Source organism: Rhineura floridana, chromosome 1, assembly GCF_030035675.1.
Source record: "Rhineura floridana isolate rRhiFlo1 chromosome 1, rRhiFlo1.hap2, whole genome shotgun sequence".
NCBI classification, from domain to species: Eukaryota; Metazoa; Chordata; class Lepidosauria; order Squamata; family Rhineuridae; genus Rhineura; species Rhineura floridana.
Window position 1 is genome coordinate 90,022,606 of NC_084480.1, and position 144,179 is coordinate 90,166,784.

General features: G+C 41.7%; 1 protein-coding gene across 7 annotated transcripts; it reads right to left on the reverse strand.

Annotated features, from left to right (window-relative positions):
• Positions 1 to 23,891: 23,891 nt before the first annotated feature.
• SPIN1 (spindlin 1) lies at positions 23,892 to 88,465 on the reverse strand. Of its 7 annotated transcripts, XM_061626160.1 has the most exons (8): positions 88,127 to 88,465; positions 51,321 to 51,529; positions 47,110 to 47,209; positions 46,751 to 46,800; positions 44,244 to 44,292; positions 42,807 to 43,060; positions 29,374 to 29,607; positions 23,892 to 27,424 (listed from the first exon to the last, which is right to left on the reverse strand). In XM_061626160.1, exons 5-8 carry the CDS (start codon positions 44,267 to 44,269, stop codon positions 27,225 to 27,227), a joined length of 714 nt encoding a protein of 237 aa, XP_061482144.1. In that variant the 5' UTR covers positions 44,270 to 44,292; positions 46,751 to 46,800; positions 47,110 to 47,209; positions 51,321 to 51,529; positions 88,127 to 88,465; the 3' UTR covers positions 23,892 to 27,224. The 7 variants fall into 7 exon arrangements, with proteins under 7 accessions (XP_061482144.1, XP_061482149.1, XP_061482138.1 ...); XM_061626165.1 differs by lacking the exon at positions 47,110 to 47,209; XM_061626154.1 differs by lacking the exon at positions 46,751 to 46,800.
• Between the last annotated feature and the right edge of the window lie 55,714 nt (positions 88,466 to 144,179).

Here is a 144,179-nt window from a genome sequence, read left to right on the forward strand (position 1 = left end):
ACTTGACACCAAGGTAAAACTGCCTATTGGAAAGCTAATAAACACAGCTTGGCTACTACCATCAGGCAGCTGTTTCAGGCAACAAAAAGATATTTTGAACTCTAATGCAGTCCACCTATAGCATGATTTCAGAATAAAAATGTGTTTTCACTTTATATTTTTAATAGTGATAACTTACTTTACCATCCTGGAGAAGTATTTTACTTACCCACAAGTGATAATGGAAGGCTACAGTTCATGGTAGGCACATTATACCAAGTCAATCACTAGTCTACCTTACTCAGTATTGTCTGCACCAGGAAGGGAGAACCCATGACCCTCCAGATGTTGTTGGACTCCAACTCCCATCAGCCCCTGCCAGCATGGCCAATAGCCAGGGATGATGGTTGCTACACTCCAGCAATAGGTGGAGGGCTACAGACTTCCCAAACCTGGTCTACAGCAGTGTTCTTCAACCTTGGGTCCTGAGCAGAGCTTGGGAAAGTTACTTTTTTGAACTACAACTCCCATCAGCCCAATTCAGTGGCCATGCTGGCTGGGGCTGATGGGAGTTGTAGTTCAAAAAAGTAACTTTTCTGAGCTCTGGTCCTGAGATATTGCTAGACTACAACTCCCACCATCCCTAGCCCTTGGCTAAGTTGTCTGGCAGTAAGTGGAGTTTTACTCCAATAACATTTGGGGACAAGGTTGAAGAACACTAGTCTACACCATGGATGGGGAACCTGTGGCCCTCTAGCTGTTGTTGGACTACAGCATGGCTAATGGTCAGGGATGATGGGAGTTGTAAGGCTACAGGTTCCCCATCCCTGGTCTACAATGACTACAAGTAGCTCTTCGGGATTTCAGATGGGATTCTTTCCCAGCCCTACCTAGAGATGCCAGGGATTTAATTACTTCTCTTTTTTTTGCATGCATTCTGCTACTGAGCTACTGTATGGCTTGTCCTTAAAGTTAAAGCCAGCCTTTTCTCCTGTGCCAAGGAGAACCCCACTATAAGCTAAAAGCAGTACCTGGCTCAAGATCTGAATTTGTTTGGTTCAAGATAATCAGTGTCTACTCAGTTGAGGATGTTTTGCAGGCGTAAGAAGAATCTGCGTTTAACCACCTACTGATGTTACGAATGGACCTTGAACTTCATGAGCAGAGCTCACTAGAAATGCAAGTTCCCCTACTGAGAGCAGAAGGATCTTTGGCTGGAGTTACCCCCAGAGCATGTATACATTTACCCTTAACCCAATGACACACATACTGAAAGTAAAATAGTGGTTTTATTAAGAGAAGAAACAAGGAAAAATATTGCAGTTTACAATTACAGTTAACAATGAGCAGCTTTCTAACTATTATTCATTCATTCAGCAACACTCGGTAGACTAAAGCAAAGAGACTAACCCTATGAACACTTTCACATTAAGCTTACCCACACAGAAAGAAAAAGGAAGGGGGGAAAAGGCCCAGAAGTTGCATATACCTTTCCTGGAGAGTTGCTGCAAGACTAAGGCTGAGAGAGAGACTTTCGTATCTAGCCCAATGAGCCAAAAGCTCTGCCCTTGTTTAACCAGTGCTAGATTTGAAAGATCTCACTCAAAATCCTTAGCTCTGCAATTGTCCCAAAGATGCTAGCGTGCGTTGGTAAGAAAAGCAGCTGTTGGAGCCCTCCAGAAGAGGAACTGCCAACCCCTTCCAACCCCTTATGTTTTATACCTTTTCCTAAGTAAACTGACCCCAGTATAAACATCTCCAGGAAGATGTGGACATGACAGAGAACAATGAAAAAATTTAGGATCCTCAGTCAAGGAATGTGGTTTTTTTCCAGAAACCATTCTTTGATGAATTCCCAGATAATGACTGCAATCTCCTACCTGCGAACTCCTAATGTTTTGTCTCTTCCTAAAGATTATCATAATGGTTATGCAGACCATTTACTAGTTTGAAAGGAGCTATCCTGTTTCCTCCTAAAGGCTTAAATTATCATAAACATTTCCTTTGTTTGAAAGGAGCGCCTGTTCTTACTGGGTGACATTCCCCAAATTTCCATAGGAGTCAGGAAGTCTATACCTTCAGGCTTTCAAGACATGTACTCCGGGGTCACAGAGGGGCTGTCTCCCAGGAATCTTTGCTGTTGCAGGCTTTCCAAACACTGGTTCACTGAGGTGAATCAAAGATTAAAAATCCCCAATATTTGATTCCTCATTACAGCTCCCCCCGTTGTTAATGAGCGTGTTCAATCACACTTAATTAACACTCTCTGAACTTGTACCGGAACTTGATATGTTCCTCCAACTTCCTCAGATTTCGAGCCTGTGATATCATCCATTTGTTCAAAAACAGCATTCCAATTATTGCCACACATTGTCCAATTAATATGACCACAATTGGATGCATCATAATAGTCAAAGCCCCAGAAGAATCTTGGCTCCATCCAAACAATGCATCCCACTATTTGTGTGCTCCTATATCTTTAATTTTGGCTGCTATTCCAGTAATGGCTTGATTTTCATGCCTTACCTATAATGTAGCTTGCTCCCTCATCTTTTTAACTGTTTCCAATTGTGTCTGAAATGTAGGATGTGACAGCAACCCCTGTAAATCTTTAAGGCCATATCCTAGAGATACTGGAATGATTCTATTGTAAAACTCTGGACGTAATTGAATCTTTTGAAGTGTCCAAAGAGGGACTTGAAAAGAAAAGTCACATCCAACCACTCTATTAATCCTACAAAAACACCTATTAATATATCTTAATAAAGGCTGTATAATTTGTCCATCTATTACAACATAATCACAAATAGTTCTAATACATACACATCCATCAACTATATAAACCACTACAGAACTGGACTCATTTCTAACTATAAAAGAACAATAAGAAACATTACTCATTTTATATGACAGGCAATCCTGATGTGATTCAAAACTATAATCTTCACATGCAAACCCCAAATTTTTATAGTATGTACATCCTTCCACATTTATAGTTTCCCATCCCCTTTTCCTTTTCAAATGTGCCCAGTGTTGGACCTCTTGTGCACGCATAACCAAGTTTTGATCTATAGCAATACCTAAAGGCACTACTGGAAAGATTGCTTTTAACTCCGCTGCTTCCATCATTGCAATGTACATTTTCAGTGAACTCTGTTCAATATCATATGTAGCATTTACCAGAACCCACCAGTCCTTTAAGATGTATTCCCATATTGTAACCTTATCCCTTAATAAATTCCTAACTTCCCTTGGTATTATCCCATTGTCAGTCATTTGTATTAAATTAAATGTAATCATTTGTGCTATATTTTGAGCCTGAGAACATGCCATAACCAGGGATATGTTTTGTTGTAATGACTGTGCTACACTCACTGTAGCCTGATTGTCTTTTTCTATCAGGCTTTCCCATGATGGCAATATAGCTGAAATCATTTTACAGGTTTAGCCAAAGCCTTGGTAATAGGCTCTGCCTTCCTACCCAACTCCTCAGTTACATAGTGCAATTTATTGGCCAAAATCTCTATATTGGTGGCATCTAAAAATGAAATCCCTGTTCCTAACCATCCTGACACATCCTTTCTTCTTCTCACAGTATTCTTTTTCACATTCCATAAACCCATCCATTGGTACCATCCCTGCTGACTAGTTTTTAAATAAGGTTCACATTGAGGAAATTCCTGGGATATATTCGATTTTCCCAGAGAGACTAAGACTTCTTTTAATGAGGTTTTCAGTTGGATTATTAATTGTTGTGGTTGGTTATATTTCATTCTGTATCCTTAATATTGGACAATTAAATAAAAGATCCAATTCTACTCGAATTTTAGACAGCATACCCATTTCCAGTATATAAGGTCCTTCAGCACTAAATTTTTCCATAATTGACACTGATCCAAATGATTGGTATTGAATATTCCCAGATTTACAAAATGCTTCCCTTATCGGAAATATCCAGTCAGGTGGTCCCTTTTCCCCACTTTGTCCTTTTTTTTTACTAATCCATCAAATTTCTTCCATTCCTTAATAATTCTTGGATATTCTTGTCCTTCTGAGGAAATCAAAGTAAAAGAAAACCCATCTGTGGAGCTTTTTTCAGTCTCACTAAACAAAAACAGTTGAAAATTAGCGTAGTGACGGGTAATGGGAGGTATGGTGTTGTGAGGAGAACGTGCCAGGTAAGGGGAACTTGTCCCAGACAAATAGTGGCTGTGACTTGTTCCGGTTCTCCTCACATCTCCAGGACTGCTGGTTGTTTTGTCAGTCAGCCTTCGGATCTCCATATGCTGTTATTAAACGCCAGGTCGGTACATCATAAGATCTCCCTTGTTCATGATTTAATTGTGGAGGAGGCTGCCGACCTGGCGTGTATAACCGAGACCTGGGTGGGTGATCAGGGAGGAGTTGCTCTTTCCCAGATTTGCCCACCCGGGTATTCAGTTCAGCATTATGGTAGAACCGAAGGACGGGGCGGTGGGGTTGCTGTGGTCTATAGGAGTTCTTTCTCACTCACCAAGCACCCTGTCCAAGTGACGACTGGGTTGGAGTGTCTCCACCTTGTGTTGGGCCAGAGAGACAGACTGGGAATTTTGTTGGTGTACCGCCCGCCCTGCTGCTCAACAAATTCCCTAACTGAGCTCACTTCCGGGAAGGGTGACTTAGCCTGTGCCTGCTTTTGAGACGGGCTCCTGCCTCAAAAGAAGCTTATTCAGATATATCAGTCAGTTTTTTCTTTTTTTTTTGACTGATTAAACTTCTCCCGGGTAGGGAGAAACGAAGAGATTAACCTCAAAGCCTATTTTTGTTGGGACGACCAGATCTCATTAATTTATGGGACGAGGTCCAGCCGACGAAGGTGGGACGGATTTTTAACAGCAAGCTCTATCTGATAAAGCGAACGTTCACCTTATCTTCTAAGAGAGAACGCACTAACAGGCAAGCACCCTTCTTTCTATATTTTTCTTTTACTTGACTTAAATTGTTGCTGTTTAAAAGAGATTTGCCAGATTGATCAGTTTTTGACATCTCACTGGGGAGCCATAACTTCTCTCTGCTACGCACTAATTAATAGCTTATCTCTGTTTTTGTTGCAAAAAGCTGTCCTGGATTTGCATTCTAAAGATATACACAGAAGAGGGATTTCTATTCCAGATTTTTATTTTGAAAAATATTATACTGTTTTGAGACTACTCTCTTTTTGGTCTATTTTATTTTGACGAATCTGTTTCTTGACGATTGCCATTAATTGTTTCGATCCTGGGAACTGCATTTTGTTTACTTAACTATTGGAGAGATAAGGCTGTCTGCTCTGTTTATACTGTGATGTCACCAAGTTTGGAGTATTAACCCAATTGTTGCTGAAATAAGAAGTGGTTTTCCTATATTTTTCTTTTAAAATGGCAATTAAGAAAGTGGCTGAAAATCTGGAAATAACTATGTTTCAGAAAATAATGGATGAGATTGAGATAATGAAAATTGAATTGAGTAAAATGAAGCAGGAGATTAAAGATATAAGGGTCCCTGTGAGAGAGGTGACCCTGGAAGGGGTCCCTGTGAGAGAGGAGACCCCGGAGATTGGAACAGGGGTCCCTGTGAGAGAGGTGACCCTGGAGACTGGAATAGGGGTCCCTGTGAGAGAGGAGATCCCGGAGATTGGAACCAACGTGGAACAGGAACAAGATTTGGAGTCTATGGACTTTAGAAATAAAATCTATTGTTTGGAACTCAATGTTATCTCTGAAGAAATGAATGAAGATTCTAGAGATAAAGTTATCAATGGCATGGATAATCTTCTGGACTGGAATGATGTGATGGAGCCCAATATAGAGAAAATCTATGGAATTAACTGCAGCCATGTGACAATGGAAAAACTTTTAAGAGATGACCCAGTGTATTTTGAAAAAAAGAACAGAGATATGATTTTACAGCAGTATTTCAGCAACCTATTCAGAATGGATGGCAAGAAAATATTTGGGATAGAGGTAATCCCCATCAGACTCTTACTATATGACTATGGCTTTGACAGCAAGATTATTATGGAATACTGATAATGGAAGATTGGATATTGAAATTACTGGACTTAACAAGACTACTGAAGATGGAAGATGGAAAATGGAACTAATAGAGATAATAGAACAATGGCTACTGAAATTATTGAACCTAACAGATTCTGATGTGATGGATTAATTGAAATGTTTATTTTGACTATGGTTATGACAATAAGATTATCATAATTAGTAATGAGATGGATTAATCGATATGCTTATCTGGAAAAAAAAATTGATAGATATATTTCTTAAAGAATTGAAACCTCTCTTTGACTTTTTGTGGAAAGAATAAAGTAATGTTTATGAGATTTGATGATTAAGTAAGATAACTACTGGAGGAAAGTGATTTTATAATATGACTTAAGAGACAGGATTGTTATATATTATAGACTTATAACTGATTTGATCTTTGACAAATGGGAAGTCAATATTTTACTCTTTATTTTTTTTTTTGTTTTTTTTTTCTTTTTTTCTTTTTGTTTAACTATTTTTGATTTTGTTTTTTGTCTTTGAATGTTTTATGATTTTGTCTTGTATGTTTTATGAAAATCTGAATAAAAATTATTGAAAAAAAAAAAAACAAATTCCCTAACTGAGCTGACAGAGGTAGTCTCGGAGGTATTGTTGTGGTCCCCTAGACTATTGGTACTGGGGGACTTCAACGTCCATGCCGAGACTGCTTTATCTGGGGCGGCTCAGGACTTCATGGTTTCCATGACAACCATGGGGCTGTCTCAATTTGTTACTGGCCCAACGCATGTGTCGGGACACACCCTTGATTTGATCTTCGTCACTGGACATCGAGATGGTGATCTGGAGATTGGAGATTTTTCATCTACACCCTTGTCATACACAGATCACCGCTTGCTGAGGTTTAGGCTCACAGCGACCCTTTCCCTCTGCAAGGGCGGGGGACCTATTAAATGGGTCCGCCCCCGGAGACTAATGGATCCTGAAGGTTTCCAAAGGGCTCTGGGGGTTTTTCCGACTGTGAAGACTAGCGCTCCTGTCAAAGCCCTGGTTGAATTGTGGAATATGGAGATGACCCGGGCGGTTGACACGATCGCTCCCATGCGCCCCCTTCTATGTAGAGCTCATACAGCTCCATGGTATACCTCGGAGCTGAGAGCGATGAAGCAAGAGAGGAGGAGGCTTGAGTGCAGATGGAGGCGAACGCCCGATGAATGCAATTATGCCTTGGTGAGTGCCTGTTCTAAGCAGTATATAGTGGCGGTGAGGGCAACAAAAAAGAGATATTTTGCTGATATTATTAAGTCATCACTCTCCCGCCCAGCGGAGCTCTTTAAAATTGTACGAGGGCTTTTACATTCTGGCCCTCGGGATAGTATAGATTCATCTGTAGCCCGCTGTGATGAGTTTGCTGGGCACTTCCAAGATAAGATCGCATGCATTCGCCGGGACTTAGACTCCAATATTATAGCAGTTGGACCTAACGAAGCATCCAGATCACGGTCTTGTCCTTACTTATTGGATGAGTTTCAGTTTGTGCAGCTCGAGGATGTTGACAAGATCCTTGGACTGGTGCGGGCGACCACGTCTGTACTGGAGCCTTGCCCCTCTTGGCTGGTGAAAGCTAGCAGGATCGGAACCGCCGGCTGGGCCAAGGAGGTAATAAATGCCTCTCTAAGAGAGGGAGTGGTTCCTGACTGCCTAAAAGAGGCGGTGGTGAGACCACTCCTGAAGAAACCCTCCTTGGACCCAGATAATTTGAACAACTATAGACCTGTGGCGAATGTTCCGTTCCTGGGCAAGGTCCTGGAACGGGTGGTTGCTGGCCAGCTCCAGGGGCTCTTGGATGACACTGATTATCTTGATCCATTTCAATCTGGTTTTAGGCCCGGTTTTGGCACTGAAACAGCCTTGGTCGCCCTGTATGATGACCTTTGTCGGGAGAGGGACAGAGGGAGTGTGACTCTGTTGATTCTCCTTGATCTCTCAGCGGCTTTTGATACCATCGACCATGGTATCCTTCTGGGAAGACTCACGGAGTTGGGAGTTGGGGGTACTGCTTGGCAGTGGCTCCACTCCTACTTGGTGGGTCGTCGCCAGAAGGTAGTGCTTGGGGAACATTGCTCGACACCCTGGACTCTCCATTGTGGAGTCCCGCAGGGATCGGTACTGTCCCCCATGCTTTTTAACATCTACATGAAGCCGCTGGGTGCGGTCATCAGGAGTTTTGGGGTGCGTTGTCATCAGTACGCTGATGACACGCAACTCTACTTCTCCTTTTCATCCTCTTCAGGTGAGGCTGTTAACGTGCTAAACCGTTGCCTGGCCGCGATAATGGACTGGATGGGAGCGAACAAACTGAAGCTCAATCCAGACAAGACCGAGACGCTGTTGGTGAGTGCTTTCACTGCCCAGATGGTGGATGTTCATCCTGTTCTTGATGGGGTTACACTCCCCTTGAAGGAACAGGTTCGTAGCTTGGGAGTTCTTTTCGATCCTTCCTTGTCTCTCGAGGCCCAGGTGGCCTCGGTGGCACGGAATGCTTTTTACCATCTTCGATTGGTAGCCCAGCTACGTCCCTATCTGGACAGTGACGACCTTGCCTCAGTTGTTCATGCTCTGGTAACTTCTAGATTGGACTACTGCAATGCGCTCTACGTTGGGCTGCCCTTGAAGACAGTTCGGAAACTACAGTTAGTCCAGAATGCAGCGGCCAGATTGATGCGGACCAAAAGGTCCGCCCATATAACACCTGTTCTGGCCCATCAGCACTGGCTTCCTATTTGTTTTCGGGCTAAATTCAAAGTGCTGGTTTTGACCTATAAAGCCCTACACGGCATGGGACCGCAATATCTGGTGGAACGCCTCTCCCAATACGAACCTACCCGTACACTGCGCTCAACATCTAAGGCCCTCCTCCAAGTACCATCCCATCGAGAAGCTCGGAGGGTAATGACTAGAACTAGGGCCTTTTCAGTGGTGGCCCCCGAACTGTGGAATAGTCTCCCCGATGAGGTGCGCCTGGCACCGATGCTGCTATCTTTTCGGCGCTGAAAACTTTTTTATACTCCCAGGCATTTTAAACTGTATCTTATGTGTATTTTATAGTGTATTTTAACAGTATTGCATTATTGTTGTATTTTGGTGTAGTTTGGTTCCTTGCTTGTTTGTTTGTTTTTTTGATTCTGTTATATCTATTGTATTTATATATTGTGCTTGCTTTATTTCTGATGTACACCGCCCAGAGAGCCTTGTTGGCTTAGGACGGTATATAAATAAAATAAAATAAATAAATAAATAAATAAATAAAATGCTGTGGAGAGCCAGGTGTCCATGTGACTGCTGAGATCATCAATATATTGGTTCCTCATTGCTCATCTGCTGTGCCCACTGCCCTGTGTGTGTGTTGTTGTTTAATGCCAGATCGGTACATAATAAGACCACTCTCATCCATGACTTGATTGTGGATGGTGCCGATTTGGTGTGTATTACCGAGACCTGGGTGGGTGAACTTGGAGGAATTGATCTGACCCAGCTTTGTCCACCTGGATACTCGTTGCAGCACCAGCACAGGCTGCAGAGACTGGGAGGAGGAGTTGCTGTGGTCTACAGAACTTCCATCTCTATCGCCAGAAAACCACTCTGTCTTGGAGCTGGCTGTGAGGGCCTGCACCTGGTATCGGGCCAAGGAGACAGTAAACTAGGGTTGCTGCTGGTGTACCATCCACCCTGCTGCCCAGCAGCTTCTCTGACCAAGCTGGTGGAGGTCATCTTGGCTGTGGCATTGGAGGAGACCAGAAGAATAGTGCTGGATGATTTCAATGTCTATGCTGAGGCTGCCTCTAGTGTTCCGGTTCGGGACTTCATGGTCTCCATGACGACCATGGGGCTGCCTCAAGTTGTTACTGGCCCAACACATAGGGCAGGGCACATCCTCGACTTGGTTTTTGCTCCAGATGGAGGAAGGGGTGGTCTGGAGATAGCGGGGGTTGATGTCACCCCATTGTCATGGTCAGATCACTTCCTGGTGAAGTTTAGACTTATGGCTCCGATCCTTTCTTGCAGGGGTGGTGGACAGATTAAGATGGTCCACCCCCGGAGCCTAATGGAATGCACTGGATTCCTGAATGCCCTGGGGGAGTTCCCAGTAGATAGAGCAGGTGACCCTGTTGAAGTCCTTGTCACGCTGTGGAACAGCGAGGCGCGTCGGGCTCTTGACACGGTTGCCCCCGAGTGCCCTCTCTGGCACTGTGGAGCCCGGCTTGCACCTTGGTACATCAGTGAACTAAGGGCAATGAAACAGGCTGGACGATGGCTAGAGCGCAAGTGTCGAAAGACGTGCTGTGAGGCTGATCGGGCATGAGTAAAACATCATAACTGTGCCTACTGTGTGGTGGTTAGGGCGGCGAAGAAGGCCCACTTCTCTGCCTCCATTGCATCTTCAAGTAGTCATCCGGTGGAGCTTTTCCGTATTGTCAGGGGTCTGTTGACATCAGCTCCAGAAAATTGAGTTTTAGACCCTTCGGAGGCCCACTGTGAATTGTTTGCAAGGCACTTTGAGGGTAAAGTTGCTCGCCTCCGTAGCAGTCTTGATGCCCCATCCACATCTACTGTAGTCCCCAATGAGGTGTCCAGTGCAATGTCTGCTGCAACTTCTTGGGAACTGTTTCAGTTGATGCAGGCTGATGATGTGGACAAGGTGCTTGCAAAGATGCGGCCAGCAATGTGTCCTCTCGACCCTTGCCCTTCTTGGCTTATTAAAGCTTGTCGAGGGGGTTTGACCGAGTGGATCCAGGGTGTGGTCAACGCATCATTGTGAGAGGGAGTGGTCCCAGCCACCTTGAAAGAGGCAGTGATTCGACCACTCCTGAAAAAGTCCACCCTGGACCCATTGGTTTGTGACAACTACCAACCTGTTGCAAATACCCCCTTCTTAGGGAAGGTGATTCAGAGGGTTGTGGCATAGCAACTGCAAGTACTCTTGGATGAAACAGATTATCTTGACCCATTCCAGTCTGGGTTCAGGCCTGGTTATGGGACTTATCGGCCTTGGTCACCCTGATGGATGACCTTTATCGGGAGAAGGACAGGGGGAGTGCGACCCTGTTGTTCTTACTTGATCTCTCAGCGGCTTTTGATACCATTAACCATGGTATCCTTCTGGGCCGACTTGGTGAGATGGGTATTGGAGGCACTGTTTTACAGTGGTTCCGATCCTATCTCCAGGGTCATTCTCAGAGAATAGCATTGGGTGTCTGTCTTTTGGCCCTCTGGCAGCTGTGCTGTGGGATGCCGCAGGGTACCATCTTGTCTCCCCTGCTGTTTAACATCTATATGAAGCCCTTGGGAGCAGTCATCAGGAGCTTTGGGGCAAGGTATCAGCAGTATGCTGATGATACTCAGCTCTATTTCTCTGTAACATCTGAATCGGGAGAGGCTGTGCAAGCCTTGGACCGCTGCCTGGACTTGGTGGTGGGCTGGATGAGGGCCAATAAACTGAATCTGAATCTTAGCAAGATGGAGACGCTGTGGGTTGGTGGTTCCCGAGTTCGGATAATTGGTCAGTTGCCTGCTTTGGATGGGATTGTACTGCCTTTGAAAGAGCAGGTCCATAGCCTGGGGGTGCTCCTGGATCCATATTTGTCGCTAGAGGCCCAGGTGACCTCAGTGGATAGGAGTGCCTTTTACCAGCTTTGGCTGGTGAGACAGCTGCGGCTGTTTCTGGACCGGGATAGCCTGACCACTGTTGTCCACGCACTGGTAACCTCTAGGCTGGATTACTGTAATGCGCTCTATGTGGGGCTGCCCTTGAGGTTGGCCCGGAAGCTGCAGCTGGTGCAAAATGTGGCGGCAAGACTGCTCATTGAAGCAGGGTATCACCAACATGTCACCATGCTGCTGAAAGAATTGCACTGGCTGCCCATTTGCTACCGGGCCAAGTTCAAGTTTCTAGTTTTGGTGTACAAAGCCCTATACAGCTCGGGACCAGGATACCTGAAAGACCGTCTTACCTCTTATATGCCCAGTCGATCACTGCACTCTGCAGGTGAGGGCCTCCTGCAGATACCTTCTTATCAGGAGGTTCGTTCTGCACAACATAGGAAACGGACCTTTAGTGTGGCAGCACCTACCTTGTGGAAATCCCTCCCTTTGAATATTAGGCAGGCACCATCTCTGCTATCTTTTTGGCGCCTTCGGAAGACTTTCCTCTTTCAACAAGCCTTTTAAGTTGAGACCTATCCCAGTCTGCATCTGTGTCAGAACTGTTTAATATGTTTTTAATGTTTTAACCCTTTTTATGGTTGTTTTTTAAAATGTGTTTTTATGATGTTTTAAAGTGTTTTAGTGCTTTGTTTGCCACCCTGGGCTCCTGCTGGGTGGAAGGGCGGGATACAAATTAATTAATTAAATAAAAAATAATAATCTATTGCATGATGTTTCTTGTAACACGTCTTTATCAAGCAAAAATCCCAATCTTGGAGTGCAGAAAATTAGTAGTCCCAGGGCATCATAAGTTGGAGCATGACAAAAGGTACGAGCATCTGTGCTGTTGTCAACTGTACAGGGAATCACTTGGCTTGAATCACAGGATGTGGTGTTCTTAATTGGGAACAAATAGGGAGGGTTCCTCCCTATTAACCTTGGAGTACTACCCATTATCAATGAGATGTGACACATCAGCGTTGGATCTGTGTCTCGACCCTCCTGGCACATCCATGGATTCCCCATCACAGCGAGCCCTGAATGTGAACCGTCTGGTATGCTGGTGACCCATTCAGCTTTTCCTCATACTATTCCTCCTATCAATACTAGCCATATGATGAACATCGTCTGTGCATAATAAACTGACCAGGATAGATTAAAAACACCCTACCCCTGCCCTAAAACTGTATTTTTCAGCTTCCATCATTTGCATAGCTACTTCCTTAGCACTGCAAATGAGTGCCACCATTTCCAGGACTTCAAAACCCGCACACTTATGCAACATCTGTAAATGGTGTATTCTCTTTAAGCTAGTGCTTCATGCCTTTGTGACCTCTGTCACATGTCAATCAACTGCATGCCCGGCCTAGAGTAAAAATGCATTTCTTTGTACTTGCAAATACACATGCAGCAAAGCCTTCTGGGTTCATTCTTTACCCCAGTTTTTATCTGCTCTCGTGCACCCTCACCTTCCAAAATTTTAGGATTTTACACTAATGTTTCCAATTAAACTAACTTAAAATTTAGACTGCCTTAAAAGGCAAAGGGTAACCCATTCATAAACCTGACCCCATTTTACTCCAATTGGGTATCCTCCAAGGCTTCTACTTTGGAATCCAGAAAGCACTTGCTGCTATTACCAGAACCCTCTAGAGGTAACTCAGATTGCCGTTTGTATTTCTCTCTTCCAGAGGTCCTTCAGGATCCTCCCTTTTTTGGTAAACAATAGATAAACAAACAAAATATATACATACATTTAACATACATTCTAATAGCTTGAGACCTCCATGGCTCCTGACCATACACAGAGTTCTTACATGAAAAGTAGCTTAGGCAGGTTCTCAAGGGAGGGCAAATCTATATACAAATTTATTCCTCCTCATTTACATAACCAATTAAAACATCAACGTCTACTGGATTACGAATAACCCAGCTAGCATTTTAAAGGGTTTTCTGCAACAATACTGGGAAGATTGCACCCCCTTCATAGTGGAGACTTAACCATCCTGTGCGGAACTCCCAAACAGAGCCATCCTGGAAAGTAACTCGCCTTGCTGAAGTTCTGTTCCAATTGAACTTTACATCGACTCTTGGGATCCTTTACACCCACCCCTAAGTAGCTTTCCCAGTCAATATAGGGTGTCTTATTCTTTTCCCTGGATATCTACTGTCTTCATATGGGTGATAATAAAACACCCTAGGGTTTAATTCTTGAAGGAAAAGGGAAACTATAATTCTTACTTCACTGTGATTCAACACCTTCTCCTTTAATGAACCTAGGGGAATAACTCCTCCCATTGGGGGTCTGGATCCCTCCATTCTGTAATGCAAACATAGGGTACTACTTAATTTATCTCTGCTTTGACTGGCACATAGTTGGAGGAATTCCCTTCCATTCCTTCAACTGAGTACAATGAAAGTATTTCCTCCAAGGTTTTCCCTGCTTACCTCCTGCTATTTCTACCTGGTAAACAGCTGGGCTAACTCTGTCTATGATTAGTACAGGTCCTTCCCACTTATGAGCCAATGCATGCTCCTTCAGAGAAAATTTCCTGTACATCACTGGCTGTCCTATTTCCCACACATGAGGATTGCGTACCCAGCCAAGCCTTTTGTCCATAGCCTGTTGTACTTGTTTCAAATTAATTGCTGCTTGCTTGTGGAGTTGTGCCAATTCCTCCAGCAAAGACTGAACCCATGCATCTGAGACCACCTTCGTTTCCCAGGAGCTAGGTAATTCTGTACCCAACCACCAGGATTCTGGCATTATCACCCTGTACAAAAGGGACGGGCTCCACTTGAACCAGAATGGAACCAGACTGCTGGCACTTAAAATTAAAAAGGTGGCAGAGCAGCTTTTAAACTGACTGAGGGGGGAAACCCGACAGGAGCTGAGAAAGGTCCGGTTCGGAATAAACCTCCCCCCTGGGATAAAAACCAAAGAAATGATGAAATTTTAAAAGGGGTAGGCCTAGAAGTAGGCATTGTGAGAGCAGGGGCACAGGATATAAATTCAGAAGAGCAAAATTACCACAGGCCTAACCACAAGTGCCAAAGACACTTGAAGAGAGACACTGCTTACAAGTGCCTGTACGCTAATGCTAGGAGCCTGCGAACCAAGATGGGAGAACTGGAGTGCTTGGTCTTAGAGGAGAGCATTGATATAGTGAGCATAATGGAGACCTGGTGGAATGGAGAAAACCAGTGGGATACGGTTATCCCTGGATATAAACTATATCGGAAGGACAGGGAAGGACGTATTGGTGGCGGAGTCGCTCTATACGTGAAAGAAGGCATTGAATCCAGCAAGCTCGAAACCCCAAAAGAGGCAGACTCCTCCACAGAATCGTTGTGGGTGGTGATACCATGCCCCAGGAGGGACTTAATACTGGGAACGATCTATCGTCCCCCTGATCAAACTGCTCAGGGAGACCTTGAGATGAGATATGAAATTGAGGAAGCATCCAAACTAGGAAATGTGGTAGTAATGGGTGACTTCAACTACCCGGACATAGACTGGCCGCATATGTGTTCCAGTCATGACAAAGAAGCAAAGTTTCTAGATATTCTAAATGACTATTCCCTAGACCAGTGGGTCATGGAACCGACCAGAGGGACGGCAACCCTGGACTTAATCCTCAGTGGGGACCGGGACCTGGTGCAAGATGTAAGTGTTGTTGAACCGATTGGGAGCAGTGACCACAGTGCTATTAAATTAAACATACATGTAAATGGCCAATTGCCAAGAAAATCCAACACGGTCACATTTGACTTCAAAAGAGAAAACATCACAAAAATGAGGGGATTGGTAAAAAGAAAGCTGAAAAACAAAGTCCAGAGGGTCACATCACTCGAAAATGCTTGGAAGTTGTTTAAAAACACTATATTAGAAGCTCAACTGGAGTGCATACCGCAGATCAGAAAAGGTACCGCCAGGGCCACGAAGATGCCAGCATGGTTAATGAGCAAAGTCAAGGAAGCTCTTAGAGGCAAAAAGTCTTCCTTCAGAAAATGAAAGTCTTGTCCAAATGAAGAAAATAAAAAAGAACACAAACTCTGGCAAAAGAAATGCAAGAAGACAATAAGGGATGCTAAAAAAGAATTTGAGGAGCACATTGCTAAGAACATAAAAACCAACAACAAAAAATTCTATAAATACATTCAAAGCAGGAGACCATCTAGGGAGACAATTGGACCCTTGGATGATAAGGGAGTCAAAGGTGTACTAAAGAATGATAAGGAGATTGCAGAGAAGCTAAATGAATTCTTTGCATCTGTCTTCACAGTGGAAGATATAGGGCAGATCCCTGAACCTGAACTAACATTTGCAGGAAGGGATTCTGAGGAACTGAGACAAATAGTGGTAACGAGAGAGGAAGTTCTAAGCTTAATGGACAATATAAAAACTGACAAATCACCGGGCCCGGATGGCATCCACCCGAGAGTTCTCAAAGAACTCAAATGTGAAATTGCTGATCTGCTACTAAAATATGTAACTTGTCCCTTGGGTCATCCTCCGTGCCTGAGGACTGGAAAGTGGCAAATGTAACGCCAATCTTCAAAAAGGGATCCAGAGGGGATCCCGGAAATTACAGGCCAGTTAGCTTAACTTCTGTCCCTGGAAAACTGGTAGAAAGTATTATTAAAGCTAGATTAACTAAGCACATAGAAGAACAAGCCTTGCTGAAGCAGAGCCAGCATGGCTTCTGCAAGGGAAAGTCCTGTCTCAGTAACCTATTAGAATTCTTTGAGAGTGTCAACAAGCATATAGATAGAGGTGATCCAGTGGACATAGTGTACTTAGACTTTCAAAAAGCGTTTGACAAGGTACCTCACCAAAGGCTTCTGAGGAAGCTTAGCAGTCATGGAATAAGAGGAGAGGTCCTCTTGTGGATAAGAAATTGGTTAAGAAGCAGAAAGCAGAGAGTAGGAATAAACGGACAGTTCTCCCAATGGAGGGCTGTAGAAAGTGGAGTCCCTCAAGGATCGGTATTGGGACCTGTACTTTTCAACTTGTTCATTAATGACCCAGAATTAGGAGTGAGCAGTGAAGTGGCCAAGTTTGCTGATGACACTAAATTGTTCAGGGTTGTTAAAACAAAAAGGGATTGCGAAGAGCTCCAAAAAGACCTCTCCAAACTGAGTGAATGGGCAGAAAAATGGCAAATGCAATTCAATATAAACAAGTGTAAAATTATGCATATTGGAGCAAAAAATCTTAATTTCACATATACGCTCATGGGGTCTGAACTGGCGGTGACCGACCAGGAGAGAGACCTCGGGGTTGTAGTGGACAGCACGATGAAAATGTCGACCCAGTGTGCGGCAGCTGTGAAAAAGGCAAATTCCATGCTAGCGATAATTAGGAAAGGTATTGAAAATAAAACAGCCGATATCATAATGCCATTGTATAAATCTATGGTGCGGCCGCATTTGGAATACTGTGTACAGTTCTGGTCGCCTCATCTCAAAAAGGATATTCTAGAGTTAGAAAAGGTTCAGAAGAGGGCAACCAGAATGATCAAGGGGATGGAGCGACTCCCTTACGAGGAAAGGTTGCAGCATTTGGGGCTTTTTAGTTTAGAGAAAAGGCGGGTCAGAGGAGACATGATAGAAGTGTATAAAATTATGCATGGCATTGAGAAAGTGGATAGAGAAAAGTTCTTCTCCCTCTCTCATAATACTAGAACTCGTGGACATTCAAAGAAGCTGAATGTTGGAAGATTCAGGACAGACAAAAGGAAGTACTTCTTTACTCAGCGCATAGTTAAACTATGGAATTTGCTCCCACAAGATGCAGTAATGGCCACCAGCTTGGATGGCTTTAAAAGAAGATTAGACAAATTCATGGAGGACAGGGCTATCAATGGCTACTAGCCATGACGGCTGTGCTCTGCCACCCTAGTCAGAGGCAGCATGCTTCTGAAAACCAGTTGCTGGAAGCCTCAGGAGGGGAGAGTGTTCTTGCACTCGGGTCCTGCTTGCGGGCTTCCCCCAGGCACCTGGTTGGCCACTGTGAGAACAGGATGCTGGACTAGATGGGCCACTGGCCTGATCCAGCAGGCTCTTCTTATGTTCTTATGTTCTTATGTCTACCAGTCATAATTTGAAAAGGAGAGTAACCATGTACAGCTTTTGAGCTTCGCATCACCATCAGAATAAGGGGGAGTTTCTCATCCCAGTCTTTTTCAGTTTTATTAATTTGTTTATGCATTGCTTCCTTTAAAACACTAATACTTCTTTCTATCAAACCTGAAGACATAGGATGTCGGGCAATATGAAACTGCTGCTTAATACCAAGTGCTCTACAAACTTTCTGCATTACTTCTCCCACAAAATGTGAACCCATATCCAAGTCTATGATCTTTGGCAAACCCATCTGCTAAAAACATTGTTAAAAAGCAGTTTAGCAGTAGTAGCAGCTGTGTTATTTCTACAAGGAATTGCTTCTACATACTTGCTAAAGGAATCTACTATCACGAGGCAATACTTATTCCCACGCGATGTAGTCGGAAGGGGTCCTATAAAATCTATTTGGAAGCACCCCCAGGGTCCTTCCAGCCGCTGGTGCTGTATGCCTTAACTCCTGTTTGATCTGCATTATCCATAGCACAGGGTAAGCAATTGTCAATCCACTGATCAACATCTGCTTGCATGCCTGGCCACCATCCAGTTTCTTTAACCCTAGTTAAAGTATCCATTTTCCCTTTATGTCCCTGTTCATGTATAAACTGAATGAGGTCCCCCCAAACAGAGTTTGGGACTATCCAGTGCCTGACATGCTCCAAGGCAACTTTTCTAAGTGGTGCTAAGCTACTAAGGTGTCCAGTCACCCATTCTTGTGCTTTGGGGCTATTTAGATTTTTAAAAGGGCTTTTACAGAAATACCCCGCTATACGGACCTTCACTTTACAGACACTTGTGAGTACGGACATATTTACAGTAGCACCATTCCCGTTTACGTACACTTGCTTCGCAAGAACGGACATTTAACAGCATGACGCCACTGCCTGATCAGTTTCCAACTACAAACTTGCGTACAGTACGTACTGTTAAAATAAGGCCTACTGTGTTTATTTTAGTTATAAATGCGTTATTTACATCAGTTATGCCCGTATATGACGATTGCAGTGCAGTACATGCATCAATAAGTGAAAAAAGGTAGTGCTTCACTTTAAGTACATTTTCGGTTTACGTACTCGCTCTGGTCCCATTGCATACCCTCTGGTACCCATTAATGCAGGGTATTCCTGTACTCCTGTACTAGATATGACTATGTATTCCTGGCTGGGAAGCTGTTTGAAGTGTACACACAGGACAAAGCCCCTTAGATCATGAGCTTCTGGTGGAGAAGATGGAGAATCCAGCTATTGCTGGACTACAGTTCCCATCATCCCTGACCATTGGCCATGCTGACTGAGGCCCATGCAAGCTGGAGACCAACTTTATCTAGAGGGACACTGGTTCCAAACCACTGACCTACATGATCATAGGAATAATTTCTACACTTACTATGCAATTCGCTCTTTCTTTTTCCTCCCAATCCTTCTGCAGTACACTTTTTCAAGAGATAATCTAGGGGTGGGGAACCTTTGGCCTTCCAGCTGTTGTTGGACTGCAACTGCCATCACCCTGAATTATTTGTCATGCTAGTGGGGTTGATGGGGGATGTAGTTCAGCAACATCCGGAAGGCCAGCGGTTCTCCACTATTGAGCTAATCCAACAAAAGGTAGCTTGCTATATTGTTTGTTGCTGATAAGATAAGGAAAAATCTGCTTTGTATATGTGGAATATATGCTCCTGTTTTGAATGCACTATGCCTTTATGTCCTCTCAGTGCCATTACCCAAAATGATGGAGCTGCAATGTATTAGTTAAGAGGATGAGAAATATTAGCAATAGAATAACCCAGAAACTATGGATCTGAGTTTTTGTTTTTCTTAAATCAGCTTCCACTTAAGCAAAATCAAAATCACAAATTACTAGCAGCATTAAGAGGGCAGGGGATGAAATACATTTTCTAGTGATAGCATCATAAGACAAAAATCCCCTGCTCTTTTCTAAATCTATGCACTGAAATATGTAGACGTGTTCAATGCAGCACAGCTGATATTCACAGGCCGGGTCTTCACATATCATTTCTGGAAACTGCCCTTTTCCCTAGCTGATATGTGTGTGTGTGGGGGGGGGGAAGGAAGACCAGTACAGGATATGCAGCCTGTGGGGTCTACTTTACTACTACTGGGTGAGTGTCTTGTATGAAAAGTAGCTGCCTTGCTTTGCCAACTTTGAGGTGCACAGTATGCTAGCATGCCTAGTATGAATTGGTTTATGAACAGTTTGTAGCTTTCGCACAACTATGCACTTTTGGTACATGCTTTTGTGAACCAATGTAACCCTAACGCATTTCCAAATTAGAAATGGGTTTGGTCGCTGTTATAAATGGCAAGAATTGTAGATTCAGTGCTGATGGCAACTTATTTCCTTTCGGGAGTTCTTTAGAAGAAATGTGCCCATTGCAGACAAAGTAAGAGGTGCAGATTTCCAAATACTCAGCTAACAGAAGAAACAATTTATGAGCCATTTTAAAGGGAGAAAAAGTATGAATGAAGAATATGGGTTTTTTAAAAAACCAAACTATATCAAGTGCAGTTTTGTCCACATCCTTTATCTGATCCTTACATATGGGAATTAGAATTTTCCTCAAACAAAATGGTACAGAAACTTGTTAGTGTCACAATACATTAAATGAAAAAAAGAAATAAATAGCAGCAGGAACTGAAATGGCTAACAAAATCCATTGAAAGACCAACAGCACATTCCTAGGCCTGTCTATTTAGAAATAAGTCCCACAGAGTTCAATAGTGTTTACTCCCAGGTATGTGTATAGAGGACTGCAGCTAAATATATTTTTCCCAGAATCCAGAGTTCCAACTCCAGAAGTGCTCTGTCTTAAGAAATTAACATCCATGGAGTGTTGTATCACAAATGCTAAATAGTAACATGATATGGGAATGATATGTTTTGGGGCAATTACTAGGAGAAACTTTATAAATGCTTTTACGTGTTGTGAAAGTTTGATTTCCAGAAAGCAATCAAGTGTCCTTGTGTTGATAATCGGATGTCAAGTCTGAGTGAATTTACCCAGAGACTAACTATAAAGTTTGTAACAGGAATACTCTTATTAGATAACAGTGCAAAATTCAGGAAGACTATTACAATTTTTTTAGGATTGAGTTGATCTGTTTTATTTAGCAATTACTATTTTTACTTAACAATTTGCATTCTATTGAAAAATAATTTTATTTAGGGTATTTGCATTTAGTGTTTAATTTCTGTAAACCATGTTGAACAAATGTTTTGGGTAGCTAGAAGATAAGAATTTGTGCATTTAAAAGACGGAAAACATTTCTGGCCATGTTGTATAGGGTCTCAAATAATCACTGTTTATATTATCTAAAAGAAAGGGAGAGTTGTGTCTAATGACAATTTTAGTAATGACCATTTTCATTGTTTTGAGCCACTTTGATTGAAAGACTGCAAAGGTCTGGAGCAATACAAAAGGGGAGGGGCAGGGAGAGCAAAGCAGAGGGGGCAGTTTCAAGATTGCTGGGTAGAAGAACAGGCATCTGTCCTTTTAGGTGTCGACTCAAAACTGCACAAAGGAAATGCAACCATTAATTCCTCTCTTGCTATTTCTTTAAATGTCCAGAAGTCCACAGCCTGCGTTTGACTCTGCCACAACTTAGCCTAACAACAACATACCTGTTGCTTATGAATGCCACCGTATATCCTGTTGATTATCAGATTCCAGAGCTTGGTATCTCAATCCTGTAATCCTAGGTAGCTGTTTTGACAGCCAGTTGGGTTGTTGCCGTCCCCCCGCACCTCTAAGTGTACCTGCTGTAGTTTGTTCAAAAACTTCCAATGGTTTCTTCTGCTTTTAAAAGACAAACACTACTGACAGGCAGTTTAGAATTTTAGTGTTCCGTTATTGCTGTGATGCCTCTGACCCCTTTATAGTTAAAGAGAAAAGCTGACAGGCGTATATTATTGACATACCCTAACGTTACAGAAACATGTCTGTGCCGTACACTGTTGTATTTGAACACTGATTTAGTTTACACGTTCTTTATAATCTATGTGTAGCATGGAGATGATCTTGTAAATGGTGGATCATCATTAGTCCATTTTTGAAGGCCTCAAGCACTTACAGTTTGTACAGGGTCAGGAGGTGACCACATTGAGTAGACCCTTTCCTTTTTCCTTTGGATACACCGTGAGCAGAATGGAAATTCTTAACATATAGTGCCTCAGTAAAAAAAAGAAAAAGCAGCAGCCCTGATGGAACTCTTACTGCCTTTATAAACTTTTACAGCAGGGATGGAAAACTTTTACCAGCCTAAGGGCCACGTATTCTAATAGGCATCCTCCCAAGGCCTACATGCCAGTAGGTCCTTGAACGAGTGGTTGCGGGCCAGCTCCACTCTTGGATGAGACCGATTATCTGGATCCATTTCAGTCGGGTTTCAGGCCTGGTTTTGGCACAGAAACAGCCTTGGTCGCCCTGTATGATGACCTTTGTCGGGAGAGAGATGGGGAGGGGAGTGTGACTCTGTTGATTCTTCTTGATCTGTCAGCAGCTTTCAATACCATCAACCATGGTATCTTTCTGGGAAGACTGGTTGAGTTGGGAGTGGGAGGGACTGCATGGCGGTGGTTCCGCTCCTAGTTGGCAGGTCGGCTCCAGAAGGTGGTGCTTGGGGAACATTGCTCAGCACCGTGAATTCTCCAGTATGGGGTTCCACAGGGGTCAGTTCTGTCCCCCATGCTGTTCAACATCTACATGAAACCGTTGGGTGCCATCATCCAGAGCTTTGGAGTGCATTGCCAGCAGTATGCTGATGACACGCAGCTCTATTTCTCCTTTTCATCTTCTTCAGGTGAGGCTGTCAATGTGCTGAACCGGTGCCTGGCTGCGACAGTGGACTAGATGAGGGCTAATAAACTGAGGCTCAATCCAGACAAGACTGACATGCTGCTAGTGGGTGGATCTTCTGACCAGATGGTGGATGTCCAACCTGTCCTGGATGGGGTCGCACTCCCCCTGAAGGAGCAGGTTCGTAGCTTGGGGTTCTCCTAGAATCATCTCTGTCACTTGAGGCTCAGGTAGCCTCGGTTGCACGGAGTGCCTTCTACCAACTTTGGTTGGTGGCCCAGCTGTGCCCCTACCTGGACAGGGATAACCTCGCTTCAGTTGTCTATGCTCTGGTAACCTCCAAGTTAGATTACTGCAATGCACTCTACGTGGGTCTGCCTTTGAAGAGTTTGGAAACTGCAGCTTGTGCAAAATGCACTGGCCAGATTGGTAACAGGGACCAGATGGTCCGAACATATAAAACTGATTCTGGCCCGCTTGCATTGGCTGCCTGTATGTTTCCGAGCTCGATTCAAGGTGCTGGTTTTAACCTATAAAGCCTTACATGGCTTGGGACTACAATACCTGATGGAACGCCTCTCCCAATACGAACCCACCCGTACACTACGCTCAACATCCAAGGCCCTCCTCCAGGTGCCTACTCAGAGGGAAGCTGGGAGTCTGGCAACAAGGGAGAGGGCCTTCTCAGGGGTGGCCCGCAAATTATGGAATGATCTCGACAAGGTGCACCTGGCGCCAACACTGTTATCTTTTTGGCACCAGGTCAAGACTTTCCTCTTCTCCCAGGCATTTTAGCATGTGTTTTTAAATTGTTTTAAATTTTTAAATTTGTATATTTGTTTTAATGTTTTTAGTTACTGTAAACTGCCCAGAAAGCTTTGGCTATGGGGCGGTATATAAATACAATAAATAAATATATTCGACAGTTGTCATGTCAGCATTCTTATCAGAATTCAAAGCAGCTACTGTAATGTGCCAGTCACTGAATATTGCTTTTCAAGGCCACTATTTCTGAACTCCTGTTTAAGTGTATATGCAAGGGACAATACACCAAAAAAATTTCAGGCTGCTTCACCTACTTACCTTATTTCCTTGGATGTTATTTGTTTGGGTTTTGAAGTTAAATTACAATTAATGGTGTTTCATTGCAAATAATTCTATTCAATTTAAATGGGTGGTTTTAAAGTTACCATTCTTGGCAAAATTGTCTAATAAGCATATCTGCTTAGGCAAGTATATATCAGTATAAATGCTCATTGTTAAAATAATTTTAATTATAAATATGGGAAAAACTCATCTTCAGCTTTAAACACATCACTACATTTGCCTTATGAGAACAAGATTTACAGTCAGAAGTTGCACATAAAGGGTTTATTTTAAATGTTTTAAGGATAGAGTTACATCATAATTATAAAAATTACTTACAGAATTAAGTAACAGATTTAAAGTGTTTATACTTCTAAATGCAGAGAACAGGGAACTGTCTACATTGTTAAAAAATAAAAACTGAAACCAAGCTCTAGAGATGAAGTCATTTACCTAATTTTAAAATGTGAACACGAAGACCTCTGAACTATACACATACCAAGAACCATCCAAATTGCACTAATGATGTAAAATACAAAAAAGCACAGCATTTCCAAGGAACCACAAATTGTTGAAGCTTTTTTTTTTTTTTTGGTTCTCTGAAATGGTTGCAATTAATGTATCTGTGGAGAAGCCTTTATTTTTAAAATGTACCAATTTAAGAAGGCTAAACCCTTATCCAGTGAAAAAGGCTTTTTCCATTATTGTTTAGAGAGGGGTATCTTAATATGATTCTACTTCAACTTAATTTAGGATTTGGCACAAAAAAGCATAGTGAATTAAACTGATTTAATTTCATTTTGAGCAGAGTAAATGGTCCCTTCAAACGCTGCATGACACATACAACTGGAAAGTTACCTCCTGTTGGCACTATGTTTGCCTCACCAGTGCATTTAATCCTACTAACCACCATTAAAAACATCACAATAAGCAAATCCACAAAACACAAAATTAAAAAAAAACTAAAAACCTAAACATTTTTAAACATGCAACTTTAAAGTTTGTTACACTGAACATTCTACGGCCTAAGCATGCAAAAAAGGGATGGTCTGCATTTAAGTTTGTCTTTTAAAATTTTACAGGGCAGCCTGACATCACGCAAAACACACAATATACAATACTTCAGCAGGTAAATGGAGAGAAAGGCCAGTAACCTTTATACACAGATCCATAGCTTGTGCCACCACAAGCCCCATGATAACTTGGAAAGTCATGTTGAACCTCTAGAATAAGGAACCAACATTTAGTTACCAGGGTAACAAGCACTGCATGCAGATCTGAAACATGAGCCTAAAATAAAGCCCAAAGCAGATGGGCAGGGAGTAGAATTAGTCTCAAGCCTCAAAAAAAGGTGGTTTAAGCTATTAAAAAAGCAGACAATGTGGACACTTAAAAAACCATATAATTTATACAGAATATAGATTACTCTAATCTGGCAGAATGTGGTGTATTAAGAGACTTGCAGAAAACCTCCAATTGCAACCTCTTAGAATGCGACATTTTCGGTCTTCTTAATCCTCAGCAAATATCTTGAGAAATACCTTGGATTCATTGTTAATGTAGCCCACAATTCAAAGTACCATGTTTTATGTATCTTGTGTATGTTGAATACACTCACTCATTCTTGTGCCACAAACATCAACTTGGGCTCATGGAGCCAGGCTCAGCTTTGAGATTTACATGCAGGACTCTTAAAAGAGTCAATTGAAAACATACAGATCTGCAGGATGAACAAAACACACAAAAAAACTGGGTTGCAAATCTGCTCACTTGTTCAAGAACACAGGAACATGTATGACTCAGGTACTTAGGGCTTAAGGACTGCATTTGAGAAGCTCTTCATAGAAAAGACAACAGACTGCCTTTGGTTGCCCATGATGAAATACTGGACACAATGCAACAGTAGCAATGGACAGGAAATTTTAAGATACTGTATATGTTATTTTTATTACCATTAAAGAGCATTAAGGAGGCACAAGCCTTAAGGCTACAATATGAAATTAGGCAAAAATAAAAAAGGGTTTAAACCACATGGAATTGAATATGTATACCCACAACAGAGGTAATTTGGACCTCAGAAAGCTGATCAGCAACACTTTTTACCTTAGTTGTATCATTTACATGGGCAAAGCAGTTCTTTAGTGACTGCAATGCCCTGCTTCAGCTTTGTTGCTATTCAGTATTTTCCCACCAATTACTTTAAAAAGGTGCCACACCAACTTACCACCTTACCAAAGGAAAAGAAAAGAGAGACAAAAAAAAGCAAATTTCGTGACTGTGGGCTGCTTATTTACATCCTCAATCTGCTGCAGATGGTTGAACTATGGAGACTGCCTAGCTTGTGTTAGATAGTACACCATTAGCATGCAGAACCCTAGTGTCCTTTAAATGAAGTTCACGTTAAAACAGGATACCTCAAGCAAATATAACGTACAGCACAAAAGGCGACAATAGGTTTGAATTGTATAATGTCTTGTATGGATGCACCCCAAGAAGAAAGACCAGAAAGAAGAAAAAAAGGTACATGCCTTCTTGAACAAAACACAATGAGAAGGAATGCAGCAGATCAAAGTAGAAGGCAACAAATGATTTTCCTTCTCCGCAACACAAGCCTTTAATGTACGAGGACTCTTCTTTTGTGAGGTTTGTCTTTACATGTAACAGATTTAAGTCCACACAAGAATCTAGGCTGCTATTTTTGATAATGAGACACCCAGTAGTTGCTGCGTTTTTTTTATCATTAACATGACATACTAGACTGCTATGGCACCAAGAACCAGGGTTCTGCTAAAAGTGAACAAAAATCCTTACGACATTGATAACTGAAGGAATCCTTGTTTAAAATGTTTTGACCATGTCCTACAGTTTCAAATAAGGGCTCTTACTCTGCATTTTCTCAACTGCATTACATGTATGTCATGTTCTATTTTCCTGCAACTAAAATGTACAAACTCCTCATCTAATAGTAGCTCAACAGCTAACCTGAACACAGTACACTGATGTTAATTGGGTTAGGCACTCCTTAACACTGCTTTAAACATTTTATAGTCATTTCTGCCCAAACCCTGAAAACAAGGACTGCCAGACAAGAAAACATAATGTTACATACATGAAAGTAATATAATATCAAGCCAGACTTGCGTGTGGCAGTTGAACAGTTATGTGAGACAGTGAGGGAAAGTTATAATTGGGGAAAAATCAGATTAATGATTACATTGCTAGATCCACTTTACACAGCTTGGATTTGCAGCTGCTGTTTTACTTCATACACATACCCCCCCCCAAGACTTCCTTCAAGAAAAGGAGTTCCCTTACACAAAACGTATCATGTTCACATAAAAGTCTATTTGTATAGTTCACAATGGAATAGTTTTCCTGGCAGAGATTGTGGGCTCGCAGGGACATATAAGCTTTCAAATAAACTGGAAAGCATTAAGTCTTATGTCTACAAATTTTACATTGAAGTTCCACAAGTTTGGCAAAAGTTTGCATGGTGGTGTCTAGGATGTCTTCACCAAATCATAGACATAAATATGGAAATCATCATCAAACTTGATGAAATAGACTGAGGGTTTGGCTTCAACTTGATGAATGACCATGCCAGTCCTTTTTGAGCCATCTTCTTTGGCATATTCCACTTGCTTCCCCACTAGGCTGTCCACAACTTCGCCAGGTTCCCGTTCTGCTGGAGGTGAATCATCTGAGAACACAAAGTTTGAGTTAAGATACAACAGAATTTCATAGAACAGATTCTCACAGATGCTTCAAGAAGTTGAAAGCAATAGTGTTCCTCTTTTCCAATTTGTCTTTGGTTCATAGAACCATCTCAAATATCGATTATGGTAAGAACAGACTGAATCAACACAACCTCATTCCTGAAGGTTTATCAGCTGTTGGCTATATTACTGATTTGACTACATATGCTACTCAGACGAACAAATTAAACAATTGCTGCACATTCAACCCAAGTTAAAAATCAGTCAAGGTTGGAATTGGAAACACATGCATAAGTTTCTTTGCATTTTAATTTGTATTGGCTATACAAAATGTTCTAAATATCAGACTCCACTGAGGTTTTTTTTTTTAAATAACAACATTGTATCCTATAGTTTGTGCTGTCCTGTATTAACAATACCACATATGGTCCTGCCTCAAAATCTTGATTAAACATATTCTTAGACTCCAAGTAGTCATTTGCTGCACTAACAAACTTGATTAGGAAAAAAAGTTAGCATGCAAGCCTCCTAACCTCAAGTTAGCATGACAGTACTTCTTTGGGCCTTATGCTTTACAAAAAAAGAAAGTCCCTTTTAAAAGCCATTAAAGGGGAAGGACGCCTTTTTCATCATCTCACTCAACTTGGAGAATCACACTGGATATGAAGCACCACAAAATGCTCCCAAGAAGCATGCTGAGACATTAATAGATCCCTTACTTGAAAGCACTGAGGGTCAAACCCAGCACCTCATGATCAAATCCTGAACATATAAGAAATCACACCAGGTGAGTGAAGTCACATTGATCTGTTTTGCATGTGATGCTAAGTCAGACCATGGCTTATCACAAACATTCATGTTCCTGGACTGCAGATCCTGGCTGCAGCACTCCTCCTCCAGCTATGCTGTGCTACCTGGGGCTAAGGCAGGTTTAGTGTTACATCAAGACCTGAGCTTATCGTTTGTCTCACTGTAAACAAACCACAAGCGGTAAACCAAGAAAACACTTTGGTTACCACTTGTTATTGTCTGGAGTGAGACAAACCATGAGTCTAGGTTTGGATGCAACACTACGCCAAACCATGGGAACTATGGAAGGAAGCCTGCATCTGTGATCTTCAGTCCAGGAACCTGCACACTTGCTCATAATAATAATAATAATAAAATTTTACATACATGCTAAGTCATGGTAGGAATAGCGCTATGCATGACCTGGGCCAGTGATTAATAATGAAAACAGTTTCCTATTCTATTATTAATTCTATGATATGCATCTTGACCACACACATACAAAAACCCTCTGTATTAGGAGTTTAAGTGAACTCAATACTGGGAGATCAAAACCACCAGCAATTACAATTGCAAATTGTTTTTTTTTCTGTCACTGGATGAGGTTATAGAACATAAGAGAAGATAAAAATATGACCAACATAGACAGTTCTGTATGAATGTAGACCGTTCCAACAGTGCTCTGTTCTTTCTTATCATCCCACAAAGATACACCTCTACAAATGACAAGTTGCCCCTGAAACTCAGGTGTTTTGTTTTGTTTGCAGAACATTCAAAATACTGTTAAAATTAGCAGCAGGGAGAATTCTTTGTTATTCTGTGCTTTCTGTATGTCTAAAGCATATGAAGCATTAAAATGGATTAATCATTTCTGATGTTTTGCTTTAAGTATATATATGCTGCCCTATAACTAAATTCTGAGTGGCTCACAATAAGAATTGCTGCTTGGGATAGTGCTCAGATTCTTCTACAAACTCTCATTGCTGAATCAAACTTCAAATATTTTTATTATTTATTTAGTTTCTATCCCACCCGTCCACCTTTTAAGTATATGCTCTTCCTTTGCACAGAAAAACAAACATTAGTCAATGTAGAGGTTGCTCACAATAAAGCAAAAAATATAAATTTTGTTAAATAAACTTACTGGAATCGGGCATAATACGGAGATCACCTTCTTTATAGTCATCTAAGAGCTGGTACATGTACAAGACAGGATCCTTCTCATAGGTAATATAAAACCATGTGTTCATTATTGGTGCCCGAGCCAAGACCATTCCTCTCCATTCATCTTTTGAACCATCTTCTGTTTCAAACATATGTTCCACTGCTTTGCCAATCATTGTGTCTGCCAGGTGGGCATCACTGATTCGAGAGGAAGCTGGAAGATGTAGACCAAAATTTGATTAATATTTTTTTCTAGAAGAATGGCTACTACATCTTAAAGAGGCCAAGAAAATAGCAAACTTAATGTAAGAGACTAAAGTTATTTCCCTGAAATCAAAGCAAAGTAATTCTTCTGGTTTATCCAGGCAGGTACAGGATTCTACTATTCATCATTACACATGAAATTATTTCTAACTATGACATTTACATGAAGTTACTACTTTCCCCCTACTTCAATAATTATTATCCTTTTGAGGCTAAAGGGGACAATTCTAGTTAAGTAAACTGATGCATTATGCACTGAATGAGCCTCTATTTTTCATGCATTTCATAAAATGGATCCTAGTTCACAAAAGCTTATGCCATAATAAATTTGTTAATATTTAAGGTGCTATAACATTCTTTGATTTTTTTTAAAAAAAGAGATTATAATGAGGTAGCAGCCAAAAACAAGATTACTGATTTTTTAACATTATGGGAAATATGGATTCCATTGCCTTAGAACTTACTATTAGATATTCACTGCTGACTAAAAGAAGCAAACATGCACTGACAGGGAACAGCTTGGTGAAATCGCAGGTCTCAATCCAGTAAGAAGAAAAGTTTCCCAAGGAATTAAAATAAATTAGTAATGCTGTACTAAGTTCGTAATGAAACAACTGCATATAAGTCAGTTCATATTTATCTCAAGGATTATACAGCATTGCGTTCAAAGCACAATTCTAATATTAGAAATGTTACCACAATTCTAATGAGAGGGGTTGCCATCGTCATGTCCTCCAGATATTATTGGACTCCCAACAGCCCCAGTATGGCCAATGCTCAGGGATTATGGGAGTTGTAATACAACATCGGGAGGCCACCACTGTATGGAGCCCGCCCGCTGTATGATATATACTTTTAACACAAAATTCATGTATGTTAAGACGAGTCCTCATAGATCATACTAAACCCATCATATTTTGTATCCTGCCTCCTACAGCAGCCAACCAGATGCCTCTGGGAAGCCCACAATCAAGGTATAAAGACAATAGCCCTCTCCTATTGTTGTTTTCCGGCAGCAGGCTGCCTTTGAACTGGGAGACTATGATTAATAGTTAGCAACAGACATGAATTGTCTCATCCTCTTTTCAAGCCATCTGAGCTAGTGGCCATCACCAAATCGTATGATCAGCAGCTAAGGCCTTTTCAGTGGTGGTTCCCCATTTGTGGAATGTGCTCCCCAGTGAGGTACATATGTCTCCATCACTATTGACTTTCAGGATGAATTTCAAAACATTCCTGCTTACCCAGGAATTTGAAGGCTAAAGCGGACTGTTCCTGGCAACCCAAAGATCACCGATGAAAGAATATTTTTTAACTGCATTTTAAAATGTTTGTAATTGTATTTTGGAATGATTTCAACTGTTTTTAGTATGTTTTCCTTTTTTCTTGTTAAACTGTTTTGTTTATGTTTGCCACCCTAGGGTCCTTTGGGAGGAAGGGCAGGATATAAATTGAATAAATAACAACAACAATTGAGGAAGATTTCTCTCCATACACTTTTTCTATACCATGCATATTTTTTAAATAAACCTCTATTACAAGGATGGAGAATCTTTTTCAGTCCGAGGGCCACACTCCCTCACGGGCCACATGCCAATATGAGGGGGGTAAGAGGTAAAATTTCTATGCACACTTTTCTCCTCCCCCCCAACATCTCTCCATCCAGGCAAGCAAGAGGTTTTATCACAGTTCAGGAACATGTGCCAGCTAGGCAAAATCACTCGAAATGGGGCAGGACCAGTGAGAAGAGTAGTCTAGGCATGGCCTGGACAGAGTCCCAAAGGCCAAGAAGAGGCCTGGGCATCTGATTTGGTACCTGGGCCAGAAGTTCCCCACCTCTGCTCTATTGTGTCCTTGAAAAGGGAAAGGTTCACAGTTTGGGGTGCTCCTTCATCCATGTGAAAGAGGTGGTGATCTGACCACTCCTGAAAAAGCTCACCCTGGACCCATCGGTTTGTAACTACTACTGCCCAGTGGCAAATGCCCCCTTTTTAGGGAAGGTGATCGAGAGGTTGTGGTGCAGCAATTGCAAGTACTCTTGGATGAAACAGATTATCTTGACCCATTCCAATCTGGGTTCAGGCCTGGTTATGGGACTGAATCAGCTTTGGCCGCCCTGATGGATTACCTTTATTGGGAGAAGGACAGGGGGAGTGCAACCCTAGTATTCTTCCTTGATCTCTCAGCAGCTTTTGACACCAATGACCATGGTATCCTTCTGGGCCGACAGAGTGAGCTGGGTATCAGAGACACTGTTTTACACTGGTTCCAATCTTATGTCCAGGTTTGTTTTCAGAGAATAGCACTGGGCGATTGTCTTTGGGCCCCCTGGCAGTTGTGCTCTGCGGTGCCATAGGGTACCATCTTGTCCCCAATGCTGTTTAACATCAATATGAAGCCCTTGGGAGTGGTCATCAGGAGATCTGGGGTGAGGTGACAGCAGTACGCTGATGATACCCAGCTCTATTTTTCTGTAACATCTGAATCAGAAGAGGCCGTGTAAGCCCTGGACTAGTGCCTGGACTTGGTGGTGGGCTGGATGAGGGCCAGTAAACTGAGTCTGAGTCCTGGCAAGACAGAGGCACTATAGGTTAATGGTTCCCAAGTTTGGATAATTGATCAACTGCCTGCTTTGGATGGGGTCGTACTCCCTCTGAAAGAGCAAGTTCGTAGTCTGGGGGGTGCTCCTGGATCCATCCTTGTCGCTAGAGGCCCAGGTGACCTCAGTGGCTAGGAGTGCCTTTTATCAGCTTTGGCTGGTAAGACAGCTGTGGCAGTTTCTGGACCAGGATAACCTGACCACTACTGTCCATTCACTGGTAACCTCCAGGCTGGATTACTGTAATGTGCTCTATGTGGGGCTGCCCTTGAGGTTGGTCCGGAAGCTGCAGCTAGAGTAAAATGCGGCGGCACGACAGCTCACTGGGGCAGGGTATCGCCAACATGTCATCCCGCTGCTGAAAGAATTGCACTGGCTGCCCATTAGCTATCGGACCAAGTTCAAGGTTCTGGTGTACAAAGCCCTATACAGTTTGGGACCAGGATACGTGAAAGACCATCTTACCCCTTATATACCCAGTCAATCACTACGCTCCGAAGGTGAGGGTCTCCTGCAGATACCAGCTTATCAGGAGATCCATTCCACACAACATAGGAAGCAGACCTTTAGTGTAGTGGAACCTACCCTTTGGAATTCCCTCCCCTTATACATTAGACAGGCACCATCTCTGTTATCTTTTTGGCACCTCCTGAAGACCTTCCTCTTTCAACAAGCCTTTTCAGTAGAGGCCTTATCCAAGTCTGCATTTGTATTGGAATTGCTGTTTAAGATGTTTTTAAAGATGTTTTGTTTTAATATGTTTTAAAGGATGTTTAAGTGTGTTTTGTTTGCTGCTCTGGGTTGCTTCTGGGAGGAAGGCTGGGATATAAAATAAATAAATAAAAATTTATTTGCCGCTGGAGACACAGATGGCTTCTATGGCACAGAGTGTCTTATATCAGCTTAGGTTGCTATGCCAGCTGAAACCCTAAGTGGATAGGTGGTCCATGCTCTGGATACATCTGTTAGACCACTACCATGCCCTCTATGTGAGGCTACCTTCTGAAGACAGTAGAGGGCCTTCTCAGTTGTGCCGGTCCAAATTATGGACTGCTCTCCCCAGAAATGTCCATCTGGTGCTTACTTTGTTGTGCTTTTGGCACCCAAGGTATTACCTTCTCCACAAGTGTTTTAGACAATTAGCAGGATTGAAATTATCTGTTTTTAAGATCTTGCTCCTTTTTAGATGTGTTTTTCTGAGTAGCTGGATCTGCATTATGTGTATTTTAATAGTTTTTGTATTTTCTTGTTATGCACACAACCTATGAATTTTTACTGAAAGGTATATTAAAAGTACAAGACAATCTTAAATATCAATCAATCAAATAAAGAAAAAATAATTTTTCTTAATTCTTAAATAAAAATAATAATTTTAATAAAATTAATATATTTCTAAACTAAAAAACCTCAAATGCTTTAGCTTTTCTCTGGAGGGATGGCACTCCACTTTGGTTGACCTGTTTGGCACCTTTTACTTAATTTAAAGTATTTCTAAACTGTCCTTCATGCAATGGATTTCAACTCCACAATATCCTTTTTGAGATGGGACAATTAGAACCATACACAGTAATCCTAGTATGGTGATACCTTTCTATGGCAGTACAATATAGTTGTTTTCTTTTCAGTCACTTTTCTAATATTCCTAGAGTAGTCTTTCCCTAGTTGCGGTACATAGGGACTATTACTTCCATTTAGTTATCCACCAGGATACCAAGATCTATCTCCTGGTTAAGAACATAAGAAGAGCCTGCTGGATCAGGCCAGTTGCCCATCTAGTCCAGCATCCTGTTCTCACAGTGGCCAACCAGGTGCCTGGGAAGCCCGCAAGCAGGACCCGAGTGCAAGAACACTCTCCCCTCCTGAGGCTTCTGGCAACTGGTTTTCAGAAGCATGCTGCCTCTGACTAGGGTGGCAGAGCACAGCCATCACGGCTAGTAGCCATTGATAGTCTTGTCCTCCATGAATTTGTCTAATCTTCTTTTAAAGCCATCCAAGCTGGTGGCCATTACTGCATCTTGTGAAAGCAAATTCCATAGTTTAACTATGCGCTGAGTAAAGAAATACTTCCTTTTGCCTGTCCTGAATCTTCCAACATTCAGCTTCTTTGAATGTCCACGAGTTCTAGGACTTCCGGGAAGGGTTGCTGTGCCTGTGCTGCCTCTGAGTCGAGCTCTCGTCTCAGAAGAAGCTTTTTCAGCATTAAAATAAGTCAGAACGTTCTTTTTGACTGGTAAAGATTTTCTCCCGGGCAGGGAGAAACGTAGAGATTAGCCTGTTTTTGTGGGGAGGACTTGATTTCATCTATTTATGAGAGAAGGTTCAACCTGCAATGCTGGACGGACCTCCATCAAGCTCTAGCTGATTACAGCGACACGTTTATCTTTTCTTCAAAGAAAAACGGACTCTAACAGGCAAGCATCCTTCTTTCTATTTTCTTTTTTCACTTGGTTTAAATTGTTGCAGCAAAAAAGAGATTTGTCAATGAATCAGCTATAAAGAACTTCTGGGTGAGTTATAAATCTTCTCTTTTACTCACGAAATTAAGGAGGAAAGAAATCGAAAAAGTTTATCTTTGTTTTTATTGCAAAAAGCTGGTCTGGAGGTGCATTCTAAAGATACCAATGGAAGAGGGATTTCTATTTCGAGGAGGGAAAAAAATAAATAAATTTGATTTATGAACTTTGGAGTATTATATGTCCGGGACTATTTTTTTTTGGTCTATTTCATTTTGACGAATCTGCTTGTTCACGACGCCACTAACTATTTTGATGTTGGGAACTAAGTTTGTTTTGTATTCCTGGACACATAAGAGATAAGGCAGGTTGTACTGTCTACACTGATGTCAGCAAGCCTGGAATATTAACCCAATTGTGGCTGAAATAATTTTTGTTTTTGTGGTCTTAAGAATGGCAACCAGGAAAGTGACTGAGACCATGGAAGAAATTATGTTTCAGAAAATAATGGGTGAGATTGAGATAACGAAACAAACCCTGAGACAGGGTAGACAGGAGATGAAAATTGAATTTAACAAAATGACGCAGGAGCTTAAAGAAATAGGGGATTCTGTGAGAGAGGAATTTGATGGGATTAGAGATGAGAAAAGAAAAATTAAAGGGAAGCTACAAGCCCTGGAGATTGGAACAAATGTGAAACTGGAAAAAGATTTGGAGTTTATGGATGTTAGAAATAAAGTTTACTGTTTGGAATTCAACGTTGTCTCTGAAGAAATTAATGAAGATATTGGTGGTAAAGTTATCAATGTCTTGGATAATTTTCTGGACTGGAATGATGTGATGGAGCTTGACATAGAAAAAATCTATGGAATTAACTACAGATGTGTGACAATGGAAAAATTCTCAAGAGATGAGCCAGTGCATTTTGTAAAAAAAGAACAACAGAGATATGACTTTACAACAATATTTCAGCAACATATTCAGAATTGATGGCAAAGGAAATATTTCTGATAAAGGAAATCCCCATTAGACTCTTATTATATGACTATGGCTATGACAGCAAGATTATCATGGGATACTGATAATGGAAGAATGGATACTGAAACTACTGGACTTAATAGGACTATTGAAGATGGAAGATGGAATTAATATTGATAATGGAAGAATGGTTATTGAAATTATTGGACCTAACAGATTTGATGAGATGGAGTAATCGATATGTTTATTTGGACTATGGCTATGACAACAAGATTATTATGGGATACTGATAATGGAAGAATGGCTACTGAAATTATTGGACTTAACAGGATTATTGAAGATGGAAGATGGAATTAATATTGAAAATGGAAGAATGGCTATTGAAATTATTGGAACTAACAGATTTGAATGAGATGGATTAATCGACATGTTTATTTGGAGAAAAATTGAAAGATATATCTCTCAAGGAATTGAAACCTCTCTTTGACTTTTTGTGGAAAGAGTAAAGTAATGTTTATGAGATTTGATGATTAATTAAGATAACTACTGGAGGAAAGTGATTTTATAATATAATTTTAGAGACAGGATTGTTATATATTGTAGACTTATGACTGATCTATGACAAATTGGAAGTCACATTTTATTTTATTGTTTAATTATTTTTGTTTTGTTTTGTTTTTTGTCTTTGAAAATTTGAATAAAAATTAATGATAAAAAAAAGAATGTCCACGAGTTTTAGTATTATGAGGGAGAAGAACTTTTCTCTATCCACTTTCTCAATGCCATGCATAATTTTATACACTTCTATCATGTCTCCTCTGACCCGCCTTTTCTCTAAACTAAAAAGCCCCAAATGCTGCAACCTTTCCTTGTAAGGGAGTCGCTCCATCCCCTTGATCATTCTGGTTGCCCTCTTCTGAACCTTTTCCAACTCTAGAATATCCTTTTTGAGATGAGGCGACCAGAACTGTACACAGTATTCCAAATGCGGCCGCACCATAGATTTATACAATGGCATTATGATATCGGCTGTTTTATTTTCAATACCTTTCCTAATTATCGCTAGCATGGAATTTGCCTTTTTCACAGCTGCCGCACACTGGGTCGACATTTTCATCGTGCTGTCCACTACAACCCCGAGGTCTCTCTCCTGGTCGGTCACCGCCAGTTCAGACCCCATGAGCGTATATGTGAAATTAAGATTTTTTGCTCCAATATGCATAATTTTACACTTGTTTATATTGAATTGCATTTGCCATTTTTCTGCCCATTCACTCAGTTTGGAGAGGTCTTTTTGGAGCTCTTCCCAATCCCTGTTTGTTTTAACAACCCTGAACAATTTAGTGTCATCAGCAAACGTGGCCACTTCACTGCTCACTCCTAATTCTAGGTCATTAATGAACAAGTTGAAAAGTACAGGTCCCAATACCGATCCTTGAGGGACTCCACTTTCTACAGCCCTCCATTGGGAGAACTGTCCGTTTATTCCTACTCTCTGCTTTCTGCTTCTTAACCAATTTCTTATCTACAAGAGGACCTCTCCTCTTATTCCATGACTGCTAAGCTTCCTCAGAAGCCTTTGGTGAGGTACCTTGTCAAACGCTTTTTGAAAGTCTAAGTACACTATGTCCACTGGATCACCTCTATCTATATGCTTGTTGACACTCTCAAAGAATTCTAATAGGTTACTGAGACAGGACTTTCCCTTGCAGAAGCCATGCTGGCTCTGCTTCAGCAAGGCTTGTTCTTCTATGTGCTTAGTTAATCTAGCTTTAATAATACTTTCTACCAGTTTTCCAGGGACAGAAGTTAAGCTAACTGGCCTGTAATTTCCGGGATCCCCTCTGGATCCCTTTTTGAATATTGGCGTTACATTTGCCACTTTCCAGTCCTCAGGCATGGAGGAGGACCCGAGGGACAAGTTACATATTTTAGTTAGCAGATCAGCAATTTCACATTTGAGTTCTTTGAGAGCTCTCGGGTGGATGCCATCCTGGCCTGGTGATTTGTCAGTTTTTATATTGTCCATTAAGCCTAGAACTTCCTCTCTCGTTACCACTATTTGTCTCAGTTCCTCAGAATCCCTTCCTGCAAATGTTAGTTCAGGTTCAGGAATCTGCCCTATATCTTCCACTGTGAAGACAGATGCAAAGAATTCATTTAGCTTCTCTGCAATCTCCTTATCGTTCTTTAGTACACCTTTGACTCCCTTATCATCCAAGGGTCCAATCGCCTCCCTAGATGGTCTCCTGCTTTGAATGTATTTATAGAATTTTTTGTTGTTGGTTTTTATGTTCTTAGCAATGTGCTCCTCAAATTCTTTTTTAGCATCCCTTATTGTCTTCTTGCATTTCTTTTGCCAGAGTTCGTGTTCTTTTTTATTTTCTTCATTCGGACAAGACTTCCATTTTCTGAAGGAAGACTTTTTGCCTCTAAGAGCTTCCTTGACTTTGCTCGTTAACCATGCTGGCATCTTCTTGGCCCTGGCGGTACCTTTTCTGATCTGCGGTATGCACTCCTGTTGAGCTTTTAATATAGTGTTTCTAAACAACTTCCAAGCATTTTCGAGTGATGTGACCCTCTGGACTTTGTTTTTCAGCTTTCTTTTTACCAATCCCCTCATTTTTGTGAAGTTTCCTCTTTTGAAGTCAAATGTGACCGTGTTGGATTTTCTTGGCAATTGGCCATTTACATGTATGTTTAATTTAATAGCACTGTGGTCACTGCTCCCAATCGGTTCAACAACACTTACATCTTGCACCAGGTCCCGGTCCCCACTGAGGATTAAGTCCAGGGTTGCCGTCCCTCTGGTTGGTTCCATGACCAACTGGTCTAGGGAATAGTCATTTAGAATATCTAGAAACTTTGCTTCTCTGTCATGACTGGAACACATATGCGGCCAGTCTATGTCCGGGTAGTTGAAGTCACCCATTACTACCACATTTCCTAGTTTGGATGCTTCCTCAATTTCATATCTCATCTCAAGGTCTCCCTGAGCATTTTGATCAGGGGGACGATAGATCGTTCCCAGTATTAAGTCCCTCCTGGGGCATGGTATCACCACCCACAACGATTCTGTGGAGGAGTCTGCCTCTTCTGGGGTTTCGAGCTTGCTGGATTCAATGCCTTCTTTCACGTATAGAGCAACTCCGCCACCAATACCTCCTTCCCTGTCCTTCCGATATAGTTTATATCCAGGGATAACTGTATCCCACTGGTTTTCTCCATTCCACCAGGTCTCCGTTATGCTCACTATATCAATGCTCTCCTCTAAGACCAAGCACTCCAGTTCTCCCATCTTGGTTCGGAGGCTCCTAGCATTAGCGTACAGGCACTTGTAAGCAGTGTCTCTCTTCAAGTGTCTTTGGCACTTGTGGTTTGGCCTGTGGTAATTTTACTCTTCTGAATTTATATCCTGTGCCCCTGCTCTCACAATGACTACTTCTAGGCCTACCCCTTTAAAAATTTCATCATTTCTTTGGTTTTTATCCCAGGGGGGAGGTTTATTCCGAACCGGACCTTTCTCAGCTCCTGTCGGGTTTCCCCCCTCAGTCAGTTTAAAAGCTGCTCTGCCACCTTTTTAATTTTAAGTGCCAGCAGTCTGGTTCCATTCTGATTCAAGTGGAGCCCGTCCCTTTTGTACAGGCCCGGCTTGTCCCAAAATGTTCCCCAGTGCCTAACAAATCCAAGGCCTTCCACCCAACACCATCGTCTCATCCACGCATTGAGACTGCAAAGCTGTGCCTGTCTGGCTGGTCCTGCGCGTGGAACCGGTAGCATTTCAGAGAAAGCCACCTTGGAGGTCCTGGCTTTCAGCATCCTAGCTAGCAACCTAAATTTTGCTTCCAGGACCTCACAGCTGCATTTCCCCATGTCGTTGGTGCCAACGTGCACCACGACCACTGACTCCTCCCCAGCACTGTCTACCAAACTATCTAAACGACGGGCGATATCCGCAACCTTCGCACCAGGCAGGCAAAACATCTTGCGGTCTACACGCCCATCACACACCCCACTGTCTATGTTCCTAATGGTTAGTCAGTGTCAGATCATACATAACTGATAGAAACTGAGGTTAGGATTTTTTGTCCCCATGAGCATCACTTAGTTACATTGAACCTCATTTGCCATTTTGATGTCCATCCATCTAATCTGGAAAAACTTCACTCTTCAATTTTCGCAGTCCTGAATAATATGGTTTCTTTTGAAAATCTGTCTACCTCATTGTTCACTCCTAACTCAAGATAATTTATTAACAAAGTTAAAGCGCCAGTCCCAATACAGATTCTTGAGGGACCTCACTTCTTACATCCCTTTACTGGGAAAACTGTCCATTTGCTCCTACTCTTTGCTTCCTATTTAGCCAGTTACTGATCCCTAAGAGACTCCCCTCTAATATCATGAATGCTAGGCTTGCTCAGGAGCAATTGGTGAGGGGTTCTGCCAAAAGCTTTTTGAAAGTCCAGATATACAATGAATCCATACATACAATGTCTGCCAAATCACCACTATCTATATACTTGACAATACTCTTGTGTATTGAATGGAATCTTCCATTCCTTTATCTAATAGGTCAGCCTCCTCCCTGGCTGGTTTCCTGCTTCAGATGAAAATAAATGTGTGCTGGTCTTAAATATATCCCTCAAGTTATTTTTCTGCTTGCCTTGTCAGTTTTACATTTCCTTTGCCAGAGTCTGTGTTCCTTTGTGTTCTAATCCAGGAAGAGTTCCATTTTCTGAAGGAACTTTTTGCCTTTTTACAGCTTGCTTGACCGTCTGTTAATGATACTGTCATCAACTTGGACTAGTAGGTACTTCTTCTAATCTGTGGTTTACAGAAGCTTCTATTACCATGGTATTAAATAATCTCCAAGAATCTTGGAAAGATTTGTTGAATTTCATATTCTTTTTAACTACCTTTCCCATTGCAATTTGTTGAGCCATTCTGAATTTTGATAAGATCTTTGCCAATTCATGCTTTTCTTAAGATGTCTACATAGCAAGCATTGCTGTTAGAGAATCAGCCAAAAAGGGAGGGGAGAAGCCAGATTCCCATCTTGGATTTGTGTGAGGTACTCTTCAGATATGACAGAACATCATAGACATCATCAAACATTAGGAAAGTGTAGATTGTTATTGTATTGTTATTGAAAGATGTTGCTGGAGTGGTGGAAGGGGTGGAGCACATTATGTTACCTTGTCACTTTTATTCTGATCTTCGCACTCTGTTCATCTATCCCTGCCTTCTTAAAAGGATCGGAACTTTTGAAGAAAATGAAGTCCATGTTTTACTTGAAGATCGAGATCCATTCATCACGGATATGGTTGCGAAATTCTGTGTTGCGGCCATGGCTCGCAGAAAGAGCTTGGTCCAATCATCTTAAATTTTATTTCAATTATTTTATCACCTGGTATCAGGCTTGGGTAAAATGTATTTTATATGTCTGTATTTATATTTGTGTTTAAATTGCTGGTCTTGGACCGAATTAAATAAAATTCACCAAATTCGCTGTTGCTTTTTTAACAACATTGATATTTTGCTATTTACATTTTTGTACACTGTATTGTTCTTTTCTGATGTGTGTTTTGTATTTGTGTTTATTTTTTGGGAGCCACCTTGAGGGCCTTTTTGGCCAAAAGGCAACATAGGAATAAACAGTAACATAAATAACGTAGCATAACTAGCCCCCCAGTTTTTAGAAGATTTCTCCTTTGAAATTAAATGCAACTGTGCTGAACTTTCCTGGCAACTTTACATTGTGATCACTGTTTCAAGTTCAGCTACACTTAAACTAGGACCCAAGCACCATTTATGATTTAAGTCCAGAGTCAACTCTCCTCTGCTACTTTTTAAGCTTGGTGTTACTATCCACAGCAATTCTGTTAAACAATTAGTTCCTCTATGTTTTCTAGTATATTGTAGCCTTTATGGACATAGTACCTCTAGTCATATCCCCATTTAGATGACCAAGCAACTTTACGGCCTGAATTGTCTGGAACTGGATTCTTCCAATTCCTGGCTGTTTTGGGGGCCTTTAAGTAGAACACTAGGCCTTTGATATAGGCAAAAATCCTAGTGCACTCTATATGCATGGATACCTTTGAAGACCATTTGAAAACTCCAATCAATTCAAACTGTGGCAACCATGGCGATGAGAATGTCATTGGGAGCAACTACCACCTGTACTAAGCTATCTCCATTACACTCTCCCCAATTTTTCAATTCTAATTCAAATTGATTACTTTAAGCAAAAGCAAATTAAGCTTTTCAAGCACTTACTGTAGAGTTTTTCTACCCCTGCCCAGACACTAACATCACACAACAGAGCCTTGGTCCAAGTACCATCTTTGCTAGAGGCTAGCTTGTTGACAAGAGGAAAGATCTTTTCTATAGTGGTGCCTTCACTGTGCAATTCTCTTCCTGCACACAATGCCAGCTTTGCAAAAGCTTGTGTTTCAGTGGGCAGGCCTTGGTGTTTAATGAACTAGTGAGTTTGCATATTCTCTGTAATCTGCCAGACAGGTTTTTCTATTTGGATCTGCTGCATTGTAATTTATGAAAATTTTTTATTATTGTACTTTAATTTGTAGTTTTATATTGCTTCTAATATGGCGTTAGCTGCCCTGAGGACTCCATGAAGCCACGTCTTGTTTTCTTATTGCAGAGAATGGTTCCCCATTAATTTCAACCTTTGTCAGTGCTACCAGCCTTGATGCTTAAAAACTAGGCCACCTATTAAAGTAAGTTTTAGAGGTCCTCTGGTGTGTTCCAACATCCCCTGAAACATAAACAGGGGAGTGCCTTTTCTGTTGCACTTACTGGAACTCCCTGCTGAGGGAGGCACATCTTGCTCCATCTTTAACGATGTTCCAGAAACTTGTCAAAACCTTCCTTTGGGGTTGTAGATTTATTTTATTGCATTAGTTTTAAATTGCTACACTGCTACTGTTGGTGTAATTTTGTTCTCTTTGGTTGTTTTTTGGTGTTTTAATCTTTTTGTAAATGATATTTTACAGTTTTATTATTTTTTGATTTTGTTAGGTATCTTCAGCTTTCTATTACAAAGGGCTTAAATAAAACACATGTACACACACTCTCAGGGCCCTTCAAGACACTTACCAACTCTATCTGGAAGGACTTCGAGCGCTGAAACTCTTTCGTCTTTGTGTAGTTCTAGTCCATAGACACAATCAAATCCATCATATTTGATAAGGTAGAGGCTGGGATTTACAGGAACCTGATCTAGGACTGTGCCTTTCCACTGTGTCACAGGTCCACTTCCTTCTTTCCATCCGTGCTGTATTCTGCAGCCTACAATATTTCTCCTGGGTTGAGAAATAGGTTTGCTTGGTCCCACGTTATTTCGATGCTTTCTGTATTTATACATATACACACAAATGCACACATATATAAAGGCATAAGCTTTAAAGACAGTTGAAATATTCCAATATATTTTACAGAATGAAGCACCTCAAACTAGAGTACACTTTTATGCTTAACCAAGAAATATACAAACTTATTTTAAGGAACATGCCCAGGCATGCTTGACCTCCCTTTAAGAGCAGTAGCATATTAAGGGAATAGCATTGCAGCCCCCACCCCCAGCAGGCCAGATGTCTCCTGATATAGGATGCATACAGGTTCTTCATGTATTTCCAGAACTGGTCCAGAACCCACAGGATTAGTATGTATTTTAATTGTATTTTAATTTATGTTAATGTTTTTGTGATTTTATTGTTTACAATTTTATAGTGTACATGTTTGATTTTATTTTTGTCAGCCACCCTGAGTGCCAAGGGCAGGATAGAAATATTTTAAATAAAATAAATAAATAAAATAATAGTAGTGGGTCTGGGTTCACTCCAAGAACATTTCCATTGTAATCAGGAACTGTAGTTAAGTCACAGAAACCATGGCAGTGGCCCCACAAACGGGGAATTGGATTGTGATTCCTAAATACTTTTAAATGGCCCTTTAAGATTAATCTTTTTCACTGTGGCCTTTAGAAGTTAATTATGACTTGAGTTGCAGAAATGGAACTGCAATTATTAAGAGTTATGTTGAACAGTGTATGGTTTATACTGGCCTTAAATACTGTTTTGAAGAAAATGTGTGTTTAAGAGTTTTAAATGGTTTTAGTACTATATTCTGATATGTACAGTATGTGTTGATAGTTTGGAAACTGCTTTGGATACATTTTTTTGCCAGAAAAGCAGTCTAAGCCCACACACACACACATTGTTAAACTGAAGCTGATATGGTCAGAAAAGCTGGTATTAAGACATTTTTTGGTTCTAGAGTCCAAACAATGTTCTACTGGTGTTCTTGGATTTCATTTGTTAGTTTCAGTGCCTTTGGTTTTGTACCAAAATGATTATCAGGTGCTACACAGTGCAAAGTGTTAAAATGCTTATTTACATATGAGGGCTGCAACCCAATTGATCTTCACCAGAACATTCACACAACTCCTGAAATGTCTCTGTAAAGCTGACAAAACTACAGTCTGCTCCCAGAAGTTCCAAAGCATGGGATTTTAAGGATTACAAAGCCACTTACTTGTGGGAAGCTCTCTTCTTCATCATGTTGGCAGACACACCTGCATGCCCTGAAAGAAAGAGGTCAACAGTGACTAAACCACCAGGCATAGGTGCATGAAGATTTAACCTCACAGACATATTTCTTATCTCATGCAGTATTTATTTACTGTGCTTACATTCACTTTAACACAGCACATAAATTTATTAAAATGCTAACAAAAATGAATTTCATCAGGCCTATTCAACCCAGCTTTATACCACAGGTGAGGAGCCTCCAGGCCAAATTAGGTCTGTCAGGCCTCCTGATCTAGCCCACAAGCCCATATTTCCCTGGATATGCCCACCTATCCCTTGCCTGATATCATGACATCTGGCATGGGACAAGTAAAGGAACAGTTGCAGAAGAACGATTGGGAGCCTTAGAGTGTGTTCCTGATTGATCTTTTGCAAGCATAGTGTGCATTTGGCATCGAATGCAAACAGCATTTGGATCCACTCAATAATTCCCCAGTGGATATGACCCATACGATTGAATACAAGCTATGCTTGTAAAGGAATAATCAGAAGCGCACTTCTTAAGCACGACTTGTGTGTGGCACTCAATACAAGTTGTGCTTTTGCTGGGGTCATATCCAATGAGACCACTGGAGTGGATCCAAGGTTGGCTTGCATTCAGTGCCAAATTTAAACAGCACTGCTCCAGCCGAGGCTGGATTCACCTGATGTCTATGATGTCAGGTGAATGACAAAGTGGGGGCCATCTAGCTAAAAATGGTTTCTCATCCACTTTACACCATCACAAGCTTTTCTGCCATCAAAGACCAAGCACCTCAGGCATGCAGTTCCTGAGCTAGGCTTGCCTAGGGTATAGCACCAAAAGATAGATGCTTAGAGGTAGAGATCATTATGTCAAATTTTGCTTCTTTCATACACTGCACAATCACCAGATAAAATGCCAAACCTTTTTTTTTATTGTGGATTGCCGGTCATCATTGCAGACTGCCATTCATCTGGCCACTGAGTATCTATAATGGGGGGAGGGGGTTGGTTCTTACATCATCCGACTATTAGCACCTAGAGAAAGTACATATCTGGTCTTGCTTCTGTCCAATTTCTTGGGACAATCAACTAAGTCCTACTCAGAGTAGATCCACTGAAATTAATCAACCTAAGTTAGTCATGTATATTAATATCAATGGGTCTACTCTGAGTAGGACTAGCACTGAATACCACTCAATATGTTTTGGATTTTCAAGCATACTCAAAACTAGGACCAGGATACTGTTGGTAAGGGGCCTATCTTGCATAGTTGTTTCTCCAGGACTTCCCAGTTAGAAGTTTTGGTGGGCATTCTGCCAAAGACCTAGCTATCAAAGGCAAAAGCAGCTACAGGCACAGACGTCTATGGATAAGGGATATCTTGGGTCATAGTTGCAGGAAAAGCCTCTGATCTTTAACAGATACTTATCAAGCCAACAATTAAAAAAAATAGTCTTAAGATTGCCATATGGGCATTGTGATTAGTCATATTCAAAGAAACCACATGTGCCCTAGAGAGATGGATTACACCCATCATCTCATCATATCCAGTATACGTCCAATCTAACCAATGTCCAACAATCTCTAAACAGAAATATCTCTGCTCCAATAGCTAGTTATTCTCTTCTACCTAATTTGCCTTAAAAATTAGCACTCTGAAAGAAGCTGTTTCAAAATTAAATCTTTCTATTGGCTGGATCCACATGTGCGAGCAACATGAAACCCAAAATATTCGAAAGCAAAATTGGTTTCCCAAAGCATCATTACTCAACAAGGGACCCCCCCCCCGGGAAACAGATCACCTATCCTAGACAGCTGATTTCCATCCCAGTGTGGTGTAGTGATTAGGGTGTTTGATGAGGGTTTGGGAGACAAAATTCTCTGGGTGACCTTCAGCCACTCACCAATTCTCAGCCAAACAAACCTCACAGGGTTGTTGAGGATAATATAGAAAGGGGAAGAACTATGTATGCTACCTTGAGCTCTTTGTAGGAAATGTGGAATATAAATCAATAAATAAGTGGGTGCTGACTTTTAGCCTAGTACCTTAAAGTAGTTTTCTGACCTGACACGAAGATACCAGCACAGAGCCAAATAGTTCTATTTTTGAGTTCTTTTCTATAATTGCCTGTACTTATTGATGCTTTTGTCTTTTGTTTGAACTAATGAAGCTTTTTTTTTGAGGGGGTGATGACTGCTGTAGTTCTGATGGGAGCTCATTATATGCATATGTTTAGATATGCAAGTAGTATTATATCAACTTCCCACACTTCTGCAGGTAGCACCCAAAGACTCCAATAATAATAATAATAATAAAAAACAATAGTTCAATAAACTAAAAACTGCAGATACAACCAATCAAGGACACCTTAAAAGATACTAAGATGAAACTATAAATAAGTGAGCTTGAAGTCTTTGCAAGGCGGGAGGGATAGATCTGCTCCCAAGTACACTCTTTCAAGCTCTTTTTCCAAAAAATATCCTTACCTTCAAGTAGAAATAATATCCTACAGGGATATAGTGGCAGCAATATACCTCTGTAGTGAAACCCAGAGGAAGAAGATTTTAGTCATAACTATTTAACAGGTCTGTTAGTTCTTCAGTTCTCCAAATGGAGTAATCAATGACTCACTCATACAATTCTTAAAAATATTTGAAAATGTTTACTGAACATGCAACACCATAAATGCTAGTGTTATAAAAAGACCCAGCACTTCCAGAATGCTGATGATGTTCGTGATCTGTGCAAACAGATACCTTGACATTAAATTCTCACAGTATTATTTTCAAGACAAGACACTTATCTATGCTTTACTGATGGAAAAGTTTCAAACTAGAGAGCTCACCCAAGATCGTGGTGTAGGAGTGGATATCAATTCAGATTTCCAACTTTGAGAATCGGCAAGTCGTTTTTCCTGTTGACTTATTAGAACTGAAGACTAGCAGCTGAATTAATGCACAAGATAGCAATATGTTAAATTACATAGAGTTGAGGAAATCTATTCATGTAGGAGGGATTTCCACTGTTGCAATAAAATTTGTTTGGCAACAAAAGGAGCACCCAAGAGCTATTCTTCACTATGTTTTGCAAAGGTCCAAATAATTGGGATATACCCAAATATAAACAGAGGGAACCAAGTAAATGCAAGATTCAACCTCACATCAAAGTATGCCTATACAGGTGGGAATAATGTTCAAGTATGCATACCAAGTTCCTGGGTAGGTCAAACCTTCAACATGTAATTATTAGATTCAACATTAGAAAAATTACACTGGATACCAGGGCATCCTGAAAATTATTTTTGCTGCATCAACTGTACTATAGCAGCAGAGAAGACTTATGGACTCTAAAGCTATTTTCCACTGTTTGAGTTGAACACTGGTTTCCAGCTCCGTGCTTCTTTAAGTTCAAGCCTAGGCAGATTGTCATCTCCAAATGATTTGCAGTAGATTAGCAAGGATTTCTGACTTTCAACTGTTTAACAACAGCAACAAGCTTATCCCTTTCTCATCAAATTAGACTGCTGAAACTAAGAAAGTTTAGGATAACCAGGAACAGATGTGTGTGGAAGAACTACAGCTCTGGTACTCAAAAACAAATTCCTGTGCTCAGCAGTTTTTCAGAGGTGCCATGTTCTTTAATTCTAAGTGTATGTCTTTTGTACCAAGCTCCAGTTGGTGGATCTCAGGGTTCTAATAAAACAAAGTTGATCAAGCAAGTCTGAAGCTTTCCCTTCTCTGTCAATCTAGAACTATTTTATCCCTTTGTACTTTGACACTCAGATTCTTTAGCAGAAGTATTTTCATATTAAGTCATTTCTGAAAAATTAGAGAACCCTAACTTACATTCACTGTCAGGTATGCTTTAAGTTGGATTCCTGCATTGAACAGGGGTTTGGAATTGTTGGCCTTATAGACCTCTTCCAACTCTACTGTTCTTTGATTCACTCCGTCCAGATCACAACCTCTCACTCTCTCACACACATTTTAAATGCCAGTACCTCATTGAAAGCTTCTTTTGATATCTTTGATTAACGTATGTGCAACCTCCTCAACTTAAACTTGGTACATAAAAGGAATGCAATTAACACAATAAACATAGTGAACTTTGGAATGGAAATGGCTTTAATCCTGTCTAAAGCAGTATTATTGGGTGAATACTATGAATGCTTTAATAAAAGCTATGATCGAGACTAAAAGCAGATGAACTGCAAAATCAACCTATTTGTCCTAAGTTAATGCTGGACCAGTTTTTTGATAGATGAAGGAGCCAATTCTATATGTTCCATTTCTAATCAAAATATGCAACATTTAAGTTTAGAATACTGGGCATAATCCAATGTTGTGAAAACAGCAACGGACTTCACCTTCCTATCCTCCCCCTGAAGCCCTGCCCATACCCCCAAAATCTGTCCCAGAGAGTCCTCCAACCCTCTTAAGGAAATCTGAGGGCATGCAAGGGGGAGCAGAGGAAGGGGAAGTCCAGCAGCAGGAGCAGAAGTATGTTCTGCTCTTGCATGGACAGAACTGGATACAAACAAGTATCTTTCTATTTATTTTTACAGAGACTTCTGTGGGCAAACCCTGTCTTGCTCTCATCTACGAAAAGCACTTTTGACGCATTGTATAAATAATAAATATCAGACTGGCCATACCAGACTAATGGTATTAGCTTAATGAGTAGCAGACACATTGAAAACAGATGTGTGTTAGTCATATGGAAACATTCCTACCTATGCATGGTGGTGAGTGGAACTGCAATTGCACCAACTGACCCCTGCCCCCATCATCATGCCCAACACCTTTCAAGTTCTTCCTATTTTCCTCCATCCAAAACAGATTAATAAGTGGCAAAATATAATAAATAAATTTGTGTTTCAAAAAACCCCCACCTCGGTTAGCATATAAATTATATTATACACGCACAGTAGATGAAGGATGGGGACTTCCTAATCTACAGATCTATTACGCAGCCTTCCAACTGCGTCAATTAAGCTTTATAATTATGAGAACTAATAAAACATGGATCCAATTGGAGGATGATATGTTGCAGTCTAGACCATTGTGGTCATTACTATTTACAAAGTTACAACATTCCTTTATATGCTCTATTAATAATCCGTTTACAAAAGCTACCATTTTAATTTGGAAAAATTGGCAATAAAAAAATTCACCAATATATTCACTATTAACTCCATTACAATCCTACCATGGTATTAAAGATGTGACATTTAAGAAACTTACTGCAAAATGGGAACCGTATGGTTACTTTAGATTCAAAGATTTTTTTATACAGAATTGCCCAATTACATTGGACCAACTTAGAGCAAACATTTCGAATTTAAAAATGGGATGGTTTCATACATATCAATTGACTCATATTCTTAAAGATCCTGAAATTAAAAGGTACGCTACTTGCCCACTTACTGGATTTGAACACTCATTGTTAACACTGGGGATTAGAGGGAAAGGTACCGTGTCAGCGTTTTATAAAATATTATTAGGCTTACAAATGGGACAATTTACGGAGCTTAAATCTCAATGGGAACAGCATTTAGGTTTTGAATTAAATAATACGGAATGGAAAGATATTTGTTCATCTAAATATACTAAATCTATATCCGCTACCCATAAAGAAATTAATCTTAAAATATTACATAGATGGCACTTAACTCCAACTCGATTATCATATATATTCTCTAGTATGAGTCTATTATGTTGGCGTGGTTGTGCTAATAAAAGCACATATTTTCATTCCTGGTGGACATGTCTTAAAATTATTCCATTTTGGAATATGGTGCATAAAGAACTTATAAATATTACAAAAGAAAATATTATATTCATGCGGAATTATTTCTTTTATTAATGTTTAGAGGAGAAAATGCTAAATTGAAATCTAAATTATTGATCTCTAAACTTGTAATGGCAGCTCGCCAAATGTTAGTACAAAACTGGAAAATATTAGAAAATTTAGATAAAATGGCATGGTACAGAAATATATGGAATTTGACCTTATTAGATAAAATTACCTATAATTTACATTTTTTACAAGGGAATACTAAATCTGACTTATATATGGTTACATGGTGGTTATTTATTGAATATGCAAATAAATATGGTTTACACGACGGTCTCTCATCTATGGCAAGATCCATATGGTTCACTTAAACTCTGGTAATCTTATTATTACTTTTTATATGCTATATCCGTAAGTTTATCACATCTCTCTTTCAATGCATTGAAAAACAATGTATGTTATCTTTTTATGTTATATATATGTTTATCCTCTGTGACCGGGGTTGGGGAAATTGTTGTTTATGCTGATATGTATTGTTTTGCTATTATTATAATAAAATAAAATAAAAAATCATGCCCAACATCAACACAACGATGGCACATGCATGTAGTGGCCTGTGTATGTAGACCAAATGTGTGTATGCTGTAATTCCTTGATCTGTACATTTCAAAAATAGGTTGCACAGGCTTCTAAGCATGTGGACTTCCAACAGAAGGACATCTGGTGCACCAAGGGAGTAGAATAAAACAATCTTAATTGCAACCTGCCACTCCTAACATGAGAATGTACAAGGCTTTTCTACAAAACAAGCCAAGAATATAGCAAAATGAAGGACACACATTTAACTTGTAGGAAACATCAAAGTGCAACAGTAACTTGTAATCAGTTTAAATCCATATTACTGGAAATTGTGTACCAAAAATTAGGGTTACTATATGCAGCTCTTGAACTCCTTAATAGCTTTCAAATTTTCTGAGGAGCTGGTTGAAATCCTCCTTTTAGCAGCTAACAATTCCGAGTGAGCACCATGAGCATCACCTACTCTTTAGTCTATGGGATCTTACATCCTTCTCACCACACTGCATAATCCAGTACACATGTTCCAGTTTACATTTGCAGTGGAATTTGAGGGCAACAAGGTAAGAAACTAGAAGAACAGTCAGGTACAGGGACTTGGCCTCCAACACCAAGAAGTACCACAATGTAACATATGGAACTGTAGCCATTAATATTTGCCATTCACCTGGATGGATTACTTACCTGCATCAGCTCTTGACCGCTGACCTGGTGCCTTTCCAAATGGGGTCTTCATTCATCTGTATTTAAGTGAGCAGCAAAGCTGCTGAACTAGGGTGAAAATCCAGTTCTAAGGGTTGTTGTGAAACTCTCCTCAGTCTTGGAATAACAACTGCAAACTCAGATTATGTTTTGCCCCTAAGTGCAATAGATGCTTCTTCAATTATAATACTCTGCAAGAGAAAAAGATAAGACAGATTTAACTGACTGCTAATGAGCAATGCAAACAATGATCTCCAGAAACTATGTGCACCCAGTTTAGCCAGGGAAGAGCTTATTTCTAGCCTGCCTTTTCCCTCCTTGCTAGGACAACATCTTATCTGTCTCTCCCCCCCCCATCCCTATTCTGGCACCATGAGGATCATTGTTGGTGATGGCGAATTTTTTATTTTCTCCTGTGGGATCTTTGCTGGGGGTCCTTTTAAGTAATCAATGACACAGGCTTAAAGCAAAAAGGTAGGCCTTTATTCTTACAAGCATATGCAGGGTCAGTCCCCCAGAAAGTCTGGAGAGGACTGCACTGAGGCACTGATCTTTTATACCATACAATTACAGCATGTGACAGTAATTAACCAATCCCCTAAGTTCTTCCCCACGTAATGTAACAGTTCTTCCCTCTTGTAATATTTCCAACCAACCAGATAACTTTATTAAAATGAATTCATGTATATTCATAATTTTACAGATACCTCCCATCCTATTGACTTGTCTTCCCAAATTGATGTCAATCTGTCCCCTTGACTGATATTACCATTATTCTACTGTCATACATCACTGATGATTTGTACTATACATTCCATTCCATCATGGCTTCTGATCAGCCACGCTGCCCAGGGACATCTCTAGGACATTACAACCTGTACTTTTAAGTGATTCCATGATGCAAGGCCAAGTTTGGTTCTCCTTAGAGTGACTGAAAGTTCTATATGAAATTCCACTTATAATTACACTGCTATAGAGAAAGGTTAATTTTAAATCAACACATTATAGCTGAAAGCCACACAATATAAGGAGTGATTAGGGAACGCAGTAAAGAAAAGGGGTAATTCTGAGTCAGCCACTCCTCATCAAATACAGAGGGATGAAGAAGGCAGCCCACCTCAGAATACCTCTCACCTTGAAAACACACTTAATTACATTTATGAAGTAAAATTATACACATCATGCTATTGTAAAAAATCAGTATCAAGCTCAAATTTTATCTCCTTTCTATCTTGATTCTGTTATGAAGACTTCCCTTAGCTGAGGCCATTGCTCTGCAGCATATGAGACCAGAAACCTCTTTTCCAAGATCAAATAGTAAAAAGTATATTAATCAAGAGGTTGTACGCATTTTGCTTAAAACAATACCAAATTAATGATCTGCCGGTCATGCATTAGCCAATCTTGGCACAGAACGAGCTCAGGAATTTACAGCAAGGTGAACTTGACCATTTTCCTGCTTTCCCTACACACAAGCCTGCTTTTAATGCCTGTTGTGTGTGAATATAGGGAAAGAAATCCATTCTTCCCTCATCACTTTTAAGGGCCCAAATTGCTTGGGGCCAGGATGCTTGAGGGATCCTCCATCATTGGCACTGCCATGTTGTTGGCCCTCTTTCTAATTTTTATTTGGGTTGAACAGTTATGACACTGCTCTGACATTGCTACCTAGAGAAAGGTAGTACCTCTCATCTTTCTTGGTGTTCAGGTCAGCAACAGAGTATTTTCATTTCCCTCACCTGGTTGGGTGCCTCCTGTGCACACAATCCCCTCAGTTAAAGCTGCTTGAAAACTGAGAAATTCTTAAATTCATAAATGGAGGAAATAACTCCTCCAATTTAAATGTAAATATACCAATTTAAATATAAATGTACTGTGACTGACATTTTAAAGCATCACACAGACTTCAGACAGTGGTAGTTAGAGAGGAAGGGGAAGGAAGAGGTCAGGTGTAAAATAAAGATAGCAGTAAGTGGAAGGTTATCAAAGAATATTATGGAAGAGGGGTGTCAACCCAATACCCCTCAATGCTTTCACTTTGTAATCATTCAACAAGTTCAGTTGCCAGCACTGCTGCAGGAAATGAGAGGTGGATATTGTTATATTCCTTATTAATTTGCAATATATCTATTAAGGACAACTGGGTGACACATGAGTTAGGAGGAGGGACAGCTGTTGTAAATGATTCCATTTTCCTGTCCAGATATCCCACTCAGCATTCTCAATTTTGAATATGTACCTAGTATTGAGCTCAGAAGATTGAATTGGCATTCTATTAGTGTACCATTCATCTGACTGCCTAACAGTCTCCCTGGATGATGCAGTTGAGATGGTTCTGGGGTACTGCTGAGAATTTCAGGGTTGACCATGTTCACGACTTTAACATTCATGCTGAAGCTACCTTGTCTGGGACTGCTCCAGATTTCATGACCTCTATAGCAACCATGGGTTTGTCACAGATAGTATTTAGTACAAAACATGGCAAGACATGCACTGGGCTGTTTTTTTGTTCTGATGGGGGGGGGGGAGAAGGTACTCGTAGATGGGTTTGTGAGCATTGTAATTCCACTGTCACAGATTATTATCTGATCAGCTTTGGGCTGTACTATTATTTCTGAGAAACTTTCCACAGAGAAACTAGGGTCTTGGAAGGGTTGAGGTCTATCACCTACCCTCTGGACACTTCTTTGTTGGTGAAAGCAGGCACACTTGCAAATCAATCTGAAGAGAGAAGATCAATAACTCCTTGAAGTGTCTGGATTCTGCCATCCTAAAAGCAGTGGTTTGACTCTTTAAAAAAAACTTGCATCTAGTACATGTGAATAATTACCATCTGTGGTTGAACTTTCCATTCTTAGGCAAGGTGGCAATATTTCAATTCCAGGCACTTTGGATGGCACTGATTACTCATATCCATTGCCGTCCAACTTGCGGTGTGGTTATAGCACTGACATCAGTTTTAATCACCAGGTAGGTAACCTTCACCATGAGATGGACAGGGAGGGTGTAACCCTGCTTGTTCTCCAAGATCTCTAAGCAGTTGATATCATCAATCATGGTATTCTTCTTGACGGATTGGGGATTGGAGGTAGTGTTATAGTGGCTCTGGTCCTTTTAAGAGCGGCAGGTCCAGAAGTTTGTTCTACCTCATGGCTGTTTGGCTTCTGGGGTATCTCAGGATTCTAGCCTATATACAAGAAACCACTGAAATACAACAGCTCAAAGTTTGGAATGAGGTGTCACCTGTATGCAGACAACACACAGCTCTACTTCTCGTTTTGGTCTACTAATTCTAGCAAGGTTGGGAAAACCTTAAATAGGTGTCTGGAAGCAGTTCTGGTATGGAGGAGGGCAAACAAACAAATGCAAATCAGGTAAGATGGAAATACTATTGGTTAAAATGACTGCCAATCTGGATGGAGGTTTGCAACAAGTTTTGAATAAGTTATACTCCACTTGAAGAATTTATGCAGTCTGGAAGCACTCCTGGATCGTGTTTTATCTATGCTTGAGAAGATGGCCTCAGTGGTTAGGAATGTCTTTTACCAGCTACCTCAAGAAAGCAGGCTTAGCCTCAGATACACATGTGCTGGTTACAACCTGAATAGATTTCTGCAGTGCACATTAAATAGGGCTGTCTTGAAAGGCAGCATAGAAACCTCAGCTGGTCCAAAATTCAGCCACTGGAATGCTTGCGTGGACTAGTTGGTCTGAACATGTCACACCCATCTTGCATCAGTTGCTTTGGCTACCCATCTATTTCTGGGCTTGATTTAGAATGCTGGCAATTAGGGGTAACATTTAAAGCTCTACTGCTTTGGGACCAGGTTGTTTAAAAGGACCACTTATATCTATATGCATTTTTTCAGGCCTTAAGAGGCCTTCCCATAAAGATCTATTCAGATGACAGGCACCAAGGATAGGGCCATTTCAGTGATGCCTTCACACTTGTTGAATTCCCTTCCAACAACTCCTTTGACCCCACCCCCTCTTGTGGATGTTAAACAGTCCCTACAGACTTTGCTCACAAGCTGTCTCGATTTTATTGCTGGGTTCATTTATGTTTAATCTGATGTTTTATTGTATTTAATTGTTTTGTTTCTAACAGTTTACTGTATTACTTTGTAAGGGCTTTCCTTAAGAGGTAGCGTAAAAAAAAATTAAGTGAATTGACTCAGAGCACTGACTAATGCCTGAAGGCGACTTTTAGTATATGTTACTTAACTTTCATTAGGATTAAAATTCTATGAATAATGGAGTCACCTAACAGATAGCACACAATTATGGTAGTTTAATGATGGTACCGATCTAAAGTTTCCTCAGAAGGTAAATGAATCTAAGTCACATGCTTCACACACCAGAAACATGCTTCACGCACCTTCAAAAAACAAGCATTTTAGCACCCTCTTGTGGCAGACCCTACAGCTATCCTAGCTAAACCATTTTAGTCAGTTCCCCTTCCAGCTGCTTCTTTCCACCTGATGAGCCTTCCTTAGCTCATTCCTTAGCCCCAAGTACCTACTGAATCACAATTTAACGGTATCTCTCATAGAACAGCAGTAAATTCAAGGACCAATGCTACTGATCTGCGTGTCATGGCCCCGTCAGAGGACTCATCAGACGAGGATGACTCAGGAGTAACAGCAGCAGACCCAGAAGGAGAAATGGAGAAAACTCCTGAGAACCCAGCTCCTTCTCCCCCTCAGCTGCAGAGCACCCCAGACACAGCTGAAGCCCTTCAGCCAGACGCAGCCAGTGAACAGGATACTCCCCCCTCACCTGCAGAACGTAGACAGCAGAAGGTCAGGCAGAAGAGGGGCAGGCCTGTCCACTTAAGGCCAAAACGCTGATGGCTCACACCTGCTGACAAACCTGCTCCTTAAAAGTCAAACCTTGGCTTTAGCTTGTTGCTGACTACAACGTCAGGCGTGACCACTGTGTGTCTTCCTATCCCCTGAACCTTGACTTGGACTGATCTCTCGGCAAACTAGACCCGGACCTTCACTGGTGTCTCTTCTGGATTTCTGGCTTGGCACGTAAGCTTTGAACGGCCTCTGCCCTTATCTTGCTTCCTCCTTGCTAGCCTGGCAGATTTATAGCCAAGCTGCCAGCTGAGGACTTACGGCCTGGCAATTACCAAGGAATCTTCAGCCCTGCCTGCACCCCCACCGACACTGCTGTCTCAGTGAAGAGCTGACACTGCACACGCAAGTTTGCATTCATTGTGGCCCTTTCTAGTGATCTGCGATGCCCCTGTATTTATAATATTGTAAATATGGTAAGTGTGTGTTTATTAGAGTATATATGGTAAGTAGACTGAGTGAGGGGGGGAGTACATGGGCTGGAATGCTGGAGAATGTTGTATTATGATTGGCTGAGCGTTTGAGTGTCTAAAAGTATAAATGAGAGGATGACAGTTGAGAGAGAGTTCTGTTGGTTGAGGTGGTTGGTTGATGAGGGAGGTTGGAGTTGGTTTTGTGGATTGGACTAGGCGGGTAGTGAGGCAGGTTATTGACGGCTAGAAACTTAAAGAGTAACGCATTTGATGAAACCATACACTTGTTAAACTATACCTTTAAGTAATCTTGTTATTCCTGTGTATATGAACAAATATTTCTTGGTTTACCTAAAGTCTGATCCATGGCTGGGTTACACAGACCAGAAAGGCGGGCAGGGCATATACCATGGTGGAGAAACAGTATCAATGGTGGCAGCGGTGAAGAGATGGTTGCCTAGAGCAACCCAGAGCTGTGTTCTTTATAGGCACAAAGATACAGGGGGGTTGTGGCCTGCAAGTGCACCCAGACACAAAGTAGCAATCAGCCAGGAGGAGACTAAGGCAAAGTCTCAAGGCAATATTGTTAAACAGGGAGTGGTTGGTGGTGCTGCCTAGCAGTGTGATCTTGAGAGATCTTTGCTAGAGCCAGTGAGAGAACCATTTTGAGAGCAGGACCCTGAGGTGGGACCGTGACCAGGCGGTAGCCACAGGTGGGATCCTAGCAGGTGGTGGCCTGAGGTGGGATCCTGACGGGAAGGGGTCTGACAAAGTGGTGAAAGCAGGGGCGAGACTGACAGGTGGTGGGCTGTAGCAGTGGGATACGAACAAGAGAGACTCCCTAAAAGGTGGTGTGACTGTGAAGGGAATAACTAATAAAGATTACTTGTGAGTGTGTGGTAAAGTGTGTGAGCTCTGAGAAACAAGGCTGAGTTCTTAAAAATGAAGAGAGAGGAGCTGGTGGATAAATGTATAGCTTTTCATTTACCTCATGAGGGTAAAGGGGTAGATGAATTGCAGGTAGCACTAATCACTCATACATCCGTCCAAACCCAAGAGCCTGTAAGAGAAGAGACCCCAGAAGGGTGCTCAAGTAATCCTGCCTATTTGGAGTATTTAAGGGACAAGTTAAGATGGGAACATGAAGAAAAAGATAAGGATAGAGAGATTGAGATGGTGAAGGTGAGAATGGAGGCTGAAAGATTTAAAATAGAGACTGAAAGATTTAAAATGGAGTCTGAGGAAAAAGACAAGCAATGAGTCTTTGAGGCTGAGGATAAGGAAAAGCAACGAGTCTTGGAGGCTGAAAGACTGAGAATAGATACTGAAAGAGTGAGAATGGAGGCTGAGATACAAGTGGAAAGGTTAAAATTGGAAAGAGAGAAGTTTCATTCTGAGGAGACAAGAAAAGAGAGAGATGAAGCAAAAATAAAAGTTACTCCAAAAGACTTTGCTGTGTATGGGCCTGGTCAGGATCCACAAATTTACCTCACAACATTTGAAAAGGCAGCTCAGATGTGGGGGCTACCTGAAGATAAATATATGCAATATTTATCAAACTTAATTAAAGGGGAATTACCTGAGGTGTATCAATATTTCCTTAAGTCTGTGTGGGATCCTAGCAGGTGGTGGCCTGAGGTGGGATCCTGACAGGAAGGGGCCTGACAAAGTGGTGAAAGCAGGGGTGAGCCTGACATGGTCCCCATGCAGTACTGTAATTTTTTTTCTCATGTCAAAAACTTGTGAATTAGTCATTTCAAATCTATCTCTCTCTTCTACCCCTGGTTCCTGGCAAAAAATAAACAAACCATACTTTCTTTTTGTAAACAAGCATTCTCCTTAAGCTACATAACTGATTGTACACAAGCAGCAGTTTTGCTTCATGGTGTCTTATGTACATTTGCCATTTGACCAAAGTGACACAGCTGCATCTTGTGACATAATAAAAGTAATAATAATAATAATAATAATAATTTAATTTGTGGGTCGCCTATCTGGCCAATGGCCACTCTAGGCGACGTACAATTTAACAATACATTACATCATAATAAAATACATCATAAAATACAATATAACAATAAAACAGTTCCAGTACAGAGTAGTAGGCTATTCGTCGTAAAAATTTAACCCTCCCCGTAAGTCCCAAAGGCCTGTCTGAAGAGCCAGGTCTTCAAAGCTTGGCGGAATACATTCAGGGAAGGGGCATGTCGAAGGTCATACGGGAGGGAGTTCCAGAGAGTGGGGGCCGCCACTGAAAATGCCCTCTCTCTTGTCCCCGCCAACCTAGCTGTTTTAGTTGGCGGGATTGAGAGAAGGTCCTGTGTGGCTGATCTTGTTGGGCGGCATGGTTGGTGGCGCTGGAGGCGCTCCATCAGATAAACTGGGCCGAGACCGTATAGGGATTTAAAGGTTAATACCAACACCTTGAATTGGGCCCGGAAAATAACTGGGAGCCAGTGTAGGTCGAACAACACTGGGGTGATCTAGAGTACCCTAAACCCATTTCACTAAGAGCAAATCTGTACAGCTGTTATAGCAGACTGCAGCCATATCTGAAATTCCAGCTTACAAGTTTCCCCTTGAAACGTTTTTGCTGAAGTATGGCAAAGTCGTCTGTTCAATATCCAGGAAAACTGAAATGCTCCCCCACTGATTTCTAAACATTACTATTTTTAATATCTCATTTGTTACCATTTATTCTCTTGAGCAGCGACAGTCCTGTTTAGCGAATAAGCATGTGACTTCAAGCAAGTCACTCCAAAACATCGATAAACAATTCTATGGTACTTCAATTAGGCTGCTGCAGAGTACATGAATTCCAAAGAACATCAGTAACTCCACGCAGCAAGCATCCCCTCTGTTAGGGCGTTATAGAATCTGATGTAAGAAGAAGTAGGTGGGGCTGGCCGTGTGAGCCAGAAGTTTCCCGTGACTGGTGTCCGGGCCAGTTCTTTCTCTGTGTAGCAAAGAGACACAGGCTGAGTGGAATGATACACTTCCGGCTCTAAAGTGAGTGTGAGTGACAACCAATGCAAAGAAATAAAATGGGGACCATATCAGATAGCAAAGAGCGGGGCCGGGGGCAACTGCCCTGCTTCCCCGCGACTAGGGGCGGTACTGTGTTGGTGTTCTTAATTTGCTTCTTTTCTGTGTTACTTCTGTTTCTACAGAGAAATTAACCTAGAAAATTATATTTCATCATAGAAATCTGTGTCAAATTTATTTTTATTAATTTCAATGACTTTTTATTGGTCGATGTCATATGATGGTGAAGATAGCCTTTTTTGTTGCAAACTGGAAGTTATGTTCTATTTCTATTTTGGGTGCATTAACAGTTGAATCTGAAACTGCAGTTTGATGTAAAATCAGACTGATTACAATATGTTGCTACTTAAGCAATTACTCTAGCTGTTGGAAAAAACAAACTTGGCCTGCCCAAGATGCATGTTTTCAGCCTATTAAGTGAATTTCTCTGCTTTTTAATCCGGGAGGTAAGAAATGGGATCCTGTGCAAGTTTGCTGAAAATGGATTGATCATTTGCATGCTTACTGAGTTCAATGGGATTCACTCCCAAGCAATCATGTGTAAAACAGACCACAGGGGAGGAGGAGAAGGAGGGGAGAGGAGACAGAAGGAGGGGAGAGGAGGGAGAAGTAGAGAAGGGTAGCTTTGATCATTTGCATGCTTATTGAGTTCAGTGAGATTTACCCTGTGCAATCATGCTTAGGATAGGTAAAACTGACCATGGGGAGGAGGACAAGGGAAGGACGTATTGGTGGCGGAGTCGCTCTATACGTGAAAGAAGGCATTGAATCCAGCAAGCTCGAAACCCCAAAAGAGGCAGACTCCTCCACAGAATCGTTGTGGGTGGTGATACCATGCCCCAGGAGGGACTTAATACTGGGAACGATCTATCGTCCCCCTGATCAAAATGCTCAGGGAGACCTGGAGATGAGATATGAAATTGAGGAAGCATCCAAACTAGGAAATGTGGTAGTAATGGGTGACTTCAACTATCCGGACATAGACTGGCTGCATATGTGTTCCAGTCATGACAAAGAAGCAAAGTTTCTAGATATTCTAAATGACTATTCCCTAGACCAGTGGGTCATGGAACCAACCAGAGGGACGGCAACCCTGGACTTAATCCTCAGTGGGGACCGGGACCTTGTGCGAGATGTAAGTGTTGTTGAACCGATTGGGAGCAGTGACCACAGTGCTATTAAATTAAACATACATGTAAATGGCCAATTACCAAGAAAATCCAACACGGTCACATTTGACTTCAAAAGAGGAAACTTCACAAAAATGAGGGGATTGGTAAAAAGAAAGCTGAAAAACAAAGTCCAGAGGGTCACATCACTCGAAAATGCTTGGAAGTTGTTTAAAAACACTATATTAGAAGCTCAACAGGAGTGCATACCACAGATCAGAAAAGGTACCGCCAGGGCCAAGAAGATGCCAGCATGGTTAACGAGCAAAGTCAAGGAAGCTCTTAGAGGCAAAAAGTCTTCCTTCAGAAAATGGAAGTCTTGTCCGAATGAAGAAAATAAAAAAGAACACAAACTCTGGCAAAAGAAATGCAAGAAGACAATAAGGGATGCTAAAAAAGAATTTGAGGAGCACATTGCTAAGAACATAAAAACCAACAACAAAAAATTCTATAAATACATTCAAAGCAGGAGACCATCTAGGGAGGCGATTGGACCCTCGGATGATAATGGAGTCAAAGGTGTACTAAAGAACAATCAGGAGATTGCAGAGAAGCTAAATGAATTCTTTGCATCTGTCTTCACAGTGGAAGATATAGGGCAGATCCCTGAACCTGGACTAACATTTGCAGGAAGGGATTCTGAGGAACTGAGACAAATAGTGGTAACGAGAGAGGAAGTTCTAGGCTTAATGGACAATATAAAAACTGACAAATCACCGGGCCCGGATGGCATCCACCCGAGAGCTCTCAAAGAACTCAAATGTGAAATTGCTGGTCTGCTAATTAAAATATGTAACTTGTCCCTCGGGTCCTCCTCCATGCCTGAGGACTGGAAAGTGGCAAATGTAACGCCAATATTCATAAAGGGATCCAGAGGGGATCCCGGAAATTACAGGCCAGTTAGCTTAACTTCTGTCCCTGGAAAACTGGTAGAAAGTATTATTAAAGCTAGATTAACTAAGCACACAGAAGAACAAGCCTTGCTGAAGCAGAGCCAGCATGGCTTCTGCAAGGGAAAGTCCTGTCTCAGTAACCTAATAGAATTCTTTGAGAGTGTCAACAAGCATATAGATAGAGGTGATCCAGTGGACATAGTGTACTTAGACTTTCAAAAAGCGTTTGACAAGGTACCTCACCAAAGACTTCTGAGGAAGCTTAGCAGTCATGGAATAAGAGGAGAGGTCCTCTTGTGGATAAGGAATTGGTTAAGAAGCAGAAAGCAGAGAGTAGGAATAAACGGACAGTTCTCCCAATGGAGGGCTGTAGAAAGTGGAGTCCCTCAAGGACCGGTTTTGGGACCTGTACTTTTCAACTTGTTCATTAATGACCTAGAATTAGGAGTGAGCAGTGAAGTGGCCAAGTTTGCTGACGACACTAAATTGTTCAGGGTTGTTAAAACAAAAAGGGATTGCGAAAAGCTCCAAAAAGACCTCTCCAAACTGAGTGAATGGGCGGGAAAATGGCAAATGCAATTCAATATAAACAAGTGTAAAATTATGCATATTGGAGCAAAAAATCTTAATTTCACATATACGCTCATGGGGTCTGAACTGGTGGTGACCGACCAGGAGAGAGACCTCGGGGTTATAGTGGACAGCACGATGAAAATGTCGACCCAGTGTGCGGCAGCTGTGAAAAAGGCAAATTCCATGCTAGCGATAATTAGGAAAGGTATTGAAAATAAAACAGCTGATATCATAATGCCATTGTATAAATCTATGGTGCGGCTGCATTTGGAATACTGTGTACAGTTCTGGTCGCCTCATCTCAAAAAGGATATTCTAGAGTTGGAAAAGGTTCAGAAGAGGGCAACCAGAATGATCAAGGGGATGGAGCGACTCCCTTACGAGGAAAGGTTGCAGCATTTGGGGCTTTTTAGTTTGGAGAAAAGGCGGGTCAGAGGAGACATGATAGAAGTGTATAAAATTATGCATGGCATTGAGAAAGTGGATAGAGAAAAGTTCTTCTCCCTCTCTCATAATACTAGAACTCGTGGACATTCAAAGAAGCTGAATGTTGGAAGATTCAGGACAGACAAAAGGAAGTACTTCTTTACTCAGCGCATAGTTAAACTATGGAATTTGCTCCCACAAGATGCAGTAATGGCCATCAGCTTGGACAGCTTGAAAAGAAGATTAGACAAATTCATGGAGGGCAGGGCTATCAATGGCTACTAGCCATGATGGCTGTGCTCTGCCACCCTAAGAGGCAGCATGCTTCTGAAAACCAGTTGCCGGAAGCCTCAGGAGGGGAGAGTGTTCTTGCACTCGGGTCCTGCTTGCGGGCTTCCCACAGGCACCTGGTTGGCCACTGTGAGAACAGGATGCTGGACTAGATGGGCCACTGGCCTGATCCAGCAGGCTCTTCTTATGTTCTTAAGGGAGACAGGGAAGGGGATTGGAAGGGGAGGGGTGGGAGGGGAGAGGAGGGCATGTTTGATCATTTGCATGCTTTTTGAGTTCAGTGGGATTTACTCCTGTACAATCATGCTTAGGATAGGTGAAACTCACCTGGGGGAAGGGCAGGGAAGGGAGAGGAGGGAGAAGGGGAAGGGCAGGGAAGGGAGAGAGTGGGCACTGGGCAGAGGGAAAGCCCTTTTGCTTTCCAAAAGGTAAACATTGTGAACAGTATCAATGTTCTTCAGTGTTTCCCCCACCTTTTATTCTACAGTAGGCACATGTAGCCTCCCAGCCAAATTTAAATCAAAGCTGTCCCTGGCCGCACTGATGCCAGACATTTATTCCATTTGAAACCTTCATGGTTTCCCCCAAAGAATCCAGAGAAGTGTAGTTTGTGAAGGGTGCTGAGAGCTGCTAGCAGAGGCCCTATTTCCCTCACAGACCTACAATCCCCAGAAGAGGGGCTGACTGTTAAACCACTCTGGCCACTGGAACTCAGTCAGGTGAACAGGAGTCTCCTAACAACTCTCAACACCCTTCACAAACTACACTTCCTAGGATTCTTTGGGGAAAGCCATGACTGTCTAAAGTGAAATAAATATCTGGTGTGGGTGTGGCCGCCTGATCAGCCAAGCCAAACAGCTGTGAGGCTGGCTTTTAGAACACTGACAGTAGGTTCTTACTTTAATAGACTTCAATGTTCAATATCTTAAATTAATTAAAAATCAGCCATGCATTTATTTTAAACTGCAGAAGATGAAGGCGAGAGTATGGGGCAAACTCAGTAATAGGATTATAGGGACTCTGTGAACATGGCTGATTTTTAATTTCAACAAATTATGAGAACACTGACAGAAGAAAGTCCAACAGGGGTCTGGATTTTTTTTCTTTTTTTACACTTTGAACTCTAGATTCTCTCTGTTTTGTATATCGCCATGAAAACTTAGAGGGTTGTTAAGCATGCATTTCTGAGTTCAAGTTTTGTAAGATTTTGTTTTGAAATGAGCTCATGGGAAGCAACAGTATGGCATGGGGGTATTTTCAATTTAACATTGTGGCATGCAAAAAATCCATGCTGGCTATGGTATACAGCCACTCTCATGACTGTATAACACCCCCACACCCCCACCCCACCCCACCCCCACACACACGTATGAATGAGAGAACTTCCACCTAGGTAGACTGTTCTACATCCCCCTTCCAAAAAACCTCTTGGGCCTTCAAAGTTGGGTCTTAGTGTCATTGAAGGAAAAACAATTAGGAAAAGTATGGTATTCGGAAATTCACATATTTCACCTTCATCTTTATCCAAATTTTAGAAGGAAGCAAAAATAGTAACTCTTCTGGAAGTGAAAAATTTCATAGATTGATCTTATCCATGGCAGTTGTCAAAAATGAAATTCTGGATAGTCACCTTGTAGTGGTGAGTGGGCTTGCGTGTTCCAATGAACCCTGTGAGCGATGCCGTCGGAGTCATGTACTCCCAGCAGAGTCACCCATGGCGGTAAGGTCAAGGGAGAGGAACCAGACAAAGAACCATCAAAGAAAGTCCTCAACGGCAGAACAGGCGGAGGATAACAATGTGTATGTTACAATGGCTGTGAAGGCGGATGAAGGCTGCAGCAGATAAGACTGCCAATCGTCATGGTATCAAAGCCTTTTTCTGTCAAGACTGTGTTGATCGTCGTGCACCGATCTCCCCACATAAAACAAATTTGCGCACAGGTGTCTTCCAACCAAACCAAATCAAACCAAAAGTCCCATGGTGATCAGCGAATGGCAACGGGGGCAGGACTGTGAAATCTGGAAGCCGCTAGTCATGGACCGGCACATGGGCGGTGGATACAGACTCAGTCGTCCTGGCTCAAGGACCAAGGCAGTTGAGTTGTTCGGCAGCTGTATCCACGACTGAGCAGTCCTATTCAGGATCCACTCTGCTCACCCCGTATGGGGAAGGGGCTAGAAAAGGTGCCCTAAACATAGTCTGCCTCATCTCTCTCCCTGACTGGATCACTGCATCCAGTGGGGTCACCACTTAGCAGTCGCAAAAGACAAATGAACTTTGGAACATGGAATATACGGACATTGCTGGACAATACAGACAGTGAACGTCCTGAACGCAGGACTGCCATCATTCCAAGGCAGTTGAGACGTTTTGATATTGACATACCAGCATTCTAAGAAACTCAAAGAGCAGGAGAGGGACAATTGAAGGAAGAAAAAGGAGGTTACACCTTCTTCTGGAAAGGACTGCCTGAACAAGAACAACAAATACATGGAGTAGGCTTGGCTATTAAAAATGATCTTGTGAAGCTCTTGTCAGAAGTTCCTACTGGCATTAATGCACGATTCTCAACTCTCCGATTAAAACTCGCCAAAAACCAGTAGGCAACTATTCGAAGTGCGTATGCACCAACATTAGATGCTGATGAAGATATCAAGGAAAATTTTTATACCCTGCTGTACACCATCTTATCAGAGATACCTAAGGAGGATAAAATTATCCTCCTGGGTGATTTCAATGCAAGAGTTGGGCGTGATTTTGATTTATAGCCAGAAACCATTGGGAAAGAAGGAGTTGGCAATAGCAACCTGAATGGAATTCTACTTCTGACTAAATGTGCAGACCATAATCTTGTTATCACAAACACACTCTTTAGCCAGAAAGATAAATTTAAAACATCATGGAAGGACCCTCAGTCGAACCACTGGCATCTCCTGGATTATGTAATTGTCCGTGCCAGAGATCATCATGATGTACTCCTCACGAGGGGCCATGACGAGTGCCAATGACTATTAATATTGTTCCTCAACATAAGCTCCAAGGAAGAAACCAAGGTGTAAAATGAACATTCACGCCCTTCAAGATCCTATTAAGCGAGCTTGCTTTCAAACAACCCTCAAGAAACATCGACCTACGGAACTCCCTGAAAACACTGAGGAACACTGGATTAAACTGAAGACTTCCATTATTGCAGCATGTGAACAAACTATTGGATATGAAACTAAGAAACATCAGGAATGGTTTGATGAGAATGACAGTGAGATTGAACATATCATTGACAAGAAAAGGAAAGCCTTCCAGATATGGCAAAAAGACATTAACTGTGCTGCTGAGAAAAAAAACTATGCCAGTTCAAAGGCTGAGGTCCAAAGAAGGACTAGAGAACTTAAGAACGCCTGGTGGATAAAGAAAGCTCAAGAAATCCAGCATTTTGCAGATGCTCATGATGCACAGGGCTTTTTTAATGCCACAAAGGCCATCTACGGACCAACAAATTGTGGTACAAATCCCTTACAATCAATAGATGGTACCAAACTTCTAAAGGACAAAGAGTCTATTGCACTGCGTTGGAAAGAGCATTACAACGACCTTAATCGTAACTCTATTGTGGCTGATGAGGTCTTCTCGCAAATCCAGCAACAACAAATTAGAGATGAGCTTGCAGTATCCCCTAACTTGGATGAAGTCAGTAAAGCCAACAATCAAATGAAGAATAACAAAGCTAGTGGACCTGATGGGATTCCTGCTGAAGTCTTTAAAGAAGGTGGGCCTGAATTTACACAACTTCATAAGCTCATTAAAAAAATCTGGATGAGGGAGGAGATCCCGGAAGACTTTAGGGATGCCATAATTATCACTCTTTTCAAGAAGGGTGATAGAACAGATTGTGGGAACTACCGAGGCATCTCTCTTCTAGCTACCTCAGGTAAAATCCTTGCAAGGATCCTCGCAAATCGCCTCCTACCTATCTCAGAAGACATCCTCCCTGAATCCCAAAACGGTTTCCGCCCTTCCAGGGGGACAGTGGACATGATCTTCACTGCACCACAGCTTCAAGAAAAATGGAGGGAGCAAAACCGACCTCTGCATATGGCGTTTATTGATCTGACTAAGGCCTTTGATACTGTAAATTGAACTCTGGACCATCCTTCTGAAAACTGGATGCCCTGATAAATTTGTGAATGTTTTGCGACTCCTCCATGAGAACGACAATTTTGGATAACAATGGCTCTCAAAGTGATCCATTCAAAGTGGGATCAGGCATGAAACAGGGATGTGTCATTGCTCCGACCTTATTTGCTATTTTTATCACCATGATTCTACACCTTGTTGAGGGGAAACTTCCCACTGGTGTGGAAATCACATATCGAACAGATGGAAAGCTTTTTAATCTCAGGAGGCTGAAAGCAAAAAAGTAAGGTAATTACAACCTCTGTCATAGAACTTCAATATGCCGATGATAATGTAGTCTCCACACATTCAGAGGAAGATCTTCAAACTATCCTAAATGTCTTTGCACAAGCATATGAAAAGCTTGGCCTCTCGCTTAACATCAAAAAAACCCAAAGTGCTTCATCAGCAAGTGCGAACCAATCCCTCTGTAGCACCATCAATCCACCTTAATGGTGCAACGCTGGAGAATGTCAATCACTTTTCTTATCTTGGCAGCCATCTCTCTGTAAAAGCTGACAGACGCTGAAATTCAGCATTGTCTGAGCTCTGCAAGTGCCGCATTCTCCTGAATGACGTGTAGAGTGTTCGAGGATCAGGATATTCGCAGGGAGACCAAAATGCTTATTTACAAAGCCATTGTACTATCGACCTTACTCTACGCCTGTGAAACATGGACCATCTATAAACACCACTCCCAACCTCTTGAAATATTCCAATGCTGCCTCCGGAAAATTCTGCAAATTACTTGGGAAGATAGGCGGACTAATGTTAGCGTATTGGAAGAAGCAAAGAGCACCAGTGTTGAAACCATGATCCTCCAACATCAACTTCGCTGGACTGGTCATGTTGTTCGAATGCCTGATCACCGTCTTCCAAAGCAGCTACTTTACTCCCAACTTAAGGACGGAAAATGGAATATCGGTGGACAGCAAAAGAGGTTTAAAGATGTTCTCAAAGCTAATCTTAAAAAATGTAACATAAGCATCGAGAACTGGGAAGCCTTGGCCCATGAGTGTCCCAATCGGAGGTCGGCCATTATCAAAGGTGCTATGGACTCTGAAGAAGCACGAGTACAGGGCGAAAGGGACAAACGAGCTAAGCAGAAGGCACGTCAAGCAAATCCTCATCGTGACCATCTGGAAAGCTATGTCCTCACTGTGGGAGGCTGTGTGGATCCAGAATTGGTCTCCACAGTCACTTACAGGCCGACTGTTAAAGACCTTATCTTGGAAGACAATCTTACTCTGCCACGAGTGATCGCCAAAGAATGTATGAGTTGTCAAAGGCCCATCTAGTCCCACATTCCATTCCCTACAGTGACCAAGCAGATGCCCAGGGCTGTGCAGTCGGCATGTCAAACCTTCAACTCCGACTCCGACTCCTCTATTTTTCTACTGTCTGACTCCTTCATAAATGGCAAATGTATATTAATGTATTATTAATAAATTAATATTAATATTAAAACATGGATTTTATTTTGAATTCGGAGTCAGTACATTTCTACCGACTCCGACTCCACCCAAAATTGCTTCCGACTCAGACTCCAACTCCACAGCCCTGCAGATGCCTATGGGAAACCTACAAGGAGGACCTGAAGGTAATGCCCCTCTCCTGCTGTTCTCAGCAACTGGTATTCAACGGTATGTGCATCTGATCCTAGAAGTATTATATGGCTCGACTGCTTTACCCTCCATGAATTTGTCAATTTCCTTTTTAAAGTCTTAAGTGAATTCCCTACTAAGTACTTCCTTTTTTGTCTGTCCTAAATCTGCCACCTTGCTGCTTCATTTGATGACCTTAGGTTCTAATATTATACAAAAAAGGGGGGAAAACTTTTATATCAATTTTTCCACACCATGCATACATTTGATATACTGCTAACGTTTCCCTTCACAATTTTTCTAAGCGAAATAGCCTTTTCTTTTAACGGAGTTACCCCAGCCCCTTGATAATTTTGGTTGCTCTAACAGGGTATTGTTGGAGGAGCACACAGACGTTTGTGATTTAGAGGATTTCCCCCCCTTACATAAACACTGTAAGACATCCTGAGGCAGCTTGAAAGCAAGCACACACAGACCAAATGGTTGCATATGCTAATTTAAATCTAGGAAACAGATTCTCTAAACCACAAAACCACAGAAGTACTAAGTTGAGGACTTACTCCTGAGAGGATTCACAGATAATACATAGCTCTGGTACACTCAAATATAAAGCTAAGCAAGCAACAAAAAATCTTGATTGCAACAGTTTACTGTTATCAGAAGTTTCAAATTAGCCAATAACAGTAAACAACCAAACGCGGCACTATAATTCTATGAAAAATTAGACAGGGATTATTCAGTTACCTCAATCCTCATATTGGTTTGCCAGATCTGCTGTGACAAAAGGAATGTAAAGCTTGCCAATTTGCTATAGTTCAGCAGAGCATCCGATTTAAGTTGTTAATGTGAAACTGAAACATTCTGAAAAGCTTAGGAAGACAGAAGAAATGGGAGAGCCTTTGCTACTGAACAAAATGAGAAACTGTCCAATACTGAAATACATATAACTACTATAGAAGGATTGCTGGGTGGAATTGGCTTAGATGGCCACTATGCAATACACTTTATGTATTCAAGGAAGGCTTTTGACTACTGAATCACCAGAGAAAAGGCTCCGTGACATATAAAACTGTTTTGAATTTGTTATTGTTTTGTTTTTTAAATTCGGAAGTGCACATGAAAGTCCGTGGGTAAATACATAAGTTCATGGGCTTTTTATGAGATGTGACATACATCTCACGTAAATGGCAGGAAAGAGAAATATGGACAACAAAAGAACACATTCACTTTGCTATCCTTTCGTATTTGAAATTTGGTTTATTCATAAGATTTCAGCTTATTAATTTTACATTTCTATTAGCATATTTCCAGTTCTTGCTGCTAGAATAAAATTAGCAATTCACTCAAACTTAGAACACTGCTTCAAAAACAATTCTACAAGGCTAAATTCAGCCTGAACCAACACCTATAGAGCTGAAAAAGTCACTTAGGACAGGCAGGAAGAGTGAAGGCTCGGGTTTGTTTTTTTTAATGACAGGGATTCTGAAAGAGAATTAGACAAAATCATGGAAGATAAAGCTATCAATGGCTACCAGCCATGATGGTTATCCTCTGATCCCACCGTTGGAGGCAGCATGCTTCTGAATACCAGTTGCTGGAAACCGCAGGAAGAGAGAGTGCTCTTGCACTCAGGTCCTGCTTGTGGGCTTCTCATAGGCATCTCGTTGGCCACTGTGAGAACAAGATGCTATATAACATACACCATTGGTTTGATCCAGCAGGCTATTCTTAAGTTAAATAAGAATCTGCAAGGGAATGTCATTCAGTAGACAAACTAAGGGGAACCTGTTGCCCTCCAGATGTTGCTGGACTACAATTCACATCATCCCTCACCGTTAGCAACATTGGCTGGGGTTGTTTGGAGCTTTAGCCCAACACCGATAGGGGAAGGAGGAGAATTTTGGGGTTTATTCTTGGACAGAGTACGTGATATACAGAATTAAACTCCTGTCAAGAGAGTATTTTAGCTTCTCCTTATAGCAAGAAAGATTAAACGAAGGCCATTGAAATAATCAAGAAAGTAGACTCAATTATTTAAATCAAGTTTCTCATTTTCATCATATATTTCCTGAAGCATACATGCATAGTCGTGTTGTAACTATTTACATATACATTAGTTTGCAGCTAAAAACTGAACCTTTATACAACCTGGGACCACAATCTAAAATTTTTGGATACATGTAATGGCGAGCAATGTTCTATACATACATTTAGAATTACTTCACCCTTCCATTTAACAACTCACCAGGTAGACACAGACTACCAAGAATGCCTTGCAGGCTAAGTGAGTGGGCTTGCAGATGATATATGGAGTGTTTCATCCCTTTTCTGCCAGCCCACTTAGTTTCTGTGCTAGCTGCAAAGGAAGAAAAAGCTGCTCTCACAACCACCAGCATGGAAATGCAGTGGGATGACAGAAGTGGGAGAGATTACTTCATCTCTCCTCCACCAGTCTACTTGGTTGAATGCTTTATTTTTCAAAAACTAGCCTGCACCTCCATATTGGCCATAAAAGACATATACACCTCATTTTATCAGCTTTAAACAGAAGGTACCCATTTGCTCTTTTTCCTCTGAGCTCAATTAAGGACATATTCTCTAAATCTGCTCAGATTACCTTACCTCCTGAGGTCTAGCACACCTACATGAGAGGAAGAATTATGATGTTGAAGAATTACAACAACTGGTACCATTTATTACCTGCCCTTTACCCAGAGGTCCTAGGGAAGGTTACAACAATGTTAAAATATGGCATTAAAAACAACCTAAAATCATAAAATCATCCATGTCCGAATTCCTATGATTCAACAAGAAGAAGCCAACCTCACCTCTGAGCATGTTATTTAACTCCTCCTACACCATACTGAGAAATTAAGAACTATTTCTCTTAAAATGGGAATGATGGATGGAATAGGAAATCAGATCAGAATACAACTCATCAGGCCTAATAAATGTGTATTTGTGCCCTTTGATTAATCTTAAAGCCTCAGATATTAAGAGACAGCAACAGCATAGCTTATAAGTAGAAGTAGCTTGGAAATGCATAAAGCAAAGAAAAGGGGAAGCTGTGGTCAAAGAGGAAAATTTCACAGAGCGTCCATTCAAAAATCAAGCTGTAAACAACTCAGATTGAGAGTTGGAAACAACCAAACCGACAGAAAGGCGGGTACCAACCTGGCACATGGATGGGCAGGGCAGCAAGTGTAAAGAGACCACCCCAAATGTGTAAGATATTGTTATATATGGTTATAGAGTATGCTTTTTGTTAAGAAATATGCATGACGTGTAATCACTTTATAAAGCTCTGCTTGGCATATCTTGGGCAGAGAAGGTCCTTGGTGGCCCCTCTCCCAATGGTCCATTGGTCTTTGTATTTCTAATAAACTGTCCTTTGGAGCACAATCAAATGATTGAATAGTTTTCCTTCCACATCAGCCTCTTTGATAGGGTAGTGCTTGCTGTAAAAAGTTCGCATTGCCAGATTCAGCTTTCATCCTGGTTTCTTGAGAAATGGCTGTTGCCAAGAATGGTTTTGCACAGTTTAGTTGGTGTGTCAGCTCTATCCACTCCCAGAGAGATCATATCTGGCTGAGATAACATACCTTAGTTAGCACCTAGAGCAGGGGTGCGGAATTTTTGGCCCTCCAGATATTGCTGAACTGCAACTCCCGTCAGCCCCAGCAAAGATGGCCAACGGCCAGGGATGGTGTGAGCTGTAGGTTAGCAACATCTGGAGGACCAAAGGTTCCTTACCCCTGACCTAGAAGGAGTTCCTGCAGTAATTTCTGCATAGAACTGCCTCTGAAAAAGTCCAAAAACTTCAGCTTGTCTAGAATGCTGCAACCAGAGTGTTGACTAGAACCTGTCTTGGGTTTTTTTCTTAGGATTGCAACAGCTACACTAGCCTCTGGTACATTTATGGGCACAATTCAAATAACTGAGGTTTACCCTTAAAGCCTTAAATAGTTCAGGGTCAGAATATTAGCCTTCCTGTTCATTAAAATCTATTGGAGAAGCTTTTCTCTGCATCCCACTGGTAATGGAAGTGTCTAATGGTAAAGTCCATTTTTGGAGCCTAGGCTGTGGAACTCCTTACGATGAGATGGTCTTATGCCGTTTTGCAAAGACCTTTGCTTGTAAGCGGTTAGCCTGCCAAGCTGAAATTACTTTGCCAATTCCTTGAAGAATGATTTCTAAAATTTTAAATGATTTTAAATTATTTTTTATCTGCTATATTCCTGTTTTGTCATCTTTTACTGTTGACATTTTTCAAAAATGTTGTGTTTATAAACATGGCAAGATGCATTTGAACACGACTTACAATCATCAACTAGCTTAAATACCCATTTTGACTGTTTATATTAATATATACATTTAAATTCAGACTGATGGAATAGTTTTATTGCCAATGTCAGCTGGTGATTTCCCCCCTTTTGTTATGTCTGCAAATAAAAATTCAAAATATACACATACACACATATATACACACGCACATATACATATATATAAAGATGGGTTATAAAACATGATGATAATATTAATTTGTCTGACTAGTTCATATACTCAGAACAGAAGCCATAGGATCAGGTAGCCTTCTCAACTTGCAACTCTGATCATATGCTGAGAAATCAATCATGAATTAATATTATTTAATGTTTATAAAGCAAATACAAATTTCTAAGCATTGCACATATATTAAATGATAAAAGTCTCTGCCTGCATAAGGCACACACACTTGTAATTAAGAATTAGATTTGAGACTTGCTCTCATTTCTGTGCATGCTCTCTCACTTCCAAAGCAGACTTTTCTGTCACATACTGTAACCTGTAAGAGCCCCAAGCAAAAATGGGCAGGGATGATGTTTGAACGAAGAATACCAGCACAAAGACTTTAGGAGACCAAATCTGCCCCAAAGCACTTCTAACGCACAAAATTCTTGACAGTTTTCAGGGTAATTCTCTGGATGAGCCTGGCATAGGCTTACATGGTCAGAATGAAAATGAAAGAAACTGACTGTAAGAATGAAATAGAAGGCAGTTAGCTACTAGCCAACATGTTTTGTGGGAAGAGAGGTATATGTTTACTTTACATAGTCTCTTTCTTCCCTTCCATATCAAAAACACCTTGTTCTCTGTTTCCTAGGCTTCCAACATCCAAGCCAGAATAGTGTTTTATTGAAAATGCAGTATGAGTTTCTCTTTTATGCTGATCTCCTTGACTCATGTGCTGCCTTTGTCTTTATGCTTTGTGTTGCTCCTCATATAGAGATTTATATTTAATATTAAGCAAAAGTGTCCAAGAACCTTTTCTTACTTTAAAATTAGAAATAAAATTAAGTCAGAAAGCCAAATTGTGGGTTCCATACTGGCAAATACAAGACATTAGTAGTTTCCATGAGAAATGTTTAGGCACCTGGAAAGTCAGGAACCTTTTCTCACACTTTATAGTTGAATAAAAAGCTTTTTTTCTATTAAATTTCTGTAACCATTTTGAGTTAAGCTGAAAATATAGGGATAGATCCAATGTTGCACGATGGAACTTTTCCTTTCTCCCCCCTCCATGCAACCCAAGAGGGTTGGGGATCCTCCAGAGCAGATTTTGGGGTTGCATGGGAGGCTGGAGAGGGAAAAGAAATGTGAAACTGGAAGCCTCATTGCACAATATTTCTTTGGCAGAACAGGCTGACTTCATTTGATGCCACCCATTGTAAATGAAATTTTGAATTTTTAATGCTAAAAACGTAAGAGCTTGCTGGATCAGGCCACTGGCCCATCTGATCCAGTATCCTGTTCTCACAATCGCTAGCCACATGTCCAGGGGAAGCTAGTAGAAATTCGGTAATACGCAAAACCCCTTGAGGTTTAAGAACCTACCTATAGCCCACAGATATTTCTGTCAAACTTTAAAAAGTAGGGAAATTGGGCAGCTATAGTGAATGCACCAGGGGAGCAGGAGACCTGACCTCCTCTCTGAGACAATTGTACTGCCCTACAAATTTGTCAAAATGCAAACACAATTTAGGTTGGTCTTTCACAGTCCAATCCACTTCCTGTGTAGCTTAGAAGAATTTGGTAACATGTGCCTCTGAGCATATGGTGAATGGTGGCAACACCTGCAATCAGCCCAAATATCAGAAACAAGACATATGCTGTGCTGATCTTGTTTTAGCAGGGAGAAAGCAACAATATTAATACTATTGATATAGCTCAGAAAGTCACTTTAAATGTTTGATTTACTTTGTAATTTTAATGAAGTTTCCTATAGTAAATTATTTTCTTTTGCTTCTGTTTCTATGAATATGTGAAGTACAGCAACACTTTACCACAGAAAATAATGGGAAGCAACCCATGGAAAGACAAAAAAGAATCATCAATCTCAAGATGCTGCAAAGTGGATTTTGAAACTGAGAACCATGGCTGCACAAGGCCTGAACAAAGAATTTGATCTCCCCTCCTTCTACAATATTTTTGCTTATATGAGGTGGAAGATAATAAATTTAGATTTCACAAGAAACAGTAGTTTTATTTTTATTGCTATATGCTTGCTCTTTTGAGATATACCCTGAACAATCTAAAATAATGGGCATTTAATGATCATCCCTGACTTTTACCAAAAGCCGGTACACCTGAAATTTATGTCTAAGTTTTTTTTTTCCTGTGGGTTCCCTTAACACTTTCCCTTCCAGGGATTTCAAAACAGATGTTTTTCAGCTATCTACAATGTTTTTAAATGGCAAAAGAAATTGTTTAATGGGTTTATTTATGAATGATGATAATGAGGGTTACACAAATGTGTAACTTTTAAAGTTGTGTTTTAAGTATAATTTATTAATTGTTCCTTTTATTTAGGGAAACCCAGAGGAAAGCCTATTTTGACAAAAACACATTGGACATTAATAAAAAGTGCCTTACAAAATGTTATGAAGCAATGGTAGAAAAAATACATTTTCTACAGAGATTTAGAAGTAGAAAATGTTCTGTGATTTCTCCCCACAGATGATTATACTCCCAGCCCACTTTAAACACAAATTGTTGTATCTACAAGCTTTTGAATTTAGTTTTTACAAGTTGGATTTACAACAAAAGATTGTAGTATAAGGTGTTTTATTTATGGTTTCAGCCAGCCATGCTCTCCTCCAAAAGACACTAATCCTTTCTCTCTTTTCCCTTATAGCACTGGTCAGTATGCATTTCGTAACCACTGAGCATGTTAGTCCTCATTGACCTGTTCTGGAGTCCCCAGCAGGACTTTTTTCTAAAGTTTTTTCAAACACTGGGTTTCTTTCAAGCTTTCTGAAACCTCCCATCTGGTGTTTAGATGGTGGTGTTTCAGCTACTGCACTCATTTCTAAACATTAGAAATAGAAGGAATAATGATTTCTATTTGACAGGTTACTATATTAGGTGAAATTGACACTACAAACCTTGAGCAAATTCTAGGATAAATCTGGAATTCGCTTAAGCAAATCACCATTTATGATATTAGGTTTGTACTTCTAATGGAACCTTTCAACTATGTGAATAACCTGTAGCTTGATCTAAAGCTAACTACCAAGTATCCAAACAACTCAAGAACCATCACCCTGAAGGATCAGGTTTGCAGTCCAGGGTTAATTCTGGATCCAGCTTTGTCACAGGAGGCCCAGGAGGCCAGAAGTACCTTTTATCAGCTTTTGCTAGTGCAACAGCTGCAACCATTCATGAATTGGGATAGCTTAACTACAATAATTCAGGGATTGTTAAATTCAAGACTGGACTACAGCAACACACCATGTGGTTTTTCGCTTGTGTTTGGTCCAGAACCTACAGTTAGTGCAGAATGCTACAGCATGATTGCCTACAAAAATGAGACCATGTCAACATACAACACCCCTGCTCAGAGATCTGCACTGGCTGCCAATTTATTACTGGGCCAAATTCAGTTTGTTGCTATTAGTATATAGGACCCTCAACAGCTTGAGGACAGTTTACTTAAAGGATCACCTCATCCCATATATGCCCACTCAAACACTTAGATCTGTGGAACTGGCACTTTTAACAAGTGCCACATAACGTTCATTCCACATTTGCAAGGAATCGATCCTTTAATGTGCCAACACCCTTTCTTTAGAACTCTCTGCCCATTAACATTAGGCAGGCAGTTTTGCTGTATTGTTTTCAGCACCTGCTAAAACCTTTTTTGTTTCAGCAATCCTATCCAGATAAACCGCTGAGTCCTGCTTCACATTAATACACATCAACATGCAAGTTGATTTCCTGTAGTGCAATCCCATGCCATTAGAGTAGGGTGACACAATTTGTGTGGGTTCAAGTTAATGTCCTAATGATAGGTGTGAATCAAGGACTCCTTCCTTGTAAGTAACTTCCACTGAAATCAATAGAACAGTTACAAATTAAGTGTTCAGCACTGGGGTACTGTAGTTCATTCATTTCAGAGTACTGGTGTAGATGATCAAATATAGTACAGTAGGGTCCCACTTGTCTGCGTCCTGTTTTTCAGCGTTTCACTAATTCAGCAGCACCAGCGGGGTGATCAGCTGTAGCGTGGGGAGCTCCAGCCACCATACTCCAGCTGACAGCTATCAGCTGGAGCGTGTGAGCTCCCTGTGCTACAGCTGAGTAGGGCCCCACCTTCTGGCAGTTTTTGCTTTTCGGCGGGGACCTGGAATGGAACCTGCCGTATGAGTAGTTATGCCGAAACCAAGAGGAGTTGGGCAACTATAAAATATCACTGCACTTCTTATTGGTTGCATTCACATATCAGAATTCAGAGGGCAGAGATAATGCTATTTTTTATACTCCCAGAACCTGGGAACACTGACAACTTCAGGAAGAAGGGCATGATATCACTTCTGTGTGCGCTGATCTCATCCAAAATGATTGTCCTCTCTAACTTATTGATCTATCAATACAAGCAGAAAGATCTTTTTTCTTCAGTAACTGGATGACTAAATAGCTTTAGCAAAGTGCTTAATTTGTAAAACAAATTTGTATCCATAATCTAGCATTTAGTGAAACAGCAGAAGAAGCCAACGTGGCTTCACAAATGACCTGAAAACAAAAAAAGACACATACAGAAAGTGGAAAGGCCAGGCCACATAGGAAGAGTACAGGCAGGTATCACAGAATTGCAGGGATGGTGTCAGGAAGGCTAAAGTTGAGAATGAGCTGAGGTTAGCAACTGATGCTAAAAGCAACAAAAAAGCTTTCTTCAGGTACATCCATAGTAAAAGACAGAGAAAAGAAATGGTGGCACAGCTACTCAATGAGGATGGCAAAATGATAACAGATGACAAAGAAAAGGCAGAAGTCCTCAATTCCTACTTGGGCTCAGTCTTCTCTTAAAAAAGGGTGTATGACCCTCCCGGGAAACATGAAGTAGAAGGGGCAGGATTGGAGCTTGACAGACGAATGGTCAGGAAATACCTAATCACTTTGAATGAGTTCAAATTGGCAGGGCCCGATAAACTACATCCTAGAGTACTGAAGGAACTGGCTGAAGAACTCTAAGAACCACTGTCTATTATTTTTACGAAATCGTGGAGGACTGGTGAAGTGCCGGATGACTGGAGGAGAGCTAATGTTGTGCCTATCTTCCAAAAGGGCAAAAAGGAGGAACCGGGGAACTAAAGACCAGTCAGCCTAACATCAATCCCTGGAAAAACTCTGGAGCAGATTATAAAGCAGTCAATCTGTAAGCACCTTGAAAACAATGCAGTGATAACTAGGAGCCAACATGGATTTATGAAGAACAAATCCTCCCAAACTAATCTTATCTCATTTTTTGATCTGGTAACCTCCCTTGTAGACTGTGGGAATGCTGTGGACATAATATATCTTGACTTCAGCAAAGCTTTTGACAAAGTGCCCCATGATATTCTGATTAGCAAGCTAGCTAAATATGGGCTGGATGGAACAACTATGAGGTGGATCCACAGCTGGCTCCTACATATCAATGGTTCCTTCTCAAACTGGGTGGAAGTAATGAGTGGGGTACCAGAGGGCTCGGTCCTGGGCCCAGTGCTCTTCAACATTTTTGATAACAGCTTGGATGAGGAGGTACAGAGCATGAAATTTGCAGATGATACAAAATTGGGGGGCATAGTTAATACCGTGGAAGACAAACAAAATTCAAAGGGACTTTGATAGGCTGGAGCATTGGGCTGAAAACAACAGAATGAAATTCAACAGGGATAAATGCAAAGTTCTACACTTAGGAAAAAGAAACCAAATGCACAGTTGTAAGATGGGGGATACTTGGGCTCAGCCATACGACATGTGAGAAGGATCTTGGAATTGTCATTGATCACAAGCTGAATATGAGTCAACAGTGTGATGTGGCTGCAAAAAATGGAAATCCTGTATTAGGCTGCATTAACAGAAGTATAGTTTCCAAATCACGTGAAGTATTAGTTCCCTTCTATTCAGCACTGGTTAGGCCTCATCTTGAGTACTGCGTCCAGTTCTGGTCTCCGCACTTCAAAGGATGCAGACAAACTGGAATGGGTTCAGAAGAGGGCAACAAGGATGATCAGGGGACTAGAAACCAAGCCCTATGAGGAGAGACTGAAAGAACTGCGCATGTTGAGCCTGGAGAAGAGAAGACTGAGGGGAGATATGATAGCACTCTTCAAGTACATGAAACGTTGCCACACAGAGGAGGGCTGGGATCTCTTCTCAATCATCCCAGAGTGCAAGACACAGAATAATGGGCTCAAGTTGCAGGAAGCCAGATTTCAACTGGACATCAGGAAAAACTTCCTGTTAGAGCCATTATGACAATGGAACCAATTACCTAGACAGGTAGTGGGCTCTCCGAAATTGGAGGCATTCAAGAGGCAGCTGGACAGCCATCTGTCGGGAATGCTTTGATTTGGATTCCTGCATTGAGCAGGGGGTTGGACTTGATGGCCTTATAGGCCCCTTCCAACTCTACTATTCTTATGATTCTATGTTTCTGAAGTTGGGTTACCAGTAGTAGTTTACATGACAACTCTGCTGTGAGTTCTCCATTTTAGATTTTGAACATAAATGTATCTCTCACTTTTGTTTCCCCTTCTGCAGTTGCAAACTGCTCATAGACTTTATTTTTTACAATCAAGCAGCACATAACGTTTGTTAAATAAATAAAATTTGCATGTAGATTTTTTTAAAAAGAAACTCCTGTTATTTATAAAAGTTTTACTATTGAACATGTGGTATTATTCCTGCAATTATACTGTTACTTTGTGATGCTTCATATGTGCAATATTTGGGAAGCCTGGAACACCAGAATATGCTCTTTCGTGAGACCTCTAAATAAAATATTGGATGAAATACCAGCTTGAGGAAAGGTCATGGAAGGGCACTGAATCAGGATGATGAAATAGTTAGGATGGCTGAAACATAGTATAATGGACAGCTGATAGGAAACTTATAACCATAGTTAGAAAACTAAGGATAGGGTAGAATGTTGGATAGTAATAGTGACTAGTGGTAAACATGTTTATGAAGAAGTGTTGAATAACATGCAAAAATAGCCAAAACACATTAGGTCATTAGGATACATAGCATATTAGGAAGAACAGGAGGTAATCATGACCTCTCACATGCCAGGAGGCAAGGATAAGTTGGGGAGTGCCAAGGAAACGCCTGGGGTGAAGCAGGTGGAGTGACATATATTTACTAGGAAGAGGAGGAAGAAGAGCATCACACTATCACCCATGACAGAGTGGCTACATCGCACATGATTACAACAGCCCATGGCTTGGTAAAATTCTTATCTGCCTAGCTGGACTGATCACCCAGTTAGGAGGTTTAATGCTCTGCATGGAATGGTAAGCTGTTCAGGTATCAGGTTAACAGATTTATGTGTGAATTTATGTGTCAGTGTGGGGTATTGCTTATTAGAACTGTATTCATTATAAGGTGTGAATAAAGCATTGAAAACCATCTCATGTGTACACTGTCTATTGGGGACCAAAATAGAGTGCTAGGTGGAACGGGCTGCTGTAAAAGATCCTATTGTAGGTCAGTCAGGCACTAGTATGACCAAACTAATAACATGATTGGCTGAAAGGTAACAATGTCTCATGTACCCTTTACTTGAGGCAACTCTCGTTATTCACGAATCTGAATTCACAGAGTGAAGGTAGTTTGTACATTTCAACAATCACACACATAGCCTGAACAGTGAAAGAAGTTTCCATTTTGTTCCAAGGCACCATGATGTTTGTTCTTGGTGTTTTCTATCACAAAAATATCATTTCCACCTCTGCTGCTCATTAAGCAAATTTTGCCTCCAAACAGGACACTAGGATCAAGTGAGCATCCTAAACATCCAATTCACTTATTTTCTCAGTACGATGACCTAGTCAGAACACCAAAAATCAGACCTCAAGATTCGGGTTACAGTTTTAACAAACTTTCCTGACATTGTGAAGAACACCATCCAAAATCACAATTATGATGAGCAGTAGATAATTTCTTACAATAAATAATTTAAAGACAAGTTGCAAATGAAGACACATTATAACACTTAACAACCAAGGCAAGATGAATGTAAATAATGAGTTGATAAGAATCCCCACACAGCCATGAAGCTCTTTGGGCCAGTCACTGCCTCTCAGCCTTAGAGGAAGGCAATGGTAAACCCCCTCTGAATACTGCTTACCATGAAAACCCTATTCATAGGGTCACCATAAATCGGGATTGACTTGAAGGCAGTCCATTTCAAGAATGCAGAAGACAGAAGATATACTTGGCAGAACAAGGAAAAGGTTGTCAAACCAGAATGGCAAATATTAGACTACATCTTATACCACTTGGCAAGAACGAGATGGACTTATTGACTCACCAATCAGATAAAAGTCAGATCCAGCAGAATTACAACAGAGTCTCTTGAATTTGGGTCCATCCCCCGAAACCACTATCAACTGAAAGCAGAAAAAAATCACAGATCTGGTACCTGTCATATGTTACCCAACACGTAGATCCTCCTTTTACAAAAGACAAAAATGTAAATGGATTGCCTGTAAGTCGATCCCGACTTATGCGGCCCTATAAATAGGGTTTTCATGGTAAGCGGTATTAAGAGGGGGTTTACCATTGCCTCCTTCTGATGCTAGTCCTCCCTAGCTGGCTAGGGCCTACTCAGCTTGCCACAGCTGCACAAGCCAGCCCCTTCCTTGTCTACAACTGCCACCTGGGGGGCAACTGGGCTCCTTGGGACTATGCAGCTTGCCCACGGCTGCACAGGTGGCAGGGCACGTAACCCCTGAGCCACTCACTGTGGGGGTGATCTTTAGCTGGCCCTTGACACCCAGGAGACACGAGCAGGGATTTGAACTCACAGACTCTGGACTCCCAGCCAGGCTCTCCTCCCCACTGTGCTATACCAGCTGTACAAAGGACAAAACCACCAACAAATCATATAACATATCAATGTATACAGTGGTGACCTATGATTTGATGGTCATTTTGTAAAAATTATAATACATAAGGATCCACGCCTTGGAGCCATGCTTTTCCAACATGGTGGCACTAGATAATACTGAACACGTGATATTTACAGTTCAGTCAATAGAGACTGATGTGATCTGTAATTTGATGGTGGCAGTGGGAATCTGTGAAAAAATATGCAATTTCAAGAGGTTTTGCTTTACTGGACCTAGTGTATATGTGTGTGCGCACACATGCATGCCTTATCTGTCCCTTTCTGGTACTTCATTCTCTCCTAACTCCTGTAGCACCCCACTTTCTCCCCCTGATCACTTAATTTTCTTTCCTCCATTCTCTCAGATCTTTCCCTTCTCCCTCCTACCCTCTTGGTCACTTCACACTCTGGAAGAAAAAGGAAACCACCCTCACTACCTCGTGACAAAAAGGACAGTAAGAGTGTGTGTGTTGTGCATGTACGCTTCAAAGCTTTGAGAATGCCAGGTGAAGTTCTCTGCACTTACATGCCACATTTGCAATCCCAGGCCTTGGGATCTCATAGGGTCTAGGCAGTCACTGTTCTGTTCCTCCTATTTATCAACAATAACCAGAAACATTCTGGGAGATTCCCTGGCTAGGATATTTGAAATCAACTTACAAAATGGAAAGGATTAACGTGAGTATGGCCTTGGACCTCTGTTTGATTTTGTAATGATCGTAAATTGACTGAAATACGCCAATAGATACTACTTTGTACCTCTCATTTAGAATACATCAGCTGGAGGTGCAAGCTCAGCCTATTTAAATCAAAAACTTTCTGTGAGTTGAAGTCCTAGCAGCTATGGGAACTGCTAAGTTAACATGACTCAAACATCTCTGCCTTCCTTATTCAGGTCTAAATAGCAGAGTCATTACAACTATCAGGCACCAAAATATTCTCTAAATCAGCCTTCTCCAACCTGGCACACTTCAGATTTTGTTGGACTACAAGACTTTTTTCTTCCGGCTTTAAGGGTAGTGACTGAAGAGGATGCTGTATGTTGTTGTTTTACTTGTATGTTCCTAAACTGGGTTGCAGTATTTTAAGTGTGTATTTAATTGGTTTTAACCTCTTAATAGTTTAATCCTGTTTTACTGCTGATTTTATATGTTTATATGTTTATATGTTTTATATTTTTATATGTTCTTAATGATATGTACTTATTTTTATCTAGAAGCCGCCTTGAGTTCCAGTCTGGAAAAAGGGCGGGGTATAAATAAAGATAATAATAATAATAGCATCCCTGACCATTGGTCATGCTGGGTGGAACTGATGGGAGTTGAAGTCCAAAATATCTGGAAGGGTACCAAGCAGGGCTGTGGAGTCGGTATGCCAGACCTTTGACTCTGACTCCTCTATTTTTCTACTGTCCAACTCCTTCATAAACGGCAAATGTGTATTAACTAGTAATAACGAATTTACTGTAGTAAAATGGTGGCACAAGGCATTTCATCACCACCATGTGAATCCAGAGCTTGGAAAGGTTACTTTTTTGAACTACAACTCCCACAAGCCCAATCCCTGGGGCTGATGGGAGTTGTAGTTTTAAAAAGTAACTTTTCCAAGCTCTGGATTCACGTGGTGGTGATGAAATGCTTTGTGCTACCATTTTACTACAGTAAATTTGTTATTACTAGTTAATATACATTTGCCATTTATGAAGGAGTCGGTACATTTCTACCGACTTCGACTCCACCCAAAATTGCTCCCGACTCCGACTCCACAGCTCCGATTCCACAGCCCTGGGTACCAAGTTGAGGAACAATGCCCTAAATGAATGCCTTGCTTGCCTGAAGCATAACTGCCCAGGCTGCAGCAAGGACTGAGAAGCCTGCACATCTATCTCTGCCTCACTGCTTTGGCACAGGGCATATCAAGTTGGAATGGGCAAATAGCTAGATCATTTCAGGCTATAGGCAGGCGATAATAGTAAAACATGACTAACAGTTCCAAAACTTAAGCATGATACTGTATACAACTGGAAGTTGCTTGTATTATTCCAAAGTACTCAAACAGCATTTCAGATGGAAGCAATAGTACCAGGTAATTATATGGCTAGCTTGTTCAACTGAAAGTTTTGATATACTGGCAATGGGAATTTTCAGTTTGCAAGAAGGCTAATATATCTGCCTCGTCACCTACAACAGGGTGAGTCCAAGACACCAACTTTGTATACCTGGCCTGAGCCCCCTAGATACTCCCATCCTTGACAAGCAACAGAGCCAGTAAGCAGAAAGTTCAGCTTCCCATTCTGGCCCTTCCTTATTCCTGCCCAGAGAACCAGCAACTTCCTGCCTAAATTTGCTGTTTATTTTAGTATTTCAAATCCATCCTTTTGCCCCATTCCCCAAAAGCCAGCTTACAATTAATCCCTATAAACTTCCAACTTATAATCAAGTTAGAAGTCATAGCTTCCTTGATCTACCACATTGTAAAAAGTACTCCCTATAAGAAATGATCCTACCAGAGGAAATCGTGATCTACTCCCAACCCACTCTGGAATCTGTTGAATTTCCATTATCCTTTGCCTCTAGGAGTTGATATTGTTCCTAAATCAGGACTTTTATTTTAAAGTCCTTTTTAACTCTGGGTTTTAAGCTTTGAGGTCAGAATCTTTTCTCTAATGCTTAAATGGTTCTGCTTACATTACTCTCAGAAACTTCCCCACATGAACACCCACAACATTTGACCCTGGTTTCTTATCATGTGCAAACACCCAGATCCATAGGAAGTTTCCCCCAAACAGTTATTCTAGTGATATAAAGGTCTTCAGCTCCGCACCTAGGCCTAGCTTTTGGTTCAACATCCTTAAACAAAGTTTACAAAAACAAGCCAATTCTAACATGGCTAAAATATTTATACACTTCCACTTTTTAGTTTAAAAGAGAATATAAGCAGGTCACTCTCAAGAGGAATGCTTTAACTATGGTGTGCCACCATGGAAACTACCCTGTTTCGTGAGCAGATAGATTTAACCACTGAAAGGAGACAGTGGTGCACAGCATCATCTGCTGATCAACAAGTTGTCTGTAAAAAGAATGATGAGTGAAATATGTGTGTGTGTGTGTACTGCATTCAAGTCGATTTCGACTTATGGCGACCCTATGAATAGGGTTTTCATGAGGCTGAGAGACAGTGACTGGCCCAAGGTCACCCAGTGCGCTTCATGGCTGTGTGGGGATTCTAACCCTGGTCTCCCAGGTCATAGTCCAACACCTTAACCACTACACCACAACCCTCTAGATTGAAGGTTGCCAATCCGGCATCTGTGAAGGTTGTTATTGATGTCTCAGACTCTGAACTTTTTAAAAAAATAAAGTTTATTTCCTAGAAAGTAAGTTTTGGAGCAAAATATGCACATACCCTTCTAAGCTAATTCTGCTGCAGCTTGTCAATGTTGTTAACCAATCAGTGATTACAGTGGGTACAGAATGGCAGTCTAGGCTGGGCTGCAGTTAATTTCACCATGGCCTATAAATCCTTCATTTCCGTATGAGTGCAATTCTTTATTTAGGAACTTTGAAAACATTTAATAATATATGCTAATGTGTAATGTTTTAGTTTTGTGCTTTTATGATTGTATCCTTTCTTGTAAGCTACTTAGAAATACTTTTTATTTGTACAATTTATATACTAAACAAAAAAACCAAAGGCTTTTGATTACATTTATATGATTTTGTTATGTGACAGCTAATACAAGAATTTCAATTCCAAATCCCTGACTAAATATCCCATTATTTCACAAATCTGACCTGCAATTTCATAAACAATTTTACCAATCACAAAGAGTTTAATTTCCACCTGGTTATATCATACACTTCTGAAACATACTACCAACTTTGTTGAAGATAAATTGCACAAAGACCACAAAACTGTTTTGCTGATTAAAGGAGAGTAGCACAAAAACTGGATTCTAAAGATCAACAATATTCTCTAAATATAATTTATAAGAAAAATGGACAACTGAAAGAAAGTCTCTCTATAGTAGTCACAACTACCCATAGGCAGCCCAGAATCAGAGAAAACTCTTATATATGATTGTGCTTTAAAGAAAAACATGCAATTATACTCAAGGTCATTTTACAACAGAAAAAAAGTGCAAGGGTGGGGAAAACTTGTCAGTTAAAGATATGCATATATGTAGTTCAAAACTGTTTCATGAAGTTGTGTGGAAGCCAGAAGGGGGTGCTGGGAGTTGGCCAAGAGTGGTGGTGAAAAGTCTTGATTACTTTTGATGACCAACATGGGATTATTATGAAGAATCTTAGATCTGTATACTCGCTGAAATCCATGGGGCACAATCCTTGTATACAAGTATTTTGCATTGTTTGGGTCATTAAGAGGGAAAATAATTTCATGAAACTGAAATATCATCACAACAGAAAAGTTTTGCTTCTCAGAACTCAAGAGTTATTTAAGATTCTGACATAGCACTAGCAAGTGTGAATCAAGCTGAAAAAATGTAGTATTGCCTCCTTGTTCAGAGCTAACATACTGTCTGATGTAATGAGACATATCCCAAAATAAAAGGAATGACCCTGAGCATTCTAATGCAACACCTACTTAATAACCGCCAACGTTTTGGCGCATCAGCCTCCCTTCCCCCATGCCTAGACAGATACGCACATTCCAGTCAAGCTTCTCAGCAGAGGTCGCACCACTCACCCCCCTCCCCTCCTCTTCAAGGCCTTACTAAGCTTCCAGAATCTTTTGGACTTTTAGTTCATCATACTGTACACAGCAAATCAAAAAGAAGAAAGCTACAAAGCAAATATCTTTACCCTTTATGTCCACTAAACACACACACCCCAACACACACACTAGGGAGGGTGAACTGCTTTTTCTTCGGGGGGGGGAAGGAGGAAAGACACAAATGGATGAAAGACCAAGAAGCAGAGACAAAATGAGGAAAAAGCGTCAGCCATGTTTTGCTTCTCTATGTGTGTGTATGTGGATCCAGTATTTACAAACCTGCAGCTGCAGCAGCTCTTGGAGTCTGAAGGAAGAGGGAGGGAGGGAGAGTGAAAGGCAAGAGGAAGGAGGGGGAAGAGAGAACAAGAAGGAGAAAAGAAGAAAGAAGGGAGGAGAGACAGGCAGCAACAGCAGACAAAGGAACCCAGCAAAGCCCGACAGACACACACACAGAGCTGCTGTGTCAGGCACTATGGCGTGTGTTTCTCATTTCTATACAATTGTTACCTAGTAGGAAGGGGGGGGGAGAGAAGAATAAGAGGAGAGGCACATTCTCATGGACACCACTACTAGCAGCAGACCCTTCCCCCATCCTCCCCCCCCACACACACACATTCCCTAGTGGCGCTGCATGAGACTGAATTTCTGGGCCTACCAGAAGATAATGGGGGTCGTGGGGAGATGAAGAGGGGAGAAAGAGGAGCACCCCTTCAGGGGCCCCAGCTTGACACACACAATAGCGGGGAGGAACCAGGACAGTCAGGCAGCAGCGCCGGTGTGGGGGCGGGGGAGAGGGAGGACGGAGGGAGGTGTGTTGAAAAGACGAAGAAAATGAACAGGGCCTGGCGCCTCCCTCCATCCCCCCCAAAGGTGGAGCAATTAAGAGTCGTGTGGAGGGAAAGGAGAGAAAAGGGGGCCCCACCAGGTTACTGAGGGTTCCCCTCTGGCCTCGCTCCCTATTTCTTCCTAGCAACAGCTTCCGGGGGGGAAGAGAAAAAGATGGGGGGGGAGAGAGGAGGAGCAGCGCGAGCCCTCCGCGAATGAATAATAAATAACGCCAGCCCCAAGGGAAGGGAGCGGCAGCGGCTCCCCCACAGCGACTCCTACCGGTTGTGGCCGGTACTGGCTGGCCGGGCCAAGGGCGGCGCAGCAGCTCCAGTTTCCTCCCTCCCTCCCCGCTCGCGCTGTCTCACCTGCTGCCCGAGCCTACTTCTTCGCCGCCTCCGCCGCCTCCGCCTCCACCCGGGCGGGCGTGAGGTGCCCGGCGGAGGGGTGGCGTCGGCGGGGGTGCCAGTGCTGCAGAGGCTTCGCCACCCCCGCTTGCCCGGCCAGGCCGCTCAGCTCCTCGGCGGCGGCGGTTGCTGCGGCTCCCCTTGTCTCTCTTGGCCCCCTCCTTCTTCGCCGCTCCTTAGCCCTCCTCTCTCTTGCCACATTGGGATCCTCCCCTCGGCCTGCGTGGGCGCCACTGCCAGGAGAGAGGCCTCCGCACCTTCCTGCCAAATAGTGAGCCTCTCCAAATAGGCGGCCCCGCCTTCCCCCATTCTGCGGCGCGCAAGCGCACTTCGCCTATTGAACTGCGACAGGAGAGCGGAGCCTCGGTCTGTCTCGCTCACCTCCCTCCCGCCCTTCGGCTAAAGAGCCATAGTACGCTTGCGCGGGCTCATCTTACTACCTCAGTTGCTGGACGGTGAGGGATGGAGGTTTGCTTTCGCCGTCCCTTCAGTGGGGAAGCGACTGTGGTAGGGAAACACCTCTGGCTGCGAATATAACCTTGTTCCGGTGGTGATACTACGTGTAAGGGACAGTACGCTTATACCCTGGAATGAAAGATGATTAATTTCAGGGTAGCTTCTCTTAGTATTTAACAGCAGCGATACAATCTTAGTTTATTGGGTGAAGAAAACCAAGTTAACAAAAACTAAGCAAGCTGTTCCCTATGGGTTGCTCTGTGTGCTCTGCATTTTCTGTAGGAAGACTGGATTCTGTCTTCAAAGCCTACCTTACTTGCACAAATAATCTGAAGGATCCTTCATATTACACATTTTCAACATGCAAAGCATAGGGAATACATGAAAGTTAATGTGTGATGCAGGCACTTATGTTGCTCCATGCACTTGCGCGCACACACCAATATTCATGCATAGATTTCTTCTGAATATTTAGACCTGGCCTTTCAACTGAATGATTTTACAGTGACTACTAAAAATGATAAAACCATACTCGCACAACCCATGCATGGACCCAAATAGGCTTTTCTTCCATTTTGTAGTCCCTGTGCAATTGGTAGTTGGAACAGCATCCCTGCTGCACTAACTCCTTTTTTAGCCAAGGAGGCCAGGCTGATCTTCCCCTGGTTGTGATGTTCTTTCCAGGAGGCAGGGTATAGCATCCCAGAGGTTCTTTGGTCTCCTGGCTAAAGGATAGGATCATTGTGCGCTTCCTTTCAGAACAACAGAACGCTATTTTATATACCATCTTCTCAGAAAATACGTTCCTTACAATATAGGAATCGGGCCATTAGTGTCAAGGCACCTACCTTTGGGATTCCCTCCCATTGTCTCTGTTGTCTTTTCGGCACCTTCTGAAGACCTTCATCTTCCAACAAGCCTTTTTAGAGATCTTTCCCAGTCGGCATCTGCCTTGAAATTGTTTTTAGATGTTTAATTGTTTTGTTTATGTGTTTGCTGCCCTGCCTCCTTTGGGAGAAAGGGCGGGTTGTTGTTAGATTGATTTTATAATAGTATTAAATCTTACATACATGTGTAATGACTTTACCCTACCCCCATCAGCAACCTCCTGCATGATAACTTTACTGCTCTGTCTGTTTCATCTCTTGATGCCTGGTGTGATGTGACACTTCAGCTTGCACAGTGAGTTTAAATGTGACCTCAGAAACATTTGCACTGAGAAGGAAACTTGCCATGACTGGAAGGATCCACATGGAAAATTGTGCAAGAGGCAAGGGGAGGGGGGCAGGGGAAGCAGTTTGCAACAGTGATAACAGTGATAATGCGTAAGCCAAATCAGTTGCTGCTAGCACATTTGATGTCAAGTTCTTTTAACAACATTAGGGCAAGTGAAAGCCATAACATGCAGTTGACCATCAACCCATGAAAGGCTAATCAGTACTAAGATTAGCTTCCTTTCTTGAATAATTGTCTAAGGTGATCAGAGAGATGTCCATGACTCATCCTGTGATGTTAGTTTTATATGTTCTTATTGTCAAGCCTTGACAGCAATTATCACATGAATACAGCACTTCCCTGGGAGTAAGTTCCATTGAATCCAATGAAGCTTACTTCTCAGTTGACATGCCTTAACCTATGAACTCTCCTGAATTACTCTTTAGTATGCCCCTCTTGTTGACACAACCAGGGTAGTTAAATAATAATAAAGACTTTTTAAAATTCTTTCAGTGTATAGTTATTCTTATACTCTTGTGTTAATCCCTGCCTTTGATTTACTATTATTGTCCTTTAAAAACTCATTGGAAAAAAATGTTATCAAGTTCCCTTTGCAAGCATGCATGTAAATGGATACGGTTTCTTTAAGTGGGTCTTTCCCCCTCTATTTTCTGGTTTATGCCATACCCAAAAGGAAAACAATAAGCACAAGTAAGATGAGCAGTATACTGAAAATTGTAAATGAAAATATCCTGACTTTAAAACCTGAATTCCAGAAATGCACTGTAACACCAACCACTATGAGTTTAAATTATTTTTGAGTATTTAAGTTAATATGAGAGACAGTGTGGTGTAGGGGTTAAGGTGTTGGACTGCGAACTGGGAGATGAGGGTTCAAATCCCCACCCAGCCATGAAGCTCACTGGGTGACTTTGGGCCAGTCACTGCCTCTTAGCCTCAGAGGGAGGCAATGGTAAATCACCTCTGAATACCACTCACTATGAAAAACCTATTCATAGGGTCGCCATAAGTCGGGATCGACTTGAATGCAGCCTATTTCCATTTCAAGTTAATATTGTATGATTTATATATTCACTGATAGGCAAAAAAACCTTGAGGTTTAAGAACATATCTAAAGCCAACAGATATTTCTATCAAACTTTAAAAAGCAGCGAAATTGGGCAGTTACAGTGAATGCACCAGGGGAGCAGGAGACCTGACCTCTCTGAGGTATTGGACTGCCCTACAAATTTGTAAAAATGCAAACAATTTGGGTTGGTCTCTTACAGTCCAATCCACTTCCTGTGTAGCTTGGAAGAATTTGGTAACGTGCCTCTGAGCATTCACTATAGCTGCCCAATTTCCCTGCTTTTTAAAGTTTGTGATAGAAATATCTGTTCACTATAGGTATGTTTTTAAACCACAAGGATTTTTTCCTATTAGTGAATTTCTCTGCTTTTTAATCTGGGAGGTAAGAAAAGGGATCCTGTGCAAGTTTGCTGAGAATGAATTGATCATTTGCATGCTTACTGAGTTCAGAGGGATTTACTCCCATGCAATCATGCTTAAGATAGGTAAAACTGACTTCAGGGAAGGGTGGAGGAGGTCAGGGAGGGGAAGGGAGGGAATTGGGTGGGTGGGCACTGGGCAGAGGGAAAGCCCTTTCCAAAAGGAAAACATTGTGAACAGTATCATTCTTTTTCAGCGTTTCCCCTACCTTTCTGTTCTACGACAGGCAGATGTAGTCTCCCACCCAAATTGAAACCAGAACTGTCAGTGGCTACATCCACCCTAGACCTCTATTCCACTTTAGACGGTTATGGCTTCCCCCAAAGAATCCTGGAAAGTGTAGTCAGTGAAGGGTGCTGAGAGTTGCTAGGAGATGCCCAGTTCCCCTCACAGAGCTACAATCAGAGGGGCTGACTGTTAAACTACTCTGGCCACTGGAGCGCTATCAGGGGAATAGGAGTCTCCTCTCAGCACCCTTCACAAACTACACTTCCCAGGATTCTTTGGGGGAATCCAGGACTGTCTAAAGTGAAATAAAGGTCTGGTATGGGTGTGGCCCCCTGATTAGGCAAGCCAAGCAGCTGTGAGTCTGGCTTTTAGAACACTGACAATTGGTTCTTACTGAGCATGCCTGGGCTTATCATTGACTCCAATGCTAAATTTCTTAAATTAAAAATTGGCAAGGCATTTTTTTAGCTTTTAAACTGCAGACAATGAAGGTCAGAGTATGGAGCAAGATCAGTAATACGATTATAGGTACAGTGGTGCAAGTCAAACTGTAATTTAAAGGCTTGTTTTTCCTTTGCCAGGCTTGGGCCAGATTAGCTGGTAATAGCCTCATTCCTGAATGGGGTTTGGATCTGGTGTACTTTATGGCACTTTAACTTTAGCTGGCGTAAATTCCATTGACGTCCTATAGTTAGGATTGCTCCCCAAATAAGCCACTTCCCTCTAAAATTCCCCTTAGAACCTATTGTACAGAAACATTTTGCTGAAAAACAAACTTTGAATTCTGTTACATGACATACCAACAACTGAAATACTCCCGCCCCAGTTTCTATATAGCTGGTTGGCTCCTGTGATAAGGCCATTTGAGTAGACAGGGACAGAGTTAACATTACTCTTCCTTGCAGGGCCTGTTTCTTGCATTTATACAAGGATGAGTAAAGCTGCTGAAATGGCTCGCTCAAAATTCTGTATCCAGTTTTGTATCTCAATTTTGTATTTAAGCAGGAAGACATTTATTAGAAGAAATGTATACATTTCAGTAATACATTAAAAAAGAAACAAAACAATGTTTATGTAATATCATATAGATTTTATACCACTTGGAGATGGGATTTTATTCTTACAGGAGATGTTCCCTTGTAAGGTAAAACTACCCAATTCAGCTTTTATTAATGTTTTGCCTAGCACATTACCTGAAATTGGTTTCCACTTTACTAATTTGACTGCCTAGCTTTTCTTGATTCCTGCTTTCCACCCATCAAGAAAGGGGTGTGTTTCATCTAAGGATGAAGCCAGTTCTTCTGTTTTTAGAGATGGGGAATCAACTATTATTATGCTATTTATTCCAACAGACCTTGATGTTGCCTGATACTGCATAGCACCTAAAGAGCCTAATTTGGATCTACTACAAACCCTAGAATGCAGCTGGTAGAGTAGACAATACTGGGCTAGATAGATCAATAGTCCGATTCAATCATTTCCCAATGTTCACAATACTCAGTTTTTATTAAGTTGATGTGTGTAGTATCACATTATCCCCATCATTCACACCTGAACTTTTTTTCAGTTGAGAGGAAGATATTTAGGTCTTAAACTTGAGATGGAGGGATATAATGCTCTAAAGCAAATATATACATTTTTTAAAAATTACCTAGCCACTGGTTTCTGATGCAATATCCCCAAATTTTCAGAATGAATCCAAAAATTAAATTGTTTATTTGTCATTAAAAAAAATGCAACATGTCACTGAAATTGACATCCTTACTGGAAGACTGAAAAGTAACCAATATAATACTGATTAGTATTATTATATTTAAAAAACAGGAGGAATCAGGAAGTTACTGCCTAGTTAGCCTAACATCTGCTCTGAGTAAGTTGGTAGAAAACATTATTAAATATAGAATTATTATACATACAGATCAGCAAGCATTGCCAAGGAAGACTCAAATTGAAGTCCTGCTTCACCATATTTTTTGGATTCCAGTATTCATCTTTAAGAGAAGTAACCAGTTAAAGAACAAGAAGTTGAAAGTAAATAGCTCTTGCAATGGGGGAAAGCAAGTTGTAAGGTCTCCTAATAATCTGTATTAGGAATTATGCTCTTTTACTTGTGCACAAATGATCAGGAATCAAAGAGAAGTAGTGAAATGGCTGATGATACCAAATTAGTCAGAATGATGAAACCGCAAGAAGATCGAAGAATGCCAAAATGATATCTCCAAACAAGGTAAATAGCCCCCTCCCCCAGCAAATGAAGTTCTTAAATATGTATAAAACACCACACACTGAGGGAGGAACCTTTCACAGATGTACTAATGAAACCTAAGGTGGGTGACTAACTGGGAAAGAGATCTTGGACCATACTGATAAACTCAATGAAAACATCAACTCACTGTAAGGTAAAATACTTGATTGTTTACAGCCATAGGCCATCACAATCCGGGAATAAAAAAACATGACCATGGGTAATTCGCAAGTAAGGCACATATAACAAAATCGCAAAAATTATACATAGAATTCACACTACCCGTTACTCCAGTGCATGGGGTGAACCTAGCCCTATGACAAATCCCTGCCAACTGTTTAGTAATGAGGCGTCCGGATGTGCCGCATAGTCTTGTCCTTTAAAACTAACTAACATTTTTAAAACTGTTGGACACTTCAAGGAAGTATTATTGACCACCGTTACGAAAGGGTCATAATGGAGAGTATGAGGAGTGAACTGGGAGGTTGCATTTTTGTCTGGGGGACTACAGGTAGGGACAGATTAAACAGAGTTATGCTGGTTTGTGCAGTTTAGCACATTTGGCCCATATCTTGTCCGCGGCCGATGCAAAGTTGGCGACCCTGGATGTTGTATAAATATCCGTGCCAGCCAAGAGGATGGCAATCTGTTCCGGAATGGCCCTGTCCACCATGGGGGAAATTATAGGTGATATAGTTTTCGATCTCAAGTCCGCATAAAGGGGACATCTCAAGAGGTAATGGGCCAGGTCTTCGACCTCCCCCATCTGACATACACAAACTCATGCGTGATGGGTATTGGCGTAGCATCCTTCGAGGAAGGAAGTGGCCATTGTTTGTAATCGAAGGGCTGTGAATGATCTTCTCAAGGAGGGTATTGTTAAGAATGAGAGATATGGTTCCATGATAAAGGTGGTTTTATACCAGGGATACCATATTGAAAAGGTTGATTGAGAGGCTGAGTACAAGGACCGTCTTTGCGCGTAGAAATAGATCCTACCTTTAAATAGTTTAATGGCTTTTGCAGAGACAGACTTGGGTAGAATGGAGAGAGAGATCTCATATGCAGCCAGTTTATGTTTGGTTTGGTGGAGCCAAGGGAACTGATGTGGTGATTGCATCTGTTCCAAGAGACACTTCTTGGGAAGAGAGGAATCATCCATTCCGGACAACTGCAGCCAATAAGAGCCCATGGCAGCATATACCAGTGATTCTAGTGGCTGAGAGCCCGTCTTGAGTCTTAACAGAGCGGCTGGAGTACCATGCGGGGTGGCTAGAATAAACCTGAGAAAGGCAGTCTGAACTTTCTCAAGGGCTAAGGTGTTACAGTAGCCCCAAATTTCTGCTCCGTAGAGGAGTTGAGGTACTAGTTTCCTTTGGAAAATTTCCAGAGCAGGGGGAACAAGGTGTCCACCTTTGCAAGTGAAGAAACGGTTAAGCTGATAAACCGAATGTAGGGTTTTTAATTTAACAGATTCCAAGTGGGATTTCCATGATAAATTTGAGGCAAAGTTAAGGCCCAGGTATCGGTAATTTTGTTGCTGGAGAATGGTTCTGCCATTCAGTCTCCAAATATGTTTGGTGCGTTTCTTCTCAAACACTACCACTTTGGTCTTGTTGAAATTGATACGAAGGCCTTCCTTTGCACAGTATGAACCTAGGCTGTGTATTATTATTATTATTATTATTATTTTATTACATTTTTAGACCGCCCTATAGCAATAAGCTCCCAGGGCGGTGTACAGCATAATAAAACAGGTTAAAATACAAGTGGGTGTAAATACAGTACACAATAAAACATAATTAAAAATTTTCAAATTTAAATTCAGATTTTAAATGTTTTTAAAATGCCTGGGCAAAGAGGTAGGTCTTTACCTGGCGCCGAAAGGATAACAGAGAAGGCGCCAGGCGTATCTCGTCAGGGAGGGCGTTCCATAGTTCGGGGGCCACCACTGAGAAGGCCCTAGCTCTAGTTATCGTTCTCCGTGCCTCCCTATGCGTTGGGACACGGAGAAGGGCCTTTGACATCGAGCGCAGTGACCGGGTAGCCACATAGCGGGAGAGGCGTTCCGCCAGGTATTGCAGTCTGATGCCATTAAGGGCTTTATAGGTAAGAACCAACACTTTGAATCTGGCCCGGAAACATATTGGTAGCCAGTGCAGCTGGGCCAGGACAGGTGTTATATGATCAGATTTTTTAGTCCCAGTAAGAACTCTGGCCGCAGCATTCTGCACCAGCTGAAGTTTCCGAACCGTCTTCAGAGGTAACCCTACGTAGAGTGCATTACAGTAGTCCAATCTAGAGGTTACCAGAGCATGGATAACTGTGGCGAGGTTTTCCCTATCCCGATAGGGTCATAGTTGGGCTACCAGCCGAAGCTGGTAGAACGCATTCCGTGCCACCGAGGCTACTTGAGCCTCCAGTGACAGGAGCGGATCTAATAAGACCCCCAAACTACGGACTTGCTCCTTTAGGGGGAGTGTAACCCCATCTAGGGCAGGTCGGACATCATCCATCTGGGCAGAGAGCCCCCCCACCAACAGCATCTCAGTCTTGTCAGGATTGAGTCTCAGTTTATTAGCTCTCATCTAGTCCATTATCGTGGCCAGGCAGCGGTTTAGTACATCAACAGCCTCACCTGAAGAAGATGAAAAGGAGAAGTAGAGCTGCGTATCATCAGCATACTGCTGGAAACGCACTCCAAATCTCCTAATGACCTCACCCAGTGGCTTCATATAGATATTAAAGAGCATGGGGGACAGAACTGAACCCTGTGGGACCCCATATTGGAGTATCCAGGGACTCGAGTAATGCTCCCCAAGCACCAGCTTCTGGAGACGATTCTCGAGGTAGGAGCACAGCCACTGCCAAGCAGTGCCTCCAACTCCTAAGTCCGCAAGACGTCCCAGAAGGATACCATGGTCAATGGTATCAAAAGCCGCTGAGAGATCAAGGAGAACCAACAGAGTTACACTCCCTCTGTCTTTCTCCCGACAGAGGTCATAATACAGGGCGACCAAGGCTGTTTCTGTACCAAACCCCGGCCGAAAGCCCGATTGACATGGATCCAGATAATCAGTTTCATCCAAGAGAGCCTGGAGCTGGCGAGCGACCACACGCTCTAAGACCTTGCCCAGGAACGGAACATTTGCTACCGGTCTATAGTTGTCAAGATTTTCAGGGTCCAAGGAGGGTTTCTGTAGGAGTCTCCTCATTCCTACCTGTGTTGTAGAAATAATGGCCAGGTCATCTGCATAGAGTAGAACTGTGAGTTTATCTGATTGAATTGATGGAGGAAAGTATTTAAGGCCCGAAAGTTCCCTTACTATATTGTTTATGTAATAATTGAAGAGGAAGGGCACGAGAATGCAACCCTGGCGGACCCCATTGTGGGTGGTGATCAGCTCGGAGAGAAGGCCATTGGCCCCTAATCTCACCCTGAATGATGTGTTGGAGTGTAAAATTTGGGGGAGAAGGAGTAAACGCTTATCGATATTGGTATCTCCAAGTTTCTGCCAAAGTCGATCTCTATCTACCGTGTCAAAAGCCGATGTGAAGTCTACAAATGTGATAAAAAGTTCTTTCCCTTTGTAGAATGCATATTTCTGGATTAAATGCAGCAGTACGAAGCATTGATCTATTGTGGATTTGCCTTTAACGAATCCAGCCTGCTCCTTAACAATTATGCCATTCTCACTGGCCCATCTATCCAATTTCGCTAGCAGATATTTCGAGTATAGTTTGGATACAATGTCCAGCAATGAAATGGGTCTGAAGTTTTTTGGATCAGACTTGGCTCCACTCTTGTAAAGCGGAATAACTATGCTTGTTCCCCAACCCTTCGGAACTTGGCCAGAAGCATTTATATGAGAAAACACTTTGGCTAAGACAGGAGCCCACCATTCAGAGTTGGACTTGAAAAGCTCTGAGAGGAGCATATCTTCGCCTGGTGCCTTATTATGCAGAAGCGAGTGAATCAGAGAGGCTACCTCCTCTTTTGAGACCGGGCTCCACACAGGGCAGAGTTGTAGGGTTCCAATAAGGTCTAGACGGATGGCCTGTGTGAGGGGCGAGGGATTTTTTATAGAGCAATGAAAAATATTCGGCCCATTGGTCTGATGTAATTTGGTTGTCAGTATGAGAGCACTCTCCCCTTAGGCCGCCGGCTCCCAGCTCCCAGAATTTGGACGTATTTTTTTCCCCAACAGCAAGACCCAACTCTCTCCATAGGAGTTGAGTATGATCGAGGTTTTTTTTAGATAACAGTTTTTTGTAGGCCCGTCTTTGGTCTAGGAATCTAGAAAAAAAATTGTGCGTATCAGCCTTTCTAAGGGCCCTAATGGACTGTCCGAGTTTGCATTTCGAGTTTACACAGTCAGAGTCAAACCAGCCCCTACTTTTCGGTTTGCCTAGTTGGGAGCTAGTTAGCAGGGGGTTTAACAGCCTCACAATGGATTCATAAGAACCAATGGGGTCAAGGTCAGCAAGGAGGTGGGCTCTCAGTGACAGAAGCAGTGGCAGATTTAAAAGAGATACAACTTCATCATGCAGCTTCCCATTCCACCGTAGCCATCTTCCCCCCGGACCACTAGTGTCTCGGGAGGAATGATGTTAGTATAGGGGGGATGTAGTGGGAGGGAGAAGCTGGCGTGTAAAGGCACGTGGTCACTCTCGGGTCATGGTATTACCTTGAAGGATTTTATGATTGGAATAAGAGGCTGTGATAGGGCCATGTAATTGATGACACTTCTGCCCTTAGGTCCCATATAGGTATATGTATCAGCGGCACGCCTTAGGTTCGATCCGTTGCATATAAACAATTGATATTTAAACAGCAGCTTAAAGAAAGCTCGGCCGGACTGATTTACTCTAGGGTCCCTTGAGTTTCTGTCTGGAAGGGCCACCAGGTCATCGGAATCTAATCCTAGCAGGGGAGCAACCGCCAGATTATTGGGGCCCAGTCTGGCATTAAAGTCTCCCATCATCAAAATTCTGGGGTCCTTGTAGTGTTGATTTAAAGTGAGCAGGACCTGATCTAAATCCGCCCAGACCGAGGTACCCCCCCCATTTAGAACACAGTGGTGGTACATAGACATTGATCGGAGCGGGGGAGCTTCCGGTTCCAGTCCCGAGCGTATGTTAAAGGAGCAGGAGAAATAGGACATTAAAGTGAAATACTTATCTCCCTGCTACAAGACCCTTGAACAACCGAAACAAACCGGGAGATAATCTTCAGAGTCCTTTGCAACATAACGCATAAGAGTATTTATATATCTACTGCCAAACTTAGATACCAAAAGAATTGAATAGTGACACTGGCATCCATTTTAAGGCTCATCCTGGCGATTACATAATGGTCCTTACGAGGAAAAAATGTCAGGAGCTAGGCATCTCCTTGGGGGAAGGGAAAACCCCCACTGAACTATTTCAACCACCTCAATCAAAGATAACTCAATTCTTCCCTCCAATTCTACTATTCACTGTCCCCAGTCTTTATCAACAAATAATGCAAATGATGTCCTCCAGCCAACATTCCAACATGATTGGTCATTAGACCATCAACTAACAATCAAGCCACCTAAGCAGGATAATCATAGTAAAGGCTGGCTGAAGAATTACAGGACGCAGGCTTTAATTGCAATCTAACTCTGGGGGATGAGGAGATTCCCTCTGAAATATTAACAATAGACGATATAAATGAATCCCAAGAACCTAGGTGTGTCCACCCAGAGAATCAGTCCATAAATAAATCCTCAACACAGCAGAGTATGACAGGACTGAACCTGCCGACATTAGGCTGGGGAATAGCTGTTACTGAAGAATTGAGCTTGATAAAAGCCTATCTAGCCAAAACGAATAGTCTTCTCACTACTCTGATCCAGTCCTTGGGGCCGCTTCTAACAAAGGAACTAAATACCCCTGACACCACCTCTGCTACCCAAGCTACTCAAGTGTTATGAGGTGTCAAATATTGGGAATTTTTAATCTTTGATTCATCTCAGTGAACCAGAGTTTGAAAAGGCCTGCAACAGCAAAGATTCCTGGGAAACAGCCCCTCTGTGACCTCTGAGTACATATCTTGCAATGCCTGAAGGTATAGACTTCCTGACTCATGGAAATTTGGGATTTGTCACCCAGTAAGAATAGGTGCTCCTTTCAAACAAAGGAAATGTTTATGATAATCTAGGCCATCACGAGGAAACAGAATAGCTCCTTTCAAACTAGGAGGTGTTGTGCATTTCTAAGCCTTTGGAGAAGACAGGATAAACTCCTGTCAAACAAAGAAACAAAGATCACACCTATCATCCGGGAACTTATCAGGAAATGAGTGGGTTCCCACCTTCCTGATCACATTTACTTTGGGGTCAGTTTAGTTAGGAAAAGGTATAAAACATGAGGAGTGAGAAGGGGAGTTCAGTTCCTCTTCTGGGGGGCTGCGACAACTGCTTTTCTTATCAATGCACGCTAGCATCTTTGGGACAATTTCAGAGCTATGGATTTGGGTGAGAACTTTCAGATCTGGCGCTGGTTACAAAGGGTGGAGCTTTTGCTCATTGGGCTAGATACGAAAGTCTCTCTCTCTCAGCTTTAGGCTTGCAGCAACTCTCCAGGAAAGGTATATGCAACTATCTGGACCTTTTACTTTCCTTTTTTCTTTCTTTCTGTGTGGATGAGCTTAATGTGAACGTGTTTATAGGGCTAGTCTCTTTGCTTTAGTCTATCCAGTGTTGCTGAATGAATGAATGAATAATAGTTAGAAAACTACTCATTGTTAACTACAATTGTAAACTGCAATATTTTTTCCTTGTTCCTTCTCTTAATAAAACCACTCTTTATCTTACTTTCAGTGTATACGTTATTGGGTTAAGGGTAAAATTATACATGTTCTGGGGGTGACGTGCGGGTAACTCCAGCAAAAGATCCTGCTGCTCTCTTTTGGGGAATTTGGATTTCTAATGAGCTCTGCTCATGAGGAAGTTCAAGGTCCCTTCGTAACAGCTGGTGGAGAATGGCGGGCAGCGAGGGTGAGCTGGGACTTTAAAATAACGTGTGAAAAGTCCAGCTACCTGGGGTACCGTGTAGTCAGTCCTGAGTGCATGTAAATGTTCTTGTGTGCGTGTGTCTGTATGTTTTCACTCTTTCCTCAAAGGTTAAGGTGGGAGGTAAAGGTGTGGTAATGGAAAGGTTTGAGTATTAAAAAGGTAAAAAGTTTTCCCTGAACAAACACTGTTTTCCTTTTGTTCCCTGTTCCCTTCCTTGACCCACAGAAGTGATCGATGTGTGAATGATTGAGGGCAAACATTCACACTGAAATCGAGCACTTGGGTAAGGATAAATTAATCCATGAGACGCTGGTTCGTTCAGGATTAAATTTCTTTGGAAACTGGAGTTGTAGTTTCCAAAAACAGCGTTTTGTTCTTCCCTCCACTTCCGCAAGATTGGGGGTCTTTACAATTGGGATCAGAGCTCCTTAGAAATAGAACCTGATTATGGCCAGTTTGTGAAGACTAGACTTGCCTGGGGAAGATTAAAAATCCTGAGGAAATTTGGCTAAAAGTCCTTTAGCTTGCTAGCTTTTTGGCAGAGCTGGTGGCCAACAGCGCTGCTGAGAATCAATCAAGCTGGGGAAACTAGGAAAAAACTTTGCATTACCTAGGAGTGGGTTTTTATCTGCTGTGTTTTCTAAAGGAAAAAAGGGATTGCCTAAAGAGTCAGAAAACATGGCAGACGGTGTAGGATCACCTATGAGTGGGATTAAAAGGTTTTTTAAAAAGCAAGGTGATCTTTCTGCCATTGAGCGATGGATATCAAAGCGAGGAAACTGTATTTGGGGGGATGATTGCTTTCAGTCTGAGGATCCTTTTCAGGAATTCTCAGGGGCATTTGACCTGTACTGTCGGGAGTGCAAGCCTTCTAAGTTACAGAAAGAAGCTGCTGCTGTGTGGGGTTTATTTAATTCAATGCAAGCATCTTCTGCCAAATTAAAGAAGGCACAGGGGGAAATAAACTGGTTGCAAGGACAGATTGAGGACTGGGAGAGGGATTATGAACTTTTAAGGCAGCAATTGAAGAACAAAGAGGAGGAATCTGAGCTGGAAAAATTAGATTTTAAATCTGAAAAGGTTAGATGGGCTGCTTCTCTGAGCTCCATGGAAAGGGAGCGAGACCAAGCAGTCAGCTTTTCAAAAAAGGCTGGGGGGCAAATAGATGAATTAACCAGAGATATGAACCGTGCCACCTTGGCAGCAGAACATCTTGTTAAAAGGGTACAAACACAAAGCAAAATAGTTAGTCATGTAGAGTGTGAGAAAAGAATAAGGGTACTAGAAGCAGAATCAGAAGCACAAAAAGGGGTTCTGTCTATTTACAGGGGGGTATTGGGAGAGCCTGATTTGCAGCTAGACCCAATATTGGCTTCTACTCCTCTTAGGGGTGCCTCTGAATCACCTTGTCAAGTAGAATCCCCCTTGCCCATTGTTCCTACAGCCCCTCCTGCCCCTCCTTCTTCTTGTTCCTTCCCTGAGCCTCATCCCCTCCCCACAGGAGGAAATAAGCCAGATTCTGTAATCAGGGAGCTGCAGAGGCTTGCTCTGGAAAACCCTGAATGGAAAATGGAACCTCTTGCTCCTATATCACTGAGGGAAGTAAGGGAAACTAACACGAGGGGGCAGATCACAACAAAAGAGGTACAGGATATTGTGAGCTGGACTTCTTCACAGGCAAAAGCAGTGGCAGAGTGCACGGGTCCTCTAAATAAAGATACTGCTTTAAACTGGATTACTCAAATGGAATCCATGCACCCCACTGGTGATCCTTATGATTTATCCCAAGTTGCCAGATATTGTACAGCTGATAATGATATAGCAAGCATTGAGGGGGCTATGGGTTTAATTAATGGACCCACAGCAGATGAGTGGAGGAGAACAGTGTTAAAAATATTTTCTCCTGGGTTAAATATACAGAAAATATATTTGTTGGAAAGTCAGGGAGCTGGGGAAAGCCCAGAAGTGTATCTAAACCGAAAGAAATTGCTGGCACGTTTAGCAGATGGGGTACAGCGTAATGCTCAGGGTCAATGGAATTATGGGACTAGGGAGTTTATAGACTCTGCATATTCAGGATTAAATGCACAAATTAGGCTTGCATTAGGTAGAGTAAACCCAGAGGCAGTTACATGGTGGGAATTAAGGGAAGGAATAACACAAGTTAGCAGCTTATTTAGGGAGACGGGAGCCTTGTGTAAAAATGCCCCCACTTCTGAGAAAGCTCAACTGGAACCTATTCAGACTGTAACATACACCAATCAAGGAGCACATTCTTCCATGGTACCTACTACTAATTGGGGAGTGCCCAGCAGAAGAAATTACCAGCCATTGGGGAATAGTGGTCCCAACTGGGGTAATTTCACACCAATGGGAAATGCCAGAGGAGCACCTGGCAACTTTGGGAATAGAACTGGAAGAACTGGTGCCCCACGGGCTGCTTTTAATCAAAGTACAGCTAATCCTAGGGAGGACAGAATAGATTTTAGGGAGCCAGTAAGGATTCAGATTTGGCAAGCACTTAGAGATATGGGAGAAGATATGAATGTACTGCACCTCCAACCTACATTAGCCCTTTTGGCTATACTAATAAGAAAGGTGAAGGTTCAATAGCAGATGTTCACAGAGGGGGATATTTGTCTAGAATAAGTTTTGCTTTTCATTTCTTGTCAGTTATTATTTCTTGTCAGTTATTTCTTATCTTGTAAATGTTAAATTTCTTTTTGACGTGGTTCTGGTTTTTGTTACTGCATATTGAGACAGAATTGCAGAAAGGTAAAGAGATTGGTCCCCCCCCCCCCGTTCTCTAGATCTAGCACAAATGTATTAAGCATACATCTTGAAACCAGGAAAAGATACTAGAGTTCCTTTTGTTTAGATTAGACCTGAACCTTTGGCTGTTGCTTGTAGATAAAAGCCTGGCACAGTTAGGTTTTCTGTCAGTGGCCAAAGGGACAAAATAAAGAAACAATAAAATTACTTTTGGAACTACTCTACCCATTTACCTGTATATAAAGGGAGGCAATTGTAAGTGCCAACTAAATTTGTATGTAGTGCCTTGTGGGTAGAAATGTTTTCCTCCCCCCATACACTTTGATAGGGAAAAGATACCCATGAATTAGAAAGGTTGTAAGTAAAATGAAGGACTGAAAAGTTGTAGGAAAGCAAAGATAGGAATGCAGTATGAAGGATTCTAGGAAATAAGTTATTTTGATGGTAGAGGAAGGATAGTTTGAGAAATATTGATTGATGGTAATAAGAAAGGGGAAAAATGACAGGAAATAACAAAATGTTGTATGTGGTTCCTTTTTTCATCATTGTTGCCAGATTGTGGATTAGAACCTATACCTGTTTAAACTTTTGAACTTGGGTAAGAGAGGGAAAAATATTTGGAAGTCAACAACAAAACTTCTTGAAGGTTCTTTCTTTCATAAGGAAAATAAAACTTCTTCTTAAGGTGCTTGATCCCAGGTAATTGTTTTAAATTTGTCTGTGAAATGTATGATTTGCCCATTTTCTAGATAGGCAAAACTGAGGCCACCTTGTTGTTTAAACCTAATGTGATGCCCTCTTGTGACTAGGTAAAGTCATTATCAAAAAGGGGACCAAAATGCAGAGCTTCCAGCCACAGTAATTGTCTACCTCATATTAGAATTCACATTGAGAATTAATATTACTTTGCTTCCAAAACAGAAACTCATCCTCAGATACTCTTTGAATGAAAATGGACCAGGACTTTCAACAGGGAAATGCTTTCCTCATTGTCATACCTTGTGCATATAAATCACACTAGTACTAATGAACTTTTTCCTTTTAAAATGATGTTCATAATTCTAACACATGTTAGTGCATTTATTCCTTGACAGGCACTTAGAGCAACTGCTCTACATACAGGATGAGCACCATTGGAACTCCCTGCTGATTTGGAACAGAACTTAATCTATTTGTGCCACTAACATTTCTTTGTTTTGCATTCATAGCAAGAGGTATAAATCCTTTTTCTCCAAGCACAGCACTAACAAAAGTCTTTGTTCAGACAGGAGAGCCCAATGGTTATAGGCATTGGACCAGTGGTAAAGACTCAGGAAACATGCATTCATAAAGTGCACATAGAAAAGGAAAAGGCTAAGACAACCCTCCCCTTTTGAAGTTTGTTGTCTCAGGAAGATTCAGGAACAACAAATCAGCACTCTTAGGATAGCATAGTGAACTTTAGCCCTGGAAAACAAAGGGGAAAGCTTCAAAGGTCTCTGTGGTTTGATTTAAGAGCACATATGCCCCCCCACCTGAAAGCAATCCAACCAAATTGCAAGTATGTTGCAATTGGGCGAGTTTCTTTTTGTGGTAGGTTCATGGGCCATCTTATTATGAAGGGGGGGTGTCCATAATGTAAGACACCCTGCTTTGCTTCCTCAAGATGGGTTGGAAGTCTGATCAGGTTCTGGGGGAAACAATGCCCAAACAGATTGATCCAAGGTTTAAGTTCAATGGTGGTGTAAAAGTGCAAAAGCAGTGCAGGGTTACTTTTCTTTTTAAATGAAAACGAAGCAAATGAGGATGCTGGAATTCTGGTGTCTCAGCATTAAACTGCTCAACTGTTGGGAAGTCAGAGTGGATTCAGATGCCTGGTGGCAGTTCTAAATTGGGGGCTTTTTGGAGGCATTTGTAAGATGCAGAACTCTACATATGGCCAGCAACGAAGTAGAAAGTTTTCCAATTCCTAAATTGCCATCCAAACCAAAGAATAGATCACAGCAAAACCAAACTACTGTGTTCTTGGATCAACAGAACAACCTGCATTTTTGTTATGTTCCTGTCTACTTGGTACCATGATATCCTGTGCTCCTGATTCAACTTTCTGCTTGATGTGTTTAACAGCTTTAAATATGAGGCAAGATGAAGCTTGCAGTGCTTCAATGTCACACGGGGGTTGATTTTTTGTTGTTGCTGCATTTCCAACATTCTCAACTATTAAACAATCTACAGACTTAAGTCAGTGTTCACCTAACAGAAGCATTCAACTTTCTGAGGATGAACTTTGTGTTAAAAGGCAACTTCATTCCAAGCTTGAAAGGACTACTCTTGTCATAATCAATGTATAATGTAAACATTGAAGAAAGCAGATTTGTATAAGTTTGTGTTGGGTCTTATAATGTTTAATGTTCTGACTATTCAACCTTTCCTATTAATTGTGAATGCTATGATGAAGGGTAATTTACTGTTTATCTCTACTGCTTTCTCTAAAATACCAAGGAATGGTTTGCTCTGGTCTGTGTGGAGAAAGAATGTGTGTGTGTGAGACAACCGGTTGTCCAGTTAATGTGTGTCAAGCCAATGGATGTATGAGAATGTGTGTAATAATGAGCAATAGTATTTGTGCATCTTCATCAATTCTTCTTTAATGGATGTATTTGCAATGTTTTAATTAGGAAGTGACTTTTCTTTTCAAGTCCCTCTTTGGACACTTCAAAAGATCCAATTCTGTCCAGAGTTTCATAATAGAATCATTCCAGTATCTCTAGGATATGGCCTTAAAGATTTACAGGGGTTGTTTTCACACACTACATTTCAGACACAATTGGGAACAGCTAAAAAGATGGGGGAACAAGCTACTTTACAGGTAAAGCATGAAAATCAAGCTATTACTGGAATTGCAGCCAAAATTAAAGATATAGGAGTACACATGGTAGGATGCATTGTTTGGATGGAGCCAAGATTCTTCTGGGGCTTTTGACTATTATGATGCATCCAATTGGGGTCATATTAATTGGACAGTGTATGGCAATAATTGGAAAGCGAGTTTTGATCAAATGGATGATATCCCAGGCTTGAAATCTGAGGAAGTTGGAGGAACGCATCAAGTTCCGGAACAACTTAAGGAAGCGTTAATTACGCGTGATTGAACACGCTAATTAACGAGGGGGGGGACTGTTATGAGGTGTCAAATATTGGGAATTTTTAATCTTTGATTCATCTCAGTGAACCAGAGTTTGAAAAGGCCTGCAACAGCAAAGATTCCTGGGAAACAGCCCCTCTGTGACCTCTGAGTACATATCTTGCAATGCCTGAAGGTATAGACTTCCTGACTCATGGAAATTTGGGATTTGTCACCCAGTAAGAATAGGTGCTCCTTTCAAACAAAGGAAATGTTTATGATAATCTAGGCCATCACGAGGAAACAGAATAGCTCCTTTCAAACTAGGAGGTGTGCATTTCTAAGCCTTTGGAGAAGACAGGATAAACTCCTGTCAAACAAAGAAACAAAGATCACACCTATCATCCGGGAACTTATCAGGAAATGAGTGGGTTCCCACCTTCCTGATCACATTTACTTTGGGTTTACTTTGGGGTCAGTTTAGTTAGGAAAAGGTATAAAACATGAGGAGTGAGAAGGGGAGTTCAGTTCCTCTTCTGGGGGGCTGCAACAACTGCTTTTCTTATCAACGCACGCTAGCATCTTTGGGACAATTTCAGAGCTATGGATTTGGGTGAGAACTTTCAGATCTGGCGCTGGTTACAAAGGGTGGAGCTTTTGCTCATTGGGCTAGATACGAAAGTCTCTCTCTCTCAGCTTTAGGCTTGCAGCAACTCTCCAGGAAAGGTATATGCAACTATCTGGACCTTTTACTTTCCTTTTTTCTTTCTTTCTGTGTGGATGAGCTTAATGTGAACGTGTTTATAGGGCTAGTCTCTTTGCTTTAGTCTATCCAGTGTTGCTGAATGAATGAATGAATAATAGTTAGAAAACTACTCATTGTTAACTACAATTGTAAACTGCAATGTTTTTTCCTTGTTCCTTCTCTTAATAAAACCACTCTTTATCTTACTTTCAGTGTATACGTTATTGGGTTAAGGGTAAAATTATACATGTTCTGGGGGTGACGTGCGGGTAACTCCAGCAAAAGATCCTGCTGCTCTCTTTTGGGGAATTTGGATTTCTAGTGAGCTCTGCTCATGAGGAAGTTCAAGGTCCCTTCGTAACACAAGAATGCCTGACACGGAAGCCAGAATCGAAAGCAAAAAACGCTAAGTCCTTGCAATGGGCTTACCAGAGGGCCAACAAAACGAAGAAACCAAAGAATACAAAGAATAAGCCGGTTTTAACAAAGAAAATGAATTTTAAACCTTTAATTAAGCTACTGAACGCTCCAACTAAAACTCAGCTAACTCCCATCCATGCCTGCAAAACAAAAATACCCTCAATAACCAGCTCTCAACATTCAAACAAGCTAAGTCCCTTATTGGAGAAAACTAAACCCCTAACAGAGCTCAGCACAGAAATGTCAGAGAATGGATCCAGGATTTCAGATACCAACAAATGTACAGATGCCCACCTATTTCCGGACAGATACTGCAACACCTCAAATTGGAACTTACAATTGGCGAGAGACAAACTGGCAGTAACTTTCTTATCTATGCCGTTGGAGCAGAGTTTGACTACATGGATAAAACAACATTTTGAATCCTGTCTCAGACTTTATTCTCCGAACATTTCATTCAAGAACTGCGTTAAGCATGTGTCTCATTTTTATTCACACTTTCCCGAAAGACGCGTCATTTTCACCTTCCAATCGATATCCATCGCTGAAAGGATTTACAAAATTAGGGAAGCCTTCTATCCCCATGGCATTCGAATTCACCGCTATTTTGTAAATAAGGCTCCACTCAACTCATTGATTAGCCGTTCCCTTCTGCAATCATGGGAAGAAAGAGCTCGGCCTCAGACACCCTCTACTTGTCAGAACAGCTTTGAGCTCCCCATTCGGACTAATCCCACAGCCCAATGCCAAATTCAACCTCATTGGCAGGAGGACCTAGATCATGAAGAGCCTCTCTTTATGGAATTGTATGACCGTCTATCTAAACCAGATCAGGAAGGAATAATTAAGACACCGGTTCATTTTAACCAAAGCTTAACTAAACGATGCTCCGAACCAAACAGAGCTGCCTCCCCCCAAGCCTCCCCCTTAGCTGCAGATAACTTTAAAAAATTTCCCTCTAGAACTATGATAAACCAATATCTTTCACATAGCCCGCTACCCAACAATAGTAATAGCCCCCTAACTCCAGATAAAGGAAGGGAGGTACTTAGACCTCAACATTATGATCTGATTCTGGGCGTAGCCAGGCCATCAACTAGCTCTGCTTGGCTTGAGATGTGTTACCTGCAACCCGAAGAATTGGGCTCCCCAACCACAAATCGGAAGATAAAACCAAACCCCTCCCTCAGAACAACACAAGCTCCTGGATTAAATTCTAATGTCATCCCACTGTCCCCAGAAATACATATTATTGTTCCATATCCATGACATCAGCCAAAGTAACAACTAAGATAAACAGCCCAATGCCCAATTCCTGCCCTTGTGCAGGCTTTAATCTACCTCGTGTCATGTTGAAGGACCCTCCTTTTTTCATACTACTATGAATTTTTCTCCAATATTTTATTTTGATGTTTTATTAATTAGTTACCCAACATCTTCATACCTGTCCGTTACAATATACCATATACACCCATAGATTTTATATTCTTATGTATTATAACCCTCTTTATGTATATGCATTTTTATGAACTGGTATTTCCACAATTGTTATGGGTCTATGACCGCAATAAACATTTGATTTAGACATTGATCACAAATAATTCAACATTCTCAGGACAGGAAATCTTGATAATTAGTATGTTGTTAGATGGGATCAGTTCAAGCTCAGTGACTGAGGGGTTCCAATTGACTGATATTAAAATGGCCACGCCTCCTAGCGGCCTGCCCCCCTTTTGGGATTTAATCGCCGGAACTGTGTAGGCTTTATAGCCTGGCAGTGAAGGGAAGTCGGGAGCCACAATCCAGGTTTCCTGTAAGCAAATAATTTGAAAATGGTTGCAAAACTCTATGAAGCCTTGATCCATCAGCTTAGAGTACCAGCCCGCCACATTCCAGGAGATTACAGTAATAGTGGTCGGAGCAGTAATTGCTGGGGTTTTTTTTGTCAGATTAATACAGGATCCTCCTGATGGATTATCGCTTCACACAGTAAGCTGGGCCTGCAGACATTTGAGTAATCCGGTGGCAATACAAGTGAGGGTTCCTTTGTAGTTAATAGTTGAATGCTGGGGGGTGTGCCCAGTTCATAGTCCTCCAGGTATCTAGAGTCTGTCCTTCTGGCCCGGAGGTTTTGAAGAAGAGACAGCAGTTTGTCAATGACCTCACGTTGTTCATGGTCAGAGAATGAGGAAAAACAATTTAACAGTTCTTCCTCACCCTCGCAGGAGAAGTCAAAGGTCGCATCCTTTTTCGCGCAGATGTTGGCCGGAGCGGGGGAAAGGAGTGGAGATGCAATAGTAAGCATTGATGGGGCAGAGGAACTTGCCACATCCACTGTGATAAGGTCTGAACTGATGGAGTTTAATGCTTCCAGGCTTAGTTCGACCTGGGGCGAGGCGAGAATAAGCCCAGGGGTGTACTTCGATGCATTTGGCCCTGCAGGTAGTGGGGAGATGGGAGTTTGAGTCAGATTGCTTGGGAGGGCCTGATTGAAGCTCAAGTCACGGAATTCAGCGTTTGATGCAAAATTACAAGCATCCAGGGGGCATGTCACTCTCTCAGGTGTGGGGGCAGGACGTGCTGCAATAGTACGCTTCACAAACAATGGCTGAGGTTTTGCCAGGTTCGTAAAATGTCTCTGGACGTGAATTCCATATTGGTTGAAGGCGGTCCTGTATGCAAGTAACCAAGATGTCACAGCTGGAGATTTAAAAGAAAGTAGCACCGATGATTTTGAGGACGAGTTATAAAGAAACTCTATGTTCACAATGTCCTCTGGCCATAAGACTTTCAAGTCCAGCAAATAAAGTGCATTGCAGATCCGTAGTTTCCTCGCAGCAGCTCTCTCACTGATTCTGGGGCAGGGAAGATTTAGTAGGGCCAGCTTGTCTTGGCTGTATTTTAAAGTCCAGGTTCCAAGAGCCTTCTTCCGCCAAGAGTTGTTCTCACCAGGTAGATCCCTCCTATTTACAGCCCTCTGATTGAGAGTGGTAGATGTCTCTGTAGTTAATGAGCGGGTCAGGGTGACATGCAGTGCCTCACGTTGTATCGGGGGCACCGCCCCCATGAGAGGGGAGATGGATAATGCTGTCCCCAAAGCAGGTGGAGTAGGTATCGCTGCCCCCTGATTGGAAATTTTCCGTTCTGCCATCCCCATTCGCTGGTGTGCATCCAGTAATTTGTAAAGTCTACTAAAGTTCATCTTCCTGCGTCTGGGGGGCTTATACTTTTTAACGTTCTTAGGTTTTTTCCCTTGAGGTGCAACTTTGCATTTCCTTCCACTGGGTCCCACCTGGGCATTGGCCGACTTAGGGATAGTTATGTTGCGCTTTGATATCGTATTTAATTTGAGGAGTTCTTCAATGAGGTAATTAAGCAGTCCATTTGCTTCTGTAATAAAGTTTTTGACAGACTCAGTCTCTTTGGCAACAATCACCATTTGCAACTGCAAGCACTGTTGTCCTGTTAACAAGAGCTTTTGGCCAATTTCTACCATTTCCAAACTAACCATGGCACCTGTAGAGCGAGTGGGCGATGAGTGGAGTTGTGTGTTAAACAAGGCGGGGCAATCAGAACCTGTGGGTAAAGAATTTGAATCAACAGCTGATGTGGTTTGTAAGTCCCCAGGGTTTTGTGCTAGCTGGAATGATGAGATCTCATCTTCAGTGGGAGGGGGTGACTCCCTCAAATTGTGGGTGTGTGTGGGCATTTGTGGCACACCAACATCACATGCCGACAACGGGGAGGTATCCAAACCAGCTGGGGAGTTCTGGTCGGAAGAAATGCCCAGGTCAGCTCTTGAAATCGAGCCGTACAGATCAGCCAGGTCATCAGGCTCAGCAGTATAGTCCAGACCCAGGCTCAGCAGCTCCGTTGGAGGTATGTCAGCAGCATTCGCAACGCTACAAGCCCCATTACTCTCATCCATGCCCTGGTTGTTCAGTGAGAAAAATTGAGTGATTCTGAGTTGAGACCCTCCACTGCGAGACTCCCCTAGGTTCTCAATCAGCTTTCTTCCTTGCTCATGGCACATTTTGCGTGTTTGAACCATTGTTTGTATAATATGGGGAGCCCCCCTGCCTTGAGGTTGTTTGTTGGATTGTGGAGTCTAAATATTACCAGATTCTTAATCAATGTTAGAGAAATACGGTGAGTCTTACAGAGGACAGATGGAAGTTAGGCTATAGATGAAATAAAACCTGGAGCCATTGCCCAGGATTAATCTCATTAATCTTATTGGGGCAGGATTGCAGTCTTAAAGGTACTCCTGATGCACTTTGGGCTCCAATTTGTTGCCTATAGGATTTTTCTGGTTGTTTAAAGGAGATAGCTGCTAGCTGGAGTAGAATAAATAGGCTTCCGGCTCGACCTTGGCTTATAGTCAATATTTATGTTGGCAGAGTTTAGAATCCTCCTGGCAAGGGGTTCCCAAGCAAGAAACAAATGCAAGTCACTCGGAGCAGTAACTCACCACCAGCTGATAAGTAGTCGGTTTTCTCAAAAAGGCAAGTTGCGTTCACAGCATATGCAGCAAGGTTTACTCCCTTGGAAGATGGTGATAAAATACTACTAATAAAAACAAACTATATACAAAAGAAAAGTGATAAGAGAAGGGAGGGCGCAGGAGCTCACAGCTTGACGAACTCAGGCGGCTGCCATCTTTTTTCAACCCAACTCACTGTAAATAACGCCTGTTGAACAGCATAGGTTGTGCTACCAGATTTAAAACCTGGCTATGGTCTGGTAGGACTCCACCTAAAATACCAAACAGGCACATATGAGCCAGTATAATGCCAAACCAATTGGAGGGACTGAGGCTAGAGCAATAGCCTCATTTAGCTAATTGCCTGACTCTTGTATGCCTCAAATGTCTGCTGTAATTCTACCCAGCTTCCTTCTTCTAATTCAGCCTCATCTTCCCAAATTCATTTGGTTGATTGCTAGCACTTGCTGGTTAATAACCCATCATACATTGCTATTCATCCCAAAGAGCCAGTATGGTGAAGGGGTTAGAGTGTTGGACTAGCACCTGTGAGATCAAGTTCAAACCACCATTCAGCCATGAAGCTCAGTAGGTGACCTTGGGCCAACCAATATCCCTCAGCCTAATTTACCCCACAACATAGTTAAATGAAGACATTTCGGACAAGACATCACAAAGGCAGAGGAAGATGGGAGAATACAACACTCCATCTTTCATGCAGGGTAGCGTGAGAACCTGGTCTCTGCTAACTCTGTCAGGCATACAGAGGTAGTGAATGCTATGATGTGTACTGTTTAAGCCACTGGTTCAATCAGCTGCATTCAGATTAATACTGACATGGGGGAAGAGTCTTGCGAAATCAGTAACACATCTGAGAAACCCCTCTCATGGAAACATGTACTCACACTCATTCACTCACACCAATGTCAGTGTTCAAACAGCTTAAAATTTAAGCTTACAATAAGATAAAAATTAATATTCAATTATTTGTGTTGGTATGCTGTGGATCCCAAGTGGCCCAGTGACAACAAGGTAAACCTGAGCCCAACGGGACCAAGAGTGACAACAAAATCAAACATGAAAACCATACACTATAAAATGATAAAATAAGACTATATTAAGGTTAAAATCAAAGATTTCTTCATGTTGCCACATCCCCAACAAGGTCAAAGAATCATAGAATAGAAGAGTTGGAAGGGGCCTATAAGTCCAACCCCCTGCTCAATGCAGGAATCCAAATCAAAGCATTCCCGACAGATGACTGTCCAGCTGCCTCTTGAATGTCTCCAATTTCGGAGAGCCCACTACCTCTCTAGGTAATTGGTTCCATTGTTGTATGGCTCTAATAGTTAAGACTTTTTTCCTGATGTCCAGTCAAAATCTGGCTTCCTGCAACTTGAGCTCATTATTCCATGTCCTGCACTCTGGGACGATCAAGAAGAGATCCCAGCCCCCCTCTGTGGCAACGTTTCATGTACTTGAAGAGTGCTATCATATCTCCCCTCAGTCTTCTCTTCTCCAGGCTAAACATGCCCAGTTCTTTCAGTCTCTCCTCATAGGGCTTGGTTTCCAGTCCCCTGATCATCCTTGTTGCCCTCCTCTGAACCCGTTCCAGTTTGTCTGCATCCTTCTTGAAGTGCGGAGACCAGAACTGGATGCAGTATTCAAGATGAGCCCTAACCAGTGCTGAATAGAGGGGAACTAATACTTCACGTGATTTGGAAATTATACTTCTGTTAATGCAGCCTAATATAGGATTTGCCTTTTTTGCAGCCACATCACACTGTTGGCTCATATTCAGCTTGTGATCAACAACAATTCCAAGATCCTTCTCATATGTCGTATGGCTGAGCCCAAGTATCCCCCATCTTATAACTGTGCATTTGGTTTCTTTTTCCTAAGTATAGAACTTTGCATTTATCCCTGTTGAATTTCATTCTGTTGTTTTCAGCCCAATGCTCCAGCCTATCAAGGTCCCTTTGAATTTTGTTTCTGTCTTCCACGGTATTAGCTATGCCCCCCAATTTTGTATCATCTGCAGATTTGATAAGCATGCTCTGTACCTCCTCATCCAAGTTGTTAATAAAAATGTTGAAGAGCACTGGGCCCAGGACCGAGCCCTCTGGTACCCCACTCGTTACTTCCACCCCGTTTGAGAAAGAACCATTGAGAAGGTAATCATTCAAAGGAATTACCCAAGAGAATTTCCCAAGGGACTTACCCAAGCCATCAGCCCCATTGAGTTGATGTCCGAAGCTGGTGATCAGCACTGGCTGGGGCTGCTACTAGAGCCTCATATGTACCACTGCCACACCCAAACCCAAAACACCAGCTCACCTTCAATTCACCGACTGTAACCTCCTTATTGAATCTGGTTTATCTGGAGCGTGTATCTCCGGTCCTCAAACCTTTCTTTACTCAAAGTTTATGCCCCCCGTTGTCCAATCGAGATTCTCATAAAGGTTCAGAATGGAGTCAACTGAAGTGCCCCCCCGTGCTGCTTCTAGCCCCTTTCTCAAGCTCCAATAGAGAAATCTTTTGGGCCCCGGAGGATGAGGGGCAGCTGGGAGCAACTCGCAGGAGTCACTCAGTATATTTCCATCCCACTGCTAACACCAAAACTGTGGAAGGAAACTCTCTTCACAATAAAATTTAGGGGAAGCAGTCAATTGGACAAGTTTACTGCAATAAAGAAAATACTGGTGTACATCAGGAAAGAGAGTAAGAAAGTATCTCTCAGCCTGTGACATAGACACACAAAGTTATATAGGCATGGCAAAGCATCAGCAAGATTACTATACATTTAGATTGACATAGGAATGAGGAGGGGTTTTCAGAGCATGTGATGAGTGCATGTACACATTCTTACTGATTCTAGTTCATACCAGTTCAAAACATTACTTTTTTTTTTTACAATAATTTTTATTCAAATTTTCATAAAACATACAAAACAAAATCATAAAACATTCAAAGACAAAAAACAAAACAAAACAAAAATGATTAAACAAAAAAATAAAATGTTGACTTCCCATTTGTCGCAGATCAAATCAGTTGTAGGTCTACAATATATAACAATCCTGTCTCTTAAATTACATTATAAAATCACTTTCCTCCAGTAGTTATCTTAATTAATCATCAAATCTCATAAATATTACTTTATTCTTTCCACAAAAAGTCAAAGAGAGGTTTCAATTCTTTAAGAAATATATCTATCAATTTTTCTCCAAATAAACATGTCGATTAATCCATCTCATTAATAATAATAATAATCTTATTGTCATAACCATAGTCCAAATAAACATATCGATTAATCCATCTCATCAAAATCTGTTAGGTCCAATAATTTCAATAGCCATTATTCCATTATTCATATTAATTCCATCTTCCATCTTCAATAGTCCTGTTAAGTCCAGTAATTTCAGTGTCCAATCTTCCATTATCAGTATTCCATAATAATCTTGCTGTCATAGCCCTAGTCATATAATAAGAGTCTGATGGGAATTTCCTCTATCCCAAATATTTTCTTGCCATCAATTCTGAATAAGTTGCTGAAATATTGTTGTAAAGTCATATCTGTGTTCTTCTTTTTTACAAAATGCACTGGCTCATCTCTTGAGAGTTTTTCCATTGTCACATGGCTGCAGTTAATTCCATAGATTTTCTCTATATCAAGCTCCATCACGTCATTCCAGTCCAGAAGATTATCCAAGCCATTGATAACTTTATCTCTAATATCTTCATTAATTTCTTCAGAGATAACGTTAAATTCCAAACAGTAGATTTTATTTCTAATATCCATAAACTCCAGATCTTTTTCCAATTCCACATTTGTTCCAATCTCCAGGGCTTGTATCTTCCCTTTATTTTTTCTTTTCTCATCTCTGATCTCATTCTCCTCTCTCACAGGATCCCCTATTTCTTTAAGCTCCTGCGTCATTTTGCTCAGTTCAATTTTCAGCTCCTTACTGCCCTGTCGCAGGGTTTGTTTCATTATCTCAATCTCATCCATTATTTTCTGAAACATAATTACTTCCAGATTCTCAGCCACTTTCTTGATTGCCATTTTTAAAACCACCAAAACAAAACAAAACAAAAATAAAGAAGAACCACTTCTTATTTCAGCAACAATTGGGTTAATATTCCAGGCTTGATGACATCACAGTATAAACAGAGCAGCCTGCCTTATGTCTATATGTTCAAGAACACAAAACAAATTTAGTTCCCAGCATCAAAACAGTTAGTGGCGTCGTGAAGAAGCAGATTCGTCAAAATAAAATAGACCAAAAAGAGAATAGTCCCAGACAATATAATGTTCCTCGGAATAGAAATCCCTCTTCTGTTTATATCTTTAGAATGCACTTCCAGGACAGCTTTTTGCAATAGAAACAGAGATAAGCTGTTAATTTTGTGAATAACAGAGAAGAGTTATAGCTCACCCAGAAGTTCTTTAAAGCTGATTCATTTGACAAATCTCTTTTTGCTGCAACAATTTAAACCAAGTAAAAAAAATAATAGAAAGAAGGGTGCTTGCCTGTTAGTCCGTTTTCTCTTTGAAGAAAAGATAAACGTATCGCATTAATCAGATAGAGCTTGTTCGGAAGTCCGTCCGGCATTGCTGGCTGGACCTTTTCTCATAAATTAATGAAATCCAGTCCTCCCAACAAAAACAGGCTTTTGAGGTTGATCTCTACATTTGTCCCTGCCCAGGAGAAATTTCATCAGTCAAAAAAAAAAATGTTCTGACTGATTTATATCTGAATAAGCTTCTTGTGAGGCGGGAGCCCGTCTCAAAAGCAGGCACAAGCGAAGTCACCCTTCCCGGAAGTCCTCCAGTTCAAAACATTACTAAACAGATTCGAAATCTTTGTGTAACCACAACTTCCCTTTTCCAGGAGCTAGCTGGCACAGCTTGCCGTTTCCCCATTTCCTCTATAGTAAGGCAGAAAGCACCTTAATATGTGAGCTTAAGGAACGTGTTTTTAGCTTTATTGACAGATATAAGCATATTGACTATTAATCTCCTTTATACTGATGTGGAACCCGAGTCCAGCCTTCCACAGAAGTAATTTATTAGGAAAAATGAATTACCTGTAATTTATTACTTTTTTGAGGAACAAGTGGGTAATTTCTTTACATTTTGATTGTAATAGAAAGAGAAATAAATTTCTGGATGGTGTAAAAGCCGGAACGGAACAGGCCGAAACGGGCCCTTTATAAAAGAAACTGATGTCAAAAACACTGGGATGTGTTAGAGACACTTGAGAACAACATTTAGGAACAAAAACCATTCCAATAGGATTTTTATTAACCCTTTAACAACCAAAATGCCCTCCAGAACAGAATGAAACAGCCCAGAACGGTAACTTCCCAGAGAGCCAGACCCACCAAATTCACCAGTCCCACACGACTACATGGGATGCATGCAATAAGACACAAAACTTCCACGAAAACCACGTTCTGATACCCGTTCCAGGCTATAATACGCTTTTACATAAAACAGCCCGGAACGGCGACTTCCCAATCAGCCAGACCCACCAAATTCACCAGTCCTACACAACTACATGGGATGCATGCAATAAGACACAAAACTTCCACGAAAACCACGTTCCGGTACCTGTTCCGGGCTATAATACGCTTTTACGTAAAACAGCCCAGAACGGTGACTTCCCAATCAGCCAGACCTACCAAAATTCACCAACCACACATGTTGCTACCTCTCCTTTTGTTGGGAAATGGCAGATAACACAGGATGACCAGGAACCTCTGGGGTGATCAGCAATACCCTTTCTTGCTGTTTGTAGGTCCACTAAGCAGCACTATTGGTGCTGCTACCAGTTTGCGAATGGCTGGTGAATTGGGGTGAGAGAGAGAAAGAGAGATTGGAGGGGCAAGTCGGCTGGCAGAAGGGGGAGATAAATAAAGTTCGCCTTCTGTGAAATAGATATGCTATCACAGGAAAAAACTGGGTTCAAAGAAGTGCTCTTGTGTGCTCCACCTCTGCCTTGTATTCAAGTTCTGGGCCAAACCTCACCAGTTTGCTTTCTGTGAAATGAGTTTCTGACACAACTACTTTCAAAATCAAGGTTATTAAAGTCTGGAACCTGTGGGAGGGAATCCCACTCATTGGACAGATTGCATGAGGTGGAAGCAGAAGAACTTTCCAGTCAAAAGGCCATCAGGCAAGAAGGCTGGAGAACAGGACCTTGGAGAGCCACTGCCAGTCTGAGGGCCAAACTAGATGAGATACCAATCATGCAATAAACAATTGCACTATGAGCTTTACAACACTAAACTGAAGGTGCAGGGCAGCTGATCCCTAGTGGGGTGCTGACATGGGAGCTTTAGTCCCTGCACCTGCTGTTTCATTGGGGAAGAAGAAGAAGAGGAAGAAGAAGAATTGTACCACCTCCTTTGCCAAAAATGCCACACCACTGTACCAGTGTATATCAACAAAATCACAAAACAAAGCAATCAGATGTCAGGGTTATTAGCTATATTCTTTGGAAAAATATGAATCCAGTAAAAAATAAACACACATAGCAAGAACTAAAACAATGTATACAAATATGTGTAAATATATATATATTTCTAAAACAAGATTAGGATATAAATGTAACACAATATAAATAGCAGCAACTGAACCAATATTTTTGTAAACATTTTGCAAACTAAATAGAACACAAGTGTACTCTTTTGTGCAGGTAGGCGGGCAAGATCATTTCAAGTACAGAACAGTATTTATCAACACTGAAAATAATCATATAACATTAGACAAGATCATGTTATAGAGGAAAACATTTTTGCCTGTGGCATAGATTCTTCATGTGTCACAACACTTTGGACATTTGAATATGCCACGAGGAGCTTGATTTATCTCAAGGCAGGACAGATGGTACCAGTCCTGACAGACTCCCTGGCAGAGAATCATTGTGTCCTCCTTGGGTTTCTTGCACAGATTACCCATTAAACACAATGACCAAGATAAATTATAATACTGTTGTACTGTTGAAGATAAGAATGCAATTGTAGACTATGATTCTTTAGGAACATTTCTTGAGACAGGAGTGTTGAAATTGTTCATGATTTTCTGATTTATTTGTTTCTTTGTTCTCTGCTGCTGTCTCTGAGTTGCACTTGGTTGTGGAAGTAATGCATTCTTGCTGAGCAGTTCTGTAGCAATCCACTGCCGTACAGGGACCATGTCTACTGGGAAGAGGATTGGAGAGCCACTGCACAACACGTGTGCAAACAGACATACAAACACCCCACAGTTGGAAGAGTCCTTTTGAACTGGTATGTCAAGAGGTGCATGAATGATCCACTCTGACCAATTCATTGCTGACTGCATCTCTATAAATGTTTGCAGCATGTTGGTGTACTTGGTTGGAGATGCACAGAATAAGTTTCCACTTGAAGAACACAATCATTAGTACCCAATGAGAACTGTGCACATTGGTGGGGATGAGCCAGATGTCCTTCATCACAACATCCAAGTTTGTGCCAAAGTTGTGAACACTTGTTGTGTATCCCTGTGATTCCATGTACTGCATAATAAATGGGCTGAAGACACACACGTCAACATCTGTACTTGTCACAGTCTCTTGATTTGTTCTAGTAATTAGGAATCCCTCAATTACAGTGTCAACTAGCCAGTTTTTATTCAGAAGAGACTTCATGTCATCTGCATTGATGTAGACCCTTTGTGTGGTTGAATTTCTCATGCGTGGATAGCATGTTATAGATTCCCATGGAACATGTTCTTTTTCCCCCATCAGCTTTCCTTGAGTAGGTTTTTGAGGAGTACTTGAAAAATAGGGGACTTCCTGCTCAAGATCAAAGGCAAAGGATGATAATTGCCTTTCCTTGCTAGCAGCTTGATTTTCATTTTTCTCATTTCTCTCTTGGGAGGCATCAGTTGTAGTATAACCGTGCATCAGAAGGGAATCTGATGCAGCCAATATGGTTAACTCATCTTTTTGTCTAGGTTTCTTTCTTCCAGATTTTCCTTTTTGTCCACTCATCCTCAATTTCTTCAGAGAATAATCTGATGAAGACTTTTTCCTACAGACATCTGTGCTGCCATAATATGGTAGCATGTCCTGGAACTGTTGCAAGAACGTGTTTCTTTTGGAAATAATTTCACCACATATTCCTTCTCACGTAATCCTCTGATAAGGAAACAGCCAGACTGTGCTTGTAAGAATATGCGGTTTTGCTTTACAATTAAATCTGCTAGACCTTCCATAGTCTTTGATTTACGGTCTTTTCTTTGAAGTTCAGGCACATGGTCTGAGTCCATCTTTCCCTGCTTTATGAAATGCACAATGTCATCTACAGGAACACAGTCTACTGGAAACTGTGTAGTATCAGGATTTAATTTTCTGATATTATGTTCTGCTAAGAGGTGGTAATTTCCAATTCCACACAATCCTCTTAAAATTTTTTTTAGGTAATATGTCTGAAGGAAATAAAAAACCAAAACCATTTCATCCATGTTCAGTTCCTTCTCACTGCATAGCCTCTTGAACACGGAATTCATGCTTTCAGACACATTTGTGGTAATGCCACTGGTTCCCTTATAGATCCCTCTTTTTTTCCAAGAGCCATCTTCCACAGTTTGTCATAACAACTTTTCTCAGCTTCTGATCAAAATAGTTGAGGAAGCCTGCACTCCACTTTACTTTCAATTTGTGCAGCAATTTCAGAAACTCCTTTTCACTCTCACTATCCAGAAGCTGAAAAATATTGTTGGTGTAAACTTTCCGATCACCTTTCCCTCCTTCATGTGCAGAGACCCAGAATTCTACATCTTTTATAATATGGTTCCATGAAAGGACATGTGCACAGCCTGGAACGGGTATCGGAATGTGGTTTTCATGGAAGTTTTGTGTCTTATTGCATGCATCCCATGTAGTTGTGTGGGACTGGTGAATTTGGTGGGTCTGGCTCTCTGGGAAGTTGCCGTTCTGGGTTGTTTCATTCTGTTCTGGAGGGCATTTTGGTTGTTAAAGGGTTAATAAAAATCCTATCGGAATGGTTTTTGTTCCTAAATGTTGTTCTCAAGTGTCTCTAACACATTCCAGTGTTTTTGGCATCAATTTATTTTATAAAGGGCCCATTTCGGCCTGTTCCGTTCCATTCCGGCTTTTACACCGTCCCAATAATTTCATTACTTTTGAGCTGTACTTGTAATGTTTCCAGTGTTACTTTTGGAGATTACTTGGGGAGGGGAGCAGGGGAAACATTCTGTTCCTCTGACTTGTGGATAAAAATCACATGCTTCTGCACACTGTGCTCTATGGGTGTTTAGGAGGCAATGAGGGAGGAGGTGGAGAGTGAGATGGGGTGGAGCGGATAAAAAATAGTTTAAAAATGGATGGTGGCAGAGAAGAATGGAGGGAGAAAAGAGCTGGAAGGCAAGGAGGCAGCAGCAGAATGGACATGAAGAACTGTGTAGCTGAGAGATGACGACGTGTGTGAGTGTGATACTGTGTTTGCACTTGGTGTGAGGGAGTGGCCCTCCCTGGCTACTTTGCTGCATTTGCAGTCTTTTATCTGTTTTGTACCCCAAGACAAAATGTTTGCTTTGTGGCAGGGCAGGGTCCAGGATGTGGTTGAGTGAGAGAGACTATGGGCTAGTTCACACTGCAGCTGACTTCAGCTGAGTTGCTGATTAAAGAGGAAGCTTTTCTCATCACGATAGGGTTTAAAGGTTCACACTTCTTACCTTATATGAGCCCTCAAACTGCTTTTTTTGTTCATACTGAAGGGAAAGGGTTAATCTTGCAGCTTCCTAATGACCACGTCCTCTTAAGGTCAAAGTATCTCTTCCTCTCATTACCTTGGCAACTGAGCATGCTCAGTTTGTTCCAGAGTAAAGAAAAAACAAAGGGTGGAAGAGGGAGTGGGCGGGACTCACCAAAGCATCGGAGCTAACCATCTACATGCCCTTTGAGACACGAAGGACAGATGATTTTTCCTTTTGTTTTTGGATTTAAAGTGAATTGATTTGCTTTGCATTTAAAGGGGAAAGCAGCGGGACGCCACCCCTTTGCCTCCAACGTCATGCGATCACTGCAGATTTAATAGGTATGCAGTAAGGCTTGATCTCAGGTTAAACTGCCGTGTGAATGAGCCCTATGCTTGCTGGCTGAGAGAGAGTGGGAGGAGGTTGCACGTGGTTTGGTGCACCAAGCTCTGAGCAGTGGCCTCTGCCTCCCTTCCCTCTCTTACCAGCAACAAGATGAGAGCAGAGCCAAAGCCCTCCTCACAGCTGCAGCTTTGGGGTGAGCAAGGGGCAGGCAGAAGTTGCAGTGGCTAGCCACCAGGGTCCTGAACAGCTCCTGCTTCCAGTTTTCTTTCCTACCCTTCCTTTCTTACTACCAACCAGGATGCATCTTCATCTGCTGAGGAAGGTATTCCCTGGAAGCTCTTTTGTGCAAATTAAAAAATTCCTTTCCCCATGGCAAATGGGCTTGAAGCTGTACTAATTGGGGGGGGGAGACAAAATATGACACTTTATAATACAAAGATGCATCAAACTGGTTAAGGCAAGAAAAATTTGATGCCTATAATACAAGGGCTAACTTGCAATCCAACACATGTCTACTCAGAAGTTTCATTGGGTTTAATGGGACTTACTCCCAGGCAAGTATGTATTGGTGTACACCAGCGTTATCCAACCTTTTTCGACCCAACGCCCCTTTGCAAAATCTTTTTGTGCCCAACGCCCCCCTCAGATTAAGTATATGCCAGTGTTTCCTATTCTTCCCTTAAAATATGAGTAATGCATAAAAGGTATTTTCAGTGATTATTACTGATCATTTTTATCATGCTTTTTTATTGCACTTAGATTACACATTGAATTCTTAGTATGATTTATTAATATACATACATAAGCAAAAACTAATTAAGTCCACACAGTATGAACCAATAGAATACACTGTGTTACTTAACAACAAACTCATTCAGTTTACTGGCATTGTTTCATTAAACAAGTTCATTTAAACATCACAGAAACAACGGGTAGCGAGTGTGTCCCATTCCTGAAGAAAACCAGCGAATAACTGTCTATGTCACCCTTTTGCACACGGCACTCATCCGTTGGAAGAATGCGCCCTCCACCAATACACCCAACTTATCAAACACTCTCTCGTGATTGGTTCCAACATCCCTCAAGACAGCATCGGAACATTACCTAGTGCTGGGGCGTGGCTAATATCCCCATTCCTTGATATGACACTGGCCGCTATTCAGAATTTTTTTACTAAAGAGCACACACTATTTATAGTGTTATTTCCATGAACTGAGACTATTAAATACATTCTAACTGTGGACAAAACAGTTTAAAAATTAATGATTTGTGTATTAAATAAAATTAAACTTAAATGCTTCAACTGTTGCATCAGACCGCCAAATGTCAATGCCCCCTTAATGAACCCAAACACCCCCCTAAAGTTTGTAGTCATGCCAATGCCCCCCTGAAAGGCTGTAATGCCCCCCAGGGGGCACTACCACCCATGTTGGGAATCGCTGGTGTACACACTTACCTATAGTAAGTCACATTGAACCCAATCAAGCTTACTTCTGAGTAGATATGTATTGGATTGCAGCCTTAGTTTCCTTTTGCAGCCATTTTAATTTTGCCTTCTGTACCTTCACTACAGCCATGTGAGGTAGGATAGTCTGAGAGTTAGGGACCGGCCGAAGGCAGTAAAAAAGCAAAAACAATAATGAATAAAAATTTAAAATGTGAAAATGCTCATGCTCAGAGTATTTTTGTTGCTGTTTGTCAAGGCTTTGTGTGTGTTTTATGTCTACTGTCTCATAACTTGTTTTTGCCTGAGAATGTCATATTTCATACAGTTACAGATGTTCTTTTTTCAAAATAAAAAAATGCCCAAATTCTGTGATTTTTTTTAACTTGAGTTCTTTGCATGGTTTAGGGTTGGCATTGCAGGAGATCAAGCTCTTGCGCATATAACAGCTGTGGGGCATGTAAAAATTAAATGGAGTAAGCCTTTTCTATTATGGAAATACAATTGTGAGGAAAGCTTCACCTGTTAACATTCTGTCTGTCAGACATCTTATTATTTGTTTGTGCCCCCCTCCCCAGATTTACTTTTGACCTGTGAACACCATGACCATTGCCATTCCCTCCCCCCCTTTATCTTTGCAACAACCCTGTCAGGTAGCTTAGGCTGAGACAATATATGTACATAAGCAGCAGCTGGTAGTTGTAGTTCATGCAGCATTAATAAAGTATAGCCCCTGAAATGCTGAAATGTATTCTGGTGGAGTCCAGTCCTATATATGACTGCTCTAAATTAAGCCTCATTGAGTTAAATGGATAAATATAAAGGATTGCAGATTAATTTTTACCTCTGAAAGGAATACACTGTCAGACATAGAATTTAAGAGACATACTTCTCTGGACAAGTGGGTAGGTGGGAAGGGAGTTGTGTTAATATAATTGGGTGATCAACATAGTGCCCTCCAGATGTTGTTGGACTACAATTCCCATCAGTCTCAGACAACATAACCAATTATCAGGGACGATGGAAATTGTAGTCCTACAGCATCTGGAGGGCACCACATTGGCTAACCCTGGTCTGTAAGGCCCCACAAGTAACTTCTTGTTTGTTGCAATACATACAAGAACATAAGAAGAGCCTGCTGGATCCAACCAGTGGTCCATCTAGTCCAGCATCCTGTTCTCACAGCAGCCAATGAGATCCCCTAAAGGGAAGCCCATAAGCAGGACCTGAGTGCATAAGCAGCACTCTCCTCACTTGTATTCCCAGCAAATGATATTCAGAAGCATACTGTCTCTGACAATGGAAGTAGTACATAGCCATCATTGCTAGGTGCCACTGATAGCTTTATCCTCCATGAATTTGTCTAATCCTCTTTGAAAGCCATCCAAGTTGGTGCCTTGGTTCTTGTGGTAGCAAATTTCATAGTTTCACTATATTTGGAGTGCGTTGCCATCAGTACGCTGATGACACGCAGCTCTATTTCTCCTTTTCATCTTCTTCAGGTGAGGCTGTCAATGTGTTGAACCGTTGCCTGGCTGCGACAATGGACTGAATGAAGGCTAATAAACAGATGCTCAATCCAGACAAGATTGAGATGCTGTTAGTGGGTGGTTCTTCTGACCGGATAGTGGATATACACCCTGTTCTGGACGGGGTTACACTCCCCCTAAAGGAACAGGTTCATAGTCTGGGAGTTGTTTTAGATCCTTCTCTGTCACTTGAGGCTCAAGTAGCCTCGGTGGCACGGAATGCGTTCTACCAACTTCGGTTGGTAGCCCAGCTACGTCCCTATCTGAGCAAGGAGGACCTAACATCAGTGGTACATGCTCTGGTAACCTCGCGATTGGACTACTGCAATGCGCTCTACGTAGGGCTACCTTTGAAGACAGTTCGGAAGCTGCAGCTTGTGCAAAACGCGGCGGCCAGACTGATAACGAAGACCAAGCGGTCTGAACACATAACACCTGTTCTGGCTCGCTTGCACTGGCTGCCAATATGCTTCCGGGCCAGATTCAAAGTGTTGGTTTTGACTTATAAAGCCTTACACGGCGCGGGACCACAATATCTGCTGGAACGCCTCTCCTGATATGAACCTGCCCATACACTGTGTTCTACATCGAAGGCCCTCCTCCGAGTTCCAAATCAGAGAGAGGCTCGGAGGGTGGTAACAAGAACTAGGGCCTTCTCGGTGGTGGCCCCTGAACTGTGGAATAGTCTCTCCGATGAGGTGCGCTTGGCGCTGACTTTGCTATCTTTTTGGCGCCAAGTTAAAACCTTCCTCTTTTCTAAGGCATTTTAATCTAATTTTAATTTTAATTTAATTTTAAATTTGCTATAATTGATTTTAGACTTTTCATTTTCTTATATGTGCTCTTGTAGTATTATTATGGGTTCTTATTGTATGTATCTGTATTTTGCTGTAAACCGCCCAGAGAGCTATGCTAGTCGGGCGGTATAAAAATCTAACAAATAAAATATAAATATAATAATATATGCTGTGCAAGACTAAATTTTTAATTGCAGGGGAAGGGATAACATTTATTCTGGTGGATTACTTTTGATGTGTACATTTTCTGTTCGCCTTCATTATGTCTCTTAAATTCTACCTCTGACAGTTCAATCGTGCATACGTGTTTACCCAATGAATACAATGGGATTTACTCCCAGGTAATTATGTACAGGATTAAGTTACTTCAAAGTTATACTACTGACAAAAAAAATTATAAAGGGAACTAGTAAAGTACAAAAGTTTGCATTTTTCTTTGATGATAGGGGATTGCCATATTGATCAAAATGTGTTTTAGTTGAAAGGGGTGCTGTGGTGTTTTTTTCAGCCTGTTCAGTACTAGTGGCAACATGTTGATGTTGTTATGTAATCAAGTCGATTACGACTTACAGCGACCCTATGAATCAGCGACCTCCAGTAGCGTCTATCATGAACCACCCTGTTCACATCTTGTAAGTTCAGGTCTGTGGCTTCCTTTATGGAATCAATCCAACTCTTGTTTGGCCTTCCTCTTTTTCTACTCCCTTCTGTTTTTCCAAGCATTATGGTCTTTTCTAGTGAATCATGTCTTCTCATGATGTGTCCAAAGAATAATAACCTCAGTTTCATCATTTTAGCTTCTAGTGATAGTTCTGGTTTAATTTGTTCTAACACCCAATTATTTGTCTTTTTCGCGATCTATGGTATCCGCAAAGCTCTCCTCCAACACCACGTTTCAAATGAGTGGATTTTCCTCTTACCACTTTTTTCACTGTCCAACGTTCACATCCATACATAGAGATCGGGAATACCATGGTCTGAATGATCCTGACTTTGGTGTTCAGTGGTACATCTTTGCATTTGAGGACTTTTTGTAGTTGTCTCATAGCTGCCCTTCCCAGTCCTAGCCTTCTTCTGATTTCTTGACCATTGTCTCCATTTTGGTTAATGACTGTGCCAAGGTATTGATAATCCTTGACAAGTTCAATGTCCTCATTGTCAACTTTAAAGCTACATAAATATTCTATTGTCATTACTTTAGTCTTTTTGACATTCAGCTGTAGTCCTGCTTCTGGGCTTTCCTCTTTAACTTCCATCAGCATTCATTTTAAATCCTTACTGGTTTCTGCTAGTAGTATGGTATCGTCTGCATATCTTACATTATTGATATTTCTCCCTACAATTTTCAAATCTCCTTCATCTTGGTCCAATCCCGCTTTCGGTATGATATGTTCTGCATACAGATTAAACAGTGTGATAAAATACACCCCTGTCTCACACCCTTTCCGATGGGGAACCAGTCAGTTTCTCCATATACTGTCCTTACAGTAGCCTCTTGTCCAGATTACAGGTTGCACATCAGGACAATCAGATGCTGTGGCACCCCCATGTCTTTTAAAGCATTCCATAGTTTTTCATGATCTACCCAGTCAAAGGCTTTGCTGTAATCTATAAAGCACAGGGTGATTTTCTTCTGAAATTCCTTGCTCTATTCCATTATCCTACGTATGTTTACGATATGATCTCTGGTGCCTCTTCCCTTTCTAAATCCAGCTTGGACATCTGGCATTTCTCGCTCCATATATGGTAAGAACCTTTGTTGTAGAATCTTGAGCATTACTTTACTTGCATGGGATATTAAGGCAATAGTTCAATAATTACTGCATTCCCTGGGATCCCCTTTCTTTGGAATTGGGATGTATATGGAACGCTTCCAGTCTGTGGGCCATTGTTTAGTTTTCCATATTTCTTGACAATATTGGCAACATAATGACTGTAAAAAGACATTCCTTGTCTGATGTGCTCTTTGAGCAAAGATGAGACATAACAGAAATGTATTGTAAAAGCAGCATTTCAAGTGTAAAATTTGATTTCAAGTGGAAAACGTATACGTGTGTTGGGATATCACCATTGCTGGGGTGGGGGTGGATGCGAGATTCTGTGATTTATTTATTTATTTATTACATTTATATACCACCCCATAGCCGAAGCTCTCTGGGTGGTTTACAGCAATTAAAACATTAAAAACAAATATATAAATTTAAAACACCATTATTTTTAAAAAACACAATTTAAAAAATTTAAAAACAGTTTAAACACACATGCTAAAATGCCTGGGAGAAGAGGAAAGTCTTGACCTGGTGCCGAAAAGATAACAGTGTTAGTGCCAAGCGCACCTTGTCAGGGAGATCATCCCATAATTTGGGGGCCACCACTGAGAAGGCCCTCTTCCTGGTTGCCAGACTCCCAGCTCCTAGTAGGCACCCGGAGGAGGGCCTTGGAAGTTGAGCATAGTGTACGGGTGGGTTCAAGTCAGAAGAAGTGTTCTATCTGGTATTGTGGTCCCAAGCCATGTAAGGCTTTATAGGTTAAAACCAGCACCTTGAATTGAGCTCAGAAACATATAGGAAGCCAATGCAACTGGGCCAGAATCAGTTTTATGTGTTTGAACCGTCTGGTCCCTGTTACCAATCTGGCCGCTGCATTTTGCACAAGCTGCAGTTTCCGAACTGTCTTCAAAGGCAGCCCAACAGAGAGTGCATTGCAGTAATCTAACTTGGAGGTTACCAGAGCATGGACATCTGAAGCCAGGTTATCCCTGTCCAGATAGGGGTGCAGCTGGACCACCAACCAAAGTTGGTAGAAGGCACTCTGTGCCACCGAGGCTACCTGAGCCTCAGGTGACAGAGATGGTTCTAGGAGAACCCCCCAAGCTACAAACCTTCAAGGGGAGTGCAACCCCATCCAGGACAGGTTGGACATCTACCATCCGGTCAGAAGAACCACCCACTAACAGCATCTCAATCTTGACTGGATTGAGCCTCTGTTTATTAGCCTTCATCCAGTCCATTGTCGCAGCCAGGCACCGGTTCAGCACATTGACAGCATCACCTGAAGAAGATGAAAAGGAGAAATAGAGCTGCGTGTCATCAGCATACTGATGGCAACGCACTCCAAAACTCCAGATGACCATACTCAACAGTTTCATGTAAATGTTGAACAGCATGGGGGACAGAACTGACCCCTGTGGAACCCCAAACTGGAGAGTCCAGGGTGTTGAGCAATGTTCCCCAAGCACCACCTTCTGGAGGTGATCTGCCAAGTAGGAGCAGAACCACCGCCATGTAGTCCATCCCACTCACAACTCAGCCAGTCTTCCCAGAAGGATACCACGGTTGATGGTATCGAAAGCCGCTGAGAGATTAAGGAGAATCAACAGAGTCACACTCCCCCTGTCTCTCTCCCAACAGAGGTCATCATACAGGGCGACCAAGGCTGTTTCTGTGCCAAACCCAGGCCTGAAACACGACTGAAATGGATCCAGATAATCAGTCTCATCCAAGAGTGTCCGGAGCTGGCCTGCCACCACTCATTCAAGGACCTTGCCCAGGAATGGAACATTTGCTAGCGGCCTATAGTTATTAAGATTTTCTGGGTCCAGGGAGGATTTCAGGAGTGGTCTCACTACCGCCTCTTTTAGGTGGCCAGGGAGCACCCCCTCTCACAGAGAAGCATTAATGACCTCCCTGGCCCAGCCGGCTGTTCTATCCCTGCTAGCTTTTATTAGCCAAGAAGGGCAAGGATCCAGTACAGAAGTGGTTGCACAAACCTGTCCACGAACCTTGTCAACATCCTCAAGCTGTACCAACTGAAACTCACCCAAGAAATCGGGACAAGGCTGTGCTCTGGATACCTCGTTTGATTCACCTGCTATAACACTGGAGTTTAAGTCCTGGCTGATGCTAAAGATTTTATCCTGGAAGTGCCTTGAAAACTCATTACAGCGGGCCTCAGATGGTTCTACCATGTCCTTGGGGCCAGCGTGTAATAGCTCCAGGACAATTCTGAAGAGGTCCGCTGAGCGGCAGATTGATGATTTGATAGTGGCAGCAAAGTATTTTTTTTTGCTGCCCTCATTGCCCCTAAATACAGCTTACCATAGGCACTTACCAGTGTATAATTGCATCCACTAGGAGTTTGTCTCCATCTGCAAGCCGTCTCCTATATTATTTCACAGCTCTCAGCTCTGGGGTATACAATGGAGCTGTATGAGCTTTACACAGGAGAGGGCGCTCAGGAGCAATCATGTCAACTGCCCGGGTCATTTCTGTATTCCACAGTTCAACCAAGGTTTTGACAGGAGTGCCAGCCCTATCAGCCGGTAAACTCCCCAAAGCCCGTTGGAAACCATCCAGATCCATTAGTCTCTGGGGGCAGACCAGCTTAGTAGGTCCCCCACCCTTGCAGAAGGGAAAAGCCGCTGTAAGTCTAAACTTCAGCAAGCAGTGATCTGTCCATGACAGAGGGACTGATGTAAGGCCCCCCACATTCAGATCACCAACTCCATGTCCAGATGCAAAAACCAAATCTATAGTATGCCCTGCTACATGTGTTGGGCCAATGGCATATTGGGACAGTCCCATGGTTGCCATGGAGTCCATGAAATCCTGAGCTGCCCTGGATAAGATGGTCTCGGTATGGATGTTGACATCCCCCAGAACCAACAGTCTGGGGGATCTCAACAGTACACCCGAGACCACCTCCGTCAGCTCAGCTAGGGAGTCTGTGGGACAGCAGGGTGAGTGGTACACCAACAGAATCCCCAGTCTGTCCCACTGACCCAACATAAGGTGCAAACACTCCAGACCAGTAGTCACATGGACAGGATGCTTGCAGAGGGAGATGGAGCTCCTATAATCACAGCAACTCCCCTCCCCAACCCTCAGGTCTCCCCTGATGCTGAACCAGCTACCCTAGTGGGCATAGCTGGGTTAGACTGACTCCTCTCTGCTCACTCACCCAGGTCTCGGTTATACATGCCAGATCGGCTGCCTCATCTACTATTAAATCATGAATGAGGGAGATCTTATTATGGACCAATCTGGCGTTTAGGAGCAGCATCCAGAGGCCTGAGAGCTGGCTGATTGCTTGATAGATAGATAATTAATTAATTAATTAATTACAGTCAGAGACCAGAATGCTAGCTGATAGGGCAACCAACAAACCTGCAGGTGTGGGGAGGACCGGAACAAGGCACAGTCGTTAACTGCCTGTGCCGTGTTCCCCTTACATTGTGCAAGTCCTCCTCACAATGCCATATCTCCCTCTACCCATCACTACACTAATTGGGGCCCCCTCAAGTCTCCCCACTTGGCTCTGAGACCTCTCTTCCAGGCACATAACTCAAGACCCACAAAAAGCCATGTAATCTGCAAAGCAGGAGCTACCTCAGCCAGCCATCTTATGTATCCCTTCCAGGGAAGGGACAGGTGGACGAAATCAGCAACAGCTGGCTGAGTACCTGGGGCCTGGTCCTGCAAGGTGTGACAACCTGCAGCGCAGAAGTCCAACAGGGAGAGGGTGGTGGTGGTAGCCAAGCAGCAGCAGCAGCAGCAGCAGCAAGCAAGCAGGCAGGCAGGCAGAGGCAGCAGCAAATGGCTCTCCTTCTTCCCTGGGCGGTGGTAGTCCCCTTCCTCCTGCAGGCACTGTCTAGTGAGATACAGCGCAGGTGGAGAATTGATGCTGTAGTGAGGAGGACATCTAGAGATGTGTGGACCAAGCAGAACATCCTTCCATAAATCCAGTTATCTTGAACCAACTCAACGGTGCCAAATGGCATCACCAGAACAGATACCAGCAAGTCAGCAAAGGCAAGAGAGACTATGAAATAACTGGTTTTGATTTTCCTGAGTTGCCTGTCCCTGCATATAGCCACCATCACCAGAAGATTTCCCAGAATAGCCATAAGAATAACTGCAGAAATATAGGTGAGCAGTGCAATCTTCTCTGCCACGCCAAATCCGTCAGTTGAGCTCACATCCATCACAGGCAACAGGCATGGAGAACTGGGAGTTCCGCATCCATAGATGTTCCATTGCAGGGACACCATGGTGTAACTACCCTGCTTATGTGGTTGGCTGCATTTGTTCTGTTGCGGCTCGTCGCGTTGTGCCTGCATAGGAGAGATGCAAACAAGGCGCCTGGGCACAGCAGGAAAGAAGCATGCTGCCTTGACCATTAGTTCCTTCCCGCCTCTTTTCCCTATCCAAGGCTCAGACACGACAGAGGCGAGTCAGCACCTCTACATTGTTGAGGCTGCTGCTGCTACTGGCTAACACTTTTCACCCCTCAGCTGCCATTCTGTTAATCTTATGGATAATTTTTTTTATGCTGTTACCCTCTGTATGTGTGCGTTTACTTTTAATGTTGTTGTCACTCCATTTTTTAAAAAAGTAACTCCAGTGTAATTGTAGTGATTACTTTTGAGTAACGGTAAAGTAATCAGTTGCTTTGGGAGTAATTGTAATGGTAATTTATTATTTTGGGGGGCCATGTAACAGTAATTGTAACTTATTACTGTAGGTGGACTACCACTGTTGGTTGCCTTAAAATAATTCAAATAGTATTGCCCTGGAACTTCTTACTAGGACTGTGCAACAGATTTGTAGAAATCACAAACCAAGTTGGTGTGATTTGTACTGAATCCAAATCTGGTTGATGCAACTACAAATTGCTACAGAGTAAGCTGGATGGACCCTAACCGGTTCATAGCTATTGGGGCTGATCTGGAGCTCAAAATCTCTGAAAAAGCCAGATTGTTTCCAAAGTGTTGCAATTATTAATCACAACACCATATAAGGCAGGGTGGGAAACCTTTTTGAACCCAAGGGGTGCATTCTCTTCTGGTCAACCTTCCAAGGGCCTGGGTGGGGCCAGAAGCAAAAGTGGGTGGAGCAGCAAATGTAAATGTTACCTTTGTACAGTAGGCTAGTTTCTATGAACACTTACAGTTCCCTTTCGGTTCTCCTTCTGGACAAGCAAGAGGTATCATCAGAGTTCAAAGACACTTTCCAAATATTTCCAAATATCTTTGGGATGCAAAGTAGAGCAAGTGAGGTTGTGGCCTAGGGAGAGTTTCAAGGGCCAGATAGAGATACCTGGAGGGTTGTATTTGGCTCCTTGGCCTGAGTTTCCCCACCCCGATATGCTTGGGTCCCCGCCAGGAGAGAGGCTGTATGTTGCTCATAGAGAGCTCTGGCTTCCAATCCAAGGCTAGAAACTCACCCAACACTTTCCAGTCACAGAAAAAAAAAGTTCTTTAGATCTTGAGGGATACTTACTTCTGGATAATGTATATTTTATGGCTTAACAAAATCCAAATCAAGGTATGCTTTGGAACATAACCAGTGTTTAATAAAGATGATGTCCTTTGATATATCAGCATAAATGCACATGCAGCCATGAAGCTCAACAGGTGACCTTGTAATGGTTAAAAAATTGAAGTGTATCATGCTACCTTGCATGGTTGTTGTGAATGATATCTGGTAGCTGCTGGATAAGAGTGTGTCACTCACTCACTCACAGTCAAATGTATGAGGAACTTGTTCATACTCTGAGAGTCAGATCAGAAGAACACAGTGCATGCGCTGTAATCCAAACATTGAACAGTGTATTGAGATGAATCATAAAAACACAGCAAAACAATTTGCCAGGGCACTGCTATTGATGATAATAAAGTTGGAGTTGGGAGTAAACTTTCCATGTGTCCCCTTTTTAGCAATACACAACAAACCTGGGGTAGGTTAGTGTGTTCAGTTTCACCATTGCAATGCATAAAAATAATGATGTTCAGTTCATCTATTACTACTACTATGTGTGGGAATCTCATATTTTCATTGGTAGGGGGAAACTCAACCATGTTGTTTGCTCTGGGCAGGTGACTACTTGATGAGTAGAACAAGATAGTCATACCCCTTATATACCCAATCAATCACGCACTCTTCAGGTGCAGATACCAGGTTATCAGGAGGTCCATTCCGCACAACATAGGAAGTGGACTTTTAGTGTTGTTGCACCGACCCTTTGGAATTCCCTCCCCTTAAATGTTAGACAGGTGCCATCTGTGTCATCTTTTCGGAGCCTACTGAAGACCTTCCTCATTCAACAAGCCTTTTAAGTAGAGACCTTAATCCAGTCTGCATGTGTGTTGGAATTGCTTTTTAAGGTGTTTTTTTTAAAAAAAAAATGTTTTAAAAGATACCGTATATTCCGGCATATAAGATGACTTTTTAACCCTGGAAAATCTTCTCCAAAGTCGGGGGTCGTCTTATACGCCGGGTGTCGTCTTATTAGGGTTGCCATATTGCCCGGATAGCCGGGTTTTACCCGGATTCTAAGCATGCCACCCAGCGCCCGGCTAGCCCCTTAGGTGGCCCGGATTCTCAGCTTTCATTTAAAAAAAAAAATTAAGTTTCTAGGAGGTGCGGTTCTCGAGATATATATAAAAACGTCAGGCATCCCCCCCGGTTAAATCTTTTTTTAAACTACTGTATAGCACTTCGTAGCTTTAACCCCGCCCGTTCAGGATTTCAGCCAATCAGTGAAGTGTTTGTTTGGTGGCAGTGTCTGCAAAACTTCATTGCGAGGCCAGAAAATGGTGGTTTCCCCTCCTGTTTATCTGAAAATCTCATAAATTGGGTAGGTATATACATTTCAGTTTTTCCCCCTGTTGTGTGTAGGAGTCAGATCCTGGGCAGTGTTTTGAAAACCTTCCCAATAGTTGCTTTTGGGGGTAAAAACAGTGCTAATCCCATACGTCCAGAGTAAATCCTATTGAATTCAGTAGGAATTACTTTTGAGTAGACATGATTATGAATCTGCTGAAAATCAATGGGACTTTGGAGTGAATGTAAAAAAGAATTGTGTTTGTGTTCTCTTTCTGCCCCCCCCCAGTCCTATTTTAAAGCAAGTAGGCAGGGCTTACTTAGGTATTGCAGTTTTTATTCTGTAGGAAACTAATACTGATTTTTAAAAAACTAATACTGATTTTTCTGCAATGACCAATTGGTTTGACAATAAACTATTATATGGGCTGTATGTATTTATACATCTGCAGTGTGTGCGTGTGTGTATGGAGTCTTTCCAACACCCCTGTGAGGTAGGGTTGGAAACCAAGGCAGCTCACAACAAGAAATAAAGCCATTTAAAATCCAATAACCATAAAAACAAGTATAAACAGTTGCAAAACAGTGTAAAGTGGCATGATTCGGAATTTTGGGTTGTGTGAATGAAGTTGCTTATCACTTGAGGTTGCATTTCTGTCCCTGTTTGAGTAAGCCCCACTGAATATGCTGGGACTGGCTTCTGAATAAATAAATTTAGGATTGCACTATAAATATCTTTACAGTTTGTGTAAATAATAAATATATTTGATAGTTATGCTTATATAAATATTTCTTCATTTATCATATTTTTGGTTTTTGGTTAGGAATCCTGACTGGTTGTGAGATGCTTAGTTTTTTGCCTTATAGGAATCTTGTTGTGGTTGGTATGGTATTACATTTAGGAAAGTGTTACTGCCTTCTGTATTTTTTTTTCCTATTTGCATTTCACTTATCTTTAACCTCACTCCGTTACAGCCATAGAAGCAACAGCAGCATATGCAAGATAATTAACTCCCATTAGTGATAAGAACAAGAATTTATAATTATTATTTCAATTAAAACAAGAGGCTTATCAATACTTTGAAGAGGACCAGATATTTATTTTCTTTCTGAGCCCAGGACTGGGTCTTTCATGATGCCCGGTGTGTGTGTGTGTGGGGGGGGGGGAGCAGGAGAGTAGTCGATAAGACAGACATCCTGGCATTGATAATCGAATTAGCAAGGTATGTGTGGGGTTGTTGTACACTTCCAGGCTCAGTTTCATTTTGAGTATGGAGGTGGAACCTGTGTAGATGTGGTTATCAAAGGGAGAAGAAATTTTGAGTTAAGCAAAGCTCTGCTTTTATAAAACCTAAGAAACATACAGTACTTTGAATGTCTGAGTGCCTGCACCAGTGGAATACTGGAGGAACTTGTAAAACTTGCTGCAACAGTATTTAGAACTGAGCATGTGGTGTGAAAGACTCCTTTTCCTAACATTTTGGCTTGTTTTTCTCTGATTGTGTATTTTTATTGTTTTTACTATATTTGTAAGCTGTGCTGAGCTCTGTTTTTAACAGCAAAAGGGCAGGATATAAATTCTCTTAATCAATCAATAAATACTCCATAGTGTTGGAAACTAGAGTCTAGGCATTTAATGTTGCTTTTAAAAAAAAGATTTCTCACATCTTTCCCCAGTTTTTGGTGGTAATTCCTAGGCACAAAAACAAAACAACTGGACAATCCAAATATTAATATTTATAAGTTTATAAGTGACAGTTTTCCTGCTAAGTACCTGCATGTCATAAGCAGGGGTAGTCTTATACAGCGAGTATATCCCAAACTCTATATTTTAACTGGAAAAGTTGGGGGTCGTCTTATACGCCCAGTCGTCTTATACGCCGGAATATACGGTATTTTGTTTTAATATATTTCAGAGTCTGTTTTTAAGATGTTTTAGAATGTTTTAGTGTTTTGTTTGCTGCCCTGTGCTCCTTTTGGGAGGAAAGGTAGTGTAATGGGCCAGCCCAGATATTGGTTTGAAATATGTATGAAATGTGCAATGAAACCCCTAAAGCATGTATAAATCTACCCTTAACCCAATGACACACACACAGAAACTAAAATAAAGAGTGGTTTTATTTGAGAAGAAGGAAAAATATTGCAGTTTACAATTACAATTAATATTTAAACAGTATCTAACTATTACTCCTTCATGCATTTTGTAGTGCTAGATAGACTAAAGCAAAGAGACTAAACTTATGCACACTTTCACATCAAGCTCACCCATATAGAGAAAAAATGAAAGAAAGAGACCAAGAAGTTGTGTATACCTTTGCTGGAGGGTTGCTGCAAGTCTAAGGCTGAGAGGGAGCCCAATGAGCCAAGGCTCCGCCCTTGTGTAACCAGTGCTAGATTTGAAAGATCTCAAATCCTTAGCTCTGAAGTTCTGCAATTGTCCCACAGATGCTGGGGAGTGTTGATAAGAAAGGCAGTTGTTGAGCCCTCCAGAAGGAGGAGCTGCTGATCCCTTCAAGTCCCTCATGTTTTATGCCTTTTCTAATTGAACTGACCCCAATGTAAATGTGACCAGGAAGGTGTGGACATGACAGATAAGAACAATGAAAGAGTTTAGGAGTACTGGTCAAGGACTGGATTTTTTCCAGAACCTATTCCCTAATAACTTCCCAGACGATGGCTGCAATCTCCCTGCTGTAAATTCCTGATGTTTCAGATAGTCATTATCTTGTCTCCTCCTAAAGGATAAGATTATCATAAACCTTATGCAAACTATTTCTTTGTTTGAAAGGAGCACCTGATTCTTACTGGGCAACATTCCCCAAATTTTCATAGGAGTCAGGAAGTCCATACCCTCAGGCTTTCATGATATGTAGCTACTCAGAGGTCATAGGGAGGCTGCTTCCCAGGAATCTTTGTTGTTGCAGGTTTTCCAAACTCTTTTCCACCAGGAAATATAGGCGGCTCATCAGGTAGCACTTAGGACAAAAACATATGGTGAACTATACCCCTGTTCATAAGTAATGCAATGAAAATAAAATAAATAAATAAATAAATAAATTTAATTTCTGTGTTGCCTATCTGGCCAATGGCCACTCTAGGCGACGTACAAAATCATTAAAATACAATTAATAAAATACAGTGATACAATATAAAACAGTGTAAAATCAATAAATCTGCAACAACAGTATTAAAAGAGGGCAGGAGGCATTACAGTTATAGCAGTTAACCCTCCCCAGAAACCCCGAAGGCCTGTTGAAAGAGCCAGGTCTTTAAGGCTTTCCGAAATACATTTAGGGAAGAGGCGTGCCGGAGATCTTGTGGGAGGGAGTTCCAAAGAGTGGGGGCCACCACTGAGAATGCCCTCTCTCTAGTATCCGCCAATCTGGCTGTTTTTGTTGGCGGGATTGAGAGAAGGCCCTGTGTGGCCGATCTTGTCGGGCGGCATAATTGGTGGCATTGAAGGCGCTCCGTGAGATAAACTGGGCCGAAACCGTGTAGGGATTTAAAGGTCAATACCAATACCTTGAATTGGGCTCGGAAAACAACTGGAAGCCAGTGTAGATCGAACAACACTGGTGTGATGTGATCCCGGCGGCGACTATTCGTAAGTAATCGAGCCGCCACATTTTGTATAAGTTGTAATTTCCGAACCGTTTTCAAGGGTAACCCCACGTAGAGTGCATTACAGTAGTCCAAACGAGAGGTGACCAGGGCGTGTACCACTTGTGGGAGCTGGTGATCAGGAAGGTAGGGTTGCAGCCTTCGTATGAGGTGTAGTTGATACCAGGCTGCCCGGCTCACTGCCGAAATCTGAGCCTCCATGGACAGCCTGGAATCAAGCACAACCCCAAGGCTGCGGACCTGGTCCTTCAGGGGTAGACTCACCCCATTGAACTTCAGGTCAATATCGCCCAACCTTCCTTTAACTTGATTCAATATAATTCTTCCCACCAATATACAGTTAACGAAATATGTTTCCCTGAATGAATCCCAGAATGCAGGTCAGTTATTTTTGTGTTTATATTCTTAAGCTGTTTTGGCTTCTGTGTTGAGAACTATTAACGTCACTTCAAATTTTATTCTTTCAACCTCAAACATACAGCTTTATTAAGGCAGCACCACCACTACATACTGCTAGATGTATCTTCAAGGCTTTGTATATGTAAAGTGTGTTACTGACCATCTGAAAGAATAAGACACACAAACTATAACAGGCAAATGTATTTTACAGAGAGTTTTGAAACTGAAAGAATTCATATTCAGACCTTATCCCAGGCTGAGTCTGTGGTGCAATTGCTTTTTAAGATGTCTTTAAAGTGTTTCTTTTAAGAAAGATTTTTAAAAATATGTTTTTAAAGATGTTTTGTTTTAATATGTTTTAAAGCCTTTTTAAATGGCATTAGGAGAAAGCATCTACTTAACCCAGTATTCAGGGTGGGATGCCCTGGGCTCTTTCTGGAAGGAAGGGCAGGATATAAATTTAATAAATAAATAAACAATAAGATGTTTCAGAATGCTTTCAGGGTGTTGTTGTTTTTTGTTTGCTGCCCTGGGCTCCTTCTAGAAGGAAGGGTTGGGATACAAATTTAACAAAAAAATAAAAAATATATAGTATGTCTAGAAAGTAGTCTACAAAGGCAAAATTTCCATTCCTCGCTCTACCACTTTTGCCTATGGTCCCACCGATCTCTGGCATGTGGCCCCTAGAAGGTTGCCCAAAAGGGAATGCTGCCCTTGAGTGAAAAGATTCCCTATTTATGATTTAGAGAATAAGGATCCAGATATTACACTCTCTGAGCACAGAGGTTCTCATGTTAGCCCTTTTAAAGCTAGCAAAATGTGAATCTACCATATAAAATGCGTCATTTGGAAATTCTGGTTTGTTACAATGTTCTTTTCGGTCTGTGTTAAGGCTCTCCTGTTAAGTATGTTGGTGTCCAAAGAGGGAGGGGGAAAAAAGAAGTGCAATGATCAAGCCAACCTCAGTTATGTCCACCTGAAACGAAATGGGCTGGCATCCCACCCTGAGTACTGGGTTCAGTAGATGCTTTCTCCTAATGATGTTTAAAAAGATATTGGGAAATTAGTGTTGTTGCTTGTGATGTTCCTATATTAATGTATATATGGTAAGTGTTATTGTTTTAGAAGATACATGGTAAGTGGAGTGAAAGAGGGGGAGTGAATGGGCAGTAGAATGCGAGATGATTGGCTGAGTGTTTAAAATGGCTGAATGTATAAAAGGAAGAGTGAGAGTGGAATCTGGGGGGGAGAAGAGAAAGAGTGGATTGCTTGGTGGGGTTTGAGAGAGTTGTTTGCCAGGAGGGAGGTGGAGTTCGGATTAGTATTGAGTAAAACCATATGCTTATGTGCCTTAAGAAGAAATCTTGTTAATCTTGTTAGCTTTGTTATCTGTAATAAATACTTAATTTGATTTACCAAAGGCCTGATCCTTGGCTGGGGTTTCACAGACCAGAAGGGAGGGTAAGGTAATGACCAAGGCTGAAGGGGAACTGTAACAAATGGTGGCAGCGGTGAAGAGAATAACAATACCAGTATTCAGAGTCTCTGGGAATACTAGTATTGGGACGTTACTGGTGGTTGTCTAGCAGGGGGATCTGTTGAGATCTGTGCTAGAGCGGGGAGAGAAACAATAAAAGAGGACAGTCCGGACTGGTGGAGTCCCTGGTGGTGCCTAGTGACAGGCAGTAGCCACGCGCAGGTAGGAACCTGACAGGGAGAGCCAGGGAAGGGCTATCACATTGCTCCCAGAAAACATCCATGTCTTACACCCCACCTTTAACTATGTCTTCTGAAAAGTAAGTCCCATTGATTTTCATAGGACTTGCTTCCACATCAGTATGCTTGTAAGCCCAGTCTTTACATACCTCTTTACCTTGGCCTTTGACACCTGAGACATATATTTTTAGGACCTATCCGATTTTGTGATTTTTAGGTTTTTTTAATTACTTTAATGCTGTATTTTAAAATTGTTGTAACCTGTGCTGGAACCATTGGATGAAGGATGGGTTGATGATATATTGTTGTGCACTACCCTAGTCTCTTAAGTGGTGTGAGTAGGATTGCCAGGTGTCCAGATTTGCCTGGAGACTCCAGGTTTTGGGGGTCCTCTGTGGGTCTCCAGGTGAGTCACCTTAATCTCCGGACTCTTCATGTTCATTTTTTAAAAAAATTAAGTTTCTAGGTGGTCTGGTTCAAAAGATATAAAACAAAATGTCAGCCCCCCCCACAACTTCTATTAGTACTGGCTGCTCTAATCCCTGCCCTTTCAGCTTTTTAGTGAATAAGTGAAGTCAGGGTTGTGACTGACAAGAAATTATAGAGCCAAAAAACAATAGAGTCAAATTGAATTGTCTGCCTTCAAGTCGATTCTGACTTCTGGCGACCCTATGAACAGGGTTTTCTTGGTAAGCGGTATTCAGAGAGGGTTTACTATTGCCTCCCTCTGAGGCTGAGAGGCAGTGGCTGGCCCAAGGCTCAGAAAATGTGTTTTTTCCTGCTTTTCTGAACATCTCACAGATTGAATAAGTAAGCTTTCAATCTTTTTCTCTCTTGTGTGTAGGAGTCAGACAGGTTTAAATTTTGAAGAAGGCAGTGTTTTGCAAACTTCCCAATATGAAGCTTATGAACTATATCAACTGTCTTAATAATGTTGCTTCCTCCCTGCTAAAACAAGACCAGCACAGCACATATCTTCTTTCTATTATTTGGGCTGATTGCAGGTGTTGCCACCACTCACCATATGCTCAGAGGCACGTTACCAAATTCTTCCAAGCTACACAGGAAATGGAGGGGACTGTGAAAGACCAACCCAAATTGTGTTTGTGTTTTGAGAAATTTGTAGGGCAGTACAATATCTCAGAGAGGAGTTCAGGTCTCCTGCTCCCCTGGTGCATTCACTATAGCTGCCCAATTCCCCTGCTTACTAAAGGTTGATAGAAATATCTGTGGGCTATAGGTACGTTCTTGAACGGCAAGGTTTTTTGCCTATTAGTGAATCTAATTAAGGACTAAAACAAGTTTAAATTTTACTGGAAGAGGGCCCTTTATTGGTCTTGAAAACCTTCCCAATATTTATTTATTTATTTATTAGATTTATTACAATACTTGGCATGAGTGAATTAAAATGGATGGGAATGGGACATTTTCAGTCAGGCAACGACAAAATATTTTATGCAGGAAATGAGAAATTAAGAAGAAATGTGGTTGCTTTAATAGTGAGAAGTGATGTAGCAAAAACAATTAGAAGCTATAACACAAGGTCTGAGTGAGTGATATCAACGAGATTTAATGGGAAACCTATTAACATAACCATCATCAAAGTTTATGCTCCAACGGCAAATGCAGAATAAAAGGAATTGGAGAGATTTTACGCAGAAGTACAGGAAGAAATTGATCACACACCAAATCAAGATGTGCTGATAATCACGGGGGACTGGAATGCAAAAGTAGGGAACAGAGAAGAACTAGGAATTGTGGGGAAATGGGGCTTAGGAGATAGAAATGAAGCAGGAAAAAGACATCGAATTCTGTGAAGCCAATAATCTGTTTCTCGTAAACACATTTTTTGAGCAACTGAAAAGATGACTGTACACGTGGACATCACCAAATTGTCAATATAGGAATCAAATTGTTTATATAATTGGTAGCAGAAGATGGAGAAGTTCCATACTTTCTGTGAAAACAAGACCAGGAGCAGACTGCGGTACAGATCATGAACTGGTAATGTCGAAAATCAGAGTAAAGCTAAAGAAGAAGAACAAAGCAATTATAATGCTAAAATGCAATTTAAATAACATCCCAGAAGAATATAAAGATCAAATAAGGAACAGATTTGAGGCTTTAAACTTAGTTGACAGAGAACCAGAAGAACTATGGAGTGAAGTCAGTGACATTATCAGGGAAGAATGCAAAAAGACAATGCCTCTCGTTAAAAAGAGAGAAAGACCTCAATGGATGACTGAAGAAACTCTAAAATGGTTAAAGAGAGAAGGCAAGCAAAAGCAAAAGGAGATAGAAACAAGGTCAGAACCCTAAATGCAACAATACAGCGACTAGTACATAGGGACAAAGAAAACAATTACAGTAGTTATTGTATCGAAATAGAAGAGGACAACAAAAAGGGAAGAGCCCTATTCCAAAAGATTACAGAAATGAAAGGGAAATTTAAACCAAGGGTAGGGATATTGAATAATCAACAGGGGAACAGACTGACTGACTAAGATGAAATAAAAGGAAGATGGAAGCAATACACTGAAGAACTCTATAAAAGAGATGTCAGGATGACAAATTCATTCACGGAGGAACCGTATGGTGAAGAACCAAAAATTTTAGAATGCGAGGTGAAAGTTACTCTTAAAATACTTGGAAGAAACAAATCACCAGGAACAGATGGCATACCAATAGAGTTGCTACAAGCTACTGAGACTGAATCTGTCCAAATTTGTTAACAAATATGGAAAACTAAACAATGGCCCACAGACTGGAAGCGTTCAATATATATCCTAATTCCAAAGAAAGGGGATCCCAGGGAATGCAGTAATTATCGAACTATTGCCTTAATATCCCATGCAAGTAAAGTAATTCTCAAGATTCTACAACAAAGGCTCTCACCATATATGGAGCAAGAAATGCCAGATGTCCAAGCTGGATTTAGAAAGGGAAGAGGCACCAGAGATCATATTGCAAACATACGTTGGATAATGGAACGGACCAAGGATTTTCAGAAGGAATTCATCCTGTGCTTTATAGATTACAGCAAATCCTTTGACTGTGTAGATCATGAAAAACTATGGAATGCTTTAAAAGAAATAGGGGTGCCACAGCATCTGATTGTCTTGATACTCAATCTATACTCTGGAGAAGAGGCTACTGTAAGGACAGAATATGGAGAAACCGATTGGTTCCCAATCGGAAAGCGTGTGACACAGGGGTGTATTTTACCTATCTGTTTAATCTATATGCAGAACATATAGAGAAAGCGGGATTGGACCAAGAGGAAGGAGGTGTGAAAATTGGAGGGAGAAATATCAATAATTTAAAATATGCAGATAATACCATACTACTAGCAGAAACCAGTAATGATATGAAATGAATGCTGATGAAAGTTAGAGGAAAGCACAAAATCAGGACTACAGCTGAACATCATGAAGACTAAAGTAATGACAACAGAAGATTAAAGTTTAACGAAGTTTAAAGTTGATAACAAGGACATTGAACTTGTCAAGGGTTATCAACAGCTTGACACAGTCATTAACCAAAATGGAGACAATAGTTAAAAAATCAGACTAGGACTGGGGAGGGCAGCTATG

Coding starts and splice junctions, on each gene's coding strand:
- SPIN1 (XM_061626130.1), bottom strand. CDS start 51,372: ATGAAGACCCCATTTGGAAAGGCACCAGGTCAGCGGTCAAGAGCTGAT. Junction 44,293..51,320: donor GCGGTCAAGAGCTGATGCAG/GTAAGTAATCCA, acceptor TCTTTCTTTCAG/GGCATGCAGGTGTGTCTGCC. Junction 29,608..42,806: donor AGTCCTTCCAGATAGAGTTG/GTAAGTGTCTTG, acceptor TACATCTTCCAG/CTTCCTCTCGAATCAGTGAT.